At 39.8% G+C, this 144,179-nt stretch overlaps 6 protein-coding genes across 21 annotated transcripts; 2 read left to right on the top strand and 4 right to left on the bottom strand.

Annotated features, from left to right (window-relative positions):
- The first annotated feature begins 49,545 nt into the window (after positions 1-49,545).
- Positions 49,546-63,698, top strand: LOC128151331 (neuronal acetylcholine receptor subunit beta-4). Its single transcript, XM_052808670.1, has 6 exons — positions 49,546-49,804; positions 54,511-54,656; positions 56,471-56,515; positions 56,642-56,751; positions 59,815-60,787; positions 62,872-63,698. Exons 1-6 carry the CDS (start codon positions 49,750-49,752, stop codon positions 63,010-63,012), a joined length of 1,470 nt encoding a protein of 489 aa, XP_052664630.1. The 5' UTR covers positions 49,546-49,749; the 3' UTR covers positions 63,013-63,698.
- Positions 63,699-68,503: 4,805 nt separating this feature from the next.
- CHRNA3 (cholinergic receptor nicotinic alpha 3 subunit) lies at positions 68,504-77,577 on the top strand. The gene is made up of 6 exons (XM_052808047.1): positions 68,504-68,753; positions 70,775-70,914; positions 70,992-71,036; positions 72,500-72,609; positions 73,841-74,852; positions 76,360-77,577. The coding sequence occupies exons 1-6, from the start codon at positions 68,699-68,701 to the stop codon at positions 76,486-76,488; spliced, it is 1,491 nt and encodes a 496-aa protein (XP_052664007.1). The 5' UTR covers positions 68,504-68,698; the 3' UTR covers positions 76,489-77,577.
- Positions 77,558-97,315, bottom strand: CHRNA5 (cholinergic receptor nicotinic alpha 5 subunit). Of its 6 annotated transcripts, XM_052808051.1 has the most exons (8): positions 97,100-97,208; positions 94,833-94,943; positions 91,350-91,443; positions 86,528-86,679; positions 85,613-85,657; positions 84,069-84,178; positions 82,263-83,094; positions 77,558-80,166 (listed from the first exon to the last, which is right to left on the bottom strand). In XM_052808051.1, exons 5-8 carry the CDS (start codon positions 85,637-85,639, stop codon positions 80,005-80,007), a joined length of 1,131 nt encoding a protein of 376 aa, XP_052664011.1. In that variant the 5' UTR covers positions 85,640-85,657; positions 86,528-86,679; positions 91,350-91,443; positions 94,833-94,943; positions 97,100-97,208; the 3' UTR covers positions 77,558-80,004. The 6 variants fall into 6 exon arrangements, with proteins under 6 accessions (XP_052664011.1, XP_052664008.1, XP_052664010.1 ...); XM_052808048.1 differs by lacking the exons at positions 91,350-91,443; positions 94,833-94,943 and having other exon boundaries at positions 97,100-97,314; XM_052808050.1 differs by lacking the exons at positions 91,350-91,443; positions 94,833-94,943; positions 97,100-97,208 and adding an exon at positions 96,590-96,965.
- A 3,139-nt stretch (positions 97,316-100,454) lies between these two features.
- Positions 100,455-109,249, bottom strand: PSMA4 (proteasome 20S subunit alpha 4). 3 transcript variants are annotated; one of them, XM_052807880.1, is made up of 9 exons: positions 109,155-109,249; positions 108,918-108,958; positions 108,526-108,568; positions 107,558-107,720; positions 106,144-106,221; positions 105,823-105,911; positions 104,839-104,969; positions 104,506-104,629; positions 100,455-104,025 (listed from the first exon to the last, which is right to left on the bottom strand). In XM_052807880.1, the coding sequence occupies exons 2-9, from the start codon at positions 108,918-108,920 to the stop codon at positions 103,871-103,873; spliced, it is 786 nt and encodes a 261-aa protein (XP_052663840.1). In that variant the 5' UTR covers positions 108,921-108,958; positions 109,155-109,249; the 3' UTR covers positions 100,455-103,870. The 3 variants fall into 3 exon arrangements, with proteins under 3 accessions (XP_052663840.1, XP_052663842.1, XP_052663841.1); XM_052807882.1 differs by having other exon boundaries at positions 109,071-109,179; XM_052807881.1 differs by lacking the exons at positions 108,526-108,568; positions 109,155-109,249 and having other exon boundaries at positions 108,918-108,936.
- Positions 109,250-109,548: 299 nt separating this feature from the next.
- HYKK (hydroxylysine kinase) lies at positions 109,549-116,341 on the bottom strand. 4 transcript variants are annotated; one of them, XM_052809132.1, is made up of 6 exons: positions 116,323-116,341; positions 114,830-114,908; positions 114,173-114,525; positions 113,259-113,401; positions 110,778-110,961; positions 109,549-110,086 (listed from the first exon to the last, which is right to left on the bottom strand). In XM_052809132.1, exons 3-6 carry the CDS (start codon positions 114,516-114,518, stop codon positions 109,623-109,625), a joined length of 1,137 nt encoding a protein of 378 aa, XP_052665092.1. In that variant the 5' UTR covers positions 114,519-114,525; positions 114,830-114,908; positions 116,323-116,341; the 3' UTR covers positions 109,549-109,622. The 4 variants fall into 4 exon arrangements, with proteins under 4 accessions (XP_052665092.1, XP_052665091.1, XP_052665089.1 ...); XM_052809131.1 differs by lacking the exon at positions 116,323-116,341 and adding an exon at positions 115,089-115,107; XM_052809129.1 differs by lacking the exon at positions 116,323-116,341 and adding an exon at positions 115,016-115,033.
- A 632-nt stretch (positions 116,342-116,973) lies between these two features.
- IREB2 (iron responsive element binding protein 2) lies at positions 116,974-143,937 on the bottom strand. 6 transcript variants are annotated; one of them, XM_052809124.1, is made up of 22 exons: positions 143,869-143,937; positions 142,295-142,384; positions 138,924-139,089; positions 137,574-137,711; positions 135,322-135,543; positions 133,549-133,618; positions 132,165-132,348; positions 131,507-131,646; positions 130,522-130,693; positions 129,080-129,180; positions 128,499-128,615; positions 127,170-127,329; positions 126,182-126,317; positions 125,368-125,452; positions 124,606-124,762; positions 124,204-124,328; positions 123,806-123,910; positions 123,375-123,517; positions 122,054-122,201; positions 121,843-121,965; positions 120,988-121,173; positions 116,974-120,341 (listed from the first exon to the last, which is right to left on the bottom strand). In XM_052809124.1, the coding sequence occupies exons 1-22, from the start codon at positions 143,885-143,887 to the stop codon at positions 120,231-120,233; spliced, it is 2,898 nt and encodes a 965-aa protein (XP_052665084.1). In that variant the 5' UTR covers positions 143,888-143,937; the 3' UTR covers positions 116,974-120,230. The 6 variants fall into 6 exon arrangements, 5 of the variants coding, with proteins under 5 accessions (XP_052665084.1, XP_052665086.1, XP_052665085.1 ...); XM_052809126.1 differs by lacking the exon at positions 143,869-143,937 and adding an exon at positions 143,261-143,283; XM_052809125.1 differs by lacking the exon at positions 143,869-143,937 and adding an exon at positions 143,251-143,270.
- Between the last annotated feature and the right edge of the window lie 242 nt (positions 143,938-144,179).

Genomic DNA, 144,179 nt, shown 5'->3' with positions numbered 1-144,179 from the left:
AAAGTGCAATGACTCTTCCTGCCTGCCTACACTGCAGTTACAGAAAGCAGCAGGTAAGCGTCATTATGGTATGGAGGAGTTCTGGTCATGTTGTTCTGTTCTCAGAATCCTGGAGCAAACCCAATGACCTTACTGAGCTACTTCTGGTGCCACCGAGCTCACTCCCCTCAAGTGACAGCAGTCAGGAACAACTTCAGTGAAGTCAATGGAAACATTGCAGTAGAGCTGAGTGGTAAGTTCAGAGCAGACCAAACATATGTTCAAGAATGGAAACTTGTGAGGGAAGTATCACAGAAACCAGCAGCCTGGTCCAAGTCAAGGACTCTCTTCTAATTTGATGGCAGAGGCCTGACATGGGGTTCACAGGTAAAACAGAACAGCTAATAGTATTACCTTCCTTCACTCTGCATGGTACAGCCTGAGGGTGCTACCACCACTGCTTATTTAATATATTGACAGTCTCCCAGAAAATTCCTCTCCCCCATACAGGACTCGCTGCTCTAGGACTAATGGGTCTTAAAAAAAACTGACCCTTTTCTTAATACACAGAAGCTACAGTTTAAGTGCTTTGAAGCTTCTCATTTTGAAGTGAGAAAGGGAGGGAAAGGTGACAAGGAGGAAAGAGCTGTAGGAGTCCCTGGGGCCATGGAGAAGCATATCAGGACACATTCAGCTGATGTGGCCACAGATTACCCATACAAAAATGCTGTTAGTGCTATTTTGCCTGATGGCTATGCCAAAGGGAGATTTTGATGCAACAGAACAAGAGAGACTGTGGAAGAAAGAGATGACATAGACCATTCCTACCCTGTGTGCACAGTGAGGCCAACAGTAGTATTTTTGTTGAGTTTGGTAGAATTGAGATGGTCAGTAGCGTTGGAATTCAGATAAAGAAAAAGTGGGGGATCAGGTGGGAGGAAGAACATGCACACGACTAAAAATTTCCACTCAAGCACAAGGCTAGACCGAGAGTCTCCTGTCCCTTTTTCTACCCAGTCTAGAGCTTGTGGAGCAGAATAAGAAAGAGTACCTTAGATGCAACTGATAGACTGTAATAATAATTACTACAATTAACAGAGGCACTTCCCTAGCAGGGCAGGCAAAAACTGAATTCAGGATTTTCTTCTTTGTGTAACTGAATAAAATTTTTAAAGCAAAGTCTCACTCCAGATATGCAAAAACCATCATCTTCTGCTACAGTGAAAATAGCAAAACAGAAAATCATTTTTACAATAAAAAGCTCCCTAAAGGAAGACGCTGCTAAACTGAGCTGCTGTAGGAAGAAGAGGCAGACGTTGCACTCTCATTTAGAAGTACTGGACATGGAAACAGTGACAATTAAAGGAATGAACTCAAAGAAGTGATGGACTCTTCCCTGTCCTCCCCCAATGACACAAGAGCAGCAGAAACTGCATTTCTCAGGAGACAGGTATCCAGCTACTTGCTACTCTGAAGTGTTTAAAAAGCAGTATCTCCTGGAACAATTTTATTTTCGAATGTCTAGAACTGCTCTGCTACTCTTTCCCCTCTTCCATGAGCAGCTGGCTGCCAGTTAACTGCTAGTAGCTGCTATCCAAGGCTTGCTGAACTAAAAGAAACTACAGGCAGTGTCCAGATCTTGCTCACCAAGACAGATATGCAGCACAGTTCCATTGACTATACAGCCAGGACTTGCATGGTGTGAACCAAGATCAGAAACACAATCCAGCCAAGTGTTGCCAAGGCAGACGCGGCAACAGCCAGAAAGGCCATAATGAGAACAAGAGCTCCCACTGCAAACACACCAGCTGTGGGGAAGTTCACTAGCAAAACTGTAGTCTGCAGGCAGTTACCATGCCTTGGGCTTTAAAATGTTGCCAGAAAAAGAGATAGTTGTCACAGGGTAAATCCATGAGGCCACATTTTAATCTCACCTGTTCTCTTTGCATCCAAATGAAGTCCTTCTGGATTTAAACCAGTGGCAGGGAGAGCATAATCTGCATGAGAACAACTATTTCTACTAGAAGAGACAACAGGAACCATTTCAGTCACTCCTGGCCCATCTGGGGCATTCAGTGCTTTTTGGCCTCCAATAGTTTCTTTTCCAAATGTGCTAGGAAAGCTTCCTAGGCCCTGTCATCTACTGAGCTAAAATCTTCCAGCACTCCCTGAGGCTCAGTTAAACTGAGTACAGAACTGGACACAGATTTTTAGATGGCTCAAACGCTATAAACCTGAGTACTATTCTTCTCAGTGGATAGTTTTATAACATGACTCAGGACCTCATGAGGAATCGCTCAAAACCAGGCAAGATATTATTAGCATGTGTCACAGCCGGAAACCTCCTTTAACCATGCCATTTTTTTACTTTGAGATTCTTCACTGGTGCTCTATTTTCAAGAGAGTAGAGAGTTTTTGAGTGATCTTGGAAAATTGCAGTATTTGACAGGAAACAGATTCTCCAGGATATTCCCCCCCCCAAAGTAAACCACACAAATTCACTTCTCAATATAATGTTCCTTCCATTTCAGAGAAGTTTCAAGACTGTTCAAAAAAATCAGACACTGAGAAATCACTCTGACAGCTCTAAAAGCAATTAAACTTTATCTTCGTAGAAGCAACCTTCATTGGCAAGGCAAACTACCAGTCTTTGGAGATATTTTATAAGCAGTACATAAAGAACCTTTAAAAATTCTCTTACACAGTTAACATACATTTTATAAGACCAGCAAAGCAAAAAGAAAACCATAAAATGCCATTAGATTAGAGCATTACCAGAAGCTCCGCAGATACAAAATTCACAAGCCTTGCATATCCAGGCATAATACAATCAGCTCTGCAATAAGCAGCATACAGTTAGAGTACTGTACTTGGATATCTAGCTGGTTTGCCCTCCATAAGGAAGTAGAAGGTAAACACAGAGCTATCACATCCTTTCTTCTGTTTATTGAAAAAAAAAAGTAGACTTATATTGTTTCTGGATTATAAGGGCCCAAGCAAACAAAAATCCAAGACACCAAATTAAAACCCATCCATCTTCCGGACACAGAAATGGTTCAGAAATCAAAATGTGACCCATTTCAAGACTGGTGCAGTGGTTATACACACTGGTTAAATAAATGCTTTTCTATTAGTGTTTTTCCTAATACGTCTTTGTTTCTGACTGCTCTGAAAGAAGGTTCCTCAGATAGACTGTCTTGGCAATGAAGTTAGTCCTTAAAAACAGTATAAATTTGATGTTAAATTAAATGCAGAGCAGTGGAAAGAAGCGCTGTTCAACCAACAATTGGGTTTGCAGTGTGCAGGTTGCAGTTGCTGATTCAGAGTATCTACACAGCAATTACAATTCTGCTTGTAGCTGAGCGTAGACATATTAGAGGGGCTGTGCCAAACTACTGGCATTACCAGCACTGCTACCTGCCAGCTTGTTTGACATCTTTGCTGTACTGCAGACACAGCTGTGATTGCAGGAGAGAAGCATGCTGCGCAACATTGTATTTACACTTACCATTTAGGTCTGGTCCACAGCATAGATGCAAATCTTGTACTGTCTCTGAATCTCACATGTGGCTTTCCATGCTCAGTTTGGACTAGTGCCTATTGTTCTGATTATATAACTTACTTCAGTTTGGAAGGATCACTCTTTTTTTTTCCTTGCAGAGTTAGGTTTGCCCACATGAATTTTCCTCACCCTCAAACGCATTTGTGAAAAAACAATGTGTAAAGGGAATGCATCACCCCAAACAACCTGCAGAGCTGTGGTAGCCCTCTTTCTTTGAATGGTACCTTTAAAACCTGTTCAGTTCAATGCGCGTATCTGCAGACAGCAAATGTACACTACCTACCTCCCTGGAGATTTAGCTTTTCTTTTGTCTTTATTGTTCTCTTAGTGAGACTAAAAGCTTACTCTCTTTTCTGTGTAAAAGGAAACCATATAAACCTCATTGTGCCCTGAAACTACGTAAACTTTTGCATGCACTCTCCTTCCCCTAATAAAAATATTAATGAAGTTCACTTTCAGCACCTGTGTTTGATTCTCTCACTTTGTCACATCTGACATCTTTTTTCTAAATCCATCCTTTTCTACTTATTCATAAATGAAAAGAATAGGGTTCTTGTGAGAGCTGTCCATTGTAAAAGATGACAGTTTTCTGACTTACTACTATTCCAGCAGATGAGCTGGTTTGTTTTTACTTCAGTGCTTTTAGCTTACAAACCTGAGAGAAAAAGAGAGACTGTGGGGATCTAAGCAAGAACTACCAGATTAGCTACACTGCTATTAAAGAGAGAAGAAACTTCAAAATGTAGCACAAGCCTCTTTCATACAAAGAAGCTTTAGCATTTTAGCTATCCTGTTAATGTTAAGATACAGGCAACTGTCCCCACATACCCGTGTGTATGTGTAGGATTAAATCAGAAAGGCTTATTCCTGCATAGGAAGGTAATGTGATAAAAGGCAATCTGATTCCATTTTAATCAGATTAATTATTAATTGCACAACTATCAGTTTATCAGACAAATGTATTTGAAAAAATATAAACCAACATTTTTTTTCCACTGAGACACTGATTTTGCTCTACTGGTACGAAAACCTACGCATGCAGAGAGGTCTAGAAGTGCTGTTTTGAGAGGAACAGTCTATTCTTCAGTTCCTAAATTATCCCCTACCCCTATCAGTCTTGGAAGTTGTACTTATCTGCATTTTAAAATTGCACTTGTTATCCTCATGAACACTTTTCTCATTACATGTGAGGATACACAATTTCAGAAGCTTACGGTCATTGAGGGATTGGCATGTGGTGTTATATGAATAGACTGATCTGAAAACAGTTCTGTTCATGTGGGTATGGGAAATCTCACACGTACTGCTGCCTTTCAAGTTGCAGCAAGTTACAGCATAGGGATCATGCATAATTGTTTTCACAAAAATCAGTAGAAGGAAAGAATTAGAGCAGCCTTACTGATATAAGAGCTAATGGTGACACGTCCTCAAGGTGCAAAATGGAAAGTAATGCTAACTTGAGAGAACACTTCACTCGACAGTAAAGGCTGAGAAAGAAATAATCATTCTTTTCTCCCCTCCATCAAAAATTAAACTGCTGAGTGTTTTTGTGAGGAAAAGAAGGCAGTGAAAACCCTTTCTCTGTTTATTCCCAACAGAGGGCAACAAGAAGATGCTTCCCTTGCCCAAAGAGCTCTCTTTGAACCTCCCAGCACAGACACATCCCTCTTGGGGTGTGAGCAATCCTGTCTTTCAGCTTTACTCTTTGGCCTTAATGCTAATGTTACCAAAAGGACACGATCGCCCTTGTGTTTGCCACAGGGGAGTGTTTGATGTGGACTGTGTACCACACCCAAATTACTTTCAGTCAATACTGAGCCCCACAATCACTTCAAACAAGATTATAACCCAAGTGAAGAAAAATAAACCAATACCAATTCAGCAGCTGAAGAACAGATTCTGAAGAAATTCTTGCCTTGATAGAGAGCTACAGTGCACAGAGTTAGAAAAAGAAAGCAGAAATGTTTGGATATTTTGAATACCTGAAGTGTTAGGAAAAATCTTGCATAAGTCAAATATAACAGGAAGCACTGAGGCACTATCACTCTCCTCAAAACCCCAGGAACAGTTATTTTGCAGCACCTTCACTTTATAACCGCTTCATATATTCCCTCCTTGGAGACCATCTCGCCACTTCTCACCTTCTCTAGGTTCATAACAGAATGAACAGCATCATCTGTATTTGTATACAGTTTCTAGATTTCTTTGTCTCATGCACACACTGACATGAACACCTTCTGCTCTGTACTACAAACATGAAGACACATATTTTTGTGAGAACTTGCTAAAAGCGTGAAAAAGATTTTATTATTGAGTTTTGCTCTGATTCAAGGAATCAGAATTCTGTGTTAAAACATTTCCTTAGTTTCCCCTGTGTGATTTTGTGATCTCCAGCCATTCCCAGATTTTCTAGCAACACAACCTTTTGCTTTTTTATTCAGGCTAGTTTTGTTTGTGTTCCCAAGGTTCCTGATAGCCAAAGGAATGTAGTATGGCTCAGCACCTTGGCAATACCCTCTGTATTGCCAAACGCAACACATCTCAAATACTTCACTCTCCATGATGCTGTAGTTAGAGAGAATCAGTAACCAGATTTGCCTACAATACCCAAGCCTGCTCTTTCCAGGGATGGAAAAGAAGAAATGGGACACTGGGAGGAGTTGAAGGAAAGTTCAGGGAGAAACAGGAATTAAGTTTCTTTTCAACCCAAGGTAGAACACATGTAAGCCTTCTCTACCTCTCAGTCTTCTTCAGTATCTAATAAAAAAAATGCATGCAAACTACAATTCTGCAAATGTCAATGTGAAAAGAAAAGCAATGGAAAAGATACCTGCCCATTACACACCTTTTAAGTTCTTTAGTCTAAAGGCAACAAGAACATGGGACAAAAGAGTGCTTTAGACTGTCATCTAGACTAAAAAGTGGCCTATAGACTAGTAAATCCTTTCACTTTCATTGTGCTTCTATGTTTTCAGTGTAAAGCCTATGACTTGGGCTATATCATACAAGCAGACACACTCAGTTTGCCTTCCAGTTCTGTCTGTTATTGTCTCAGGACTCCACAGAGATGTTATGCTGTTTGCAGAGCAGACTAAATACACAGTGCTCAGCGGATCTGGCATGATACATCTGTCCTGTTCACCACTGCAGGCAGGTGGGCATTTCAGTCCATGGTGTCTACTAGTGTGGCCTCATGTCTGTCTCACACGTGATAGCACAGAGCCTTGTGTGCAGGGAGTGAGGAATCACTAGCAGGGCTGGACTCAAGCACAGCCTTGGGCCCACACTTGCTGTGCAGTCTGGATATACCCTGACGACAGCCCTGAGCCACCCCTGTCATTGCATCTTCATTTAATTTATACCAGCTTCATTATACTCTGCTGTAGGGTTGTCAATCAAAATGACAATTGGTCCATTAAGGCTGCCACAAGTCAAATGCAATTTTGGATAACTCAGAGGAGGTGAACTCACTCACTGTATGAATCCTGACAAATTGGCTATCACCTCCTTTTTTCCTTTTTTTTTTTTTTAAAGTCACCATGTGAGCCGTTTCTTGCATTTCTAGTAATCCTATTAACTTTCAAAGTGATGCAGCATGGGTGTCTAGTCAATCAGCCAGTCAGTGAGAATTAATGGCCAGTGGAAAGGTTGCCTATGATAGATTGAGCTTTCACACAAAGAAAATTGGAAATGCAAGTAAAAGAGTCAACGGAGTGAGCCACAGTAGCCTGGGGCCCTGCCAACAGCTGAGTGAAAAATATCTGCAAAACACACTGTACAGCCCACTGCAATGAACCTGACCCTCAGATCACATGCGAGATTGCTCAGGCCACAGAAAAATAAGGTCTGATGTCAACACATTTTTGCAGTGTCCACCAACCTCAGGTGGAGTTGCTAACTCATTAGTGAATGAAGTAGGGGGAAGAAGATGAGGCACTGTGTTTTGGAGAAGATCAAAATCATCTTGAAGGCTTTTATATAGGGGTGGGTGAGGCTTGTGAAAGGCCAGAGAACACACAGTCCTTCAGCACAACTCAGTCTGTGTCTGCTCACCTCTACGCCAGCTAATACGAACTGATAGCAGCTTCCCTAGCAGAACACACCAGAGAAAAAGGCATATTGCTTCCCTTCTTTTGGTAGCAAACCAGTGTTTCATCATCTAGGACTTGAGATGGGACTTCAGGGCCTCAGTCAAACTTAAGGGCTCAAGACAGCTTGATTGCAACTATCTGCTGCTCTGCATTTGAAGTAAAAATCTTGATGCATTCTGCTTCTATAAAAGCTTTTCCAATGGAAAAGCAAAAATCTCCAAATCTGTCTGGTGGTTCTGAAAGATAATCTTCCTTTCAACAGGAGTAACAGGAGCAAACCTAACCAGTTCAGATGTACAAGCTGATACAGGAGTACTTGAGAGCCAAGATTTGGTTGTCTGCAACAACAGAGGATAAGGTCTATTGATTTGCTAGGGTCATATGTAGGCAGACCACAGCCATATAACCATCCTTTTACTGGCACACAAAAGCAAACAGTAATGCAACTGGCCTCACTCTGGATCCTCAACACTGTTCTTTTATATCTTGTGACACTCTCTGTGCATTAAAGCAGTGCATATAGTACCAAGAGCGCAAGGATGAACTCTAGCACTTTCTCACAAATAAGATTTTCTTGGTCCTGTAACTAAGAGAAGCAGATAAAGATGGCTTTTGACGCTCTTTAGTTCTATATGCATTTTATAGCACCTGCATTATCCAGATGTCACACAGACTGCTCACTTGTATCAAAACACATCTGGGAAAAATTTATCACTGACATAGTCTGAGATGCTTAGATTCTGTAAACCAAGTGTGCAGGGGTGTTTTCTCACTTGATTACTTCTGGAGAGCTATGCTTGTATCAAAGGAAAAAGTTTTCAGTAAATAACAAGCCATCCAGTAATAAACATGCTCTTCAAACAAGAGATGTAAATATTCCACTTCTGGAGTCTAATTTCTGTAGGACTGAATCAAATTACCTTTTGGAAGAAGAGACTTCTGGCTAGCACTCTATTTAATTCATTCTGTCAGTGCATGCTTTAGTGCTCTGTGTAGGAGACCGACTTCGTCCAAGACTGATGCTCTCTGCTCTATAAATTGAATCCACTGATGCATAATTGAGCCTTTGACTATATGAAGTATTTGCTTCACTAGACCCTCTTCTTGCTTACTTGCTATATTTGTTCTGTGAAAAATAAGTTTTTTCATTCTGGGGAATGAAAAATTGAGACACCTGAAACTAAGAGGTGCTGAGCATCCTTGGAGCCCTGCAGAAGTAGATAACACTTGATGCAGGTCAGGTAACACCTTTGATTTCCACTATTTTGCTACTACTTTTGTTTTTCACAACATGTTTTTAAACAAAATTTGTTGGAAGCAAAAAATGGTTAATGTTTGTGTTGAAACAGTAATTGCTTCTGGTTTTGGAAAGACAAAAAACAGGCTCACCTCATATCATCCTATAAATCTGTGTATATCAGTAGACTTACAAGCCTCCTCTTGGGGAAGCAACCTAGTAGTCTGGAGCCTTTTGGCAGAGTCTGCCCAGCATTCTGTTCTGTCACTGATTGTTCACCACCCAGAGCATCCACCATGTCACACACTCTAGATACTTCATCTGCAAAATGAGATATCTCATTCTTAATTGATGAATAGATGTCTCAGTCTCACGAGGCAGCCAATTTCCTTTTTTCTCTGTCAGTGCTAACTAACAGCATATCAAGATTGGTTTTTAATCATTAAGAGAGAAACACAAAACAGCAGGAGTGCCATTTTAAGTGCCATTTGGGTCTCCATTGCCAAACTTCCAGGCTTTGTTCCAAAGGGATTTGGAAGATGTTAGGATGCAGCTGCTCACAGCTAAGGTTGTCTGACAGGCACAAGTGTCTGAGAACACCAGCCTAAGCCAGGTGTAAGCAGTCACAGCACAGAGCCCTACACCACACTCTGTGCTATGTCCCTAAGGCTGTGCTGTTAGGATTTCTGCAGACCTGGCCTGCATTTTGTTGTAATCCAGTATGCTACTGTATCTGAATTGTGAGAAAGCTTGCCTGCCTTTCTGGGTGTGGTGAAATGTGGAAAGGCACCAAAGTGCTACTAGCACCATGCAAAATGGATGAAAAAACAAGAAAGGAGAAAGCAAAAATCAGGTTTTAGTCAACACACCTATTTGAACAAGTGTATCCACAGCCAAGCATTACCACACCTACTGACAGAGGGGTTTGTGTGTGGACCAAGAGAACACAGAACAGTTTGAAATGGTGGTACAGGAAAGCCATACCATTAGTGCAGCAGTTGCTTGCAACACTCCTTAAACTCTTTTTGCTGTAACCAGGAACTATGTGATCATGTTAGCCTGGAACAGAGAAGCTTATTCCATGAGCATAATATAATCACACCTTACTCAAAGATACTGGAAATTCTGTTAAAACCTTTGAAGATCTTGCTAGTCTTCACTGGTTTCATTTACAACAACTTTGTAATGCTGGGGAATTTCAAACCTGATGTTTGAGAGCAAGGACAATGCTGAGGTTACCAACTCTGATGCAGTTCACCAGCTCTGGATTCAAAATTGTATTTACATAAGGCTTCTTGCATTAGTTGGCCAAGCTGCTCTCTGCCTAACTTGCAGAGAGAGAAGAATACTCTTCCCTCCACCATTTGGAGCTGACCCATGCGGGACAGTACAAATGGACGCTCTTTGGAACAGGGACGATGTCCCAGAGCGCACGGCAGCACTCAGTGCAACAGGGCTCCAATTTTAATCCATTCCTGAGACTGTGTCATAGTATATGTAACAAACCAAGTATATATCACAGCAATCACCTGTGGACACTATGCCACAATGAATTGATTTTCTGTTTGACAAATGTCTGCACTGATGCCCACCAGAAGACATGACCTCAAATCTTTGCACAGGAAATAAAAGAGGTCATAACAGAGAAAATTCAATAATAAGTAGAAATAATTTCAAGTAAAACAACCCACAGCTAAACTTCTGGAATAACTGTGCCTTGAATTCTATGTTGCACATACAGAAGTTTGCCATCATTATAAATTTTTAGGTTTCCTCTGTCAGGTTTTATCAAGAACGTATCTGTGGTATTTTTACAACACTGATGTCATTAGCACATGTAAGCTGTCTCATGATTGTCATTCAGTAGCAAAATGGGGACAGGTTGTTACAAGTTTAACTTTATTTGAAACCCCTTGGGTCTTTCTACACTAGTTACACAGATTGCTTTTGACATGTGGGTTGCACTTGCAGGTGCCAGTCACAGACCAGCAGATAGCTTAAAAGCAGCCTTTATCATTCCTCTAGCTGTAGAGGTCACTGCACAACAAGGATTACACTCAATATTGGCTCAACAGCTTCTGGCTTAGTCACAGCTGAATACACCCTCTGGTGTTATAGGGTGGGCCCCTGCATCCTTAAATTTTCCAAGTTCTCCCTACATGTATAATTAATATCATATACTAAACGTTGGTTTATATTATTCATCAAATAAAGCATATTCAAATGGAATTCAAATGAAGGATACTATAAAAAAATATAGTGAGTGTACTACATGATAATCCAAAGTTTAAAATTTTCTGAATGTTTTTTGAAAGTAGTAGTATTTAAAATTTAATTAGAGAAACATCATACATTAAGGGCACAGAATACTATACCTTCATTAAAAGAGCTAGAAGTAAATACAAAATATATGTTCAAGCAATGTATGGTTACTACAAAAGTTTTGAAAGGACTGACCACTGAAGTGAGGGAGGCTGCTGACTGAACACATTAATTCAGAAGCTCAGTATAAATATATCTGCACAATTGCAGTCTCTTCTGCAGGTGCATAAAGATGCTTTTTCTTCTAATTTGATTTTGTAATTCATTAAAAGTTTAAAATCAAGTAGGAATTGAAAAATCTGTAAAGTTTATTTTCCTTTCTTAATCACAGATTAAAGCCAGGTAAGAGAGGCTAAAATATACTAGTTCTAAATTCCCAGGGACCTAATAATCAAGTAACCAGATCAATTCACTCAAATATTACAAGAAATCAGTTGGTCTTAAATGAAAAACATTTTTAATAAGCTTTTTTTCTAAAACACTCAGCATATATTTAATAGGCATCAACTCCTCCCAGTCAAAATTAACTGATGCTTCCCTATATTTCTTTTAACAGAATTCTATCTGTAGCGTGCAAATATACCAGAAAGTACCAACTACATGTGGGATATTCCCTAGAAGAATCTTTTACATAGATCATTTTCTCCAGTTATTTTATACGTAAACATATTTTTTATATGTATATATTTATGCATATATGTATGTGTATGTTTTCTTTAGTAATTTTCCCTTTCTCATAGCACCAGTATGAAGATTTCCCCTAAGAAATTCCCAGTCATAGAGAATTGAGATCTTCACTAGGAAAACTAATGGATTGATTAATGGCACTAGTAATACTAATCTGTTATATTACAGTATAAATTGAAAGTTCAGATGAAGAAAGAACATCATGTTACAGAACATTTGAAAGGGGTCCAAAAATCCTGATATGAAGGGACAGATCTTCATATTCAAAAAGTTAAAATTTTGCAATTAATACAAAAGGAAAAAAGGTCTGGATCAGTTTTGTTGGGTTTTTTGCTTGTGGGTTTTGGTTTTTTTTTTTTAAATAAGTTTAGTCTAAGTAAGCTTTCTGCACACATGAACCGTTCTCCCTAGAATAACTGGAGATCAGTATGTATTGGAGTAGGACCCTGGGATGTGATTTCCAAGTACTGGAATCACAAAGGAGTAAATTATTTGCTAACATAATATGTAAAAATCAGTTGAATCACACTGGAGAAGATCTCTTCCCAAGCTCTTAAAAGCCCAGGAAAGAACCTTACAGTTCTGCGATTTAAATCCATCCTTTGTTTACTCTGCTTTCACTTTACAGAACTGCACAGGAATCAGCACAGTAACAGTAGGTGGGTGGAATTAGATTAGACCTTTTCTAAGACTGAAACATAAGCAACTCCATTCCTCATATTAAAAAATACTGATGAATGTGATACCCTGCTTTAATGACTACATACACATAGAAAAATAAACATACATGTGCACCTCAGAAAGATTTGGAAAGATCCAGACTGGGAAAGAAATGCAAGTTTACTGTTTCCTCAAATATCTTTCCACTGTGTCTGCTATAATGAAGATGGACAGTCCTGATACATTATTTACAATGCTGTTGGGAATGCCCCAGAGCCAAAAGCAAGCATATTGTAAGCAAAGACTAATGCAAAAGAACTGCTACTGCAGAACTTGTCTTTTGGAGACACAGTGAAGAGCCGAGCAGGCAGATTAGCCATGGCTTCCCACGGCACCATAGCAAATGCAGACTGAGGACACAGATGAGGCTTTTGGGTGGTAACAGAATTGTTCTTTCTGAAAGAAATCTGATACTCATGAAGCAAGATATTTTTCAAAGGCACCAAGAAGCATAAAGGCTCAGCTCCCTCCATTAACAATTCTAACTTTCCATACTTTGCTGTATTTCATGCGCCGGCCTGCATGTTAATTATTACCCCCTTTCTTCTGCAAAAGTGTCTCCTCTCAGCACCTGCTCTGACCAGCCTTTCCCCTTCAACTTTCTTCCAAAGTTGTCCTCCTATCATTCACTTCCTTCCACACTCCATGCACCAGGTCCTACCTCGTTACTCCAATCCAGCATTACTGTCTCTTACTTCAAATCCATCATGACAAATACCTTGCAGGAAAATGCTTACAAATCAGCCCCAAATAAAAAAGCAAGCTAATATCATGCCCATAAATTAACTTTTCCTCAGAGTCTTCCAGCGCATTAGCATCCAGTTGCTTAGCATGGATCAGATTCTGTAACGGTATTTGCTGTTAGTGCAACTTCAAAAAACAACTGAGAGCACTGGTTGATCAGTAAAAGGCTGTACAGGTCACAGAGGTGGCACTTAGATTTTAAGCTCAAGAGAACAGGAATCATCCACCTCCCTCTGGCACAGTATCAAGCAATCTGCTGGCGCTTGACAAATCAAGTGTAATAGCAACAGCAGCAACAACTTCATCAATAATGACCTGCCTGGGCTTTTGTGCGTCTCCCTTCCCTGTGCTTCAGAACCTGGTGGAGGTAAGCTCTGAGGCAGCATCACAAACTCTGTGAGCAAAAGGCTGATGGTTCTAAGGATAAAGCTGAAGAAAGAGTTAGCACTTTTTACATGTGTAAGTACAGGCCTAGCACAGCATCATCAGATTCTTAGCTGGGGCATCTAAGTACTGCTGCAATTACAAACAGTGCAGTGAAGAACACTCCTTTGTGTGCTCAAACGTTTTCAGCCTTGGGCTATTGAGAGAAGACTCCTTTCTGCTTCTATGATCCCCTACTTAATGAATTACTTATTTTCAGGGGGCTGTTTTGAGACATTGTTCCTTTGTAAGTATAACAATATAAAATATTTCAGTAAGACACTGCAAGGAATGAAAGACAGAACAGTAATTCATGGCTAGTACATAGTTACTTCTCAGTCACGGCCCTAACAGAAAAGCTAGCATGAATTATGGCACTGTAATTCACACTGTCAAACTACTACTGAATGACTATATATTGAAAGTAGTTGTTAACTATGGACAGATATTATTAATGCTAGTAGCTAATCCAGATATATTTACTACTCAATTATTTGCGGTATCTTCTGTGCAAGTCTGTGAGAAGCTGATGTAGAGCTGCGGTCTATTTTGGAACTGGAAATTTTATTAAGCTGATATATTTGGTTTCTGAGTTTTTTAATTGGTATTTTGATATTAAGGAAATATTTGAACCTGCGAGTGGGAAATTTTTTTTAAAAGACATGCTCTCTCTTTAGTAAGTGAACAAGTGTGGTCAAAATGGCCAGGAGATGAGATGCAAAGCCTCCTGGAATGTAATTTAGACCTCATTTTTACCATTAGTTTAAAAAAAAAAATTAAATAAAGAGAAAAGATTATTACCATGAACCACCTCATCATGTGGATTCAAAACTCACTGAAAGCAGTGTGCAAAATACTCAAACTCCGGGAGGAAAGAGACTGTGAAAATATTGGCTATGCTTTACTAGTGTATTACTGTGTTTGTAAATGTCCTGGGAGACAAAGACAACTATTTTTCCTAAAACCTCTGTCTGAACCAGATTTCTCTTCCACCGGTGATGGAGCTTCACCAAGAGTCTCCCAGGGGCTGGACTGAGGGGCTGTGGCTTCTCAGGAGACACTTAGCCTGCTCCATGACACCTTTTGTAGACACCCTTCTGCTCACTTTCTTACTTTGACTGAATCACCACTGACTCTCCAAGACCTTTGGTGACTGTGGCAGGAACCAGGAGCAGCAAAGTTTAATTCCGTTTCACATGTGAAATGAGCACAAAACAAGCCACACATACTACTTATCACAGGGCAAACACTCAAAAATTCAGTTACACTTACACCAGATCCACATGCAAATCACAGGGACCTAATTCAAGTCAGGGTGCTATAAACAAGTAAGGGAGAAGGAAAAAGGATCATTAGGTGTGCATGCAAAAAGGTGCAGTCTGGTACAAAGAATACAAAAATAATTTCTATATTGGTTACAGAAAAATACACAAGAAAACCTGCCACAATGTTATGTAATAGACACTGCAGAACAGAGACAGTAAATTAACTTCCAGTGTATCGACCTGTTTGGTGAGCACAATGATTTTAAGTAACCATTCTGCCTAACAAACAGAGGGAGAAAAGTATTTTATTGTGCCCACCCCAGCACCACACCAGTCTTGACAAGCCAGAGGGTAATGGACTAGGCAGAACTCAGATGCCCAGCATCCCCCTTCACAAGCCACACTCTCACTGTTCTGCCAAGCTCTAGAATATTGTTAAAGCTTTATTAACAAGGCTAATCTATACATGGAATAGCATGACAGAGATGTTAAATGCCTTCACAGATTTACATTTAAAAATAGAATCTGCATATAAATAGAAAACTGAACAGGGCAAACAAGTTCCTATACATATTTCTGCTACAACGTAAAGGCAAAACTGATCCAATAAAATGGAAATTTTATTTTTCCAAAGCTCTTTCCAACTGGCCATTTTAAAATGTAGTAGAAGCAGTAGCATCCGAAAGCTCTTCCATGTGGTACAACCCTCCCTATTTTACATTTGGTAAACCTGGAGAGGCTACAGTCACGGGTCCAATGTTCACAAGTCAGTAGAGCACAAATTGAGATCTGCACAAACAGCAGCAGGACTTTTGCAAGTAGGTTTCTCCACTTAAAACGAAACAACAAAAAACCCCACAACAAACAAGTGCACAGGAAGAGAAACACATTAGATGCTAGCTTTATTGCTACTGGTTTAAAAGCATAAGGATCCCAGCCTTACTGTCATTTTACTCCAGAGGATCACTCCAGGGGGTTACTCTCAAGTAGCCTGTATCAACAGAACTAGCACATGATGAAAAGTCTGCATCTTAGGAGCAGGTGCAACTTCAGATCTGAAGGGTTCGTGTCAAGGCTGAATGGGCATTTGAAAGCCTGCAGCTTCAGTGAAATGAAGCTTTAATGTTGCAATTTGCTCTTAGCAAGTAATTCTGGTGAAGTTTGCTAAAGCTATTTAAATGTTAGAGCATTTCTGCAGGTTGATTAGCAGCCAAGAGCTGTAAGCATGAAAATGCCATTTGAAACACTTGTAGCATAATTTGCACATGCTTGTTGCAGAACCTAATCAGGATTGCAGTGTTTGAGACAGTAAACTGAAGGCAAGTCTTAAACTTCTCCAGAGTTAACATTTGGCATTTTGCAGGAGCTGGACAAACATTAGTGCCAAGATAAAAATACAGTCCAATGCAGGTTCTCACATCCACAGAACTAACACAAGTCCATTTATACTCAGAAAAGAAGTATTGCACTCTGGGATTTATCTGTTATGTGACATATGGAAATGCTGCCTAATGAGGACTGAATGGAGAGTGCACCCTCTGCTTCTCCTTTCACTGTTCATTAGCAAGTCCTCTTCCCTTCTGACAGCCCCTGACCAAACCCAGTACAGCACATATCTTTCCATCATGGCTGATAATGTCATCTTTTTCACTTTCCCTTTAGGATTTCATTGGGTAACAGTAACTCTAAAATCCCCAGGGAGAAAACAAACAAGCCAAAAAAATTGTGTGACTTAAGAGTCAGGTTGGGGTAACTCCACAAGCTGAGAAGCCGAGATCCACAGTCCCTGCAAAGCACAGGGGCTCCTTGATACATCCTCATAGCAGGGGCTAGGGGAGTGCTCAGAGCTCCTGGCTGGGGCACTTGTTTGAAGGTTAGTTACTCCAGCAATGCTAATGAACCATAAGGAGCAGACAACAGTGCAAAGCAAATTAAAATATTTCTCTGATTGCATTGAAAATTCAGCTCCAATTAAAATTCATTGACACTGAAAAAAAAAAAAGGATCTGCTTGTTTTAAATGGCTCCTAAATTAGAAGAAGTCTCAGAGAGGGCCCTCACCCAGGCAGATTTAATGAAAGATTATTTCAGAAGCAAAGATCATGAATGCATAGCACAAGCACTTCATCAAAGAGAATCTGACTTATGATACATCTGCATCCTAAATAGACCAGATATACCCAAGGTCAGAGGGGAAATGAAAGCTGATGGGGTTGAGGCAGTGTGCCCAAAATCATGCTGCAGACCTGAGTCAGTTCTACAATAGGTGTTCTGACTCCCAGTCTGAGACTTCGTTAAAGCAGTCCTGAAAGGATATTACTCACTGTATAATCTTCCTTCAGCTGGTCATGTGTGGATTAAACTAAAGACCTTACAAGCAATTTCTGAATTAAAAGCAGTCTTTCATCGTATAACCAATGTCTTCCAAATATACCAGGAAAACTTGTATTTGCTCTTGTAAAAATCCACCACTATTTATATATATATACATCTTTCTATCCTCAGTAAATTTTAGTTTTTTTATGTATATTTATTTTCTCTACTATTTATATGAGTTTTTTTTTTAACCACAGATACAGTATAAAAAAAAATAATAAAAGCTAAAACTATTTAATTGTGAAAGGATAAAGTTACCAGGATTAGGGAACTGCTGAATTATCTGAAATTACCTTATGTTCTCTGTTCTGCACATCTCAAGTAACTAGCATCTCTTTACAATATATACAAAGAAACTGCAACTGAATCAGACTAATACACAAGTAGTTGCATGAAAAGCTGCTAGGCAAATGACCAATATTCAGAACAATAATGCAAAAAGGAACATTACTGCATTTCTCACTGCTTCTAATTACGCATGTAAAAATCAGGGGGGTCTGCTCTTTTCTGACATTGTCATTTCCTATTTTCACATCTGGGAAAATGGAAAAGATAGATAGTCGTAGTATGAATATAATAATCGAATAAGACAGGTCTTTCATATTTATGGGCAAAATGACAAACATTAAAACACTTGTTTTAATCCTGTGTGCAACAGCTCTGTGAAGCACAGCTCTGGATACCAGGGTAAGCACTCATGAAACAACTCCTAAAATAGATTAAGTGAATTAAATGTTCTTGAACTACAGCTGGCTGAAAACCCTCAACTTTTTTCTGTAGAAGGGAAGAAACACTTTTTTATTCTCAATTAAGAAACACAATGGAAGCCTATATGCAAGAAACCTCTTCTTTTCCTGTTGAAACTCCCTGGCCTGCGATATAAAATGACACACAATTGGCAGTGGATTAAACTGCCACTTTTGATGTATTTTCTTTCCCTGCTGCCTGCTCTGCCCAAGGGGACTGCCAGTCCCCACAGAGACCCGCACATGATCTTACTCCCAAAGCATTGCCTTCTTCAGTCTTGCACTTTAAGGTAAACCGCATTCAATTTTGACTCACACTGATATTCCAGGCTAAAGATTACAGCCCATCTGATGCTGATTTGTGGCACATTGAGCTCTCTGGCACGCAGAGAAGCAGGGCAAAGGGTCACAACTGTTTTATCCCTTGCAACTTAATGCACTGCCAAGTGCCTGACAGTCCTGAGAGTTAGCTGACATGAAGCTGACTGTGACTTACCCCCAAAAATGAACTGTGGCTAGTGTCATGTCACAGTGATAATTTAATCCTGTTCTTATTTACACTGACTACTAAATCATGGCTTTCTCCAGTCAAGCAAGCTTAATTGCTTGCAGTCCTGCACACACAGGAGCATTGCACAGCTCAGGTGAGGTCCCTGTGGATAAACACTAATGAGGTTTCTTTGGCTCACTGTCATCCTCTGCCCTGACTGCTAAAGGTGCCATCTACGAACCAGCCTGAGAAGCACACACCTGTCTCACGTGGGTCAGAAGGCCTCTGGATAGGCAATGACTGTGGTTTGCACCAGACCTAGGAGGCAAAAATCAAGTCCCATTTCATAATGTAAAGCATTCAAAGGCTAAAAAAAACCCAAAACAAAACCAACAAAAAAACCCTCAAGAACACAAATGTAAAATGAGCTGGCTAGTATCTTCCTCTCTTCTCTACTTTTAAGTGGGCTAACCAGAAAGGGAAGCAGGCCAGCATTATGAAGCAGAGAATTAAATCATTCTGCATTATTTCTGTGTATGCTATTGACCATCCACAACTATAATTGGTAGCTAATGGTGAATTAGTGCTGCCAAGTCTTTTTCTCTCTATTTCCCTCAAATCATTTTCCCTGTGGATGCACTGGAAAGGAGATATTGAAAAGTCCTATTAAATAGCCACTGACTTTCAAATGAAGTAATTGAAAAGGACAGAGCAGAGACAGTGACTTAGAGAACTAACTTCATATCCTAGGAAATGGATTTGTTCTCACATCAAGTGAGTAAGAACTTGATGGTCTCAAGCAATCCTTCCTGGTTTTGCTCGGGCCACAACCTCACTGTATTTTCTGCCCTTGAGCTCCTCAGCACTGAGGCACGATGGCTCTGTGTTGAGAGACTGTCGTGGTTTAACCCCAGCCAGCAACTAAACACCACGCAGCCGCTCACTCACTCCCCCCCACTCAGTGGGATGGGGGAGAAAATCGGGAAAAGAAGCAAAACCCGTGGGTTGAGATAAGAACGGTTTAATAGAACAGAAAAGAAGAAACTAATAATGATAATGATAACACTAATAAAATGACAACAGCAATAATGAAAGGATTGGAATGTACAAATGATACGCAGTGCAATTGCTCACCACCCGCCGACCGACACCCAGCCAGTCCCCCGAGCGGCGAATCCCTGCCCCCCACTTCCCCGTTTCTGTACTGGATGGGACGTCACATGGTATGGAATACACCGTTGGCCAGTTTGGGTCAGGTGCCCTGGCTGTGTCCTGTGCCAACTTCTTGTGCCCCTCCAGCTTTCTCACTGGCTGGGCATGAGAAGCTGAAAAATCCTTGACATTAGTCTAAACACTACTGAGCAACAACTGAAAACATCAGTGTTATCAACATTCTTCGCTCTGAACTCAAAACATAGCACTGTACCAGCTACTAGGAAGACAGTTAACTCTATCCCAGCTGAAACCAGGACAGAGACTCTTAGCAGGGAAGCTCCAGCATACCGTGTATGCCTATAAATATTAGCCATGTATTTTTCCGAATCCCTAGACAGAGGTAGAAGAGGACCAGGGTCAGCAGATGAATTTATAAAAAGAGGCCATCAGCTTAGCCAGGTCTGTTTTTGAGACGTTTCCAAATATTCTAGAAGAATTTGGAAGTTTGTTTGGTAAAGCTGCACTTTTGATCATACAAGTTATATGTGCAAAAGAGCAAACCCCTGGTTAAAGAAATGCATACTTGCAATTCATTAAAAATGTCTCTCTCTTACAATGCAAAAAGAAACCCCAGAGCTATTATAGGCAAATTTCAGCTTCAAAGAACTCACATACTGGCACAAACTAATCTCATACAACTATCAACTAGACCTGCTCAGACAGCTCTGCTATGGGCAGCCCCACAGTAGGCATACTCAAATGCCCTCAAATGCAGCTGCCACCAGGGAAGAACAAAGCAGGTTTTTATCAACATGAGCTATTAAACATTCAGTGTGCTTCATTCATGGCAAGGCTAAGTACTTTGTATCAAATGAACTCGGGAGTGTTTGGGATAAAAGGTACGATGCCTTGAGTGAATTCTTTCACGTGAAAAAACTGGCATGATGGATGGCTGCTCCCATGATAACTAGATTGTACATCCCAGAGCACCTACAGTTGGCTATAGACCACGAGGGGTACCTTTCCATTCAATTTTCTTTCTTTTAAATGTTATTTTCTACTGTAAGAACCTTTAGCTCCCTTTAAAGAAATTCATCCTCTAAAGAGTTTGCCTTTTCCATCTAACTCCTGTACTTACTGAAACCATTTCAAGCCGATAGTCCATAAGGAAATGTATATTATTAATACTTTATTACTCTCTTATTTTATTGCATCTTTACAGTAAGGAGGCTTTGCTTTCTTTGTGATTTAATCAAGACTTTTCTGTCCTTTAAAATTCATACAGGATTAAAAACTACTTTCAGATATCAAGCTCAACCTATGAGGTTCATTTGTGGTTGCTCTCCCAGCACTCCTTTCTTTTTTTGGATCAATTTTACCAGTGCAAATAATTATAGAGCAACTATATTATCAATTATTACCAGTTCCCTACTTACTGCCACAATCAGACACAATATTTAGATTACTTCAGCATATTGAACTTTAGCCATCTAAAGTTATGGATGTAAAAAGCAAGACTACACTTAAATTTCTTAAATATCGATAATAAATGTGCTTTCAGCATTACTTCCTAATCTCCACAGGAAATACGCATTCTTCCCTAAATGCAAGAACTGCATTAACTAACAAGAACAGAAATGGGGAGTCTCAGTAGATTGTATCGTCCCTGTGCACACATGTGAAATTTGATACTGGACACAGGATGTTACCCTACCCATTATCCATAGGTGTAACCATATTTTTTAAAATCCTTCACTTTAGCCTTGGTCCTTCTATTTAGACATTTAAATCTGAAAAAAATAGCTACCAAAGCTATACCATCATTAGGAGAATAATATCAGCATGAAACTCTGTATTTATATCCAAAACATGTACGCATTCAAAGTGTCTCTCTCAAAGCTAAATTGCCTTGCAGTCACACAGTTAAGTGACTTGAATAAGAAACTTGCTTGATTGGTTTGGTAAAGATACAAAGTTATTTCAGGTAATTAAATCTTAATGTTACTGCAAGGAGTTTCAGAAAGATCTCACAACGCTGAATGAGCATTCAAATTCAATATTCTTAAAACACAGTAATGCACACAAGGGTAAAACAATGCTAACTATATATATTTATCAATAGATTACTTACTATCCCTAAAGAAAGTAATATGGGAGTCATCACGAATGGGTCTATGAAAGTGTTAGTTCAACGCTCAGAGGCAGTAAAAAGGCAGATACGTTTTGGAACTATTAAAAAGAAAATTAACCAAAACAGAACACATGGATTTTCCTTGCAGAAATCTCTAATACACCTGCATTTTGAGTACTACTGTTTCTTATATTCGTCCCTAGGCATCTTATGTATTACCAGCCATCATTAGAGATTAGGTATTTGAATGTAAAGACCTTTGTTTGCTCAGCACAATTGTTCTTACCCATGTGTTAATTACTAGTCACCTTTTCCTGCCTACATTGTCGGGACAGTTATGATTAACAAAGATAAAACTGAATATTTATTTTTAAATCCCTGGATACAGTTGAGCTCTCATAGCAGAAACTACTGCACAGTTATCACTGTTTCTCACAAAACACACATTAGCCAGCACTTCCCATCACACCTGACTGTCATGTAGAATCCATACCCAGCTCTGCCCAAATGCCCCACAGCACTGCTGACCTCTCTCTACCCTGCCAGCTGCTCTTCTGCCACAGCATGTCTTGAGCACATCAAATGCTCCATTTGCCAAATATGTATGGAGAACACAGATGTGCTGAAGTGAGACTAATGCTGGTTCAGAGAGAACACCTTCAGGACTGTCATAACAGAAAGAGGTGTCAGAAGAATTAATAAATAATGAAATCCAACTTCACTTTTCAGTATCTGCAAGTCTGGCATTTAAAAAGCTGTCTGTAATCCCCAAGTTTAAGAAACCTGATGATTCAAGGAGAATAATCAATTATTGTATAAAGAGCAATGAATTCAATTCAGGATGAAGCAAATAGTTTCCCTGCATGGGTACAGCAGCAGACCAAGCAGTGTTTGCTAAGCAATCCCTCCCAGCTGCTGCACCCTCATGATACAGTCACAGCGTGACTGCATGGATGTGACAGGACTGAGCTGGCATGAAGAGGCAGCAAAGCAGTCGTATCATCCCCCTGAGAACTCATATATGGACAAGGAGAGCCCAAGGTAGTGCCCCTGGCCTTCACTGCCTAGCACCAGGAAGAAACACTCTGGTGTTGAAAAGGATTTCAGACACAGAAGGTCAATATGGGCACCCAGGTCCCCCTGCAATTATATAAGAATGCAGCACTTCAGTTTACTGATGCTACAGAGAAATTGCTCTCCCTGCACAAGAGGAAACAACTGAAGACAAGTAAAATCTTTACGGTGATTTCTGTGGTCTTTAGATCAGGTTTTAAGTATACTCTCTTCAACAACTGCCCTTAGAGACACTACAACTGTTCCCAGCTTCCACATGCAAAAAGTCCATAGCAAGTCCCTCCTGCAAAATGACTCATCTCCTGCTTCCACTGTACTTTTCCTGCTCTGCCTTGAGAGCTGGCAGAGAAACTCTTCCAGTTCCTTAACCACTTCTGTTCTCTTTCATCTCATACCACACAAAACTAAGGTGCTTACTCCTAAGGACTGGTTATTGGTGCTTCATATATGAATTAACTATTGGAATTTGCACATTTCAGAGACAGTTTGGGGCAAGTCACTTGAGTTTCTTCATCAGTTTCTGTATTTATGAAGGGTAGTAAGATCTATATTATACAGACAGTCCTCTCCATTATGAGACAGTACCTGCTACATATCACTATAAGCAAAAGTGCATGTCATCCATAAGAGAACTTTTTGGTAACTGTTTTATATTGATGATTATAAATGGGCTGCACTGATTTATTTACAGCCTGGTGCACACACCACTGCAGGGACCAGACACCTTCCATTTTTGCAACACTTTCCACTATCTTAAAGGAGGACAGTGTCCCACTACCTAAATTCATTTGTAGAGTGAGTAAATTTTACTATTTCCATTAATCACTGACTTTTCATTCAATGTCCTGTAAGTCCTAAGCATCCTCAAAGCAGCAGTGACTTTTTAAATAATACCATTATCAGAGCAAGCCAGGAGCCCAAAAACATGAGAATATACACTCAAAACTGCATCTGCTGTACACAAATAAACTTTCCAATCCAGACAGTGGGGAGCTCTGGCAAACAGGTGAAAGTCTGAGAGATGGCATTATCCAGTATCACTTATTTTTCTTGGTGTTAGTTCTTCCATCTCAGAATTTGTACAAGGACAGCATGACAGTTGTACCAGCAATGCTGGGATAGGCAAAGAGTAAAAGAAACTGATTTAAAAAAAAAAAAAAAAGACATCAGCATAACATTCAGTGTGTCCATTTTCTTAATGGCCTCTGGGATAGCATGATCTATAATAGCTTGCCTTTCAGGAAAAGTGGAATGGAAAAGGCATCTATATTTAAATATTAATAATTTTTGACTGCTCCAAAGCATTAGAAACAGCTCTGCTCACTACACACTAGAGAGCTGATCCCAACACCAAAAGGTACAACCCACCATTATCTTCCTAATGTCAGCAACATATTGATTTTTGTTCCTTTTATTTGTGCATCAAGGCTCCCAGACTATGCATGTGTGCATATGTGTGTATTTGAGTATGTGGGGTAAAGACTAGAGATGGATGATGTTCTCTGGAGATGTCCCACATCTTTTGACAGGACAGCTTTTCCCCTACCCTTTTATGTTTCTCTGTTCCCTCATGTAGGTGCTGCTGTTTCTACGCTCACCCTGCAGCTGTGAAATGAAATGGAGTCACAGTCTGCAAACACTGTGCCTCAGCTGAGAGCAAGCAGTGAAGCATGATACAAACTGGACCTTCCATCCTCTCTGAGGGCAAATATGTTGCTTTTACAATGCTTCCAGCCTCAGCTGAACTGAGGTTGAGAGGACAGACTCATTCCTGATCTGATCCTGCAGCTAGTTATGATGTACAGCTAGGATGATGTACAGTGTACACATCAGATCTCAGCTGAAGTCTGTTAACAAATCTAACCATGCCAGAACTGTCTACAAAGGCAGGAGAAATGGAGAGCAGAGCTAAACATCCTAACAAAGTACATTCACAAGCCTATATCATTTATTACTCAACTAATAGTAATTCTTCTTGTTTAAAAAAAAAAAAAAAAAAAGGTGTAGCAATAGTTGTAGTTCTCTTGGTATTTTATCAATGCTTCAAAAAGGTAACAGAAGAGACTTTGCCATGATAGTCCTTCCTCCCTGTTAGAATCAGTAACAGACCCTACATTTTACAGTAAACTCCTTTTTGCAAAAGTGGAGCTGGCCTGGAGCCCCAGTGAACATTTGGGGCTCTGATGTGTCCTTATTCTTGCAAAAGACCAGGACTTTTCTTAAGGGGAAAGGCAGAATCCCAGTTAAGTCAGTCTAGCAGATATTTAGTTAATCAGCTTAGGCACTCGTGTTGAGAGCTGTCCATGTCCAGCTGGAATTGCAAATGAGGGAAAGAATAATGGAAAACTGGAAGAAACATGGGAACTGAAATTATCTCAAGGCATTTCTACAAAGGTTCTACTTGTTATGAAAAACCACAGGGAATGCACTCATTGAGTACTGCACTTTGGAGGGTCAAATGCTGTTTCCTCTAGATAGGTAGATTAGCCTCTACTCCAAACTCCAATCCCTCCCTTTCAAAGTGCCTATGGCCTTGTCCCTGCTCTGTTCACAACACTCTCTTCCCTGTGTCACAGAGCATCTGCCTCCTGGGCCCCATCTCTCTCAACTTCACAGTCTCAGGTCACACACTGCTGATCCTGTCTTCTCTCTTTGTCCACTCAGACAGTTTGGTGGCTCAGAGGTAAAATGAAGTCTATTTCCACACATCCAGCATCTGCAGGATAATCCCCCTCTGCACAGTCACAACATTGTTTTCAGTCATTTTATCCCCAGATCCTAACTACGTTTGCTTGTAGAGGTCCTTCTTCCCCTCATTTGAGCTCAGCCTCATCTTCTTCAATTCTCAGGCCCACCTGTCGTCTCACAGCTGCCTCCCTGGCCTCATCTTTCTCTTTCACAGTCTACATAGTCTGTTCTCTGATCCTGCACTCATGGTTCCTTCTTCTCACAGCTATTTCACAACAGCACCTCTGTGCAGCCCTCCCAGGCAGATTTCTAACTTCTCTACCTTCAATCCCGATTTCTACCTCCTCCAGCTTCACAGCTTGCTCTTGCTGTGCATCCACTTGCCTCATGTCTTATTTAATTCAAGACTGTTCTGTTCCCCACAAAAAGCCCCAAAAGGGATAGCACATACACTCCAGCCACTGCATTTTCAAAGACTTAACATACTTGAAACAACAGGCCTGAAGGGAAAAACATCTTGAATTCTCTGGGCCTTGCTTCCTTACTCCACACTTAACACTAGTATAGGTATAATCTATTTGACTTCCATGATTATTCTCAGATTGATGCAAGATTCAAATATGCAAGAGCCTGCATACAGACAGTGTAAAAAAAAACTATATATATATTTGGACCAGAAAAGGTATTTAGACCATCATTAACACAAAGGAGTAAGGCCTGAGTGTTCCAGATGGCTCGTTTTAGGAATGTCTGAGCATTTGTGTGAAAGATATTGTTGCTATTATAGGACACATGACATGTGAAGGGGAGTGCCAGGGCTCATGTGAGGTCTATCTGCAGACCACAGCCTGCTGGGCTTCTCTTCCAGCCAGGACTTGGGCAAGATAAGAAGAAATATAAATAGCATGCTGGCAAGCAGAGCTGTGACAAAGTGCTGTGCTGACTACCGAGTGCCAGCCTGAAGGAATCAGCACTTTTTTGGATGCTACTTCAAATCTTTATAATTGGAATAGACTGAAAAGATCAAATGTGCCAAACACTCTGATTCCAGTTCAGAACCAAGTCATGAGTACACAAAAATCAGGGGCATGGTAAAAAAACCAAAAAAACCCACCCTCTAGAAATAGTCTCTCTTCCTCTCACTTATATAATCCAAAAGGATTTAGCCTAGTACTTAACGTACACACTGGTTAGAGAAAACAATCCATCCAGCACTATGCGCCTTCCATGGCATCTGCTGCACAAATCCAGTGTCCCAGAATACTCCTGACTTAACCACACTGTTTTTGAGTGAGGTCATGGACAAAGGCAAGAGGAAGAAATGAATACAGGCAGGCTGGACAGAAAATGCATTTCCAGAAATCCAGACTCATCTTTTCATCGACCTCAGTGAGATTATATCAGGGATAATTCTGCCCAAATCATAGCATGGTGATGACTTAAAAAGGCTGTGCCAGTTGGCAGGAGAAACAGAGAAGGGTCTAATAGGAGTGGTGCTTGGAGCATGTACAAGCCCAGGAAGGCTTCCCTGACTTTGTCCTTTTAGAACATGGGAAGCACAGAAATTAATCCAGCCAGGCTTCTAGGGAAGGGATGGTTTGGTTTTATTTTCAGCTATAAATCATGTTTACCTAGTCCTTGCCAAAAAAATGCCTAAGTACAACCAAAATTACTTCCCCAGCCACCTCACCCTCCTATGTACACAACAACGTCATGTACTTTACTGTGCTCCCCAAGAATGACCTCACTGGCTATTAAACTTGCCAAAATATTTCTTTGATTATACACCTCTATCAGACCCCAAAAAAGAGACAGTATGCGATGACAAACCCAGCAAGGCAGGGTTCAAAACATCATTTATAGTGATCTAGATAAACCAAATGATGGTCTTGCCCAGATTTCTTATGCAGTTCTACCTCCAAAGGAGACAGCCTGGGACTTATGACACTGAATGCTGCTGCTATAGACTTTGAAGGAGATCTCAGCAGGAACACAGCCCCTGCTGCACCCAGCTACACAAGCTTTTCAAGCACAGGAGAATGGAGTGGAGTCTAAAACTTCCTACTTTCCTAAGTCTGAAATCAATAAATGTTTGCCACAATGTTTGCATCTAGATATTATTCAGAGGTCATGATGTTTAATGTGAGCTCTACTGCTGCTCTGGAGGTCACAAGGAGAGAAGTAATCACCTTCTCCCGCAAGATTATGAGCAGCAGTGACAGAAACCATTTTCCCCTCAATTTCTGTTTTTTCTGTAGAGCAGCAGGAGGCTCTAAAGGAACACCAACAATGCAGTGCAAAATCTTCTCATTCCCAATCATAGCAGGAACAAACCCAACCACACACAGAACAGAGAACATGCTTGTATGCTCCCTCTGTGAGGCGAGAAAGACAGGCAGGATGACAAGATTTTTAACTGGATCCGTGGGTGGCATGGTCCTAGCTCAATCACTGACTTGCTGTGTAACTTTTGGGCAAGTCACTTCACTTTTGTGTCTCTAGGAAACTGGTCAACATTGCAATCCTCAAGTCCAGGCTATGCTGGTAATAAACTGATAAGTGTCTGATGGAGAGAAGAAATGAACCTTCCTTTGAATTTCTGTAGGGCCCAGTTGATTATTATGGCCCAAATAAAGTGCTAATTAACCTAATAACAGGCTGAGTGCATGAAGATTCAGACTCAGGAGCTTCTATCTGTAGATGCACTTTGGCTGGTCTGCATACTGTAACTCACTGGGTATTTTCACTTAGTAGAATTCATTCTCCCTCTTTTCTGTCAGCTTGACTCAATCTCATAGAGCAAAATACTTGGCCTTTACCAGAGCAGGCATCCAAAAATATCATCACTGAAAGGTACACTGTCCAGCATTCAGATTTTTCACTCTATTCCTCTGCCTACATTTGTGAATTTTCTGTTAAAAAGTCAGAAAACAATCACACTCTGACAGAACAAATTCAAAGAGGATGACAAAGCCTTCTGCCCAATTTCCAATAAACCCAGTGGTTTGGGAGTTGGAATTTCCATCCTCCTCAAACACAGAACATCTTAGTCTTTACCTCATTGGCTTGATATTCCAGCTGCTGTAAATAGCTCCTTTGGGGCTAAAAAAAAAGTGTCCTTTGCATAAACATAGCCTGAAGCAGACACCACTAAAGCAATTTTTAGAAGTACTTCTAAAGCAACTGAATATCCTGGGTGAGTAAAGCTCAGACTGGCACATGAATCAAGCTGAATAGGTATAGTTCACATCAATTTGTCTTGAAAAGGGGGCACCATGTACTTGATACAGAATCCATAATAAAATGCAAACTCTTAGTTGTCATGGGCATACCTTGCTCATGAATTATTTGGGAATTCTGGCAGATTTACATTCTTATTTTCTAAATGTTTTCCTTTTTCCATTTGTCATACAAGACATTGACAAAGAACAAATAATAGGAGTAATTTAGCAATATAATACAGCAATGCCCTTGCTGTGTTATCTATGGGGACTGAATTTAGGACCTATGCAATCATCAGACTGGGAAGAGAAAAGGGAAGAGGGAGGTGAAAGGAGTAGAGGGGAAAGAGGAGGGGGGAAACACAGAAAAAGAGAAAATAAACACTTCTATGATCTCCTTAGCCTTTGGTTTTAGAGCTGGACCTGCAATTGCTTGAACAGCTTTGACTTTTCACTAAGTAATGGAGGAAGTAACCATAGCCCCCCCACCCCACTCCTAAAAACAGGTAAGATCAACTCAGTCACCTGACCCAGCTTTTTGTTTGTGATAGAAGAGCTAACCCTGCTAAAGTGTAAATAACCACTGCACTATAGCTATCTTCCCCTACTGAAATGACTGTGAGACTTTGTATCACTTTGTGTTATTATTCCACTTTCTGCAAACACAAGGGAAACCACCTCATATAGTTTGGAAGGTGTAACACAACCACTGTAACAGCTAGAGATTGTTACTGATGTGTGTTTACCTAAGTGCATGTACGTGATCCCTATTAACAAAGCATTTAACAGTTTCCCAGCTTTACAATGCACTTATCCTCTCAACTTCCCATTGAGGAAGCAGAAAGATGCTAAGTGACTTCTTCAAGCACACAGAGTAAGTGCGGAGAAGAAAGAAGAATGGATCTGACCTAGACAAACCCAAACTTCAGATACAGAGCTCTGTGTGCAGAGCATGCTCTGCTTGTGCCACAGAGCCAAACCACCTGCTGAACCATCAATGCAAAAAGAACAGTCATGAGGAGACTCATAAGGAAACATCACGCAACAACCTAGACCTTGGGCAAAATCAAGATTTCTTTCCATGGCTCTCCTCTCTCACTGCTGGTTGCTTGCTAACAAGCTCCAACAATTTCAGCAAGGCTCAGGCTTACTCCAAATGCTCTTAATGAAATATCAAGGAACCAGCTGAACCAATTCTATTCACTGTTGAATTCAGTTATGAGGAATGGCTTATTTTCCTGCTGCTAAGAGAAAACTCCTGGATATAATGAAAAATTAATTATAAGAACCATCGCACCTTTTGGCTGTTCCCGTCTTCCTGTTATTTAGACGACTTAACTAAATTACCAGAAATAAAACTGAGCCAGGTAATCATCCTTTATAATGGTAGATAAATTTGATTTTTTTTAATTGCTGCAAGATTTAGAAAAAAAAATCTCCAAATTAAAGTGCACAATCATGAGCCAAATAGGAGCAGCACATGACATGACTCCCCCAGAAGCACATTACATGAGGAGTCAGTTGCAATGCAAGCACTAGAAACCAGTTCAATACTGTGCTCCCTGTGAGCTGTACGGTAACAGCAGTCTTTCTAACAGAATACACAGTTGGCCCTGAAGCCACATCTCAGGAGCTGGGCTATATGTCTTTTGCCTTACAAAAGTAATCAGCTATTGCTATGCTGCATTCATCAGAAAATTTCCCCTTCAGCAACCTGATGATGGACCCAAATTGTTTTCTAAATGGCGATAGAAGTAATGATAAAATACACACAGCTCTTTTTTTTATTATTTAAACCAATAATGCTTGCAATAAATAGCGAGCCAGCAGCCAGAAATTCTAATATCTTATTGCCAGACTTACAGCACACATTTTTCACCCCACCTGATTAAGGTGACCCTGACATAAGAAGATTGTACACAGGTTAGGATCTGAGTTTGCAGAATCAGCATAATTGACCTCAGAGGGGGAAGAAATCATTGATGTTTAAGTAATAGTGAAATTCAGCCTTCCTCATGGGGACAACTGCCAGTTTCTGCACCTGCTACTTTCTGAACCCAGCCTCCCCCCCCTAGAGGACTTGTAAATCTACAGTTAAGTAATAAAAGTGAAGAGCTCCCACAGAACGCCCCCCTTAAGTTCTGCACTGACATAGTGCCTGCTCAGTGCTATTCAGGATGGCTTGAATCGCCTCTAGTCAGACTCACTAGTTTTATCTCTCAATTACCCTGCTCTTGGCATCTTGTTTTACAGGTTATCAACTCCTGGAAGCTGAGACTCTGTTCTGCCTCTGTGCAACACACACATACAATGCGAGCCCTAGGCCAAAGGTTGCATGTCTGTGGACAGCTGTCATATAGCATGAGAAAGAACACACAGGTAGTAAGTCCTCCACACATCTTGTGCCAAACCTACAGCCTACAGTTGCTTAGCTGTGGGTTCACAGAAGCCCATATGTCCTCTTCCAGTCTGCTCCTAAACTCATGATCTGGACTTCTGCTGTACTTGAGAACATAACATCTGATCACGCTTAGCTACCAAGACTGACCTTATGACTGTGGTCCAGCCAGTAAGTGCACAAAACCAGCACTAATGCTGCTCTGAGATAAGTAAGCAGAAACAGACCAGCTGATGCAAGGGAAAGGGGTGGGTGCTTTGGTTCTCATAGTAATATGGAGTTCAATGAAACTAGGCTGTATCTGGCTCACCAGCATTTAGTTCTCCAGCTGGCTACTAGCAAACATAGCAAGACCCATCAGTGAAGTGGTTTCATGCATTGCCAACTTGCTGGTCCCCGACTGGTGTGATAAAACTGGAAGCAGAAACAGCTGAAGTGTTAAGCAAAAGAGGACGAGGTGGGTAAAGGCGAAGGAGGAGTAAGAAGGTGCAAAGAGTAAAGATAGAGAAGATGAGAGAGAAAAAAAAAGGATGTTTCTGTAAACTAAACAGTGAAAGGGGTCCTGTGGATAGTTAATTGACAGACATGGGAATTAGCCAATGCCGAGAGATTTTAAAGGACAGGAACAGGAAGGGTTGGGACAATAAGATTCAATGTAAGTACTGTCCTGATATAAAAAACATACCCTATGAGTAAAAAGCAAATAAAAGCAGGGTCACAGCAACAAGAAGACCAGCTCCTTAATTCCTGTGGGTAGTGACTTTATGCTTTATATTCCTAGCCTTGTTTCCTGAGAAAGCAAAACTTCCCATACATGTCGCATTCCTGTCCACTTGGCCCCCAATAACTTTGGAACTTCACAACTTATTGAAGCCGTACTCACCAGAAGGGCAAGGCTTCTAAACACCTCAATACCTCGGCAGACAGGCAACAAGCAGGGGAGAGAAATCCCTATATGCTCACCTTGTATTAAGCATCAGGGAACTTGTACTAGAAACACCCTTGCAAACTAGACTCCATTTTCAGCCAGTTCTGAAGTTCCTGGCTCTAACTTACTCGTGACTGTAAGCAATTCTTGAATGACCAAAGCCACTAAAGAGAATGCAACTAAGTACCTGAGTTCCTGGGGTTTGTTGGCGTTTTTTGGCAGTAGAAGCTCCTTAAAGTATGCCACAACTTAACATTGTATGTAGTTGGGTGCTAACCCCAAATACAATAGCCTGGCTTACTCTATATTAAAAAAAAACAACACCAAAACCACCTACCTTGGGGAATGACAGCCTGGCCCTGATTCATTGCATGACCTCAGGCAAAGTACCGTGTAAATTTTCAGATACTTTGAAGAGTTGCCAGACAAGCAACAAAGGATTTTCCCGCTCTTCTCCTACACATACACAGACATCCCCCAGGCATTCTGGTATTAGTTTTGTGCTAAAAGCTCTTACCTGTAAAAGTGCCCTTCTTATGTCTTCGCAACCTGGCTGCCTACAGTTTTGTGGAACCTGCCTTCTTAGACACCTGTCTGACTTGTAGGCATTGCAGAGCTGAATAGCACAATCTCCGAAACCTCTGTACATTTAGACCCTCATCTTGTAAACTGCTCTTGGTGGCACAGTAGCTACAAGCAGGTGCTTAGAGCAGCTGCCTGTGCAGAGAAGACAGGATGGCACCTGAGCCTTTTTGCACCTCAGTTTCCTCATACAATTGAAAACCTCTCAAAATAATGAGGTTTCCTTTGTCAAGTAATAACTTCCTGGAGAAATAATACTGCAGAAATATTGACTGCATGCACAAACAGCCTTTCAAATATACTTGAAAGCACTGCATTGTTTCCAGCACTTACCACACATTCATACAGATTAGGAACACACCAGAGTATTTCTACATTTTGCATTGTGATTACTAGTTAGTTCAAAGCTATCTTTTGTGAAAACTGGAATACAGAGTGAAGTATCAGGCATAAACTTTCCAGCTGGAAGTCTTTTATCCTCTGTACCTCTTTCTTTGAGATTCCATCTCTTCTTATTGCAGCTGCCTGAAAAAAGCGTGGATATGAATCGTATTAATAAAATACTAATCTGCTTTAATTGAAGTATTTTCCAAGCGCACATAATAAAGTAATAAGAAACATCCTAAAGATAATTTACACAAGAGCAGTGAAGCTAACATAAACCTCAATGTGACGATCATAATTGTTTCGCAATGCATAAGGAAAAAGACAACCTGTGGGATCTGCAGTTCCCTACAGGCTCACAACCTTGCTACCCTATGCCCAGACACTACACAAGTGCCAGGACAAACTGGTTGGACTGCCATTTCCCATTCAGCTGTGTTTTGCAGAGTATAGCTTGAATACAAACAGCATCATGCTCTTGGTTTAACAAGGAAACAGCACTTCATACTAATGATGTGTGTGCTCAGATCAATTCTAGCTCTGCAGCTTTGGAGGTGTCCCCCGCAAAGAAACCCATGCAAACACAGGATGGGTAGTGGGAAGTAAGATATCAGGCAGGAGAGTCCTCTGAGTACAAGTTGGCAGAGACAGGACTTCGGGAAGCTGGGGAATGTGATATTTCTCTCTACCCACCACACAGCAATTGACTTCAGTCAGCCAGACAGAAAGGAATGTAAGGGGCAGGGGGCAGAGATGTGGATCAAAATAAGCTACTGCATCATATGCTAATATTCTGTGCTTACTTGTGACAACCCTTCTCTGAAATTGTCTGCTTTACCAAGAGACCCACTTGGTCACAGAAAGCCTGGAATAATTCCTCTAAGCAGAGAGATGTTCCATACAACATGAGTTTCCCAAAGCCACCCCTTTAAAGCCTCTGTGCACTAATGAACAGCTTCTCCCTCTCCTCCTTGGCTCCAGCTGACAAAGGCCTACAGTTCTGCTCTGAGAGCAGAGGGGAAATTCTGTTAGCTTGAAAATCCAATCAATTCCCAACACGGATATTTGTATCTTTTTAATCCACACATTTCCACTCTCCTGTGCCAGTCACTCACTTTCTACAGCCTCCCTGATCCTCACGTTGGTAGCCCAAAGCCAGAAAGAACCACTAGTCTCAGGCAAACACAAGACAGTTTGATTATAAATGGATTATAAACTTTGCATATCAAAAAAGAGATTTTTCTTGCAAGAATTAAGCAAAATCCAATCTTTAACAAACACTACACTTATGCTTCCTCTCCTCAAAATACAAATTATTCAGTTAAAGTAGGAAAAACAAGTGCAAAAAATCCAAACCAGTTTTAAATAACCAGAATGAAAGTCCTATGCCACCTTGCTCCTAATTCTTTGCAATCATTTCACTTGTACCCTGCTCCTTAGTCTTCCAGTCTACAAAAGAGTTGAATTTAATACAGAAAATATTAAATTTAAATACTTCAAAGTATTAAATATCAATAGGGAGTCTCCCCCTACTTTAAAACCCTAGGTATTTTTTTTCCTCACGTTTTTCACCTACCTTTACACAAAGCAGAAGGAAATCCACCTCAGTATATCACTGGGATAGACACATATTCAGAAAGGACTGACCACTGGGTACTACTCATGCACAGACAGCTTATTTACACTGATTAATAAACAGCAGCCACTTTTCTGGTGGAGCATGATCTCTTTAGCAAAATGAGATTTTTTGCAAAAGATATCTGATTCAGTGAAAAACATGTTTGCTTTTTAACTGAGAAAAAGAAAAGAACTTTTAAAATTTTTTCTACAAAATTAAAAAAAACTGTTTCAATAGGCAAAAAAATGCATTGATGTTTGTCATAACAAAACAAAAAAAATAGCTTTCCAAACCTACCAGCACACTCTTTCATCTGTTTTACACCCCTCCATAATATCCCCCTGCCAAGCAGAGCCGTACAGTATGGACATTGGAAGCTTTATGTCTCCACCACCATGGGCCTCTGGAACGAGCATTTATCATCATGGGATGCAGCTATGCAGAGCAGCCTCTCTCCCTTCCCTCCATGTAAATAGGAGCTGCAAAAGCCACCGCCTGCACATCTTATCTATCAGTCAATGTGTTGATACTCACCGTACTTGATCACTAATTAAGGAAGACTTGTTTTCTCCCCTCTCCAATGCCATAAAAAGGAGAAGAAAATAGCCAGTGTTAAATCAACAGTACAGTACTATCATTTTCTATGGTATGTATGTCTTTACTGACATAAAAGTATTCTTTAGGGGATGCTTAAAATTCCTGTATGTAAAATGGTTGAGAAAATTCAGATTAAGCTGTATTTTGCTCCATTTTCTTTTTAAAACATTTATGTTGAAACCGTTTTAAATTCTTTGTCCTGACACATCTAGCCTTTATAAAAAAATCAAGCATTGTAAGCTCTCTGGGAAGTTTCTCCCCCTTTCTCAGACAGTGTAACTGATCCCTGGAGAAACTGTTTTCCAGCACCTTGATTTCCAACCCCTTTCATCTCACTTTCTAAGAGTGCTATAGCTCTGTGTTTCAATGACAGCAGACCAATCACATCATCTTCTAAATGTGCAAGGACTAAAGGAACTCGGGTCACCAGGAGAACTGGGAGGATGCGTGTGGTCCTTTGGAAAAACCTCACAGCTCTAATGACAAAGGATTCACCTTTCTCTCAGATGCTCACATTCAGCAGCTGTCTTCAGGTGAAAAATAACCTCTCACTGACAGTTGTTACAAAAATAAATTGCACTTAGACATAACTGAAACCTCAACAAAATGGTATTTAGGCAGAAAGAACAGCCATCTAAATCATAACAAGTCAGGGCATGTCTGTATGACATAAGGTAGGGACAGGCAGAAATACCCAACCTAGCTCTGAATTTCAAATGACTGCACATGCTTCAAACCAGGCAGGTCTCCTGCTCCCAGTATTGGAAAGTGGCCATTTAAAATAAAGGAATTAGAAAAAGAGGTATATGAATATTTTAAAAGCTCTGGGAAAGCAAAGCAGTGGCAATCAGAGACTGGAAGCATTCCACCTCAGCATATCTCCAGTTCAGTGACTGTGATGTTTACAACTTAGACAAAATCAAAGCATTTTTTTCGGAATGATGACAAAACAAAATATTTTTTAAAATTTTCAACAAGAAAAATCCTCAAGAAATTAGTTCAGCGTTGATCTGGCTTATCTGTCTGGTTTTGTGCCGATCCTGCTAAATCAATCACTCCTACTGCCTCAAATGGGACTGTACCAAGAAAATCACAGACGTGGTTCTAGCCTCGTCAAAATGGGATTGCTTTTGTTCCCTTGCATGCTGGCATGCTTCAGATTGCCACAAATAAGGAGCAGATGGAAGTGTAGATTGCACTGTGTAGAACTCAAAATAGATTTTTGGCTATCCAAGACAGAGTAGTCTCTGGAGACTCTCAATTACATATAAGAAATTTGTAAGGTTCCAGCTGAGTTCTAAAAATACACCATCTTTACTGACAAGCATATGTATTATATGTTTATATTTAGCTCATGTTCACATTCAGGGGGACTGCTGCTGTATTTTATGTGACAACAGGGAAATTATTGGTTTTGACCACGCACTGGGATAGACATGTCACAAAACAAATTTGATGAGATTTTATGGACAGCTAGAGATGAATCTCATGCACAGACACAAGTTAATTATTCAGGATAAAAAAAACCAGATCATGTACTAAGCCAGATCCTTTGTTAATTACCTTATATGTACTACTTACCAAGCAAACAAATGACCCAGTGAGTCAGATCTATTAGTTGCTGAATCAAATGTATTATCTACCGAATCAGATACATCAGCTCTTCAAACAGAAACATAGTTTCTTAAACTAGAGGTAATATATTGCCTTATATGTCATGTAACATGATGAGCTATACTAGATCTGTGCTAGCTGAAGACAACATCCCAGGACATAAAGGCTGCACTATGAGCCAGTAACTGAAAGAACAAAGGTGATGCTTTAATAAACAAGCAAAGATCAAATAAAATTCAGAAGGAAGTAATCCATTGAACATGTAGTGAGACCACCACACACCGTTGTGGACACAAGAGCTGTGAGCACCTTGACAAATTACACAAAGAGCTTCAAGAATGATTTACGGTCTGGAAAAAGAACCTACTTTATTAATGAGACACCAAGAAACGTAATCTATTTTGGTTATCCAAGAGAAAGCTAAGAGTCTAAAACTTATCTAATAGGAGAGATTTCAGAGTGCGAATGGTACTTTGACAAGGACATAATGATACACAGTGGTTGAAACTTAGAAATAAGGTATAAACTTTTAACAATTTAATTAACCATCAGAACCCTGCTACTTAAGGATATGGTTATTCTTAACCATCTGAAGTCTTAAGAAGTTAAAAACTGGAAGTTTAAAAGTGTGGAACTTTAAAAATTATGTTCTAGATTAATCTTAAGTTATGTGTGAGAGGTAAGAATCCTGTGGTCTGTAGTAGGGAGGACACTAGATGCGTTCTGGTTTTAGAGTCTACGTATCTACTGATGTCACACAAGTACATAATCATTAAATTCTTATGAAGTGAATCTTCCTGTGCCTACATTAACACATACAGGAACCAAGAACATAGATCACTCCATCTGCTGTATATTAACATATTGAACATTACAGCAAACAGCATGCAGTGGGTAGTAAACCTGTCATCTATTTATTGGAAGACTATTCTGAAACTAGACACAGCCTTCTGCTAGGATTGAGGAGCAAGTCAAAGCAGCTCATCTCTCAAATACTGGAAAGGTTTGGATTTGATATAAATCCATCCCATTCTCTAAGGAAGCAGCACAGATATTTGAGTGAATTTTTGAGAACTGAGAACTATATTCTAATCCTCATCTTATCACTGATTTCCTACACAATTGGCCTAAATTTCATTCTCTCATTTTATTTTGTTTCCTGATCTGTAAAACAGGACTAGTGGTACTTCAAGTGCCTAGCAAAGTACATTAGTATCTGTGACCCAAATGTGCTGTGTTAGTATTAAACAGGGAGTCATCATCTCCAGTAAAAGGAAAAGCCTTAGAGTGAAAGCTGCTCTGTTGACTGACAGAGCCAAGGCTGGTAGGTACCACTAACTCTAAACTGGATGACGAAAGGTGGAGGCAGGAGCTTCGCAACAAGATCCCTGACACAACCATCCTGGGCTTGAACGGCTCTGCTTTTCAGGACTAAAAAGCCTAATCAAAGCATGTTGTTACTTACTCAGCCTGCATAAGGCACTGGCAACAGGGAAGAAGTGGCCTGTTCCCAAACACACATGGCTGTTTTGTAATCCAGCCTAAGCATAACACCCATCATTCTACAGCACTTTTAAAAACTAGTAGTGCTGTTATTGTATATAGCACAGCAAAGCCAGTAACCAGACATGCATGCGAAGTGTATTAAACACAAAGAACGGATACACAATATAAAAAAAAAAAAGGCACGTCCTACCCCAAATCCCACAATCTACAACCTGGAAAATATCTTAGAGTGGAGGGATACTGCACAACTAGTGGAAAAAGCTGCCTTCCTGGTACTCCTCTAGCAGTGACTAACAGAGGAGAGCACAGCTGTAGGACAGAGCTCTCGGCAGTACACCAAGGACACGGCATCCTATGCTTTCGGTTTGGAGTTCAAAACTAGTGATCTGAATTTTGTGCATTTTCTCAGGGCCCCATTAAGCTGATTCACACCAAACCCCAGTTCCAGCATCCTTCCTCTGGATGGTACGGTACAGATGCAGTGGTACGGTGTTGTGCTGAAAGCAGAGCCATCAGCACAGGCCTGGCAGGCTAAGGAACTACAAATAACCACCAAAAGTCCATTGGACCAATCCGCGCCATCACAGTGGCTTGCTGCTGGAAAGAAGGACCTTGCCTGTTGTTCAGCATCAGCACATCACTACAACCACCCCCATGAAAAGCCAATAATTTGTGTGGGTTTTCTTGCTTGGAAAAACAAACGACTCCTGAGTTCTCATAAGCACAACTGCCACAAAGGATAATAAACCCCAGAAGTGGTTACAAAACTGAGGCCCTCATAATGATTTCCTTTCAGTCATAACTGATTATATCCATACAATAGAATCCCAAGACATTGCTAATGATAGTAGACTCTGTCAGTATGTGAGATGCTATGAGACTTTGTGAATTAAACCCCATTATTGTCCTAAATTATAGATAAATTTCTCCCTTTCCTTGGTGATATGCAACATATTTTTTCTTCAGGGCAGTTAGGTGATGTCAGCACAAATTACTGCTTTCCACACAGTGCAGATGATAGAACCGGAGGCATTAAAGAAGCTTACAAAAACCAAATCTGAAGAGACAGAAGGAACGGCTTCCTTTGACTTGGAAATAACAAATTTGGCTGTGGCTGGGTAAGGCAAAAGAAAAAAAACATAATTTGGGACACTGATGGAGCTTCAAAAGCTTCACATACTTAAAAATCAAAATTCAAGTTTGGATTTTCGCACTAAGTTACAAAAAAACCAAGAGAGGTGCCTGTCTTTAGATGCTCATATCTCTCCATTAAATATATATTGATGTGTAATACTGAGATAATAAGTTATTGTCTAGCAAACTGAGGAGCTCTATTTTTGGCTTGGAAAAAAATCATTATACAATGTTATTTAGAGTGTTTTTCTAACTGGTTTCCTATTCTTTTAGTTTTTCCTACTAGACCAAAGTTGAAGGAAGGGCAGAGGAAATGCTAGTGGTTACATGTTTCAAAAAGGTTCACAAGTAGTAGTATCTTTTACTAGATCGAGTGATATCATCAGAAAAAAAAAAACCCAGGTTGTCAAGGCATATGGCTCTATAAAATTTTTTGTTACTTGATATACAAATACTTAATTTGCAAATCCCAGAACAAGGAATTACTTAATTATCCTGCATAATTTTCCTTTATCATCATTTTATTATTGCACTGTGTGCACTAGAAGTCAAGCTCTTGGTTGCCATCTGCTGTTTCTTTGTTTACATTTCACCATTTTTATTAGCAAGGCCAGGTCAAGACAAGGAGACTTAAAGAATTGCTAAGAACAGGCACAAATGCTGCTTTCACACACAACCTGCCAGAGAGAGGTGACCAAAAAACTTCTGGAAGGCTTTCTTAGTGAAATGCTGCCCAGCTATTCATATGGAGAGTATATGATGCCCTCTCAAACCCAAATGCAGAGCAGGAGTAGCTGGCAACTAAGCCCCACACAGCCACTCACTCACTCCCCCCCTGGTTGGGATGGGGGAGAAAATCGGAAGAGTAAAAGTGAGAAAACTCGGGGATTGAGATAAAAGACAGTTTAATAGGTAAAGCAAAAGCCACACACCCAAGCAAAGCAAAACAAGGAATGCATTCACTACTTTCCATCAGCCGGCAGGTGTTCAGCCATCTCCAGGAAAGCAGGGCTCCATCATGTGTAACAGTTACTTGGGAAAACAAATGCCATAAGTCCAGACGTCCACCCCCTTCCTTCTTCTTTCCCCAGCTTTATATGCTGAGCATGACGTCATATGGTATGGAATATCCCTTTGGTCAGTTGGGGTCAGCTGTCCTGGCTGCGTCCCCTCCCAACTTCTTGTGTACCCCCAGCCTACTTGCTGGTGGGGTGGTGTGAGGAGCAGAAAAGGCCTTGACTCTGTGCAAGCACCATTCAGCAATGATGAAAACATCCCTGGATTATCAACACTGTTTCCAGCACAAATCCAAAAACATAGTCCCATACTAGCTACTATGAAGAAAATTAACTCTACCTCGGCCAAAACCTACACAGAAGTCTAGGTTTAGTAGTAACAGATCCACTAGATTCAATACGTATCATTTTGTAACTATGGCATTGGTATGAAAGCCTTTCTAAGTCTGTTTTTCTTGTTGCCAGTTCTGTGCCTGACATCATGGTGACTGGCAGCACTCCCCGCTGTCACTCACTCCTATCCTGTACCTTGATGTGGTACTATATGACTAGAAAAAGATATTGCTTAGACCTCCAATTCAGCCCTGGCACCACTACCTTCCCAACCCAAGACGGGGTTCATATCTCCCAGCTATCTGCTCTGGTGTCAGATCCCTGGGCTCCACGTCTCCCAGTGCCTGCTACTGTCCAAGCTAAGCGGGTATAAAAGCCCCAAATTGAAACTATTAAGTTTGGAGCCTCTCTCTAGGCAAAAATTAAGGCTGTGCCAGCATCTTCACCTGTGAGACGTTTTCCTCCAGTGTTTTCAATTCCATTCCTCTCTGCACCACAGAAGGAACAGATCCGACTTGTACCCAAACACCCTTTAAGTGACCTTGAGGGAAGTCACTCATACTGAAGATTTTATGCTTATTGCGCTCCCATATTTACAGAACCACATGCCCCATACATCTGTCCTGGCCACATTTCTCTACATTTAACATGTTTAATTTTTAAAGAGTTTAGAGAGATCAAATACATCCATGTTATACGTTAAATACCTTCCAAGCAAGAGCCATCTTTGCCAGGGCCACTGACATTAAAATCACAGTAAGCATTCAGCTCCGTTCCACTAAAAATAGGACCAAAGAGCTTCTCCTCTGAATTTCCATGCTTCTGCAGACAACTGTTCTGGGGTTGCCCGTTTGATTCTTCTCAGAACTAGCCCACTGCCTGTACTTTCACAGTTTCAGCATCTGCCAGGAAGCAGAAACAGCAGCTGTTTCTTCTCTCTTATGTAAGTCTGTGTAGACTTCATATTTGTTCTCGCTATTCTGCATAACCACCAGAAAGTTACAGGAACCTAAAGAACTCTGCACGGGGGGGGCCTTATGGGAGAGCCATAAGACTGGGCTTTCTGTTGGGCTAAAGGTGACTCCAAACAGTGATGCAGCTCTCACTGACAGCAGCCATAACAAAGTCTACCTCCAGCAAAACTTTGTTAAACCTGAAACTGGATTTTATTTTCCATTATGTCCCTTCAAAGCAATTAAAATAAAAAAGAATCTCACTAACAACCTCCTGTGCTGCACTGAGAGTTTGGGTACTTTAAAACTGCAGAAGCCTGAAGGAAGTCCAGCCAGTCCCCAACTCCTTAGTGGGTTTCTGCCAACCTTTAATGGGATTTTAACAATCCTCGCTTTGAGGTAGTGATGATGTGGGTTATTGCTAAAGATGTAATCATCACTCTAGGTCTTTGTCTTTAAGGAGAAGGGGAAAAAAAGGGGGCGGGGGAGGATTACAAAGTTAAAAGGACATTAATGATTGATTATTAGTCCTGATGAAGCAGTATTGCCAGGTTAGCTTCATGACAGAAAAACCAGTATCCATTTCATTTGCTTGTTAAAGAACAAGAAAAAGCCTCTTTGGTAGTAGAAGCATAAGTGTGAAAGCCACAGTAATACAGGGCTTCCTTGAGTTTTCATGATTCTTTTTCATTCCTTGCCATCCAAGCCCTTTACAAACATCAGTTAATTCTTTACAAATCCTTATTTTTGCTTTACACCTGGAGAAACTGGAGCACTGAGCAGGGATGGTACTTATCTAAATGCAGCCCTGGAGACTCATGGTAGAGCTGAAAACAAAGCCCATGTCTTCTGGCTCTCAGTCTTTTATCCTAAAGTCCTCTTTTTTCCTGAACTTTTCAAATTTGCTCATTTTGGAATGCAGCAGTTCCAAATAAAAAGGTCAATCTCAAACAGTACAATTGTCATTCACTCTTCTCGTACTCCTCCATTTGAAGGGATGTACAGATACAGATGTTCCGATTCCCTCCATCATGGGTGCGAGAAAGAAACCTTTGGACTCTGCCACAAACAGCTGTGGGTTTGGTTTTTTTCTGGCACACAAGTGATCTTAATAACAGAAAAATAACCCCCACATGCCAACGCCCCGTCCTAAAAGCCCCAGTGTACAAAACAGTCATTACTATCCTGGCATGGGCCCAACACAGTGAAAGCAAGGAAGGAGGTAGCTGTATGTAGGTCTGCCTCAGTGAAGAAGAGTGATGGTTAGAAATCAAGCAAAACTCTTCACAATTTTGCAGTGATGCGTGCTCTGCACCACAGCACTTCTGGGTATTCCAGATGACTATGTATGCACCAGGAACTTATCTATTGCTATGAGCATCCTGCAGTAGATAGAGGCATCTTGAGAAGAAAAATCATTTTACTGTCAAGAATACAGTGATCCTTCTAATACAACTCTGTCCAGTACTAAATTTGCCAACCTCATAGATAAACCTCTCATCACACCACAGTCTGAGCAAGATCTCCAGGTCTGGCCCTGCAACATTAAATTCCACACACAGCTTGAAAATATCACGTGCGATTTATTCATAGCATCTACTTGTAGTAGACGGTAGAGCTTTTCTCAATAGCTTACCAATTACTGCAGAAAACACAGTAGTAGTAAACGGTATTAAAATTTCAGTCTGCATAGTTGGATGTGTATTTGCCTTAGCACAGGCTGCTTACTCTTTATTGTCTTTACTCTTGGGATAGTTATGTTTTATTTCACAGGAATGTCAGACGCTTTATAATTTTTGGCACCCACAGTAAACAGTTGTTTGCTGTAGGATTTCGCTATAGGACATTCCAGATGTTTCAGTAGAAATGTATAAATACTGAAAAAGCTGGAAATAAATCTGTACTAACTGACTCTTAGTTCAGTTTGATAAAGCAGAATAAAGTGACTAAGATTAAAAGGCGCAATTCTACTGAATCTAGAAAACATACTGTAAATACTAAAAACTTATAACTGGACCTTTACCAAGGGATGTAACACAATCTGCCATTACACCAAAACTGGAAACTGGGCAAAAATTACAGTGATTTGGCAGGCAAGGAAGCACAGTTTCTTAGTCAGAATAATATAGCAAGGTAGATAAATGTAAGAAATAGAGATCCTACTCCTGGAATTTAGTTTTTACTTCAAAAAGTAAGAGCACACAAAAATGCTTACACTGCATATAGGAACACACTGGTGTTGGCCAAGATGTGTTCTTAAACATGCATATATTTAGCCCCTTTTTATTAATTTCACACAAAATGCAGGCAGTGCAAGAATGGTTACGGCTTCATTTACAGTGTTTTCAAAGAATATATGACTGCTTGCCAGTCATATATTGGACAGTCAACAGATTGCCCTGCAACAAATCTCAAAGCATGTAAGAGGAAGCAAAAGAGACTGATAAAAATGAAAGCATCAGCTCCAAAATAGCATAACCACCCCCAGCTGCTGCTTCTGCAGTGCTTTGGACAACTCTCTGGACTTGGTACACTTGTGCACTTTGGAGGTTAAAGATGTTGATGATAATCAATGAGTGTTAGAGGCTTTAATATTACTGCCTTAAATACTCTACAAACATAACCCACCTGGTAGCTCACAAAGCATATGGTGATGACTTTCAAAAATTAACCAGAAAAGGAAAGCATTGTTTTTCCAGGAGTGACTTTGTCTGCCATCAGACATATTCCAGAGCAGAAAGGTGGCTTTTCATTGACCCATAATAATTCATATTTTGACAATGAAAACTAGAATCACATCCACTGCTACCGAGTCATCTGTATGCATCGTTTGCATTATTAACATTGTCACAGTGCTATTAGTGGCAATTCTGTGGAACATTTTGTGGGTTTGGAGCAGATTCTAATGTGATGACATATCAGGCAGCAACATATACTATCATCATTTGAAACCTTAAAGGAGTGTTATTTACCTCATAATTTGCTAGCATCTACAGCTCTGTTTCCCACTGTCATTTGCAAAAGCATGGTGGTATTATACCTTGCCTGAAGACAGCTTATTACAAATCCCTGTACATATTGGTTAGAACCCATTTGGCAAAGCAAATGTAATTACAGAGGTGCTGTAGGAAACGGACTTTATGACATAATTACCCACACAGACATGGTCCATCACTGTAAAGTAAGCCTCTGGATGAAAACTAGTTCTCCAGTATAAAGCACCTATTAATCCAAAAAAGCTTACAACATTCCAAATCTTTAGATTACAACAGACCAAATATTTCAGATATCCTTGCCCTTCCCACTGATTTCTACCAACAGTTGTTTTGTGTGAGGACCTAGCTAGGCTCATCCATCTAACAGTTATTGGAACTACAGTGCCACAGTTTTGTTTTGCCTTGCAAACTTTAAATCAGGACACACTACAGCACTGTTAAATGAAGTTGCAGCAGTACAACTTAACCCAAAAACTTTAGCACCAGAATCGCTGAGGTATCACACATCTCTGATGGGACTGTAAGTGCATTTCTAAGGAAAAAAAATTCCAGGAATGCAGAATGTTAGCTCCAGCACAGCTGTTCTAATGAGCTCATTTAGACAGTGGTGAGTAGGGAAAACTATGATTTTACCTGCAAAGGGCCATGTTGGGTATTTGCAGAAGTTACTTGTAAGAAGTTCCATTTTTCAACTGATCAGAGAGCACAGTATGCCTTACTGCTGATGAGATGAACCAGGACCTTGGCAGATATCATTAAAGTTCACTCAGATGCAAGGCGCTAGAAAAACAAAATTGGCCATTAGTTGCCGTTTTCTGTAGCAATTTGCAATCAGAATGTGACAGCTGTTCTGCTACTGCAACAGTATGTCAGTCGTGTGTGTTCTGTAAGGCCAGTATTTAACAAGATGATCTGAAGTCCCTTATTGATTCAGTTTAGCCATGAGCTCAGCCCTGAACTTTATTTCAGTGTCCAACTACTGGAAACCAGTTGTGGCTTTCCACCTGGAAGCATTTATTTTTGCAGCAATCTGCCAATACCTGTACCTGTCTCATTAAGGAGGCAGGCTGCATCCCAGGTTGCTTCCATTTTGAAAGCTCCAGCATTTCTGACTGGCTCTTTCCTAATGCAAGTGGCAGCTTGAAATCACCATGATAAATCCACAAAAGGGGACTGCCAGTTTTCCTGGGCACTTGGACATCTTGCATTTCTCATGCATCTAAGAGCTCTAATATCCTAAGGCATGCAAAGCATTACAGTACCAGGAACAAACCCCCAGCCAGTTCAGTGGATGGGACTCTGCCATGCTATTTCCATGCTTGCACAGTGCATTAACATGCAAATCCAGAATATGACATATGCTAATGTCTACTAAAAAGACTTTTCATTTCAAGATCTCAGCTTAATGAATAAATGGAATCCTGCAGCATCACTGTGGATAAAATGATTGCATAGCACGAGTGATCAAGGAAGACCTTCAGTGATCTGTCAGAATGAATGAACACAAGTGAATGGCAAAGGAATGTATATGGCCAGAGAGAAGAAACCAGCTGTGGTAATTCTCCCTGTCCATCTCAGCTTCAGCAGCAAAAATAGTGCGATCAGTGAATAATCTGTGACCCTTTGGCTCTGTGATGGCCCACTGCTTTGGTGAAGCAATCCCAATCTGTTTTGTTACATCTTGAGCTGCTAGTCAACTCTCAAGCATCAAGCAGTGTAGATGGTACAAGCACAGTGACTTCAGGGTCCATACATCTGTTACTCCTGTAACTGCTGCAAAAGCACAGAGGCTGCTTTGGCAGATGGAAGGTTTGCCTTTGAGGAGAAATAGGTCAGATATCAGAAAGTAAAAACAGAGAAAAAGATACAGTCTTTCATCCCCAGCAGACTGGTGCTTTGCCCAAACAGATCCTTAGTAACTGAAGGCACAGCTCCTTGAGAGCAATTCCCCGCACACTGTGAAAGACAACATTGCCCAGCCGGCTGAAGAGTATAGCAAGGTCTCTGACCATACAAGCCTCTGATGAGGTACAAGCCAAGCGCACTGTAGTGAGAAGCAAGAATTGGAGGGCTCAGCATAAACGCTTTGCTTGGCACACACCTCCTAGGGTTTGTGACTATTACAAGAGGGTAATTTTCTGTGGGAAGGTTCCGTTTCTACATGCTGTTAATTAAATGCTGGAGGAAAGCAGAGAAATAGTGTTATATCTTCATGCAGTTAATCTATTCACATGTACTCACTAGGATTGCACTGGCTTTTTTCATCCAAGTAGATGTCCCCACAATGACTGTTCTTCTGTTTGTCTCACTGAAACTATTCTCCTCTCCCTCAGTTCCCACACTATTTTGAGGTAAGAATTCTAACTCCCATTTAGAATCATAGAATGGTTTGGGTTGGAAGGGACCTTTAAAGGTCATCTAGTCCAACCCCCCTGCAGTAAGCAGGGACATCTTCAACTAGATGAGGTTGCTCAGAGCCCCATCCAGCCTAACCTTGAATGTTCCAGGGATGTGGCATCTGCCACCTCTCCGGGCAACCTGTCCCAGTGTTTCGCCACCCTCATCGTAAAAAATTTCTTCCTTATATCTAGTCTGAACCTACCCTTTTTTAGTTTAAAACCATTACCCCTTGTCCTATTGCAACAGGCCCTGCTAAAAAGTCTGTCCCCGTCTTTCTTCTAAGCCCCTTTTAAGTGCTGAAAGGCCACACTAAGGTCTCCTTGGAGCCTTCTCTTCTTCAGGCTAAACCACCCCAATTTAAATTAATTCCAGCTAACAGATAGTGAATAAGAGGGAAAAGGAAGTGAAGAAAGCTCAAAAAAAGACTTAAAATAACAGGCAGGAGCTAGCACAGGGGATCTTTCATACCAGGCTGGACCTAATCATTAAGATAAGCACATTTATGTTGCTATGGCTAGCAATAGGCAAGTGTGCTGCAAAAATCTTTTGAGTATACAGAAATCATCAACCATCGATTCCTCCATAATCCACAGAATTTATCATCAGAGATGTTTGCATAGCATTAAGAAGCAATAAATCCACCTCTAAACAAAGTGATCACTTTTATATATATACAAGTTTACTAGTTATAAGAGATCAAAGTTTTATATCTTTTAAAGTTAAAAACACTATAAAACCTGAGAGATTATAACTGAGGGTGTTACATTAAAGGTATATTAAAGGAAATTGTTTGAGATTGCAGGTGAAGAAAGGCGAGAACGTAAAAGCCATTCTTCTCATGGTAGAAAGCTATGAGCTTTTTAAAGAACTACTGGGAATCCTCAGTGGAGGATACGGTATAGTCGACATACCTTGAGTTTTCAGAGTAAGGGAAGGCAACAGCACAAGCCACTTCATCAAAGCTGACTTTTAACAGCTTGTTTTATACAAGTAGAAGTCCATGCAGTGAGTGCTTTTACATTTGTCTCACTGAATCCATCCTCCTTCCCTAAAGAAATGAGCCAAAAATAATAGACTGTTTAGAGGAGTTACATAGATTGTAGGTAGTATAGTTACCAAAGATTTTAGTAGACTCTCTTTACGTATTGGGTTACCTCTGATGGCAGCTCCTTTAAAGACAACAAAGTTATAACATACTGGCCTATTTAGTGAAAAGAAGGTGGCTAAAACATTTAGGGAGAAGGCAATGAGTTGTTCAACACTACACTGACAGCTTGCCTAAAAACAGCAGCAGGTGACCTTCTCCGAATAACCCCAGTCAGGTAGCAACTGTATTAGATGCAGAAGTCTGGTGTGTTATGCTGGTAAATCAGGAATGCCTCTACTCCAGCCAATGGTGTTAGACTGTTGGGAGATGAGACAATAGCAGAACTGCATCCTGTGGCCAGCTGAAGCAGAGGAATGTCAATACGGAGATAAAACAGTATTTAGAAGATTAGCACTTTTTTTTTCTATCCAGGGACTTCGGCCTGTCCTACAGTGCTTGCAAAGGGCATGTAAGATCTTCTTTCCCCCTCCTTCTACACAAATCTTCCCATGGCAAGTCCAAAACCACATGATATTCTATACTCTGCTGAACTCTTCAGCTGTAAAATATGACTTCCACAGAATTTCTCTAGTGCTCCTCTGCAGTGTCTTTATAGTTACTGCTAATTCTCAACAGGCTGCTTTAGCTTTCTTTTTAAAATCCTGTCAAATGTTAATGACAACAAATTCTCTGTTCCTCTCCTGCTGCCCTCCAAAAGCCTTTTGGAGTTCTAGTTCAGAAAGATCATGTGTGGGCCTTGGTGTGGAAAAGGGCTGGCAGTAGGCAATCAACTTTCTCTTGACACAGAAAATTACCCTCTGCTAGGGCTATAATTTATTGACATGTCTTTCACTAACAGGTCTTCTGGCACAAACTTATAACCAGCTCTTGCCACACAGCTATTCCCATCCACTGCACTTATTAACCAGAAACCTTCTAAATGTTATCTAGTAGCAAGAATTAAGCAGTTGTGTTTTGCAGATCATGTTCCTTAGCTTGCTCTTTCATTTCCTCTTATTCAACATTATCACATTATGTTCCCTCTTCTTATGTGCTTTTCCTCTTCACAAAGCTCTTTAAACAGCTGCAAAGGGGGAGGGACCACTATGCTCACGAAAACTCCACTTTACAGAATGCTTCTGCCAGGTCCTACTGTCTGTCTCTTTCCAGGCATTTAATACCTCCAAGATTCAGGTTTGCTTTTACATCTCCTCCTTGTGCATCCCTGACAGCAGAGCCTATTGCCAGCTGTCTTAATTGAAGAACAGCAATCCACCTCTTCGTGTTATTGCCATGAGGAATACATATACCCTCTTTCTCTTTGTAGTGGGCTCCTTTTATTTTAACGGTAAGTGATCTTTTCTTTCAGATACAGTTTGCAGAACAGCGATAGCTTTCAGGGCTAGGAGATAGGACTGTGATATAAGCTCTCAGACAATTTGTAACTATCACCTCAGTAGGCTGCACACTTTAAGAGGATGCATGAAATTGATTATTTTAGTGTTGTTTCTGGCTTGTTCGGTATCAGCAAATCCCCTACGATGGATATGGACAGACAGTAAGTTGGACATAAAATGACAGAGCAGTAGAAGATGACAATGATAATCACTAAATAATATCCCTTTAGATGCTCCCAGGATCATCTGTGATGGGAAAAGCAGGTATTGTGCTCAGAGTGAAAAAATAAAAAATTAACCATGTCATGTCCGACAGACATGAACCATAAGACAGATATCACCCCTCTAATTATTGGCTCAAGTTCACATATTTTGCAAAGTTCATACTTCCTATTGTTTGATTATTATGTAAATAGTTTAAATGAAGTTGAAATATGTAAATATATGCTAAAAAAAAGCAAACATACATTAAGAACATTTTCTTTAGTCCGCCAGGATTTCTTGCATATGCTTTAGTCAACACACACAGCCCGACAGCAGCATGAAATAGTGCATTTACCATGGGAGCTTCTTCCCACAGAGGGACTCCACTGAACTGTTCAGAGTGAAACCGGCTGAAATTGAACTGACACAAAAATCACATCTTTCCCATAATTACCTATTCATCCCACAGTTGTTTTTTTTCTTCAGTCACTGAAAGGCAACTTTAGAAAACATCTGCTTTGTAACACATGAAGAGTGAGGGCCTACTTTAGATTCTTAGATTACACACTTTTTAACCCATTAATATTTCCTTTTTAGTTGCATTAATTGCAGTGCAGAAATTAAAATAGTCTTTAAAATACAGTAAATTCACCACTACATCCATTGGAACAATAAGTGTTCCAAATTAGCATGCATTGTTCTAAGAGGTTATATAAATCTTTTTACTCAAGAGTATGCTGAGAAGTAACAACATCATGAAGTCATTTCAGATAAGATAATGGGATTGTCTTATTGCTGCTTCTTGTTTGATCTTTACAAACTACAGATGGGAATTTGATATGTCACCGTTGTCCACTTAAGTTATTTGTGAGAGAGGAAAGAACAAAAATGACAACATGTGCTACAATATATTATTTCTAAACAAATGCTATTTCAACATTTATTAAAATAACCGAAGTCAGGGAAACAGATGAAACATCCCTTATGTTAAATTTTGCAATTTAGACAGTGGTAACAGTGCACTTGCCTGTATTTGTCAACATTGCTCCTTATTCTGTTCTGTGGAAATCACTCCAACATATTTGTCATTACACTGAAAATAAACAACATAACACAGGATGACTGGTTATTTCATTTTATACATTTAATTTAGAACATGTCAAAGGGAAAGTTTGCACAGGGGACTGAATGAAGTCTGTGTTTTTTTTCTTCTGCTGTGAAATTGGAATTGGAAGCATCCTGATGCAATTTTTTTTTATGGTCATACTCCCACAGAAAAAACAAACTTACTGCAGAATGTGTACTGCAAGTTATGTGGCAATTTGCTCTCCTTGTCATGGAGCAGATGTGTAGCATGTTCAGTGAAGCTGAAACAATTTTCCTAGCTCAGGTTCCACCCCAATGTGTTTTCGCTATTACTGCTTTCAGTACACAAAAATACTCCACCCCCAAATTAGGACTGCTTCATCATTCTTGTTAAAATCATTTGTCTAAAAGCATCAGTCTATCCTCTGCAACATTTCTGGTGATTACTGCTATTTGGAAAAAACCAGTTTGCAAGTGAAACTGTGCACTTTCATTTCTTCCAACTATGAGATGCAAAAGAGTAGTTTCAAATGCATGGCTACTGACGTAATTTTATGATTTCATGCATATAAAGATTAACTTGAATGCCTGGTAATTTTGTTCTCATTAGGTGCCATCTGGTTAATATGTAGATTGGTAATGGAAAATAGATTAGAAAAATTATACAAGAATCACTCATTTTTGCATGTTATTTACAGAGTGGTTTAGCAACCTTTAGGGCAGTGCACTGCTGACATCTAGCGGTATTTGATACAGGCATCTGAGAGAGACGAGAGAAGAGCCCCTTCAATCGTTATTTCTGGTTATTAAGTTATTTAAAGGTTGGGATGGGATGGCAATTTTATAAAGAATTATTCATTACAGGAACCACTTCCCTAAGAACAGATAATAATTTCTTAAAGGGATTCATTATTAACAAATCATTTTTTATAATTAAGTCATGGCCTGTCATTCATCTACATAGTTTATTGAGAGTCAGTACTTCAAAATCTGAGCTGTTCTCATCAGACATGCAGACCCCACAGTATGTTTTGATTTGCAGACCAGACTACTATGATTGCTAAAACCAGGTTTCAGAGAATAGGATTATTACAAATTCAGAATTAGCTTTCTGCAAATATTCTGCAGTTTCTACTTCTTACTTGCTGCTTAGCAAATACTCCATATGCTAGAATATTTACAGAAAAAGATGGCAACACAGTGAAAACATATTTATCAATTCGAACAAGAGCTCACTGTCTTTGCTAGCAGCATGCAGTGATCACTGTATGAAACAAACCAAATGGCAATTTAATTATATTTGAATTATAGCCATCTGCTTATGTCACTTACATATGCAACAGCAGGAATGTTTGTTAAAAAAAAAACCAACAAAACAAAACAAAAAACCCCCACACCACACAAAACAAAACAACACAATAAAATCACTTTAACCAAGATTCTCTCTTTAGCTACCACAAGGCTTCTCACCTATCCTTATAAACACAGATCAATTCATTCCTAGAGTGCGGCCCCATTTTCTTCACAGTATCAAACTTAGCTCTATCTTGATTGCAATACATAAGAAAAAACAGAATCTGGAGCTTAGCAAGGATCAACATAGCTCTAGCTTGATAAGCCTTTGATTAGGCAGGCTTACATTGAGAATAAATGTAATATTAAAATATCACATGGTACTAGGGCTTTTATAATGACTTGCAGGGAGGTACAAAGCAAGTATGAATCAAAAAACAAACTGACCCAACAAACACAGATGTATTCATCCAAATTTGTTTTCCCAAATGGCTTGGGAAGTATTTGAGAAGCCTATTCTGAAGAGCAATGTTATGGTCAAGTATATGTGACAAAATTTGCGCTACCAATGCCATAGCACATGCTGGTCTTAAAAGAATTAAAAGAAGCCTGGTGTTTACCTCAACCTTTCCCCAGAGCTTCAGTAAAAGCTGTTCTTAGATGTGAAAAATCTGTTCAATAATGTTTCCTTTTATGTGTCTCCACTTTCTTACTGGATCAGAAACAAGAAGTTCTTATAGTATTTTTTTTAATCTGAGTGGAATTCACAAGTACAAGTTTCAGGAGAGACTTGTTCCCCCTAGCAACTTACAGCCCAGTTCACATAGAAACTAGGCACCTTCTAGAAATGCACACAAACTTTGGCTACTTAGGTAATCCTGGCCTTTTGATGTCTGCCTTTCTCTGGATCTCATGGATATGCTATAACGTTAATTTGTTCTGGTTTTTTATGTACCACAAATTTAAAATACTTGCATGGCCAGTGGTTTTTGCTGTGTGGAAATGCTCTGGGGAATAATGAAGCAAGTATGCTGTAGGGACACTATCCTCAATTCTGCAATATCTAGGGTTGAGTTAGGTACCCTTTCCTATGGAAGAATCATTCTATCAATTGGATTAGAATCTGTTTTCATTAACACCTGTGTCCATCACTGTCAGCTGTATAACACAACACAGAATTACTTGACACAGAGCAGAATCTCTCTGGGTCAATTCTGTTGGCAGGACATTACCAGGACCTTAGTCATCAGTATTATTCGGTGGTCAATAGTGGTTTGAAAAGTCCACTAGAATGGCTTTAAAAACCACATGCAAGAACATGGGAACAGACGCGGTTACCTCTGGGTTTGTGCCACAAGCTGTTCTGCTCCATGGCGAATGTTGAGGCTTGTTTGATAGTATCCTGCAGATACCTTATTTTGCAGTCACTAAACTCCAGCTTTGGCCATCTAAGATTTACGGTATTTGTGCTACTCCATAAATCGGGTTTTGTTTCCACATAAAATAAGGCTTACATACTGCCTCAGGTTTTCAAATAAAATCATGCTGAAACAGAAACATCACTAGCTACCAAAGAGCTTTCAATCATTAAAAACCCCTTATGACTCCTGCAGCTCATCCCCTGGTTTTCCCTACACAGATCAGTCTTTCAATTTGTACACGTGCCTGCAACTCTGTCTCCTACAACACTAAAGAGAGAAGTCGCAGCCAGAATCCCTGCATTTGGATCATTGAAATGTTCTTCCTCTGTTATTAAGAGAGTGGTTTGCTCCCGGTTTCTATTTCTCAATGTACTCCCAAAAGTATCTATCAACTTGAGCTTCACATTTTAGCATGAAGAAACCCGAAGGGTTCTGATTTATCTGCTTTGATCTATGCTCTGTGAAAGACAGTCAACTTCAGAACAGATATTGGTGCAAGCACCATATCCTTCTGTTCACACAAGCCTACAGTCTTTACAAAATCAAAAGCCCTCATTATTTCATGAAGACGATCTGATGCACAGAAATTCTGTGATCCCTACATCATGTCTCTTGGTCTCCTTTCTGAAATCCTGTTACGTGATGTTTTACAGGAAGCACCGCAGCAGATGCTGAAGAAAAGTTAATGAACCACCTACTGAGTCCTGACAGGTACAATAAGTTAATTCGACCAGCTGTCAACTCATCCCAGTTGGTATCTATAGAATTGCAGGTTTCCCTGGCACAGCTCATCAGCGTGGTAAGTTCAAATTAGGCTATGCCTTTTAATTCGTTACTACCTGCACAGTACTCTAAGTAAAAGTCATATTGGTATTACTATGTCCCTGTTATTTTCTAGTTTACATAATAATACTTAATAGGCAGGGCCCATACATGGCAATTTACTGGTTTTATACTTCAGAATGCAGCTACAACAGGGAGATCAATCTATGCCTAAGCAATAAAGAACAGTGGCCAGATTTTCAGCCAATAAAATTCCATTGATCAAAAAATCAAAATCATTCCAGTGATTTCAGTACAGCTACAGTAAGTTACACCAGGTCAGGACCTATCCTGGACTGTGTATACAATGCTAAACGATCTTCTGCTGTTTGCATCAAAGAAATCTGGTTTAATGGCCTGAAAACAAGCTACAAAGCCAGCTCAACATCTCATGGCATATCAGGCATATCAGCAAAGAACAGTGAATTATTGTAAAGAAAAAGACATGTTAATTCTGGCTGGAATAGTTTAATGTGGTTAAAACAATCCTCACGTAAGCGACTCCTCATATTCAATAAAAATTACTTCGATGGGTCTGAAAGACATTTTCAGTCACAAGGTTAGCATGTGTTTAACAGTTTTTCCAAGGCACAAACACACACCTCAATGCCAAGAGAGGTTTAGCATTAACTGCAGTGGGAACAAGATCCAGCACATAAGTGGGGATAATTTCCTGAATCGGGGCTTTCAACTCTGCTGCTCTCTCCCTGGATGAAAAAGATGATACAGATGACTGCCTCCCTGCCAGAATTTGTGTATGGGCCAGTGACTGGACTGCTGCAAACTTTAAGAGACCTATATAATTTATATTCTGAAACTCAAGAAGAAAAGACAGACACTCATGGAACATAAGGGAAACTGTACAAGCAGATGAGCTTTCCTATATATGTGCAGGCTGATTTATACAGGATATACTGTCATGTATACCAGATGACTCTGGGACAAGTGCTCCCTCTCTCCTGGAGAATTCCACCTGGACACAGACATGCCTCCTCACACGGTGCACTGCCACCACTAGCACAGTGTCCTCCCAGATTGTAGATTCTGGGCATAAAAAGCAAGGTGCCTTGCCCCCACAGGCCCCAGCAATCAACAACCTAAACAGAGTAGATGAATGGGCTAGGATCAAGAATGGCACAGCTCAGTCCCTCTGTATCCTCAATCTTCAAGCACAAAATAAAATTAAGCATCTTATAGGCTCTGACAATCTCAAGCATCTTCAGGATCGGAGAATTAACCTGTTTTCCTGCAGAAATCCTCCTGGCTCTTTGACCTCCTACCTTGCCCCTTCAGTAGACCCCCAGCCATACAGATCTGCTGCAGAGAGACTTCTTTTCTGGACTGCTGTCCAGAGAGACAGTGGTTTCATGAAGCAGAGCCTGCCAGCTGAGAGCTTACATGGCAAAACCTTACATAAACCTCATACAAGTTAATCTAGGCCTTCCTGGTGGTCAGATGTGCCTTCTGTTTCAAATCAAATCCACAGCGGGTAAGGGGGCAGAAATCAGCTCAGCAGAGTGGTGGTAATTGTTCCCAAATAGCCATACTCCAGTCACAACTGTCCTTGTTAAAAGCCCCGTGGAGCTCTACACTTGTGGGGTTACTATGTATCATCAGTATGTGCACAAGACTGGCCATATTACCAGCAGAGAAATGCCTGTCTTGAAATACACTGGATGAAATCATGCTGCACAGTTGGACATATCCTCAGAAGCCTACTGAATAAATCTTATTACTGCAATAAACTGAAACATTTTAGAGGACTACTCTTCTCTCTCTTTTTCGCTGCAGAATGAACGGGAGCAGATCATGACTACAAATGTCTGGCTGAACCAGGTAACCAAACCCACAGAGGCATGCTCTTGCAAGCCACAAATGCAATTGCTTTCACTCCATCACAGTGATTGTTTTGTTAATGCTGGTCTGGATACTCCCATCACTACTGTATAATTCTTCTCTTAGGAGTGGATTGATTATCGTTTGGCTTGGAAGCCCTCTGACTATGAAGGAATAAATAAGCTGAGAATACCTGCAAAACACATCTGGTTGCCAGACATTGTGCTTTACAATAAGTAAGTAAAACTTCTGTGGTTTATGCAGACAGTGAACAAAACTTTAACCATGTATCAAGAAACAACCATCAGAACCAATGAAGTAGGTCTGATAAAATTCTAAAACTGAATTTTGTAACTTTTAGCCAGTATCAAGTGTATCTGACTGGGGTACTGGCGTCAAAGATAATTTTAGTAAAATCAGGGCTCTGGTTAAAGAAATTCCAGAAGACTTGGAGCATGTCTGCAGCGTGAGCTGTTAAAACACCAGGGGATCTGTGACAAGGCTCACAATTGAGACACAGATGTATATCAAACTAGACTATATGGAAAGTATGAATTGTAAGTACAAGCGCAGCCATAACTGGTCATGCTTGCAAGGAGATAAGACATCTGGAATTCTGTCAGACATCTTAGGTTCTGAGCTACATTTTTGTCTACTTCTTCTTCCCCCCTCCCTTCCACCACAAACCCCAGAACACAAATCTGTTACAAACTTCACATGTACCAGAACTCCATGAGTTAATATTCATTTACAAAAACAAATTATGTTCTGTTTTCATAAAGCATTAAAAAATCAATTATAAGAATACATAATAAATCTGTCAACATTTGACCCTGTTGCTTTACAGTACTGAGAAAAATAAAAGCTTGGTGCTAGACCATACTTCAGTTCTTCTTTCAAACAAACAGCTAACTGCCAATTTTGTTTTGCTTTGCTTCGTTTTTAAATCTCTAGCAAAGCCTTGAAGTGGATGATATCAAGTCTTTGGGAAAAAAAATAATCAAAACTTATAATATACTTTCATGATACTTTGAAAACCAATGAACTCATGAACACATGATGGTTTATGAACATGTACAGATGGGAAACTTAGGAAGTTTATATATAACTGAGTTAAGTCCCTAGAATCCTACTACTGGAAATCAGATTTGAGAAATACTTAAAACTATTGTATTAGTCACAAAATAATTCAGCCAGTGGATTAGGATGTACTCTGCCTGGTCAAATCTTGTTCTGGTAAATTGTGTCCCCACCCTCTGCTGCTTTCTTCCTTACTCTCCAAACGATACCATTTAATGGATTATAAGAACGGAAAGAAAGAGTTTTAAAAGGCTTCTTAAATGTATGGGAACAAGCTTTTTGCCTCACCATATTGGATTTTTACATTAGTACAAAGATTCAAATTAAAATTTTAGATAAAGGACAACCCCCTGTAACTTTCTGCTGCAGAAGCAGCATTTCAAAGGCATCAGTCAGTTCAAGAAGGTGCTAAAGAAAACACGAGGAGCATTCCCATGCCCCACAGCTCTGTCCATATGTAGCCCGTGCACAGGACTGCAGAGGCCACTGAGACAGCATCAGCAGCCCAGCCTCTATCCCACAGCTGAGCCAAGGGCAGCCAGCAGAAGAACCTACAGATTCTCAGCCCAGGAGTCTACGCAGTACATTGTACAGCATAATGGTAGATCTAACTCAGGGAGATACAGACGTGAGAAATAAGATAGAACCTCTTTACTAAAAAATAGCAATTTTATTGGCAATGAACTAATGACCCTTGTACACTACAGCCTCTCACTTCCGCATCTGTTTGTTTCAATGCCTACATGAGTTAGCTATAAGGGTCTCAGCTCAGCACCAGGCACCAGCATTGGTAACATGAGGCCTCTCCAGAGCCAAATGCAACTGATCTGGAGAACAGCTACACATGTGCCAAGCCTTGGATACTTGTAGCACTTCCCTGCTTAGAAAAAAATCAACTTTAGCACTGAAATAGCCCTATTTTCCATGATGTTTTGTGAACAAACAAGTGATTCATTAGACTTTTTATTAACTCTTAAGGGGCCCATTTCCACTCAAATAAAAGGGTGCTACTTAACCATAGTCAGCTGAACTTCATTCGTTCACTTGCAGTGAGTTTGGTCCTTTATTTTTGCAGATAACATATGGCCTTCAGGCTATGTACATTTCTTTACAGATATGTTTATCAAAAGGCAGGCATGTGGGATGTATCTAGTACAGACTCTTCTCTGCAGTATAACTAAGTGGCTAACCCAGTTTTTAATAAAAGTGATTGATCGACATAGGAACAAATCTTTGAGTTTCCTCATCTGTCAGGAAAAACAGTCACTAATAGTTGTTCCTTCCTACTGTTACACTTTTCTTTAGTAGCCTGATTGGCTGAGTTTGAAAGGTGTTGCATAGCACAGGTGAGAAGATGCAGTGAATAGACACAAAAACACTAAATTTCAATAATATTTATCAGCAATTGACCAATGCACATTTCTACCTCGGGATACTTCATAGGTTAAACAGCCCTAAGTTGTTCACCCAGAAACACTAGACAGGAGAAGATATTGACTACTGACAGATAATGATCTTCTCCCTGAATTAAAGGGCCCATCATAACATAGAAGACTCTCCTGGTGGAAGTTTGGCAGGTGGAGGAGATACAGAGCCAAGATTATTTGTGGGCACTAAGAACACTGTGGCTTGTTTGTTCTGGTTTTGTAATAAGTAAACATTAACTGGAGTGATGCAATAAATTGTAAACCATATAATTACATTTCCTCTGCCTACACTCTCCCTGCATTTCTAACTAACACTGCTCATCCTTATTTCCTTGTCCAAGTCATTTAGGAGTGTTGCTGCGTGCTCTTAGCAGTGGCTGTGTTCCAGATCAAAGGTACCTCCATTTTCATGCTGGATGATCTCATTTTTACTCAGCCTTCAGAGATGTTGTAAGCCTTAATTACTTTAACAAACATTTACAAAATACTTTGAGTTCTTTGGATGAAACAGAGATGCATATTTATTATTTAATAATAATTTTATAAAATAATTTTTTTAAGTATTGGACTAAATATAAATTCTCTGATTGGGAGAAATGCATACATTAATCTCCCTATCAAGTTATACCTCCCTACAACATAGATTTCAAAATCAAAATATTACTAAATTTTGATTCTAGGAACAACTGAGGCCCACAAGACCAAGAATGTCAGAGCTTTTCTGCTTCGAACTGTTTTTCCTTTTAATGTTTTATTATCTTCTCTCCTTTTTCTTTCCTCTTGTTTCATTAGTGCGGATGGCACATACGAAGTTTCACTTTACACAAATGCAATTGTGAAGAATAATGGAAGCATTCGCTGGTTACCACCAGCCATTTACAAGAGTGCCTGCAAGATTGAAGTTAAGCATTTCCCATTCGATCAACAAAACTGCACATTAAAGTTCCGGTCTTGGACATATGATCATACAGAAATTGATATGGTGCTTAAAACTTCCATGGCAAGCATGGACGACTTTACGCCAAGTGGAGAGTGGGACATTGTAGCACTCCCAGGAAGAAGGACTGTAAATCCTTTGGACCCCAATTATGTCGATGTGACATATGACTTCATTATTAAAAGGAAACCTCTTTTTTATACCATCAATCTTATCATTCCATGTGTGCTAATTACATCCTTAGCCATCCTGGTGTTCTACTTGCCTTCAGACTGTGGTGAAAAAATGACCTTATGCATATCTGTGTTGCTTGCCTTGACTGTGTTCTTGCTGCTGATATCCAAAATAGTCCCTCCAACATCTCTAGATGTTCCACTGATTGGGAAGTATCTCATGTTTACAATGGTACTAGTGACCTTCTCAATAGTTACCAGTGTCTGTGTACTCAATGTCCACCATAGATCTCCAAGTACTCACACCATGCCCCCTTGGGTAAAGCTGGTTTTCCTTGAAAGACTCCCAGCCTACCTGTTCATGAAGCGTCCAGAAAATAATTCTCCACGGCAAAAGCTGTGCAACTGCAAAAAGACAAAAGCTGAGAATCCTTGTATGGAGCCAGCTGACTTCTACAAGAACTCTACCTATTTTTTGAATACAGCCTCTGCCAAAAAATGTGATATGAAAATCACTGAGACTCTTGACAGTGTCAGCAGCCATCGAGATTTTAGGTTAAGAACAGGCACAAAATTTTCTCCTGAGGTCCAAGAAGCAATTGATGGAGTCAGTTTTATAGCAGAGCACATGAAAAGTGATGACAACGACCAGAGTGTAAGTAAAAATGAGAAATCATCCCAGACTTTCCAAACTTCATCTCCTGTCCTCCTCTGTAACACGCTGTTCTTCAGAAAGCATATTTGAACTCCCTAGCTATTCTGAAGTTTTTAGAGAGATTCTAGCTATAGCTTATAAGAGGAAATAATTTTTGCTGTTAAAAGAACTTAATGAATAGCAATTTGGTAAACACCAATACTCTCCTGGAAAGTAACATGGCTATTTCTACAAAGAGAGAATGTTGATTGCCCAATAAGTCATGAAGCACCCTTGAAAACACCGTGTTGTCACATGCAAGTAGTGTTTGGCAGGGGGAAAAAAATAATATTTAGTTCCAGGTCAGAAAAAGAATATTCCTCATTGTATTCAGTAAGACTGTGACTCAACCCATGACCAGGCCACATTAACCAGAAACAATCTACCTGCAGTTCAAGCATTTATTTACCTAATTGGGCACAGAAGGAGGATTTAGTAAAATTGGTAAAATGCCTTTGCAAACACCCTCTCTGGGATAAGATATCTGTCTGCATATGGCAAACATAATGGGTAGGATCGAAATCCTAATGCCAGCAGAGCTGACACTTCTTTCATTTGAGTTAAATCAGACTTGTTATTGGCTATAAGATGTACTTTATCCAGGACGCATTTAAGCAGTACTGCTGCTGCCCTATTCACTTGTCCTACTCATGTGCTACTAGCTAGCACACTAAAGCTGATATAAAAACACTGTGAATAATGCTTGGAAAAACTCAGATGGTTCAGAGTTTTGTTTAGACAAGCACCCATGATTAGGAAAAATCAACCTCATACCTACCAATGTCCCCTCTGTGACCCAGATCCCAGTCAGACTCTAGGTTCTCTATTTCTGTTCTGCTCTCCCTCCCTCAGCCAAGCAGATTAAATAAAGTTGGGTTTCCGATCTTGCAGAAGTCCCTTGAGGAGCATGCCACTGAGTAGTTCATGTTTTCTATTAACTGAAATTACTGTCAATATAAATAAAGAAGATCAGCTATTAACATTAGACATGAGCTTGTAAACATTGAAACTGTCTGAACAGAAGCAGACTTCATAGAGCAGAAAAAAGTTTTCTAATAGCTCAAAAATTCTTGCAAGAATGTGTTGCACACTTAAAGGATCTACAAAGCTTCCATGTGATACTAAGAACAATTTTCAAGGGTATTTTATACATCAAAAATTAATTGAATGCTTTTCACACAGGGTCCTCTGATATTACATATCACTTTTCTATACTCATAATTTTAATCTCTGTTTTCTTCCTTCATTATCACAGTCTGATAACAACTGCTCATGTACATTTACTACAGTATGATTTCAGAAGCACACAATTCCCATTAGCAGCAGTGGAAATTAAAAGTGTGCACTGAAGGAAAAATATGTAATGTTCTAATATAAGACATGAGATAATTGACAAGCAAGGTAAAGCCATTGAGGTGAGGATGTCCCATGTGTAACTAGAATCAATGAGAGAGGATAAAATAAGCAATCCTGAGATGCAAATGAAGATTGATATATTCCCCCTTTACAACAATAGCCTGATACTCACTTCAGTTTGAGAGCAGAATCTAAGGCCATGACTTTCACAGACAATATATGCAAGGCAAAAAGCGATTTTAATAAAAGCAGCAGTATTAATATGCATTAAAACCCTTGATTAGGATGACTGCTGACAAGAAAAGAACTCTGAAGCTAACCCTGTTTAACAGCAGTAAACACCATCTATTTTTGTCCACTGAGATTAATAGCATCTGCAAACCAAAATTAAAGGAAAAAAAATTCCTTAATTCGATTAGACTGTGGGTTCTTCCGGACTGGCTTCCACCCAGCAGCCACGCTCAGTACCTGGTGCATCCAAGACAGCTAAGAAATATTTACAATATTTTTCACCACTGCCCAAAATGGTTGTAGGAGAAAAATCCCTTCCCAAGCCTAAAGTCAGTTTATTCCCTGAACCTTCAGATTTGTTTACTTTTATTTTCATAAACAAAAATTCAGCATTAGCAAGAGGAAGAGCAAAAGAATATGACAAATTGCTAATATCTTTAATTGGCTTTTTCTTCCAGGTCATTGAAGATTGGAAGTATGTTGCCATGGTAGTGGACAGGCTGTTTCTCTGGATATTCGTCCTTGTTTGTGTCCTGGGGACTGTTGGATTATTTCTGCAGCCACTTTTTCAAAACCATACTGCTGCCATGAACCCTTAGTTGTCATTTAAAACTGTCAATAGTTACATAGATGTTGAGTCTCATTCTGCTCTCAGTTCCCCCCTGTTAAATCCACAGAGATGCCAACTGATGTGCTTTTACATCAGATTTAGAGTAGGGAAATGGAAAGCAGAACTTGACTTATTGTGGTAGGGGAAAAAAACCAAAACAAACAGAAAACTACTATTTTTTCCAATGAGTTCAGTATTTCTGGTGATATCTTGGTCCTTTTTTCAATTATTTGGAGTCTGAACATTACAAAGGCATTTACTGTATAGTATGCCATCCTGGCTCACAAGGATTATTATTTAAAAAGTATTTTACATACATTGCCTCAGGAAGGACATTTTCTGTCCTTAGAATACTGCAATTTCCCTATTACAAAGCAGGTATTCTATGACATTTATTTCATTCAAATGCATCAAAACTATTTGTGACTGATTTATGAAGAGCTTTACAGGTGGAATCACTGTTTAGCTGTTTGAGTATGATATTTAAACCTGAACTGAGAAACAGAGACATTCTTCTGAGTATGTCTGGTTATGAGTATAACCACTAATAGGTTTCTCTCCTTGCTATCTCTGATAGCTGATTGATCAACAGAGGCCAAATTAATATATGACAAACAAACCTGTATATACTCTGTTCAATGATGAAATACAAATAAAATGTAAAATTTTCCTTTATATAGATTTAATCCTGAAATGTTCCTGCAACTTTAACAGCTCATGTAATTGGGGTTCATACACACTTTCATGAATCCAAGGCTAAGAGCACAGGAAAGCATCTAGAGCAGACAATTGTGAAAGGCAGCTAGAATGAGAAGACATCTGAGAACAGACAGACACGCATGTTTTACTGGGGAGATTTTAAGCAGATTTAAGTATAATCCTCAACAAATTAGCTAGGAAAGCACATAACACACGTACAGTCTTAAAGTCTTTGGCAAAGGACAGATCAAGGCCCTAGACTCCCATCACAGGACAATCCCACCACACTTTGTTCCAGGTAGCTTGTAACCTACAAAAAGAGAAGACATTTTTCAAGCTCAACCAATCTCAGCTTTTCCTTGGGGTGTGGTCAGAACGCATAACAATTTTACCACCATTGACAGATACAACTAATGACTGGTGAACAAAGTGGCAAAATCCACTACTACTTGTGAAGGGGATTTGAGGCTCACCTGTCCCAGTGGAGGATTAGCTGACACCTCAACCTGTGTTCTTGAACCAGCCACAGATGAAGACAGCTCCAGCTCCATTTGCTGTCATCAAAACTGAGCTACATCTCTACCTAGATCACCCTTCCCAGGCAGCTAAGATGACTACATAGATTTAGACATGCCAAAACAGACACACCAACCTTTCCAAGTGTTCAGAGCAACTCTGGGACCTTTGCCGATTGCTGTGTTCAATTCCTTCCTGCCCATGCACTGAACTGCCCTGCACTGCTGCCACACACGTCCCCATCCCACACACCCACTCCTGCATGCTGGAAGGGCTCTCCCAGGGGCCTGAGCACTGCAGCATGGCCTGGTGCATGACAGCCTAGGAAAGATACAATGAAAAAGTATCAGAAGTGACGTGAGTGAGGCTATGTGAGCAGCAGCAGCATCTCCCTTAGGTCCTACGCTAGAAGAAGAAATGGTTGTAACACTGTCATCCTCCCTTCCATTCCCCTTCCCCTATGCACTGTAACTGTGTCCATCACTGAAGACAAGGCAAGAAGGTGAAGGATGACTGTAGGACAGCCCTAGTAATGCAGGTGTGCCCTGTGTCCATAGGAGCTGCCACATCCTTCTCTCCCAGAGGATGGCAATTCTCTGGTCCCCAAACATTAACCATTCTAGACATTTCCCATGGTGACTGGTAGGTGGTGTAAAGTTTAAATGGGTCAAACCTGCTTTCCCCCCCTCAAATGTCTTCTCCTTCTCAAACCTAGAGAGCAGAGCTATTTCTCTGCAGACAACTGAAACAACAGCTGTGAGATGAGATGAGATGGGGCACAGGCCGCACCTCAGGAGCAGAGGGGTGCCTTCGCCCACACAGGGAGATGCTCCTCTACGTTAGGTTATATGCCAGGAGCTGATATGGCACAGAACATCACTAGCACACGTGCACCCACTGCCCCAGCTGCTAAGCAGCTTTTTCTGCTTACAGAGAAGCCAGAGGGAAGCCAGAGCAGCTGCCAGCACCGCACAGTGTAACAGTGAAACCCCTTTAAATCCCACAGTAACCCTTAACAGTGAATCTGAAAGAGGCAGCACCGACCTCAGCACAATGCTCTTGTGAGCTATGACACACTCCTGCGGGGCAGAAGGGAGTGGGACTCACCCAGCCAAGCAACCAAGCATGCAGCAGGTCAGCTGCGGACCCTGCAGTCCACCCGACTGACACTGGACCTGTGCAGAGCAGAGACCCCTCTCTCTGTGCTCTTTTCACCCAGTACCAACAGCACTTCTGGCTCTGTCCCGCTCTCACCCTCCTACCAACCATTATTCCTCTCCCCTGGTCCCTTCTTATCCTCCCCCTCGCTGCCTGAATGCAACTGAAATGAGGCCTCCAGTACTCCCATCTCATAGTTGGCCTTATCTTTATGAGCGGTAATGACTGATAACGCTTGGCTCTGTAACTGCAGCCTTCAGCTGAATTATCCTCAGCATAGAAAAAAGTTTTAGAAAGGATTTGGCAGCTCAGCTAGCAGCTAACACAGAGCACAGGCAGATGGAGGCCTCAGACTTGACAAACCCAGAAAAAGCTTTCAGAAGGTATATCACTGGCCCCAGGGAGATCCCTGCAGAACTAGAGCTCCTCATCCAGGAAATGGTGGGCTCTGGTGCTTTCCATACACTGTGGCCACCTTATTTCTTTTTTAATCACAAGTGAAGCAATATACTCTCCCCTAGTTATGTTCTTGGAAACCACCACTGTATTTTTTTAGAGTTTCCAGAAATAATTCAATCCATAGCAAACTTCGGAATGGAAAATTTCACCCAAAGCCCCCAAATTTTGAAAAATCTGACCTCCTAAAACTGCTTTCAAAATGGGAAATGCTATTTTTGCCTAACCCTCAGCAACTCCACCTATGTAATACATAGAACTGTTCCCAGTTTAAATTGTCAAAGAATTGTAGGGGTTTCCGCTTTGATTTTTTGGCAAAATTTCAAAAACAAAAAATTTCTGGAGAAAAGGAAACATTAAAAATGTCATCTTGCAGGCTAATATGAATATGGCAAGGTCCCAGTTCATCAAACAAACTTCAACATTTCCACTTTTCAGGGTTTTTACAGTAATGCTTTTCATTTTAAAAGGGAAAAAAGTGGTCATTCAAAATGTATTTTTCACTAAAACTGTTTTTCAGTGGCAGTGTGCAACCAGCCTTTGCTTCCCTACTAGTAAGGAAAAGCCTCTGTTGGCTCCCTCCCCATTCCCTACTATTACAGAACTCTTTAACCCTGACCAATCCTGTCTTCTGTCAGAACACGTAGAAGTGCCAACACCACAACACGCATGTACCATCTGTGTCCAGGTGAGTTTATGTGGGACTGTTGCTGCACCCCTGCAGCCACAGCAAACTAGAAAGACCAGCAGTGATGGCTTTTTATAGAGGCAGCATCAATACCCCAGACAAAGGTGGGAAAATATTCTTTTCCTCATCACCTGAGTTGATTAAGATTTGATCTTAACAAATCTTAACAAAGTAAAACACCTTTAAAAGTGGCGTGTTTATTAAAAAGCAAAGGCTATGTAGTTTGTTATTGTAGATCTTCTTGGGTAGATCAGCTTCCCCCTACCCATACAAATTCTTCTTCCATGTAGTTCTGCAATGCACTCATGATGATGTGTCCTTATCACGTCACTCTCCCTAGCCATAAAAATAATCCTACCATAAACCCGAGCTGATTTCACCAGGAGCTCCAGCATGTGATGTCAGAAACAAAATATCTGTGCATAGAAACACCACTGAAAATTTCAGTAACTAGGCAAATTAAGCTAAAATACCAGTATCTCTTGATGCAACAGCTCTTTGCTGCCTCTGCAGATCAGATGTTTCCAAATCATTCAGGTTTAAGCACTGACTTTTGGGGAAGATGGGTTATGATCTGATCTTCAAAGCTTTAGCTCATTTCTAGTTGTGACTAAAAAGAAACAAACAAAAATCTCAGTTATAATGCTGCTTATACATGGAAACTAAGAAGGCAGAAAGGGAAAACATCTAGTCTCAATGTCCTGGAAAGGCAAAAAAATGTGTCCACAAAGGGTTAAGCTAAAAGACCAAGCAGCCAAGTTCTCTGGAAAAAAGAAATAAAATCAAACAGACAGTAAAGCCTACTTCCTCCATGCTAATAGAATTACAGAAATTATCATAAGAGCATGTGTCTGGGGATGGAGTGAATGATGCTCTGAGAGATAGGGCAAACAGGATAAACAAGCTCTGTGCCAAGACCAACTGAACTGCACCCAGTCTGGTGCTCTTTCTCCCAGTGCTATCTCTTAACACAGTGCCAAATGGGCTCATCGTTTATCCTTCCCTAACAGCAGGGAGTTAAGCACCTACTGGGTGCAGCCTCCTGTCCCACAGGGCTTCCTTCTTGTCATTTCGAAAAACGAAGGTGGAATCCCACATTTTTCTCTCTCCCTCTCCTCTCTCCACACAGACTGCCCGGATGTGTGCAACAACCACTGCATGCATGAGCCTTGCATCACCTGGTTGTTCAAGGGGGGCACAAAAAGTGACATATAAGTTAACAAGGAAGCTGATGGGCACCTAGGGAATGAGCCACTTTGCAAATCGTGATTTTATGATTGAACATCAAACACAACTCCCCATTCTCCTCCATCTCCTTCCCCCTGAACAATAAGGTTTCATGGGATCAAGCTGGGATCCTATGCTCTTATTTCCCTTCCCAAATTTCACCTTTCTAATCCATGGAAGCAGGAACGGTCCAAAGACCATTTGGTCAAGTTTGATCTCCAACTCAAATCCCTGGCTCTTGCCAGATCCCAGCTGCTATGTATATCACTCTGGGCTTAGATCCTGTCAACAGTTGTACATGCCTTTAATTTCTCCTGGGAACAGCACATCCTTTTTATACAGTCAAGCACCTAGCACATGCACTTGCAAGATGAGACACAGGCAGGAAAAAAACCTCAACATTAACAGCATAATTGGAAATTCAGGTCCCATGATCTCAGTTCACTGCTAAATCAGGCATCCCTAATGTCGATATCCATTTCAGCATAATTCAATTATAAGATTTTTATTAATTAAACTTCTCCTAGTAGATTGGCATGAGCTTCCAATAGAGAAGGATCCTGTACAGCAGCTGACTAGAAAAATCTTTAGCATTGTCAGTTTACCAGGTTCATTTATGCACCACTTCAAGGACTCTTGCCCTTTATCCTTGCCAGAAGACTGCTCTTTGCCTACAATAACATCTGTTTTGCCTGCAATTTATTTGCTGTTTCCAATGCTCTGACAGCCTGGGTAGCTAGAAAGGGGGCAGCACAGCAAACCTAATGGGAGCTCACTGCGCAGAACTGTGTTCAGGGTCCTGCCGTCTGCTGCTTCCAGGCGTTTCACGCATCAGAGGAGCGGAGCTTTCTGTACTTCCTATGCTCATACAATCCTGGCAGCTAAGCTCATCATCAACAGCCTCTGTCGACAGGCAGTAATTCATAACACCATGGAGAGCATGCACGCTCTCCTTTTAACTGCTGCTGTTTGCTTTCTCTGTCAAGGTGAGTGATCCTTAATTTGTTTATTCTTTGTTGATGAAGCGGGGGGGTTGAAAAGGTGAACAGGAGATGGCTTCGGTGCAAATTATTTCTAAGAAGTGCTGAAGATCACTCCAAGCTAATGGATAAATTTACAAAATCCTAGTACAGTTCTTTTTGTTACATAGGTGGTTGTTGTTGGGTTAGGTTTTTTTTAAATTTCTCCTTGTAAAGTAGTTAAGTAGTCCTGATTCAAGATGCCAAACAGGACACACAAAGCCATTTTAACGTTAAGAAGAAAAAGCACCTTACATCCAAAGGTGTGGTTTTACATATTGTAGAGAAGACCACAAGAAAGTGATAATATTAAACAGCTTTAAATATGTGCTGCAAACAGTGCACCTTCTCTCTGCAGATATGGAAAGCACCAAAACATTTCAATAAAAATAAATTAATGCACTTCTCTAGATACAGTGGATGTTAGATTTAATTAGAGTGCTGGTGACATGTAAAAAGGCTGGCAATTTAGGACTGACTATAATAGAGAGTCATTAAAATCTAGCTTTAAAACTATTTACCTAAAAGATTTGGGAGTATTTATTCCAGGAAGTCTTGATCTGAGCAATATGAGATATCCATAAATAATAAGGGCAAGGCTAGCAGTTAAAAAAGTGTGAAAGAAATGTGTTCATTTTTTAGTTAGCAAGCTGGCTTGAATGATTTTACTAATCTGAAAATAAAATTGCTCTCCAAGTGAACAAGAAAAGGGGAGAGGAGGAGGGGGGAAGGAAAAAAAAGGGAAAACAAAAAAGCTTTTAGCTGAATACAGTTTCACATAAGGGTGACCCTCTTGTCTTAGGGAGAGGGGAGCTCTTACAAAGATCAGAAAGTAACACATTCTTTGTGAAACACTACAGATCAGTCACCTGCAGATACTTCTGCCTCCCATCTCTTTCTCTACTGAAAAACAACTGTCTGGCAAAAAACAAACATGTCCTTGCAAATATCTGTAGATTCATATTTGTGTTTCAAGGGAACTGTAGAGTATGTTCAACAGACTTCAGTTCTGTGGCTTTGCCAAATTCGCATAGCGTCATCCATAAATGACAAAACAGGCTTTCTTTTGTTTTTCAGTTAGAGTGCTTGAGGATGTGTCATCCAGAAGAGAGTTTAAGAGAAAGTCCCCTAAAAATAAAATGCCATTGGCCTTTAAGTAGTGTCCAGCTGTCAGGATGGTTATTGCCTAGCTAGCTCTGAAAGTAAAAAGGTAGTGTGAAATACAGGCTCTCACACCTCATCCCGAAGAATTTCAGTTTGCAGCTTTTCTGTTGGCCACAGGGCACCATGAACAGCAGTTATCAGTGGCAAAATGGACAGCTGGAATATATACTAAATAAAAATTACTTAGAATAATAAATGAGTAATTAGTACATTTCTTTGAATGTGCTGAAAAGTCTTTGAATATAGTGGTAATCAATTTTTCATTCTTTTTTCCGTATTTTAACAAGCAGGCTGTTATCATCACTATAATCACGCAATCATGACTTAGGCTAGAAAGCAGAGTTCTCATTTCCTGGGAATCCTCCTATTGCAGAACGCTCCGACAGCTTACAAGCGGCCTGGTCTGTCGGGTTACACTTTTCCCTCCTTCTGCTCCACACCCCTGCAGCTTCGGCAGGTCTAGGGGACTAGGCCTGTGAGGGGAAAGTGCTTTTGTACCTCCAGTCCTTCAGTAACTCCCCAAAACTATTTTTTTAACCCATTTGCAGAGATGTATGTGAGAAAAACTCTGTCATAGCATTGCCTTTCGTTGCTTTTCTTCTGCCAGCCTAAGCGAAGGCCAATCGTGACACACTACTACCCGCTTAGGCAAGGCTTGGCCTTTCCCCACACATCACACGGATGCTAAGCAGTTAATGCACAGCAAGACAAGTACCGAGAGCTGCATCGCCTCCCGCTCCGGCCAAGCCTTCCCACGCGGGGCGCTGCTGCCTCGGAGGCTGCGCCTGCCCCCGCGGCCGCTCACCCCGCCGTGCCCTCCGCAGGCGGTGGCGGCTCCGAGGCTGAGCACCGGCTCTACGCGGCCCTCTTCGAGAGCTACAACCAGTTCGTCCGTCCCGTCAAGAACGTCTCGGACCCCGTCATCATCCAGTTCGAGGTGTCCATGTCCCAGCTGGTGAAGGTGGTGAGTACCCGCCCCGCCGGGCCGCCCACGGGCGACGGGAGGGCCGGCGCCTCGCCCGACGCACCTCTGTTTTCCAGGATGAAGTCAACCAGATAATGGAAACCAACTTGTGGCTGAAGCACGTAAGTAGAGCTCCCTGACAGCCCAGACGGCACCAACTCACCTCCTGCCAAGCGCGAGAGGTTCTCCCCAGTGCGGGCGGGGAGGACCCCAGCCCTCACGGGCCGCGCCGGGGGCGGGAAGAGCCGTCCACTCAGCGAGGCGTCTGCGGGCTCCCGGGAGCACCGCGCTCGCCAAGCCAGCGCCAGGCCCCCCCTCCCTCGGGGCAAAGCCGCAGCCTACGAAGGCATCACGGGCACGGGCGAGGCCCCCAGCGGCGCCCGGGGCGCCAGCAACGGCCGCCCCCCCTCAGCGCTCGCCCGGGCGCCGCTCTCCGGCGGCAACGCCGCCGCGCTGCTGCCCCCCAGCGGCCCGCGGCGGCGGAGCGCTGAAGGACGCCTCCCGCCGCCCCGCTCGGGCAGCCCCCGGCCGGAGGGGACGGGACGGGACGGGACGGGACGGGACGGGACGGGAGGAGGGCTGCCCGGCCCTCCGCGCCGCCTAGCCCGGGCAGGGCTAGGGCCCGGCCCCGGCCGTCCGCCTGCGAAGCGGCACCTCCCACCTCGTTAAGGGACCGGCCAAAAACACCGTCGTCGTCGCCACCGACGCCCTCCACCTTTGTGCCTCACCGACTCTGGGTGCTGCAGCATTTAAATACGGGCCTGGCTCGGGGCGCTTCTGTTAAAACTCAGGTTGGGAGTCGTCAGCTGCAGCCTTAACCCTCCTACACTTGGTAAGTTGCTGAATACTGTATTTTTGCTCTGAAGACTCCTAAACACGCTGTCTTGGCAGACGCCGACGCAGAGGAAGCAGCTCAGCAAGGAGGTCCCGCACAGCATCGCTTGGTGCCGTTTAGCTCCCAGGAAGTGAAAACAAACCAAAAATATTGACTTCACTTTAAAAAGCCGTTATGGGTTAAAAATGAAATTACGTGCTGTTGCAGTCAGCTTAATAACCAGCTTAATTGCCGGCTTCAGCTTAACATTCAACTTTGTTAAACTGGGGTTTAACGAGCCCTAATGAACAAGGCTGTTACTTAACTGAGCAGTGACACCCTGCAGCCCTTTCTAACCCATCTACCCAGGGTCCTTTACTCAATGCTCACACCTAGCACCAGAGCTGCCTATGAATTTGTTTTCACCATCTCACAGATGCCTGGCTTTTTGAGACCTAAGTTATTATTAAAGTCCTACACTCTCTGGCAAGAGAGTGTCTTATTCCTGCTTTCACCTTGTTTCAGCTACTGAGTAGACATTCCTAGGACATGGAGCCACACACATCTACGTCATACCTAAACCAACAGGCCCGCCAACAATCTCCATGTGAATAAACACCAGACGTACATGCTTGTTAAAGAAACATCTAATCATTGTAGTATCCAAAATATAACAACCCTAGAAGTGGTAGGACAGTGCTTCGTTTGAGTCTAGTCCATTGAATTTCAATTTCTTCACAAATCTAACACACTCATTTCTTCCATAATTAGATCTGGAATGATTACAAGCTTCGGTGGAATCCAGCGGACTATGGAGGTGCTGAATTCATCAGAGTACCATCTGGCCAGATCTGGAAGCCAGATATTGTTTTATATAACAAGTAAGACTCTTACATATTTATCTTCTTAATTTGTGAAGAAGGGGGGTGATGTTACTAGTTGAAAAAAATCAGCAGCATGTTCACTTAATTAACTGAAAAACCCTGCTTTTCAACACACCCGTGTCCCACATCTCCCTATTGCTGTGCTCACCGCTGTGCCATCTACATCGGCATCACTGGGCAGGATCCAGCTCCTAACCTGGAGCTGCAAGTGGGCAGGCCAACATGAACTTTGCTTTCCCCCCCTTCACAAGCCCCCACTTTTACTACTATTTTTTCACTGTCTACAAGGGAGGTGGCAAGAAGTTCTCTTAGACTGGAGAGTTCCTGTCTGTCAGTCAGACCTTTAACTGAAAAACCCAGGAATTCTAGCTTTTTAGCAGTTTAACTCACAATTTGACACCTTTACAATAATAGTGTTGGCATATAAAAGCCACAGGTAAAGTTTACTTTGTATGTCAGTTTCTGAGACTGTGAGGAGCCAAACCATAATTAAATGGATCCCTCTGCTATGTAGGGAAGCAGTTCTCAGTGAAAGGACTTCACTGAGATGCAAAACTTAGGTCTATGGAACAACAGCGATGGCACTCCTTTTCTAACTGTGGCCTTAAAACTTTAAATTACCTTTTAGTTTTACTTTTTCATATAAACAACTGAAATTGTCACACGGATCATGTAAGATCTGTGTGATCAAGATAGTAACATGGGACTTAAAAAAAACCCTCACCAATTACACTCCTTATGCAAAGATGCACCTCAACCCTAATCCCTCTTTCATAGTTAATACCTGCACTGTCCACAGAAGAGGTGGAAATATCAATACTGCAGGTATCCTCTTATCAGCCTGTGGGTTCTGATGTGCTTGATCTAGAATAGAATAGAACAAAATAGTTCAGTTGGAAGAGACCTGCAGCAATCATCTAGTCTGACTGCCATTTGCAATCTCCTATTTGCTGTTTTAAATATTGATGGCACTGAGCCATGTTATTATAAGTGAGAATATTTCCTTTCAAATCCTCCATGGTAAATTTATATGGCTGTTTATTTCAGTTTAACTATGCAAATTTATGACAGCTGCTGACTCAGTCCTGCACATGCAATTCAGCTCCACGTCAACATGTAATTGCTGACTTTCCCAAACAGATTAAAGTGTTAATGTATATGATCTGAATGTATGAAACTACCTGGAGTAGTTGCATTCTAATTTCTGTTATTTTTATTTGCTTTACAGTGCAGTTGGGGACTTCCAGGTTGATGACAAGACAAAGGCCCTATTAAAATACACGGGTGAGGTGACCTGGATACCTCCGGCTATATTTAAAAGCTCATGTAAAATAGATGTAACCTACTTCCCATTTGACTATCAGAACTGCACCATGAAGTTTGGTTCCTGGTCTTACGATAAAGCCAAAATTGACTTAGTTTTAATTGGCTCTACAATGAACCTGAAAGATTACTGGGAGAGCGGAGAATGGGCTATTATTAAAGCTCCTGGGTATAAACATGACATCAAATACAACTGCTGTGAAGAGATATATCCAGACATCACATATTCTCTTTACATTAGGCGTTTACCTTTATTTTACACTATCAATATGATTATTCCATGTCTGCTGATTTCTTTTCTGACTGTATTAGTTTTCTATTTGCCTTCAGACTGTGGTGAGAAGGTGACACTCTGCATATCAGTCCTTCTATCTTTAACAGTGTTCCTTCTTGTTATCACAGAAACCATACCTTCTACTTCACTGGTAATTCCACTTATTGGGGAATACCTCCTTTTCACCATGATATTTGTAACTCTATCTATCGTCATTACAGTATTTGTACTTAATGTGCACTACAGAACACCCAAGACACACACAATGCCTGTGTGGGTGAGAACTATTTTCTTAAACTTACTTCCCAGGATCATGTTTATGACAAGGCCTGCCAGTGATGAAGAGAATAATCAGAAGCCAAAACCATTTTTCACTTCTGAGTTTTCAAACTTAAATTGCTTCAACAGTTCTGAAACCAAATGCTGCAAAGATGGCTTTGTATGTCAAGATATGGCATGCAGCTGTTGTCAGTACCAACGAATGAAGTTCTCGGATTTCAGCGGCAATCTCACAAGAAGTTCAAGCTCTGAGTCTGTAGATCCTCTGTTTTCACTTTCAGTTCTGTCACCAGAAATGAGAGATGCTATTGAAAGTGTTAAATACATTGCAGAAAATATGAAAATGCAGAATGAAGCAAAAGAGGTAAGAACATATTTTACTATTACTCAAACTGCAGATACCATTTGTCATTAGCGTGTTTTGTGAGAAAAAGAGATCTCAAAAAAAAAAAGAAAGAAAGAAAAAAAGGACAACACAGACCATTATTTTATACAAGTAAATTACCCAAGCTGTACTACAAGTATGTGCAATTTTGAATGTAGATAATTTTGGGGAGCAGCTCTGTTGCACAACATTCTCTTTATTGACAACATATATACTGAGTGAAGCGCGTTAAGGTAACCACTGCTAGGGAAACATATTCAAGTATCCGTCCTACAAGATTAGGAGTGAGGATTTTCCACGTTATAATCTGAATAGTGGAATTTGCTGACTCTAGGGCCTTTAGGAAGTTACATTCTCCCTCTCGCAGCTTACCATCAATAACAAAGAACATAAGAATGAATGTCCTTCACAGTGATGATGTTGCTTATTCTGCTGCTGCTGCTGTAAAGTGCTGTAGCTAAGTGAGACAACTGCTGCAAGATGGGCACCATCATCTTTCATAAAACTGCATCTTGATGCAATAAAAAAAATAATTAAGGTTTTCTTTTTATCACGTTCCTCAAACATACTAAGAGCAGTCGCCACACCACCACAATCGTCACTGAATTTAAATCCTCTGCAGTATGGCACTTAAAGTTAGAATTAAGTTATTTTTTTAATGCTGAAATCAGAACTTCATTTAGAATTAGTTGGTACAGAAGATATGGGGTTGTTCTGTTTTTTTTAAGTCTGCCTTAACAAACAAGTTCTAAGCTAAAAAGCGCAAAAATTCAACAACAACAAATACATTATTCATTTATTAGCTTTCCTGAAGAAAAATGAAGTAAAAATTTAAATTGTAATCTCAAGAGTAACTAAAATGATCATCTAATGTAGTTACTATTAATATATAACATAGATAATACTTCAGTGTCACTCTTGTTATAATGCCCGCTGTAAAAAAAAAAAAAAGTTAGAAAAATCTGGTTTTTGGAAAGTTGGTTCCCTCTCTACATGGAAGGTAAGGAGATGTATTTTACATCATGCATGAGAACAGTCAAATTTCAGTACTACATAAGAAACATATCAAATAATTATACACCAGTTAACCTTTGCCTTTTTACATACTGCCTAAAGACCAGTAGGAGCAGTCTGTTTCAGTAAAGTTTTCTGGACAAAGCTGATCACCTAAGAATGTAAAGCTTTTCACTTTCATTTTTGGCATACAGAAGAGAATTTGTATCTCGTGAAGTCCAATGGCTTGGTGAAAAACTTTTTGTGTTTGAAGAAGTAGCTTTTGGCTTTGCCACAAACAGCATATTCAGATAAAGCTTCTTCAAGATTAATTCATTTGTCAATTAAAACAGAGATATGTAAGTTGTGCATACATGAAAAAGACATCTACATATGGAAAAAACCTGTGCTTCCTATATAAAATAGTACTAATTGCTAAGGCAAGTTATTCATCTAATAAACATCCCTACTTGCTATTCAATTTATTTTTCAGATTCAGGACGACTGGAAATACGTTGCCATGGTAATCGATCGTATTTTTCTATGGGTTTTCATCCTGGTATGTATTCTAGGAACAGCAGGATTGTTTTTACAACCTTTGATGGCTGGAGATGAAATGTAAAGATTAAGTAGTATGTTGTGAAATCAAATAAAACTTTTGCCAACCAACTCTGCACCCCCACCCCAACACCTGGTGTCTCTTCTATGTGTAGTAGAATAAGGATCTCTCTTGGCCTCAACTTTGCTTGAGCAAGAAGGCTTTGTTAAAAATGTGGGAAAAAAAAAAAAAATATTTTTAATCTTTACGACAGCTAATCTCAAAGTAATATGAGCTATGCTTGACAGCTACTTTCTGCAATAACTAGAAAAGATGTAGGTAGTACGTTAAACTTTATAGGAATGGTTTAAGAAGGGGTTGATAAAAAAACCTGAAAGTTATATGAATATTCAGAAAGTCAAGACAGGTTGAATACTTTGGGCTACTAGATTTGTCTCCATGAGTCTAGTGCCAAGTCTCAAGTCTCTTCAGACCATGACAGGATCTTCTGGGAATAAGTTCATACTGAGTTCAACGAATGCCCTCATGAGGACGAAATGGTTTAAGAAGCATACGTACCAAATTGCTACAATGCAGACATTGCCACCTGGTGTATAAACTGACTCAAACAGTGGGAGGAAAGGACCACAGGCAGGTTTATTACAAAAGGAAAACAAATAGGTAAATAATAGATGATGGTAATAAAGCAGCCATAATGTAAAGTCTGTGCATCCCTGTATTTCAGTGTATGAGAAGACTGTCAGAAAAAACAAGCTATTCAAACCTAATAATGTTTAAAACTGTGTACAAGTAAAATGCACACTAAGACGCAGGCTGCAGGTTATGCAAAGGATCAAAATACTTTGATAGGATAGTTTGGATACAGAAGCATCCTGCTATAGCAAAGTGTTTTACGACAAGGGAAGGCAGGTAGATACAAAATAGTCCTGTAAAGTATGCTAAAATTACTTCTTAGGCATACTTTTTTTTTTTTAATCAGTAACTGCAGATAATTTAAGAGCATGAATGAAGAATGCAACAAAATACTGTAATGAGAAAATATTTTGTAAAAATATGAACTGTTCTCTCTGTACCAAACTGGAAACTTTTTGGAAATACAGTGTATCAAGTAATGTAACATTTACGAAAATAAAGAGAATCAAGCTGTTGAAAGTTGTGCTTTTTTTTTTTTTCTTCCTCATTTATTTTGACCGAGTGACAAAAACCTATATAAGGTAGCATTAGCTACAGTTCAACACATTCAAAAACAAGTTACATAAGTAAAGGTCCATGCTTCTGAGTCTATTAAAATTATTTTGTTTCAGACACACCTGTAAGCTGAAGACCCCAAGGATTCTAGTGTCAGCTATCTTATCTGTATTTATCATGATCAGATTGTAGAAGTGACTAAAAGAAATTCATGCCTTCGCAAAAATTGTGAGTTACTAGTATAAAGACTGGGACTCCGTTGACCAATATGCTGCCAATCACCTTATGATATAATTGGGCAGTCTAGACACATCATTTAACAAGGGGAAAGAGACAAGGTGGCAAGTTAAAAAAATAATATATGTGGCTAATCTATAGTTTTACTTTGCTTTTCTGTTCAGGTAAGAGTAAACTTCAGTAATTCAAACCCAAGGAGGACTACAGAAAGAAATTTTGCATTTGAAGAGAAAATAAGATATCTAAAGTATTTATGCAACTTCCACACAAAGTCACTGATGCATCGTTTAATCTTAGTAATACTAAGAAAGTTTAAATTATTATATTAATGGATTAAATCAGATAATCTTTGCAAATTCACCATTAAAATTAATTATGACAGAAATAGAGGAAATATGGATATCCAATGCCAGATGTAATTGTATAACTGAAGAGGAAGAGTGACCCCCTTTACAATCAGAATTATTTATAAATTGGTATTTAAAAAAAAAAAAAAAAAAAAAGAAAGGGTTGCCTGGCATCATTTCCCTGCCTGTGAACCTTAAAAAGCTACACAAAACCAAAAATGTCCTACAGGTGAAAACAATTTGAAATAAATATTCAATTATATATAAGTATGACATAAGCAATCAGTATTATAACCAGTACAGTGCCAAACAGTGCTATTCTGAAGGAGATCCCGGGGCGGGGGGGGTGGGGGGGTGTTGTGCAATATGTATCCATTTTCCAAATTCATAACCACCATAAAAGCTTGCATTATCAAAGATACCACAATTTACATAAAACTTTGCACCTAAACATGTTATTATTAATGTAGTAATTTCAGCAAATAAACGCTTCCCAAGACTTGCTCTAGCTTAGCATTACTGTATTAGCCCTGCAGGATGCAACTATATTATGAAGTACACTGATAAAACTTTGATGTAGGAAAACCCCCATCTATTTTAGAGTCTCTTCCAGAAATAAAGCTTTTAAGAAAGGTGGCAATGGAATGAATGTAAAGAATTTAAAAATCAGTATTTAGAGAATATATTATAATGGAATAATTAAAAAGTTGCAAGTTAGTTTTCAACACTCTCAGGAAAAAGAACATATGGAAAGCTGCAAGTGGTTGCTGCTTAGTGTTACATATGGTTCTATAAGTGAGAGAACCTATTAAAGGTAGATTTCTAAGTTAGGTTTAACAAACGTGTGAAAACTTAATCATCTGTATTTGGTTATACAGCATAATAATTTTCAACCCATTTCCTTCAGAAGGGCATTGCCCAAACTCGTTCTACCTGTGCTTAAAAACTTAATACTGAGAAACACACAAAAGCAGGAAATGATTGACATGTTTGCAACTAACATACTGTATCAAATTCTTCATCAAGAATAAAGAAATCTGAATGTTCTGGTCCATTAGAAACTTGGGAACTCATTTAATTGCCTTTGCCTTCCTTTCTATAGCTGATACAGAGATACCGATATATAAGTATCCTGTAGGCATTTTAAGGCTTACTGTATTAAATGTTCATGTTAGTATGATAGAATTAACGAGGTTTTAAATTTAGCAGCAAATTCCACTGAAAATTTATAAAGGCAAAACATAGCCAAATCACTATTGTTACTTATATGTTGAATATATGGGAAGTTTAACTGGTATTTTTATTATTATGTTAAATTTACTCTGTAGAAACTTTATACTTTTGCAACACATTCAAGAGAGCTGATAAAAATCCTCCTTTGCATACTATAGTAAATTAAAACAAGCAACTCTACTGTGTAAATATCTGCAAATATTTAATACTCAATATAACAATTTATATAGTAATTTAATAATTGGACTACAGTGATCATCACTAAAAAATTTTAAATCCTTCTATTTCACAGTAGGTGTCAGTGTATGCTTTTTTAACATATCATATATGCAAGTGCTTGACAAGGTCCTTTCAATTCTGACCCGATTTAGAAGTAACTTAGTAGACTGGCAATAAGCAAATTGACTTCTAAGTGTCCTAGGGATGCCATGCTTTAACATAAACATAATTTTCCAGGTTTGGATTTTTTTTTTTACTCTATCAGAAACATGCCTAAAAAGAACATGCATGGAAATAGAGCTACTGCAAAACTTTTTATAGAGACATATTAGCAGGAGACAGATCCAAAAATACTTTATGCATTTGTACTGCCTATATGCATAGGTACTATTATACTTGCCCATTTATGAATAACAGGAATAAATAACACAAGTGATCCAATTATTGAAACGAGAAGAAAAGTCCATAAGAACATTCGATCAAGCACCTGAGCAATAAATTTCCAGTCTTCAACAACCTAAAAAACAAAGAGCGTAAGAGTTGGTCAGTATGTGCAAGAACAGGTAAGAATTCAGTACCAAACCCTGCAATTCTTAATCACTTTACAGTACACTTTTTTTTTTTCCAATCAGGTCCATTTGGTAACCCCCTTTAATAACTTTTTATAATTACACTGTGAGCTAGAACAGGAACAAACTTCCATCTATGAAGATTTGTAAGCTATATAGACCAATACTAGATTTTAATGCAGAAAGTGACCCTGACAAGCACCGAACATTCTCAACTACAGAGAGGTGGAATTGGTATACAATTTTCTAATGCATTGTAGGATTTAGGTTTTATGCCACAGCGTCATCATAAAGTGGAATTCCCAGGCAGGAACTAGAAGCAAAAGTTGTAAAAAAAAAAAAAAAAAAAAAAAAAAAAAAGCCCAAAACAAAAAAACCCCACCAACAAAAAAACCACCAAAACCCAAACCACCCAAACCACAATAAAAAAACAAAAATTAACAGTAGACAGCAGCTGTTGCATTACATACAAGATCTGAAAGCTGTGAACTTACTGCTGCACAGAATTATATACTAGGGAGAATACTCACAGTACTTTCAACACTATTTTCCTTTTTGATAGGATTATTCATATCTATACACAGTTTTGCAAGTATAGCAGATATAATTGCACAAGCAAATTAAAGCCCTGCCAAATAATTGTCTTTGATTTGAACTGGAGCTATCCACATTTCCCAAGCCTACTGCTTCCTAAGAGGTAAGGCTACAACAGCACTAGCTGTGTAATTTTTTGTAACAACTTTTGCAATTAAAGCTTCCATTCTCTGGAGACTAAGTAATAAAATACAAGTGAATCCCCAGTTAGCTGTATATTAATTTCTGAGATTGAGAGTCACAACAACATTACACCTGAAAAACAAAATACTTACCACCTCTCTTGTCACTCACAGTCAAATACAGTAAGTTCAGTAAGAGAAAGAAAACCAATCCTTAATTTACAGGAAATTATGTATTTAATAGCAAACAATTCTTTTTGTGTTGTTTATACATGCAGAGGTATTAGATACTGTTTTAACAGTACAGTGGATACGTTTATTCAAAATCTAGGCTGGATCCCTTGTGATCATGTCAGAATTGAGTCCTGAGAAGGTACATTAGAGGAGTTAGCTTACTCCTAGGCTAGCATGTGAGAACACACTCTCAGCAAACAGCAGCTTTTGAAGACAGTCATTTCTGTATAAATTGAAAGTATCTCAGCCATCGGAAACAGATAGTAGTATTGTGAGACCACACAACAAACTTCTACATTTCTACACTAGCCTGAAAATATCATTTAAGTCTCTGATGTACCAATCGAGCTAGCTTAAAAAGCAAAGAAAGAAAACAGATTCATAATGCTCTTACCCAAATGGTGTAAACATCCACTAAGGATAGTTCCAAGTGCAAATGTACAGATTGAAAAAAAGCCTTTCACATCTTTTGATATAACTTAGAGACAAAAAATAATAAGGCTAGAAGAGAACACTCAAGAAGTCATCTAGCCCATGTTTGATCTCAGCACAAAATGACCAACATACGGCTATAGCTTGTATTTAAACTAATGTAAGTTAGGGCATTAAAAATTGTTTTTATTTGGAATTGAAAGCTGCAAAATAAGGCTTAACAGTATTTATTCTGAGAATGTAAGGCAAACGCATTTTTCAGATAGCCTTCAGGTACAACATTAAAATGAAAAATACCTGCTTTTCTCATCATAAAAATAACATCCAGCAGCACTGTAGGGAACAGTTATGGAACATGCTCTTGTAACAGACAAGTATCTCTGAAAATGTGTAATTAACAAGATGAACTTACTTCTAGAAGAAAACAAAAGACTTTAAAGAACCCAAGGACTGTATTGTATCAGCCCAATACCTATAGGAATTCTCAGTATTGTACCATACTTGTACTTTTTTCCAGTAGAAATAATTACACAGCTTCCAATGAAGCACAAAAAATGGAAATTCCATAGCACATATTTAATATGAAACTGCACAGTAAACCATTACATGGTTTTCTAATTTCCAGTTTTACAAAATCAGTGTAATATGGCTAATACACCCACCTCACGAACTTCATTCTCCTTCATAACATGTCTTGTAATATATCGGATAGAATCTAGAGCTGCTTCCAAGGTATTCCTGGATGATTCGGATCCATTCATATTTCCTGTTTCCTCCTTCTGAGCAAAGTATCTATCTACATGACTTCTCATGCAAAGTAGCTTGGGAAGTTTGTGAAGAAATATCTTGCGAACCCAAGGTGCCATAGCATTGTGTGTAGATGAAGAGCGATGATGAATATTGATAGCAAAGACAGTTATCACAATGGACAATGTCACAAATATCATAGTAAACACCAAGTACTCTCCTATAAGTGGGATAACTTTAGAAGATGATGGAATAATCTCTTCAATAACAAGAAGAAAAACAGTCAAAGATACCAGTACTGAAGTGCAAAGTGAAATTTTTTCACCTTCATTTGAAGGAAGATAGAAGACAAGGACAGTTAGAAACGAAAGCCCAATACAAGGAATAATGAGAAACAATGTGTAAAAAAGTGGCAAACGTCTAATTATAAATGAATATGTAACAAAAGGATACCAGCAGCATCCATCAGTCCTATTTCCTTTGCTCCCTGTTGCAGCCACTATTTCCCACTCTCCATTATCAAAAAAGTCTCTTTTGTCAACATCATAATCTTCAAGAATTATATCAACCTGTGAGCCATCATAAGTCCAGGAACCAAATTTCATAGAGCAATTTTGGAGGTCAAAGGGGAAGAAGGTTACATCAATAGTACAAGAACTTTTGTAGTTTGCTGGTGGAGTCCAAGCAATGGTGCCATCATATTTAACTACAGTTTTTGTAGATGTTCCCTCAAAACGTCCATCTGCACTGAAAGAAAGAGAGATATATGCATGCAATTACAATGGGTGTGTGGGGGGGGTGGGTGTGTGTTTTTAAATAAGAAAATATGTTTTGTTATTGTCATTTCAGCTGTTTATCCCTTCTCCCCCTTCATAGCCAAAATTTTATGTTGTGTTCATAGTCAACTTTTTTTTCTTTTTAAATCTGAATCTGCCACAGATAAACAGCTTTGGAAGAGTGAAGAATATTTTCAAGTCATGAAAAGATCTGTGCAACTTTCTGTGGTCCCAATGACTTATGAAAGGATTGTAAAAATCCTGACCTTTAACTGCATGACCAAACTCTGGGTTTTCTATTGATAATACAGCATAAATACTTTTCAATTTGGCCAAATCATAATTATTGAAGAAAAAAGTCACAAAGCAGGTAAAACAACACTTGTGTGCCACCTCCAAACTTGAATTTACAATCACTGCAACAACCTTTTTTCCTGATTCAACAAGTCAGGAAATGTAAAAGCCTTGTATATGCACCTGAGTTGAGCAGAAAGGTTAATTCAAAAGTTATTGCTTCTGAGATCTGTTACTTCTCAAAAAAACAACCCCCAAAAAAACAACAAAAAAACCCCTTACAGTTGAGTGTATTTCGTTTTAAATCCATGCTGAATATGACTTACAACCATATGAATTATTTGCTTCCCTCCCATCACTCTACACTATTAGTTTGTACCCAGCACTGTGCAAGACATTGTTTTCTAATTTAAAAGAAAGTTTACTCAAAGAAGTGGAAATAAACTTTTCAAAGTCCGTACAGAAGCAAAGCAAAACATTTAAGCATTTAACATGGCAACAAAATCCATTTGCATTCAGAGGCAAATTATTCCACACATTCTTAGCTCCACTAAATGTACACGCATATCTATCCAATGAGCCTCCTAGAAGCAACTTGGATGGTAAAGTTAGAAAGTAAATTTATTTTACATGAAAAGATTAAAATCTTACTTGTCATACAACACGATGTCTGGAATCCAAATAGAATCTGAAGGGACACGAATAGATGTTATTCCAGCGTAGTCTTCAGGATTCCACCTTAATTTTACATCTATCCATTCCTGTGGATATGTGAGATGTAAAAATCATTATTATTGTGAAGTTGATTTAAGCAGGGCAAGACTGGATGAAAACATATAAAAAGGCAATTAAAAAAAAAATTCAAACTTGCTTCTAAAATTTGCATACAACAGTGAATTTGCTGAACAGACATCTATTTACTTCATCCAGTATTGGTTTTCTAAGACCCACTTGACGGTATTTCTGTACAGAACTTAAGATATTAAAATCCTTTTTCAGAGCATGCATACATAAGTAAGAGCTATTATAATGTATAGACAATTAAATTTGAAAAAAGCTTGTTCTGAATGAATATCAATTACTTTGGAAGCTGATCAGAAGCAATTTAAACATTTTCATCACAAAGAACAACCTATGCTGCAACTCTCACAAGATAGTTGTTCGTATTTCTACCAGCAACACTAAAAATAGCACCATTAAAAGCATAGTAGTACTTTGGTAATTTTATACTTGAACTAAAAGCTCAAGAGGAAAAATTCAAGCTTCTAAGAATCCACCATCACATAGAATTTTAAATGGATATTCAGGTCAGTTCTTATTTTATTTGAACTTGTTCAACTGCAAAAAGTTCTGCAGAAACTATTCAGAGGGCACAAAGGGTTATCATTGACATACTGCCATCTCATACTTGCTGAGTAGTCTCAAAGTTTTCCTGAAAGGAAAAGCTTTGCCTGAAATTACAGTTACTGGAAAAGGCGGCAATGGGAAGCAACAGGAAAAAAAAAAACGAAGGACGTAGCCCCCCCCCCCCCCAAAATTCAGCAAGCTAGTGAGTATAATCAGGGTCTGCAAACATTCTTCTAAGTTAAATCAAGAATGATGTGTGAGCAGCATTTCCCAAGTTAATAGTGGCCATTAAGTTTAGCGCTGGACTCTGATTATTATAAAGCTTGAGGCTTTTTCCTGCCCATAAACAAATACTTGTAAGAGGAAAAAGTAGCTCTTTATAGCAAGCATATATAACTTTGAAACTGAAATTCTTCAGTGATGTTTATCTGATAATCTCAAATATCCCACAAGAGAAAGATCTTAAAACTATTATACAAAAGACTACACAAACCCATACTTTTCTTAGTATAGTTTTTGAAAGAAAACTTATGTACTGAAGCAGTAACTTTTATGGTTGGATACATGCACCTTGGTATATTAAATGGCCATGCAATGCCATATCAGTTTTCTTTTAATTAGGTAAATTTTATAAATTTACCTTTTTGTTTGTTTTTTGTTTTTAAGAGTTTTATAACAATTAATCCTTTAAAGCATTTCCAGGGACATTTTTTAAAGATAGTATGTAAAATAAAGATTCATGCAACAACTAAGTTTTTTTGAACATACAATTAATTAGAAAAGTTTCTTCCAATTTTTGACTTGCAGTTATGAAGCTTCAGAATTTTTCATCAATATTTTACACATACCTGTTTCAACCAGACATTTGTTGTCATCAATTGATTTTTCTCATCCTATAAAAATAAAACCTATTTTATTAAAAAAATCTACACAGTACATTTATAGTAATTAGCTGCTTTACTTCACAGAGGTTTATAATTTAAAATACAAAACACACTTCTAAAAGCATTCCAGTCACTGATAAGTATGTTTATATGAGAACTTTTTAAAGACACAGTTATGACCTTTGACTATTTAACTGTTAAAGTGATGTTGTTCCCCTTCTGTGTCTCTTTCCTCCCTTCCATTTTTTTATTTGACTGTATGTTATGCAGTCTTATGGTTTTTCTATGGAAACATAAGGGAACAGCCAACATGTGGAAGAAAAACTCCTCTTATAGCTATAAACAGTGAATTCAATTTGAAAAGAATATTCTGAAGTGAGTAAGTATCAGGGGGAAAAAAAACAACTCTGGTTGATCTCTTTTACATCACAGGTAATGCCAAAAGATAATCTTCATTACTGTGGAAGTGACATATATCAACACTTAGAGGGTTTTTTGCTGCTTAAGGGGGAAAAAGAGCTGTATTGCAACTGTTTCTGAATTTTACAGAAATTGCATCGATAAAGTTTAAAAATATGCGGTTTTCCCATTGAATAAATAAATTAAAACACAATTGCCTAGGCATAAGAATTTCACTCACTTTTTTTTTTTCTCTGAAAACGCCACTAAAATTAAGAGCCATTTGTCTTCTCAACCTCTTTGCAATCACTTCTTCATGCCTCCATCTACAATGCATTTTTTTATTACGCTGCTAATAATTTCAGAGGTTTAATCTATTGTGTTTAAGCTAAAATATGCACAATTGTTTCATATGACATTATGTTCCAGAATTTTAAGAATTAGGGGAAAAAAATAAACAAACTTATTTACTATACATACCACATCTACTAGCTGAGAGATCGCAAGGCCAAACTTTATTTTTATAGTGTCATTCAAGCGTTCCACTGGACGAACCCATCTTTGATAGTCTTCAAATAAATGTTTAAACAAACGATCTTCACTTTTAGCAATAAAAGAAGGTTCAGATATACCTATATAAAAAAAATAATTTATTAACATCGATTTAAATGAACAGTGCACATCTTCATTCCTGTGTCCAAACATCTACAGCTATGCTTATGCAGACTTAAATTTCTCATCTTATCCCCTTTTCTCTGGAAGCATGGCCAAGGTCTTAGAAGAAGAATTTTATAAAATTACCTCATTTTATTAGCATCTCCATACCACTATCACACTTTAAATCTATGACTCAAGAACATTAAGATAATTTTAGTAATATAAAGGCAAAAAGCACTTATATAATTTAGCTAGTGCCATGCAATTACAGAACTCCTCTAAAACTGAAAGCTTATCTATGAGAGACTGAAGTTCTATCATTCTAGAACAAGGTGGTACTTTTTAAAAACCTACATTGACACCATACAGGTCTCCAGTATGCGTTCCCGTTTGAAACATCAGTCTCTTCATGTTTTATACATTATTTCTTCTAATGTTTGGTCACATCTATGATGTATAAACTTTGCAGTACCTGTAGAGCACTTTTTCCCACACACTGTTTTGTATCTTAAACACGTGAGTATTTACACAATCTATTTACCAGTCTATCCTCTACCTATTCTAATGTTATATTGACTGGAAGGCACCTTTCTAGTGAAGTAGTAGTATACATTCAGTTACTTATTTTTAATAGTTCTCAAGGAGTCACTTCAATCCCTGGAGACTGACTGATGTCCTGGAACAGCCAGAAACCTTTGTATAGCTTACAAAGAAGTAGAAACTAAATGTCGTCTTCTGTCTCCTGAGACAATGGAATACATGGGGAAAAAAAAGTATTATAGATGCAGAAACTGCAGGCAGAGAGTAGCCCAGACCTTAAAAGAGATATATAAGTTGTCCTAAAGCACCTCATCAAGCAACTGCTGTCCTTTATTCTTGGGAATCCACAAAAAATGTTTTTTTTACCAACATTGTCTAACTGAAGTGTATCAGTAGAAACCCTGCTACCCAAAAAAAGCAAACTTTAAGGTTTCTCCATTACGAGAACCCATGCAAATAAATTATATACCCTAAATAACAAGAGGAGTACAAACTTGGGGAAGATACGGAGAAAGGGGAGGAAAAAAGGCAAGATCAGTATCTAGCCAAGTAACTTGAGTAAGAACAGCTTTCAAAGGCAGTGTGAAAGACCTGTGAAGGCGGCCATCACTTCAAGAAGCAGCACAAGCTACACACATCACCTTGAAGGGAATGGCTCCAAAAGGGACTCCAATTCCCAGACAGAAGTCAGAGCAACCACCCAAAGACACGAAAGTATGCTCTAAACAAAGATTTTTACTACTCACTGATGAGATTTAAACTGACTGAAACTACTGCCGAAAAAAGACCTAACAATTATTATAGTCAGTTTAAGGGACAGAATAAACCAAAGAAAGATATTCACAATCATCTCTTTTTAATGCAGATTTAAAATATTATACCATTACATAAATGTATGGCATGACCTCTCTAGAAATGATGTGCTCACTAACAGCATGCATCTAAAAAAAGATAGATCAGAAACAGAAAAGCAGCAGAGAATGTCATAAACAGATTAAAACCAGGGACGGTCATCCATACAAGGAGAGATTTAAAAGATTAACATTATTTTGTTTGGAGAGGAGGTGAATTTAGTGAACGTAACAGATGCAGATAAAGTAGTGAACGATGCATGCAGAAAAAACACTAATGGTATTTAACCTTTCTCATAAAAGAAGGTAAAGGAAACAAAAGCATAAATTAAAGGCAATATAAACAATTTCTATTTGAAGCTCATTACCATCAACATTTGGTAAATCAGAAATTATTAGACATTGAAGAGGACTCAAATTTTAGAATTGACTGGGATTACTAAATTGTCAGTTATGTCAGGTAGCATCATACTTGCATAGTGTATTAATTCTCATTTCAACACAACTTGCAAAATCTACCTCAAAATCTGATCAACAGTTTGATGGCTTGCATTTGTTGCAGAGACTTGGCTAACACCATTTAAGCCATTAATTTAGATGGACTTAAACTAGTTCTATGTAACTGCAACCACTGCAGCTTAGACAACAAAGGCAACGTAAGTTTTTAACTTCCCTCCCATTCATCAAAGTGCTCCTGTGACAGCAGCTGCTTTCTACTGCACTGCAAAAGGCTGCATTTACATACAGATCCTTCAGACAAAACACCCGAACCACAAGAGAATTCCCTGCCTCCTGCACTGCAGGTTTATGGCAGTCCAGTAGAACTAGTATTATGAATACTAACTCGATCTTCTCTGAAATTTTATAGTAGGAGCAAAAGCAGAATGTAGTTTAAGGAATAGGAGCGGTAAAGCGGGAGCAGCAGGACTCCTCTTCCCTCCAGATGTTACCATCCACTAACATGCTGCTGAATGGTTCTTGTTGCAGGCCAAGTCAGCATTCGGGTTTTAATACAGTTCACCCTTCTGTTTCAAAATACAAATCTATCTGTTCACAGTTTATTTCGTTCATTCACAAACCCACTGTTCTTTAAGATGGAGTATTTGTACATGCTCTACAAATTAACATCTTTCCAGTTCAAGATTGTTGACATGGGGGTTGTGTAATAGCAAAGAACTGATGGGCAACTTGTGTTGTACCACTGAGCATACCTCAGGTGGATACATGAAAACACACACGACACAAGAATTGCTGCTGTCGTGGTTTAACCCCAGCCAGCAACTAAGCACCAAGCAGCCGCTCACTCACTCCCCCCCCCACCCAGTGGGAAGGGGGAGAAAATCGGGAAAAGAAGCAAAACCCGTGGGTTGAGATAAGAACGGTTTAATAGAACAGAAAAGAAGAAACTAATAATGGTAATGATAACACTAATAAAATGACAACAGCAATAATGAAAGGATTGGAATGTACAAATGATGCGCAGTGCAACTGCTCACCACCCCCCGACCGACACCCAGCCAGTCCCCCGAGCGGCGATTCCCTGCCCCCCCTTCCCCGTTCCTATACTAGATGGGACGTCCCATGGTATGGAATACACCGTTGGCCAGTTTGGGTCAGGTGCCCTGGCTGTGTCCTGTGCCAACTTCTTGTGCCCCTCCAGCTTTCTCGCTGGCTGGGCATGAGAAGCTGAAAAATCCTTGACATTAGTCTAAACACTACTGAGCAACAACTGAAGACATCAGTGTTATCAACATTCTTCGCATACTGAACTCAAAACATAGCACTGTACCAGCTACTAGGAAGACAGTTAACTCTATCCCAGCTGAAACCAGGACAGCTGCCAAAAAGGATCCAGCAACAGAATGTTACACACGCAGGTTACCTTCACAGCTATTAGGTTAAAATATATTTATTTTTATTGATACCTTAGGTTCAGTGTATCCTCATTAGCCAAAGAATTTTTCTTATTTGTAACTATACACAGATTTGCCAAGTCCTGCTTTTTACAGACATCCAAAAGAATGCTTCCTGAAGACACAACTTAATTTCTCTATTTCTATATCCCTATTTCCTGAATTATGAATGGTTTTGTGTATATTTCAGCCTAATGTTTCATAAATGCTTGATTTTTGTATTAGCATTAATTACATTTCCCTTTTACAGTTACAACTCTCAACTGAATTTTTTGTACAATTTGAGAATGACTATGTATAGCTGGGTATTCTCTCTCCATTAATTGTCCTTGAAGCAATGCAGAGGCAAAGTTGCACCTTCACCATTTCTGTGTTCCTGTAAGATGACCTCCTGTACAGCAATACAGCATCTTCAGGGTACATGCCGTTTCCAGATTAAGCTTCTCTTAAAACACAGTATCTTCTCTGCTATGCTAAATGGAGACATGTTCCTTAACTATTTTTATATACTTAAAGAATTTTTTTCAAATGTTTATGCTCAGAGCTACAGTATACTCACTGATTTATTAATATGACCATATTTTACTAACAATATAGTTCAACTAATTTTTTCTTTTTTTTTTTCTATCACAGAAATTTCCACAGTTTTTCATATTTCTAGTTTATTGTGTTTATTAATAAGCTGGGGCATACTGTTCTATAAAAGGCAGCTTATACAAAGGGGAGGTCCATGAGGAAGCTGGAGATAGTACCAATATCTTAAGAGTCAGCAAAAATAAAATAAATAAGCACACCTGCCTTCCCATATTTTATTTAATAGGACCACTCAGCTCACCTGTTACACAGACTGCATGTGTTTAATCTCTTTTGTCCTTGTGTCTATATGCTTTTAAAATTATGATAAGGGATGTAATTCTTAGTTACTTACTGGTATTACCACCAATTAAAAAAAAACGTGAAGAACTGGTGGCAAGTAGAAAAAAGGTACAGAAGAGAGGAAAAGAGGTAAAATACAGTGAGCGGCTTAAGGCAGCAGACTGGCTATGCTGGCTGAAGAAAAACAGAAAGAGGTTAAAACCTATGACTAGCAAGATTAGCAACCAAACAACCCATAGTACAAATCTCAAGGGATTATGGAAGCAGTCACCCCTGCTACTAGCTCACTGTACTAAAAAAATTTTAGAGGATTTGTAGCCTTTGAAGGGCAATTCTAAGCATGCCTGTATTTGTGTGGCTTTATTTTTGTTGAGGTCAGGTAACTTCTGCAGTCTAAATGAAAGTCTGCTCTCTATATTGTTCAGTGATAAATCCCAAAGACAATGTCTATTTTATAATTTATACCTGAAACTCTTCTCTGCTCACTCCATCTTGATTCCAAGTTCAACAAAAAACCCTAAATCACATGAGAAAATGCTGGATGGTCGAAATTTGAACTCTGCAAAAAGGAGATGAACATTTATGCACAAAGCAGACTAATGATTCAATTTTTTTAAACTTTGAAATAGTTGGAGCACACTTTTGACAAAATGATAAGTAGAAATTCTACTTAAACACTTGACCTTGGACAAAATTGCATTTAAAAATTCAGTCCTGCCATTTCCTCCCTAAACATTTAACAAACTTAAATAAAAGCACTTTGGAAGAGCTATTTAGAAAAGAAGAGGAAGCATTACATGACTCTTGGATGCATGAATAGCATGACAAAACATGGACATGCCTATTCATTTTGTTAACATTCTCAAGTCAAAATTTCACTAGTGCTGCTAATGGCAAACCTTTAAAATGTTTCAGATAAATTACAAAAGTGTTATTCTTTCATGAAAATCTGTCTTTTTACATTGTTTCTTACTGTACCATTATGGGATGAAATTTCTTAGCATCTTAATATGATTTAGCAGCATTATTCTTTTTATAAGAATTACCAGGGAAACAATTAGTGTTACAGCTATACCTCATATCTGTTCATAAATTTTGGTTTGTTTTTAAATGAGAGAACATCACAGTCCACGTTTCTGCAAAGAATAAACTTTCTCTGAACTCTATGTTCCTCTGCACTTCCTTAGATAAAGCGTCTAAGAACCACATTGGGATTGCAGGTATAACACTGGTCCTTATACTTTAAACCGTGTAATGCAAAGCATTTTCTAATTTATATAATTGAGTGTTAATGATTTCAGGTTTTCTTTGGATCGCTACTTGGTGCATTTTCAAAAGAGATCCATGGGAGAAGGGAAAGGGTCACTTTTTAGAAGCTTAATGTTAAGATGTAGATTCAGAAGTAATATGTATTACTAATGCAGATTTATAATCATATACCACTATAATGAAAAAGAACACTACCAAGAACAATAAACATGGCAAAATACACATACTTTGTAGTTAACATTAGATTCTTTAACTGCGTGTTATCATAACATATAGACTGTTATCCACAGATCTAACTACTACAAACTACAATACAGCTAATAGTTTGCCTATAAACCAGGAAGGTGAATGAATATATACAGTACACCTGCCTTCAGTACACTAGTATATTTATTAAGATGATAATGTGATTTTTTTTTAAGTGATACTTTGTCACAAATCATGTAAAATGTAAGCACTTTGAAGTCTAGAAGCACAATGGTAACTGTTTAACTCTTACTCTAAAAATTGTTCAGTGATCATTTTGAGAGGAAAAAAAAAAGTTTCCCATCTTTCCTACTAACTAACTTATTCTACAGTGAGCATCAGTGCTTTTCCTCTAAGTTTACAATTTTTCCCCAAATCTAGTCACATCACAATATTTTGGTAGCCGGTGAAAATTCTAACTGCAAGTCATATTTATATTGCAGCAGACAGGAAAATGTAGAACAAGATCATGTTCAATATTAACTACACAGATCTCTGTCTAAGCCTCCCTTTACATTTTAAAGAATCTCCCACCACTACTTCATAAGCAGAAAAGATATGTAATATATTAAGTGAAGTATAAAATGGAAGTTTATTTCTGTACCGATTCCCCCCCTCCCTTTAAAAGGGTCATAAGTCATACTTTCTGTACTGTTTTCAATTTTTTTGCCTACGCTTCCTTCTATGCTTTAGCGATTGCCAAGAATCCAATCACTAACAGTCAAGCATTTAGTTAACAGTAAGTATTTAGAAAGATCAAAATGACCTTTACTAGAATGTCTGTAAGTCAAAGCAGGATTACTAACTCTACTCAATTTAAGGAGCAAAAGTCAGAAAAGCCAGCTGTTACATTCTGTACTTCCTACAAGTATCTTTTTCTCCCCTGTTCAAAAAATAAAGCCAAAGCCCACCACTACTACGAGCGCGGAAAAGGTGGTTATTCTTGACGATTTATTGTTGGCAGTTTTTTTGCAAATTTATTTTGCTTTCTTTTGTTCAGAGGTTGTCTTGCGATTTCAAAGGTTGAGAGTACAAAAGTGACAGCCTTGTATTTCTATCACTGTGTATTAATGCATGCCTGGCAGCTGCTAGCTGCTGCAGGAACTTTTATGATTTTTTGTTTACTCTGGGACTTTCAAGTTATTCGGACAATTTCTGCCTTCTCTCTTACCTAGCACATCAATCTCCTGCCAACCAGTAGGAAAATAAAATGACATATCGTGGACATGAAACTATCAAGGATTCTGAACTGCAATATTGCTTAGCACCTACCAATATGAACAGAGGTACAAGAGCTGCACATAGAAACCAGGGAAGAGGTTTCTGACATTCAACTCCAATTTAAAAGATTAAAGTTTCCAGCTTGATAATTGAAAAGTAGAATTAAGCTATCCCCCAATAGCTTAGCATCAAGGGATAATTATGGCCCATATTAATGAATGCATTTACAAGTTTGATTAATAACAGCATAATATACTGCCATGTAGTTTGTAACTAATCAAGAAACAGATACGATCAACTAGGGGTTGATAGTGTTTAGATTAAGAGCTAACTGGAGCACAAACCATTCCTTTCTGAATGCCTGGGCTACGGATTCTATCGTAAATACACACAATATGCTAAAGAGCTTCCTGAACTCTATAGTGAAGCTATTGCCAGCAGTAGTCTCCTGATTAACAGCCACCTACAACGCTAACAATACAGATCTGCGGCATGGCACGGCATTTCCTCATGAGTTCATTGACACTACTATTCTCCTCTCAGCTTTCAGCAGACAGAACTGTGATCCTTCTCACTGCCCAACAGCTAGGGCACATGAAAAGGCTGCCTCGCGTCAGGCTGCCTCAGGGTAAAAATTCTGGTCACTCTGAAGCCAGGGGGACTTTTTCTCTAACAGATCCAGGATTTTGTCAACTCTCTTTACACCACTTTTAACCACTGCATCATTTTCACTGACTGTCAGTAAGGACTGAAGATGGACTGTGAAGACAGCACTGAGGAATGCTGAATGCAAGCAGCAAAAACTGTGTATACAAGTATGGATAGTGCAAGGAGTAAAAGGAAGAACAAGTATGTAGGATCTTAAAAGTAGAACCATTTATTTGTATAGGTTTAGAAGGTATGCATCATGGAAGTAAACACAAATCCACAATTTATGTAAATAAGACTTTTATGCAAATAAGACACAGGCCTCGGGCTTCTCACAAGTTGCCAGTGCAGCCCTGGGTGCTGCAGAAGTTGCGCACTGGTGTTACCTTCTGCCACAGCAGCATTTTGCTCATGCAGCTCAATTCCAGTCTTAGATACACTGGAACATACAATCCTATGGCTCATAGAAATCAGATACTCTGTTTAGAAATCAGATACTCTGCTCAAAACCAGATGCAAAGTAGATTTCAGAACATATACTATCATACAAAAATCAGGTTTTACCATTCTGAAAAGTGGGAAACTATACAAGTACTTCCTTCCACAGTTCCTTCTACAAATCAGCACAGATATTTCTCCACAGATCAACGCTCATGTTTTTCTTCCTAAGAACCTCTAAAGAAAGCACAAAATATTTTAAGAGAAAAATCACAAGAAACCCATACAAGCAGGAAGGTTTGCAGCTTCCAATCTGTTAAACTGAGTGGAAAATGTTTGGGTGTGTGAACTCCCAAGGAAACACTATCACAGGTCTGCAGCTTGGCACAGCAATGCTATAGGTGGTTGTTAATCTCAATTCAGTTTGTGCATTTGAGTCTCACCTGTTAGTCTAAGATTCAGAGCAACAAACAAAACTTATAATTTCGTTGTATTTTAAATCAGCACATATTTTGTCTTGTCAAATCAGTTATCCAGGATAAAGAGTTAGTTCACCTCCGGACAACTAACTAAAGGAAACACCAAATTCATTTACAAGCACTCTTAAAGTATGATAAAAACAAAGTCACATCCATAAATCACTTCTACTCATTAAAATGATTACTGTACCACATGCAAAGCAATGCCTCTAAAATAATTTTAACTGTACGTACATGATACTCTGATTTAGGTTATTATTTCTGTTTGCCCTATATTTTAGTAATAGGGAGCTATACTGTTTTTCATCTTCTTAATAGCAAATTTCATTTTATTTTAGAGCAAACAAATTGTGAAAAGAAAATTTTATCCTCACTATATGCGATTAGTTCATAATGAGGTCAAACTGTTGGCTTGTGCCAAAAGGCAAAATTTGGCTTAACGTGACTGCAGGTAATTCCATACAGTTATATAATGTAACATAATAATTTCACATAGTAATATCTTCTGTCATGATGAAAAACACTACTTTTCCAAATAGAGACCAAGAATAATCTTTTAAATCACATTTAGCAATAACAGACTGAGTTTTTGTATGTTGAATTAAAACCAAGACCTCAATACAATTTACTTTCCTTAAACCATACTTACAATCATTTTTTTCAATTTTGAGCTGATATTAAAAGGTCAATTTTATTTTTCATTAATTTCCTTTCTGCTTGTAAATATGGCTGTTATGACTTCAAGATGTTCTGCAAAACTCTTAGCAATGTACCCATAAATTATACAAAAGCCATGTTTTGAAATAACTATTCCTAAATAATTATTTGAAAGAGCATTGGTTCTGCTCCTTTAATCTTTCTGTAATTTTATAAACACTTCAGCTTCACATGCTATTTTACATCCTTCAACTCTGAAAGTTACATCCTGATTGAATTACGACTGACTCTTTTGAAGCCAAAGAAATAATGCATGACCAAACTAAAAAGAATATTTTTATAAATTCTTCAGAGGGGCATTTTTACGTGCAGCCCAATCCATATGCAATATTGCAATTATTAAAACATATTCTGTAAATTTACCTCCATACCAGCTGCAAATGCAAAGAGCACGCTCCACAAATCCACAATTGTACCTCGTCTGAATCAGCGAGCAGAGGAAAAATTGAAAGCTATGACACTTAAAATGTTCAAAGCGTTATATGTTCATTTAAAAAGCGTAACAACTGCGTAATGAAACGTGTGGTAGGTAGTCAAGACTGATATGCACCTGAAAAGCCGTAGTCTGGCAAAGGCATTTTTCCTCTCTCCTGTGAAAGGGGCAGCTCTGGCGTGCCCGTTTGACCACGGTCTCTGTAGGTCACGTTCATTTCTTTTAAAAACTAGCAGAAGTCCTGCCATCCCTACCTCAGTACTCCTCAGCGACCGCCAGAACCCCGCTTCACCCTGAAATCAGCCTTATTTTAGCCTCCCCTTGGCAAAAGTTGATGGCGTGGAAAACGAAGCGTGATGCGTGGCCGTCTCAGCCCCGGCAGCCTCTCCCCTCCACACGCAAAAACCCGCCTCATTTTTCCACACGAAACGCGCTCTCCTCCTGCCCGCGCTCCCGCCGCCCGCCGGAGCCGGGCAGCAGACGGCGCACCGGAACACCCAGGGGAGGCAGCGGCGGCCCGGCGGACCCCTGGACTCCGGTACAACCTCCCCCGACCCCCGGCGGCCAGCTCGCCCCGCACAACGACAGGTTTACACGAAAGCCGGGGTTCAAGGGGGCTCATAACTCCCAGCTGACCGTGTCCGTCCGTGTCGTGCCCCCCGCCTCCGACACCCTCCCAGCTTCCCGCCGAAGCGCCTGCCTGCCACCCGCCCCTCCCGAGCGGCTGACCCTCACCCACACGGGGCCGCTCCGAGACGCCTTACCAGCGTAAGGTGCGCGGGTGGCGGGGCCGGCTCCGGACTGGCCGATAAAGGGCACGAAGAGGCAGGTGAAGAGGAGCAGGGGGCTGCCGCGGCGCAGGCGGCCTCCGAGCTCGGCCATGGCTGGGGCACGGTCCCCGCCGCCTCAGAATCCCGCGGCGAGGACGGGGCGCCGCTCCTGCCGGCCGGCGCTGGCCACGCCCCGCCGGGAAGCCATGAGGGTGCGCGAGGGGCGGGAGAAGAGCGCGTGCGGCGGGAACCGTTAGAACGGTTGGCGTGCTGCGCTGCGGGGGGGGGGGGGGGGATAGCGGCGGCACGACCCTCAGCAGCAGCCTCGGCAAGGCGTCGTCCGCGGGTCGTTTTTCCCGGCAGCCAGTCCCGGAGGTGGCCCGGAGGTACCGACTCGTGGCTCGGCACCGTGTGGGGCTGGCCGGACAATCGTACAGCTGACCGCCGGCTGCGTGCCTCAGCGGCCCTGCCTCGGGCGGGTAACGGCCGCCGCCTCCCCCGCGGTCTGTCAGGAGTAAGTTCCCTGTGAGGGAGGCAGGTACTTCGGAGGGAAAGCTGTAGCCAACCCACAGAGCACTGTACCCAAAGGCACCCCTCGGGCGCCGTCCCGTCGCTTCCACAGTTAAAGAAAAGGTTCCTTCAGAGACGCAGGTGCTGACTAGGTAGGTGGTGAGCTGGGGTCACTGCTTCTGCCTCTCGAGCGACCTGCCGTGCCTCGCTGAAACGCGGCAGCAGCAACGGGAACGTTAAATAACTATGGTACATCCACCTGGGTCGACATTTGTTTCTTTTAAACCGTGTTTTGGGGAGGGTATATAAGTTTGAGTGAATTTTAGTGAAAAGGAAGATACTAAACTAATTTTTAACTTCCATTCCATATGAAACACTCAGTAGGGTTGGGGTTTTTTTATGTTTCTAAATCAGAATGTTTTGGAACTTTTAATCAAAAATAAGCAAGCTGATGCAAGCTAAAAAGACCTAGGATATTTCCATCTTTATGTATATTATAGATATATAACATATATCATGAATACTCTGCACAAAAAAACCCAACACCTTTTTTTTCTATATCAGATAAATAAAAAGTTATAAAAGACAACTTTAAATGCACCAACTGTGAAATATAATTAATGATTTTTCCTAAATCATCCTAATGGAAATGTACAGTGTACACATTGCCACAGAAAATAGAAGCAGCTGGCATTAATGCATCTTTTACATTTAAGGTACTGTTTAAGATTTTTACAGAGAGAAAAGATTTGGAAAGAAGGGCTAAATGGCTTTACACAGTGTTAATCAGCTGCTACCTGAAAAGTGCTAAATACCAGATTCCTCAGAAAAATGGACCTTATTCAACTCAAATAATTTTAGAAACTTTGTACCTTCCTAAAATGAGCATTACCCAAAGTAGTAACTTCACTAAGCATGTTGTCAATTGTGAAAATTCTTTCATACTGTTTATTTTATAGAAAAATAGGGCATCTCTTTGTGTAAATCATGAATCTTTTGACGACCAAAGCAGAGTACTTAAGCATTTCAATCCCTTTCTTAATTTTTAAACTCGTGTTTTTCTGTATCATCTTATCCTACAGCCATATTTAGGATGTGCATGTCTGTGCAAGACATAATGCAGTCGGTACAAGCCATCCAAAAAAAGGCTGCTTACACAGTAGTTTCTTCCAGCACACTTCTAGTGACATGTTGTATTGATTTGAATGCTCTGCAGTAAATATGGTCATTTTATATATTGAGAATCCATTTGTATACTGCATGTCCTCCACAATTGAAATATGTGTTAAAGGATGCAGTGTGTGACTCTTATTTTGAAATGCTCAGTGTGTATGCAGTAGTCAACCCAAGATTTTAGAGTAAATTAAAATTTATTTTAGCCCAAAGCATGGCACAACCCCCCCGATTTTATTCTTTCATGATACACTGGAGTTCTAATGTTTTCTGAATGCTCCAAAAATTACTGGGCAATGTTTCTACTAGAAATTGCAAATCTGTAGTTTTTGATGACAACTGGTCCACCACTGCATTGCACCTGGTGTTCCTAACATTAAGGTTATCACGTAATTTCTGTCAACAGCGTATGTGCATTGCAGTAAATGCATTTTGGAGCCATCACATGTCTAGTTAACAGTGTTAAGCATAGTTGCCATTCGGATGTGCAGAACATAGCAAACTGGTTTTATTACATAACTATGAATTTGTTTGCAGCTGGGTCCTAGCTAGGCAAAACAGATGCTGTAAGATATAAAAGGATTACACTGTCTCGGTTACATGCCCAACATTTTGCTAAATATTTTACGTAGCATCATCTGGCACACATTAATTACGTTGTATTATTACTGGTTTAGAAAACAGTAGTTATAAATAAGAAGCCATTTTTTCCTGCTGCTTTGAACTTGGAGCAAAATGTTAATACTAACAGCAGCATGTTAAGTTTAATATTTATCATTAAGTGAAAGCCTAAACAATTACATGAGTAATGTCTGCTATCTTTCAAAGGGTCCTTCTCAGCAGGAGTTGACATCTGAAGGTCCCCACTAAAGTATGTTCTGAGAATCTCCAGTAAATTGGCTGATGGCAGCTTTTACTGTGCACTGAAGAGTACTTTAATTGGAAAGCCAAATGCCCAATTAATCACAGATTAAAATAGCAAGCTGCTCAGTTCTCTTTGTAAAATCAGAAATACTCTAAAAATATTTTTGTGAAGCTGAATTTTCTCCAGATTAAAGCCAAGAGCTATATAATCAGTGAAGGGTGCTCTCAGATCAGGTTATTTTAGCGGGTTTTCATATTGTAATAGAAATAACTGCAATTAAAACTCGAAAACGAGGACAACTTTTACTACAGAAAAACTGTAATGGCAAATATTCTTTAAAGAAAATGAAAGACATTTAAGAAAGTCCTAGAATCTCATCTAGTCTGAAGGTACATAATTTCTCTAATGTATGACGTACCCGAGTGCATTAACTTCTTGGACTTAGATGTCTTGTATACACTTAGCTATGTTACCTATGTATCACATACAGTTCTGTGGCCTCTAAAACCATTAATTTGAACACCTTGTAATCATTAATATATTTGTTCTCACAACATAGTGGTGAAGTGTTTTCTCTAATTTTAAGATTATGAATGGAAAAATAAATAATTACTTTGGGAATGCATAACAAAACAGAAGCAGGAGTCAATTTTAACATTAAAAGTCCTTTGTTTATCATCTTAATTTGGGTTCTTTTATAACTCTGACAAGTAAAAATATTTGGGTGAATAGGGAAGCATACCTAAAGGAACCTTCTGTCTTCCAGCGCACAACACGGTAAGTCACATAAGAAGCAGCCTCAGAAGTTAATTTGACTTTATTTGAACAGAATACAGTCATCTAGAAAACAAGCTAACTCTCTTTTTTAAACACTGACAGATGCAAGAGACAGCACAGGTATTACTGAAGAAGCAGTAGTTTCATTATGTCTTAAACTACCTAGAATAACAAAACACATTACAATTTATTAGGACAATCTATTTGTGAATACTTGCCCTAACAAGTTCTATCATGCATTCAAGTGAGATATAAACTATCCAGTCTTTAAGTTTACTAACATCATATTATGCAAACAGTTTCAAGTAAATACTTTTACCTAATTTGAAAAATCTGTCACCTTCCACAGCACCACATGAAGTTCTGGTGTTAAAATAACATTTAATCCACAGCAATAGCTAAATATTTGAAATACTTATGTAATACACTGTAAACTCTACGTAAACACTACGTACACCAAAAAAAAACATACAAAGAACAGGAAGATCATTTTGATTAGCAAAGACAACTCAAATGTATCGCCAAAATCATTTTTCTGTTCTTACGACTTATCCCCAAACCACTCCCAGGAAAGGCACAGATAGTGGTGATTTTTTTTTTTTTCTTTTTTTTTAAAACACACAAAGCCAGAATCAACACAATAGGCCTATGCAGTCAAACACTGCTCTATTTCTAGGAAAAACAGGTAAGGAACTTGCATTAGTGTAGGGATGTCCCAGGAAGATTCTAGTCAATAAAAGATCTCCAGCACCTGCTTATTGTCCTAGGTTCAAATGCAGAAAAGAACCAGAAATTAAGTTTAGTTTAGCAGAACTTTACTGTACATCTTGGATATGAGTGCCAGCTAGAGTTGCTTGCCTATGCCAAGGCAGTACTGAGGCTCATCTCACAATCAGCTATTCATGGCACTCAGTGGAGATGGCGTTTTTTAAATTAAATTGATAATTGTTCAAAGATTATACTCATAAATTATTTGACAATACTTTTACTTTGGGTAAACAAAACCTTTAAATAAATAGATCTTTTAAAATGTAGCACAACTACACAACTTATCACAATGCTTCAATACACAATGGAGTACAGATCAGAAAATTATTTAAATCATACTGACCTTTGATTATTACAGTATCTAAAAAGTTCTCCTTTACCAACAAATGATGCAGTGTTTGGCAAAGAAATGCTATTGGTAATTCTTTAAACAAAGCTCCAAATATATTTGTTATCCCCTCTTTGTTAGAAACAGAAGCACTTAAGAAAAAATATTTTTATAAATCTATATCCTAAGCTATCTAATAATACTTCTACTAGTATACTAAACAAATTGCCTTGCGTGACTTATATACATTGATGAACCCAGACTCAGATGCTCTAATGGTTTCCTGGAAGACAGAAAGCATTGCTGGAGTCTATCAGATTCTGTTTCAAGTGATCTTTGAGAAGTTAGAAAAAACTCCATTTTGGCATTGCTGCTTTTAGGGCATATTCCAAGTACTTGTATAACCATCATCAGTGATCTAGAAATCTGCAAAAGATGCTGATATATTGCATTCATGGTATCAAAAAATAAGAAGATCGAGCACTGAATTTTCTACATAAAAATGGAGCTTGAGGTATTTATACAACCCTTTATAATGGAGATTAAAACTTACCCCTTGCATGTTGTCTGCAACTATTCAGAACTTCTTATGTGAAATATCATTCCTATGTTATTATTTGGAAGATCTACTGTTGCACAAGGTGCAAATAAAACTCAAGTCTAACTTTTATTAGCTATAAAATTTAAATACTAACAAAGTATTGTCCAAGTTCAGTACAAAAGACTACAGCAATTGGCCTGCACTGAGACTTAGAAAATGAACAAGCAGGTCCTGCAGCCTGCACAGAACCCATGCCACCCCACACCGCTCTCTGCACAGAGGTTGCCAAAGTGAGTGCCGTATATCTACGCAAGCTGCAACACAGACACCTCAAGTCAGATTCCTTCCCTCTGTTCTCAACAGTGAATATTACAGCAATGAGCTCAAAAATGGGTTTTGTTGAGACTAAGGGTAATTTCTGGCCATGTTGACAAAGTACATTGTATCAGTCAAAAATGTCTCGGATAAATTAAAAATAATAGAACACTTTATGGATTCACTCCATTTCTTTAAATGGTTTTATTAAATCCTGTAAACACCAGATATCCTTTGGGGTAAAAAAAACCAGAACAAAACCAAAAAGCTACAAGACAGACACAATCCAGGGTTGGCACAAAGGTGCTGGATCACCAGTGTCACAGCTGAAATTCAGCAGGTAAGGCCTCTCATTTAAGCATGTCACTCAAGTGAGTTTTTCAGTTTGCTTTTGATAACTTTTTGATAAAGGGTGCAAAATAATTTTCAGTAACTTGTTTTCATCTCCTCTATTAACTCCAGATCTTTTTTTTTTTTTTTTTTCCCAGAAATAGAAGAGGTTTTTTTAATCTGAAAATCATATTATTTTGCATTCAGTATAGGGACAATCTGAACAAAAGTTATTGTAATTTCTAATTCATGCACAAATATGATGATTTCTCAAGTGGTTAACTGATTAGTTTTCTAGACTGTTGTCTGTCAGAGAAGGGAACCAAATTCTCTGGGGAAGTATCAGCAACACTAAACATAAAACCTCTCAATTTCCTTTCAGGATAAAATGTAAAATAGTCAACATGGCCCAAAATCATGCACTATTTTATTTACCTATTTGTATTTCAACAAGATAGCTTAACATTTTTATGTGGCCTTTGTAAAATGTCTTCTAGTTTGTGTGAATACAGCTAGTGTTATATGATTAATTTCTTAGAAAACACATGCACTCATGAAAGGCTATGATAAACTGAACACATTTGCTACAGGGCCTGTTTAAAACACTACTGCTTGCAAGACCATCAGTTTGACATAGCCCGTTATAGAACAAAATAGGCCAAAACTAAAACTTGGCATGCCAGCACACTTTAATTCTGTATTTGTGAAATGATTTTTCAAACTTAGGAGCCCTTTTCACTACTTTAAAAGGAAAACCCACACATACACACAAAACGCTAACAATTCTAACACCATATTTGTTCTTTACCAACTAGCATATACCTTGTTTTAATGGTTTAAAGCGATTAAATCCTTCAAGATTGTGCATATCCAGGCATTACTGAGGAAATAAAGACACTCATCACTATTCTTCTTAAATTTTATTCCATAATAAAAAATAGAAGATGAAAGAAATAAAGTGTTCAAGAATTAAAGCAATTATTGGTCAATGTAAGGAGCAGTTAACTAATTATCTGAATGATGATTAAGGACCTGGTTCATCAAAAGTAATTCTGGGTCCTCCATGGCATAAGCTGTAGGCTTCTACAAAACAGAAACCCAGATTATCTTTTACTGAAGCAGGTCCTACATTATCTACAGAACACTTGATTTCATATTCTATTTATCCTTCTCTTTTTGTTCTTTCTCCTTCTTTTCACGTTCAGCTTTTGCTTCCTCCTCCTCATGTTGTTTTATCAACTGTTCCACCTCCTTTTGCTTCAGAACCCTTATCACTGTCTTTCCGTTCTCTCTTGTCAGTGTTGCAATTTCAACTGAAACATATGGAACAGACAGCGGCGTTACATTTTGTCCTTTAGAGAGAGCAATCATCATAGGGGTAAGATTTGGGGTTACAACTGACAACGAAGCAGAAGGCTCTTGTCCTGCCCTCTACAAAGCAGCTTGACTGGCAAGCCAGATGGCAGCAGTCCTTTTCTGCAGCAGCATACACAAGCGTGTTAATACCTCTCCAGTGATTCTTCTACCACACACGTAGCCATTTCTGCTACTGTGCCAATACAGCCTACAATTCCTAAACTGTGGTCTAGCCCCTGGAGCTGATCAAGGTGGATCATCCTCAACTAAGCTATCTGCGTGCCTCTTAGAAAGGTTAAGGCTGAGAGCTGCTGCATCTTCTGAAAACTTTTTTCACGACAACGAAAAATCCAATCAACCACACCTAGTGTATGTACTTTTGCTACATTTTCTTTTTTTAAGCAAAGGGTGTTATCCCATATTAGCGAACTGCTTACCTTTCTCTGCAGAGAGTTTACTAACATCCATGGTTTTGTTTAGAACCTTAATGGCTAATGCAAGTGCAGTCTTTAAGGTCATTTCTCCTTCTTTGTAGTCTTGCTTTAGCATTGACACAGCTGCCTATAAATTTCACAGAAATTAAAATGGTATCTTTGGGCAATCAATCAAACAGTTGCTTTTTGCAAGATAATATAAATTCATGAGTAACAGCAGTGTTTCTACAGTTATCTATTTCTGCTCTGCACTAGTAATCAACAACTCAGTTTAATTAGTACAGTGCAATTTACACTTTTTTTTGCTTGACTGAGAGGAAAAAACCGAGAACTTACAGCACTGTTGTTCCCAATGCACGTAGCTTTCCACCCTCCATAATTTCCACTAGGATCACTTTGATACAGCTGAAATCCATAATGCTTATCCCAGCCAATATACAGCAACGAAACACCAAAAGGACGTTTTCCTGTTGAAAAGAAGGCTATTAGCAATCTAAATTTAGTAACAAGATTGGTCATGAGTGACAATTATTTTCTTTGATTTCTTTTTTCAAATCTATTCCTGTGAACTAGGATTTAACAGACTGTTCTGCACTTCTGTTGCTTGAGATAAGCATGCCAGCATTTCTTTCTAAGTCATGGGGGGGGGGGGGGCAGCAGAGATTTATTTCATTTAACCCTAAGAGCAGCTCATTTCTGTCTCCACAAATTGCAATTTCTCATCTCAGGACTTTAAATCAAAACTTAATATTTAAAGTAGGTAGCTTAGCTGTTGAAGTGAATAACTTAACAGCGTCAAAAGCCAGGTACATAAAAAGGTCATTCTTTCACACTACATATATGTAAAATACCAGAATCATCAGTTCACGTACTAAGGAACACTACTTACAACACAATGTCTCTTGATCCACAGAAATAGTATTTTTTGAAGTGTTACACTATTGTTACCCCTACATATAGTCTCATTTGTGATTCATTGTGCCATTATGCCGGATGGGCCCAAAATGTTGAAAGGTTACAAACAATTCTTTGCTGGTCTTTTGAAGGCATTCACTAAGTCCAAGAGCGTGCAAAGCATTCTAGGCAATAGGCCAGAAACTCAGCCCTCAGTTCCTCAATTGCTAAAAAGTAGCACCTTCAGTAGCAAAACCATAACAGTGACTACCCATTCCCCTCTAAAATTTGGCTATTGTTTTTCTCGGTATAACTTTGTCATGGAAGAATTTGGTAGAACTGTCCAGAGACTCAGATGCTTCAAATAATGTAACAGAATCATTCTTTAGACATTTAAAAGCACAATGGTTCATCACATTTCGTTACCTCCAAACTGCGTGTAAGCCTGCTTGATATCACATAGTGCTGTTACCAGTTGTTCACAAGGAATGGGCTCTTGATACTGTAACAAATACCTAGTATGAAAGACAAAAAAACAGTTTTCAGAACTTGATGTGCTGACAGTATCCAGTACCACATTTAACAAGAAACAAGTTCCTAAGGTAAAGCCTCTTCAGTCTAGCCGTTTTATTTCAAACAACCTACTTCAGCTCTACTAAATACACATTCATTTCGATTTAATACATAACCAGAATTGAATCTGACAGCACAGGCAAGTAAAACCATGTTAACTATCAGCAGACCTACCTCTGCGCAATCAGTCTCAGTTCATTTGTTAGAACATTGGCATCTGAAGTTATTCCTGCAACGCTGCAAGCCATATCCCTGCAATAAAAGCATACAAATTAACTGCATTCCTATCAATCTCCAACAACTAGACACGTCTTCAGGCAGTGGTTCAAGCAGAACGCCTACTGTTGGGCTTTTCTGATCAAAACTACATAGCTGCCATATAAAACAGGTTCACCCGCTCCTGCCTTTAGGGTACACCAAAAATAATATCTAACCACTTTGTAAGAGCAGAGGTGGACAGCAAAAAGTAAGCAGGTCAGTATGTCAGTTACACATATAGTTCTGAGAAAAAGATCATGCCAAAGAGGATTAAGTCCTGAGTGTCTTCACAAGAGCCATTAGCTACATACAGGTGCCTATCTGGAGGCCACCTGACACAGCACACCAGAATACTGAAGGAGCCATACAGATGTGACAGGCCTTCAGTGGAAGCTGCTGGCTGACACACTGCGTTTGTGTAACTGAAACTTAATCTTGATTTGATCATAAGGAAAGTAAGTGCTTCACATCCTTCGTTGTTTCATTAGCTCTTAATTTAAGATCTCTTTTGCCCAATTTGATATTGCTACCAAGCTTTCACTACACAGAAAGGATTCAAGAAAAATAATCCAGATTATTTTTTCCAAGTGAATGTAAACATTTTTCAGAAGATGGAAGGGCTGGCCTAGACAACTACTCCAGTGCGCTATCACACTGCCTCCTTAAAAATCCTGTACTTCCTACAGTTCTAGCTGCTTTCAAGATCAACACAGAATGGGAGGCTAACAGGATGAAAAAGCTATTTGTGTTTCATGTGCACCTTCTGGCAGGGATGAAGTTCTACCTCCCTTATAGGCAAGAGAGCATAATATATAACACTGGAAATTGTAATAGGGAGATATATCATCTCTGCTACAATTGTGGCAAAGAAACCCAAGGTGTGTTTTACCTAACTATCTTGTTCTCTTTGAATCACAAAAGAAAAACAAAGACTTAGAAGAGGATGCTGAGCTGAACTAGCATGGTAATTTTTGTGTGCATTCTTTACTCTACCCCCCTCCAAATGGTATTTTGTGAAACAGAGAATTCCCAATTTTCTTAACTGCTACAATAACGTTACCTTATATGGGGAAGTACCAACAAACAGGCTATTTCACCTAGAAAATTCTCCTAGAGATTAAAAAAAAAAAAAAAAGCGATGCTTCTACTTTAGAAGAAGAACTACTGAAGCGAACAATGACAAAACAGTCATACCTGTCTAAAACGCTGAACAAAAAGAAACTAACACTTCAAATAAAATAAAACCGGGTTCAGTGCTAAAATGTCTGAATAACAGCAGCGTTTTGTTACTGATAACATCACTGGACATCTGATCATCATTTCAACTTACTCATTAAGTTTGTATATTTTCTCGGAGAAAAACACTTCATCAAGAAGCTTGTGAATGTTGCGTCTCTCCGCTGCTAGCAAAACACCATCATTTGCTAGAATTCCCAAGCAAGTACCTGCATGTCCAATTGCTTCCATTGCATACTCAACCTGGTACAAGCGACCTAGGAAAGGATTTAAATCAGTAACATCAAAAAAGTAACACTGAACAGGACAAAGTATGCAAGATGACTTAAATTTGCAAGAATCTGATGGATGCTCATTGTACGACCTAGTCTTGACTTCTTCAGTCTGTTACCAGCAGACAGTAAATTAACTGGTTGAAAAGGAGGAAGGAGTCAGGAAAGGAAAATCCACAAATCTGATAAGGTAATACAGGGCATCTCCAACGTGGAGAAACAACCCCTTCTTTTACAAAAAAAATAAAATCTACAGAACTCTCTGCTGCAGTAATATGAGCAAAAATGGATTTTCAACAATCAAAGAAAATATTTAATACTTGATTTTGAGTCCATCCCATCTAAAAAAAAAGGAAAACATGGTTTGTACATACTTGTTCCAGCATGTGTAAGAATAACAAGGAGAGGTGTGATTGCACCAGCAGGATATTATGCATTCTCAAGGGGATGGAGGAACAATAGCAAAATCCATCCGCACTCAAACAAAAGATGAATGGAGAAGATTTGCTCAAGTTCTTTCAAAAATGTGGCAGGTGGTATTACTCACTAATGGGGCACGATCTCGTTATTGCTTGAAGTAGAATGAATTTGGAAGTTGCCACTTTGGACCCCTGGTGTCCTTACAGAATTGGGCGCTACTTCTAGTGGGTAGATAGGATTTCAGTAACACGTGTATAGGTGGAAACACGCTATAACCAACCAACCTTTGTACAAGTAGTTTATTACTTAAGTTTTGAGAGGCTGGATAGAATAGTCAGAGTTTACTTGAAAGCGTGGGGTTAAAAAATACCTTCTGGAGAAAATATGGTAGTTCTGGAGTCATATCTTCGAGACTGTAAAAAGCAATAGCTGGTTAACTTTCATCGTTCTCTTGTCAGAAAGCAACCTTCTAAAATTAGCCGTGCTCCGACCCGCATATAAAAAGCCCCGGTCGCTTCGTGACCTCAGTTTGGCACTCACGGTACGGCAGTAACGCCGCCAGCACCACACGCGCGGGCCTGGCCCACGGACCCCGCTGTGCCCACACCCCCGGCCCCGCAGGGGCTGACCACGGCCCCTCCGCAGCGTGACCGCCCCTCGCCTCGCCACACACTGCAGCCGACCCGCCCGCGCCACCGGCGGGCCGGGCCGTGACTCGACACGACCGGCGGCTCAGCGAAGCCCCGGGGAAATACCACTCACCATCGTGCCGGGGACGCGCTGCGGGCAGAAGGGAAGCGGGCCTGCAAGACACCACAACGCCCGTTAACCGGCACCGACCGCCCCGCGCTCACGGACCGCGGCCCTCCCCACCCCTCCCCACCCCCCCCGCCCGCAGTGCAGAGTCATCCTCACCGCGGCCGAAGGCGAGGGCCTGGCCGCCTCCCGCCGCGCACGGGGGCGCGCCCCGCTCCCCCCAGCCCGCCCGCCCGCACTCACGGCAGGCCGAAAGGAGGCCGATCGGCCGCGGAGTCCCGGCCGGCGGGGGAAAGAACCGGGCGCTACGGCCGCGCCCAAACCTTCACCGCTGCGTCGGAAATGGCCGCCGCGCCTGCGCGGTGCCGTGTACCGGACTAGGGCGGGGCCCGGCCTCCCTTCCTTCCCCCCCCCCCGCCGGCCCCCGGGGAGGCTGGTACCGCCCCGATCGCGCGGCGCGGGGAGGGGCAGCGGCCGCTGAGGGGAGGGGAGGCGGGGAGGGGGGGCGGGGCGGGGAGGGGGGGGCCCGCCGGGGCCCGCCGAGGCGAGGGCAGCGAGCAGCGCCTCAGGGAGCCGAGGCCGGCCCTGCCCGCCATGGTGCCCCGCCCCTGCCTGCCCACAGACGACGGTGGACGCGCTCCAGCACAGGCAGCGCCGCCTTTATTGGAGAGAGCCGGGCGTCAGCGAGCGGGGCCGGCGGCAGCCAGCGATCTACTGGGCGGGCGCGCGGCTGGTGTAGGCTTCGGCCGTCTCAAACCACGTCTTCTCCACAGCTTCTTGGCCCACCTCGAACATGGTCATTAAGTGCTTCCATCCGGTTTTGGCGGTGATCATGAGGTACTCCTCGTTCTCCGGGTACAGCAGAGCCGTGTGGGCTGCGATGACGAGGGACTGAGAAAACCTCCCGCTCACCAAGAGAAAGAGGGCACCTCTCTCCTCCTCTGTGAGTGGCAGGACGCTTTCAAACCCGGCCAGAACATGGCCTCCGACGCTCAGAGGATCTGGGCTCTCAATCATCATGTACATGATAGCTATTGCCGCTTCAAACACATAATACCCGTAACTCATGTCGCTAAAATCCAGGATGCCGGACACTCTGTACTGAGGATTCTCCAGGGAGGCAGAGCTGGAGTCTACTAGAATATTGTGGTCATTAAGATCTCCATGATTGATGCCTAAACACAGAAGAAACAGAAACAGTATTTAATAATTATTAAACAGCAGGATCTAACTTCTTTCTTTTCTGTTTCTCAGTGAAACAGCTTTGACAAGACACATAGAGGCTCAAACTGACAGTCAACTACAAAACCATGCTAGTCTCCCTCAGCGTCAGCTGTTGTTGCCTTACGGCTTCCTAGCAACCTCCATGCCACTTACAGGTGACCAGATAGATAGCAATCGATAAAGGGAGCATTATGAGATCTTATCCTGGTCTGGTACTACCTGTGGTATGCTACATGTTTTCCAAACACAGAATAGCAATCTTCAAATGATCAAACTGTCAGATTATCATCAACATCAATGTGAGTTGAATTCCAAAAATACGATTAAGTCGTTATTGGGGCCTTTATGAAAAGAAGTCATGTACTCCGTATGTTCTTATTAAGCTGATGTAACAGCATGAAAATCATCACCTTGACCGGAACAAACATCAGAAAGATCAAGAACTGAACCTGACTCTGGACAGCACATTCCTCCTGGCTTATTCTGCGTTGTGTTCGCTCAGCACAATATTTGCACATGTCTAGCTAGGGATGAAGGACACTTACTTTTCTGCCTTTTATTGCCTTCTCCACAGACCCAAACTCCTGTAAGAAATTTCAGTGTCTCAGTTCAACATAATTACAACGAGAATAAAATACTCACAGGCTCGAAAACTGCTTAGCTTGGGTATTACTTTCCCTTTAAACTGCTCGATAACTTGTTCCACAACTTCACGATATTTGTTCTGGCCCAAGGCATAAATGTACTGATCTAGAAGAGGAACATTTGCCAGGTTCCAAATGAACTGACCTCGATGCAGACTTTTTACTGATGGATGATGGAATTTCTTTGGAAAAAAGCACAAGATAAAATCGGCCATAAGTAAGAATCCTGTTTTTATGATTGAAGGGCTTGATTCAAAGCCCCTACTGACTTTAACAGGTTCCTAATGAAACTCACTGAAAAGCACCATGACTTCGACTATTGCTTTATATCAATAAGTAAAAGAATAACCTGAAGAATGATTAAGGCAAGCACCTTAATATCTACATACAACCCGAATGATACTGACTTTCTGTAGCGTGCCATTATATAGCGACTCTGAGGCTTTGCCAAGACAGAGCCTGGATTGCACAGCGGGTGCTACAGAAAGCTGTCGGAGCAGAAGAGACACAAAACCCGCCAGCGTGCTGGGAACAGGCACGCTCTGTGCGTTTAAAGGTGGCACCTTCTGGGGACGAGCCTTAGGATCAGCTGGTACATGAAAAATCCCGAGGACAGAAGTACTTTATGGAGATACTGCACAGAGCTTTAATCGTACGAAAATTTGCCTTTGTACATCCAGGTAGCCTAAATATGTTAAACAAACAAGGTTTTTAACCTCTCTCTCACTAGCAAATGAAAAAGGTGGTTTGGAAAGCGACACTCAGGGAGGAAAAGCATCTTTCCCACTGCATACCATGCTTATCCTTGAATCCTCTAATGCTTGTTAAGGTGGCTTGTGGGCCAGATTCTACCAGTGCATAGGGCAAATAAAAATCTTCCCACAAGAGTAGCTGGCTTCCTCTTAAAAAGAGACCTATGCTTGTAATTAAGGCTCTTAAAGATAGCTAAATGATAGTCAAAACTGGAACCATGTATGAATAAGTAAGGAACAAGATCAAGCCTACACCAAAAATCACAATACAGGATCCCTAACGCTGTATAAAGCACCACGCTGGTAGGAAGAATGCCATCTGGTAAGCAGCCACTGCCATCTTCCCAGCACAAATCAGATACTCCAGCACGCTATAAATGGTTTACCAGGTGTGTGAACGGTGATAAAAAGTCATGAGCCCTTGTTAATGTAAAGCCATAGGCAGTCACTTTACAGCCATAAACTTAACTTATTTCCATTTAGAGAATGTGAGGCACATGCAAGCAAAAGGAGACAACAGAGAAAGTGGTGGAATACTATTTTGTGCACAAAACAAAGCATGGCACATTGCTTTGCTATCAAGTTGACAAAGTAAATTAACTGGGTAGAAAAGACAGGCTGTATTTTCTGATCTGTCATCAGAAAACTTAATACCTTAGGTATTTTTAGTGTGAATGATATTTTGAAGTTTTGACAATGGTGATTGTAATTTTCTTTCTTTTAAATGACAAACCCTGGTAGATGATAATCCATACGTTAAGGGCATAAAGAGCCTTTTCCATCAAAATTTGCTTTCTCATCAATTATTTCCTCCTTGGCAGGACAAGTCACAGGCATATTTTAAAACTAGCTGGTCTATATAAATTGTTTTAATCGCATTATAAGAGCATGACCAGAGTGTTAGAAGGCAACAGTATATTATCTCTCCCAATTGAAAAATGCTCTTGCAATTTAAGAATGTGGTTAGCAAAGCTGGCAATTCACATTTCATAATTGTCTGAAGCCGGGAGCCAGAACATGAGAAGGAAAGGTTAATGAAAGGCAATAAATAATGCAAGAGTTCTTTTACGTATCAAACTTAATTACTGGCTGATTTATCAGCTTTATTATCCTGTATAATTACAGAGTAAAGAACGAACTTTGCATTAAGATTATTTGACTGGAAGTCGTGCGAATGAGGGAAGCGTCACAAATCTCTGTTCATTGGCACTGCTGGCATTGTAGAGAAGGAACTAACCGCTACCAGTGTTAAATGGTCACAGTTCTAATGACCGGGGAAAGACAGCAAGTCAGAATGAATTCAAAATGATAGATCAGCCAGCTGTGTCTGATGTGCACTCTACGAAAATGCTTTAAAACAAACTTTACGTGCTTCTAATTTGAGCACCCTAGGCTTCACTCTCCTTATTTGCCAGGTTTGAAACACCAAACAGGTGAGTTTTGCGTAAGTAAAAAGAAATCCTCATCTCCCTGTTCATGTTATAGAAATGCATTGCAAAAGGATCACCAATACCATGTCATGAGCGCCAGCTGGTCATGTTACTTGGGGATACGCTTTAGTAACAGCCGGCTTGGAGGTTAGCACCTGAAAGATGAGTTAAACTGACATCTGCTTTCACCAACTTGAATTTTACCTATCAGGAAAGCAGACAGCAAGCACAAGAAGAAATACAGAGGAGAAATTAATTGAGAAAGAAGTTTGTGAGGCCAGAGCAACGAAAACTTACCTCTGAGAGAGCTTTATCCAAACTGGCAGCTAGCTTACCAATCTCATAGAAAATCTGAGTATTTGTAGCAATTTTCGCTACAGGTGTCCCTGGCAGGTAAGTCAGCAGTCTGACCATGTACTTTTTGTTCCCAGGTCCAGTATCTAACAAGCAAAGAGAGATGCAGTCAGTCACTTCAATATATGCTATTGAGTAGTAAATGCAAGAGGCAAAAAAAGTTTATCCCAGTGTAGAAGTCATCAGATGTAGCTCATAAAACAGATTTCATTCAAAGATTTGATTTACCAGAATGTCGTACGATGATGTGCAAACCTTAACACACATGCAATCTATGCTGGACTTCTAGTCCTTGTGCTTGGAACTGATTCTGCATACAGCAGGTTTCCTGCAGTGCCCGCAGACACCCACTTACACTGTTTTGCAGCAGAACAGGTGGTCTCAGGAATCCCAGCTTTTGTGTGGAAGTTACAGTGAAAATAAAAGCAAAACGTCAACACAATCTTTTCTTCCAAGCGTTGTTAAAGTGATTTGTTCTGGCATCATAGATGGGCTAGAACTGTATGTTACACCATTCTGTAGGCAAATAATTTGTAAGATCATTTAGTCAACGAGGCTTTTTTTTTTCCTTTTTGTGTGCAAGGACAGGTCAGGTCAATGTTTTCTCCAGTTCATTATACTGAAGTTATTTCCTAAGTGTTTTCATAGTTAATTATTAATCTCTTTGACTTTCTTTTCTTCTGGTCTTTTAAGTTTGGACTATCATGGCTGGACATACAGGCCACCTGATACATATCCCCTAATATTTAAAAATAAGCCTAGAGATTCACTTTAGTATATATAAGACATGCCATATAGCAAGCTACTGCCAAGCTAAAGATAACAGTAGGGCAGTGGAGGTGCTCATAATTGCTCACCTCCTGACTCCAGAGACATTATGTTACCATCTTTTGTAAGATGAGGAGTAGCTGAAGGAAAGCCTTCGGCGCTGAGAAACATCATGGCCTGGGTCTGCGCTTCAATGAGGTCAGGCTCCTGGCTGTCTTCCAAATTGGTGATTTTGAGGACATACTCATCAGCACCTTCAGCTGCACCTTTGCTTCTTGAGACACACACGTGGAAATTCTGATCATCATAGCTGGGGAGCGGCCTGATCCAAGACACTTTTAATCCAAACACCCTGTCAACCAATTCAGTCGCTTCTTTTTCACCGAGCGCTGGTTTGGTGAACGTCTGGGCTTGACGGTCATTTCCAGAAGACATCGTGTCTCTAGGAGAAAAAGAGAAGTTGGATGATCTTATGTGCATTCTGACATCAGAAACAGTAACCACTGCAACAAAATGCTTTCAGATGCCAGAGAGGAGTTTCCTATGCTTATTAAGCAAGCAAAGAAAACCCACTGAGCCAGTCTGGGTTTCTTACATCGTGGTTTCTTGTCAACTACTTAGTCTGTAGCCACCCCGCCCAGCAAGAAAGACTGCTAGAGAGATGCACTCTGCCTGTTCAGAAGTAGAGGTGGAAAGCTTATTAACTAGGCGTAATTTTATTCGCTGATATCCAGCAGCAGCCTAACCTGGTACGTTGCTAACCAGGAGCGATTTCCGGTGGAACGGAGTTGCCGAATCCCCGTCTGGGAGATTCTAAATTCACGTCTGCAAAAGACAAGAAACATTTTAGTAGATCTTAACGTTAAAGCAGCCGCCATCCTTCTGCCTGGTCGGGGCCTCAGGGTTCCTGCGCTAACAGACGCAGCACAAACCCGCGGACGCTCGCTCCGGCTCCCTCTCGCCAACACCGGCAAAACCCTTGGACCGGGCGGGAGCTGCCCCAACCTTTGTCCCGCCCGGGGCGGCCGTCTGCGTTCCCCGGCGGAAAGGCTTTACGTTAACGGGGGGGGGACGCGGGCCGGGCCCCGCCTCGGCCCTCGGCCGCCCGGCGCGGGGCGGGGAGGCCCCGCCGCAGCTCCCGCCCCCGGCCCGGGGCCCGGGCCCTCCGTGCGGGGAAGCGCGCTTGGCGGGAGAGGGCGGGCGGCCCCGGCCGGAGGGGGAGGGCAGAGGCCGGCTGCTCGGGCGGCGGCCGCGGGCCGAGGCGGGCAGCGGTCCGTCAGGTCGCGTCGTCGGACAGCCCGGGAGGGAAGGGAGGAAACGTACCACCTGCCGTGAGAAAGGGAAAGAGCTTTTCAAAACAGTGCTCCCGCTGCTGGCGGGAGAAAACGAGAGCTGCATTTTGTTTAAATCCTTTTATCAGCACGCCAGATCAAAAACCTCGAGCAACTGTCGGGCCGAAGATCGTTTACCTATAGCAGAGCTGAGGCATCCTTCTCAGGATGTCCCTTCGAGTTCAGACCGGGAACACTTGCCCAGTCCTAGAGAATTTTAATTAAAATAATTACAAACCTCACACTCCCCCCCCAACTTTTAAGATCAATATATAAATCTCTTCTAAAATTCCTAATTAAAAAAAAAAAAAAAGTAGTAATCTGCAGTAGTTGAGGTCCCACGATGGTGGAATTAGGAATCCGAGGAAAAAAAAGATTAGCAAAGGCTTGCTGAAGTTAAAAAAAATAAATCTTGGTTTTAAGTAAACCAGTTATTAAGAATCCTCTGACCAATATTTCAGTGTTATTCGTAACATTAAGGACATTAAATTGAAAACATTATTTTAATCCAATAGGGAATTTAGAAAAGGGAAATTATTTTCCCAAGAAACAAATGTAAATTCCTTGGATTTTTTTCCCCCAATTTCAGAACAGACCTTACTAAACAAAAGTGATTGACCAACTAATAAATACTTCTACCTACTTCACTCTCCCCTCTCCCAGCCACCCCAGAAATCACACATAAGCAAGTTCTTTCAAGAATAAAAGAGCTCCAGAAAATAGTTAGGGTTCCCTCTCCTGATTTCTGAGGCTGACTGAAGGTTTAGCTCACTGGAACAAAATTGATATAGCAGGAAAGCATCCTTGCTATGCTTGTGACTTTAAGATACATAGCAGGTTACAGTAAAAGTCAGGATATACTCATTCTCTCTGTAAACAATATTACAATGCATTTTGCAGATCTGTACCTTGTCAATCTTGCCTTAGTTTCCAGACAGTAGTGCCGAGATTTAAGACCTACAGACTTCGGCGCTTCTCCTGCCTGCCCAGTATTCTGGTGGGAAGAACCCCACGGTTGTGAGGCAACGCACAGGACTAAGGTTGTACTTTGGCCTCTCTTACCACTACCTGTAAGAAAGATAAGACTTGAGTAATTTAGCATCTCTGTGTTGGATGCAAGTCTAATGCCTCTTCTGAAAGCGAGTCTTCAGAGGTGGGTCAGTGTCAGACACCCCCAAATCACTCTTTAAGATCTTGTCATAGCTGTAAGCTCTACGTGCCATAAATCTAACCTTGGTCGAGAGCTTGCTTTAATACAGGATTTGATCTAGATTCTGAATTAGACATTTTGTTGAAAAAAAAAAAAAAAAAGGTTATTCAAAAAGCATATGAGATAATATCCAGACTAGTACCTGGAGCTCAACTAACACAGAAAGCCTCTTTCTACACCAACTAAACATGCTTTGGAAGCCCACATGTGAGACACTCCTAATGAGAAAAGAAAACATGCATAATTATACCCTTTTCCTTATTCACCCCACCTTTTCATACATACTTACTGTACCATTTTAAGTGTATTCCATACTATGTATTCAAAATAGATGGTAACATACAACAACTGTGATATAATTTTCTTTATTAAAAATAATTTACAGCATCAGTAACATTTTATGCACAATTGTCATCAGCTGAACTTAAGATATATCTATACAATACTTACTGAACTTAAAACTTACACTGTTCTGTTGGCTTTAAACAGCAGACATTGATTTGCAGTTGCTTAAATATGATTAATATACACAGTTTCATGTCCTCATACTTAGGTGTAAAATGTATAAACATCAACACTATCTCAAAGCTTTGTAGTTTGGGAGGGGGAGGGAGGAAGAGGGGTGCAAGGAGAGAAAACATTTAGAAAAATTGGAATAGATTCTTCCCCCAAATAAAAATGGAGAGAGAAGTCTAGGTTAAATACATCTAACACACTGAGTCACTTCTTCAAAAAGGTACATTTCCTCCTATGCTTTAAGATACTATAAAGAGGTCTAGTTGAACCATGTTTGTTTGCGTGTGATCACAGCAATCCTCTGACTGTACCGTACCCTGCTGCTGCCAGAAAGCAGATGTCACTCTTCCTCATCTAAAGCTCATAGGATCCTAGCAGCGTGTCCAAAGTTAAACATCTTCCCTTTGCTGCTGGGCTGTTGAACTGGACTTTACAACATTCACTGCTGCACAAGGGAGAGGGGACAGGCACATGACCATGGATAATCAGGCAAGTGTTATCTTTACTGGCAGCTCGCTACCACGTGAGAAGCAGGAGATGGGTACATAAGTAGTGCTGTTCCTCGCAGCACCCACTACACTCCAGGCGGACAGATCTTAAGGGTAGGAGTCAGTCTGCACAACTCACAAAGATGCTATTATTGACTTCGGCATATTTGGGGCTGGACTCACTGCAGCAGCAACAGCAGGAGCCTGAAGTTGAACAGCAACTGTGCCAAAGCACAGCTCAAAAGCTGTCTTTCATTAAGACATAGGAGTGCGGCAGATTTAAAGTAGTTGCTATGGTAATGAAATCCATCATGTCTCTTAAGAGAGATGACTAGCTTCATTGGTGACAGCTTGCGGATAAGTCACATCCCTTGAAATTGCACTTAACTTCACAATACTGGTTTCCTTCACATGGCTTGGATCACTGTCTCCTTCTGAAGCAAGGAGTGTGTTACTGCACTAGAGAGGGTGGGAGGCTGTGTTCCGTTCAAGCATTAGCAGTTACACAAGTTTTAAATAGGCTTGTAGTTGTGTATTTATCATCTGCACGAGGCATCATTATGCGCCAGCACTAAGTTCCTATTTGCTCCCCAATAATGAACATGCATTTTCTTGAACTATATCAAGAATATACCTTTGAGCTGGGAAAAAAACCAGTATTAGACACTGTTGTATAAGAAATAAGATCAATAACTCTGGGTAAAATTAGCAAAAGTGTACCACAGAACAGAAACTCATTCAGCATTCAAATGAATGTAGTATTCAAGAATGCATTGATTTATCACCCATATCAGTGGTAGGAGTCACCAGCATGGTTTCTATCTTGACTAAAAGAAAACCACAGCAAAACTAGGCAAATATAGAAACAGATTATACAGAATTTCAAACTTTAGGGAACTTTGTCCAATAAAATAAAAAAGGTGTATCAAAGTTATGCCAGTGAAGTCAAATTAATTTGGCATTTGAACTGTCAAAAAATGAATATATTGTAATGATATAATTATGCCAGGGCTTTTTTGGTTTTGTTTTTGCTTTTTTTTCTTCAGGAATGTCAGAAACACACTATTTAAAGATTTGCATGGTCCATCTGTTAGCTTGCAAGTCAACTAGCTTAGTGTCTGGTTATAAATTGAAAGCACATGTAGTAAAGCTAATATAGTCCTCTTGAAAGTTTTGATATTTAAGACAATGTTTATCATGAGCAAAAAATCTTAAAGCAAAATCTTGACAATTTATAGGCAAGTTATTGCAGTTTTGTTCTCCAGAAGAAATTAATCTCTACGTAAACCGTAAGCAGTATTATGAAGCTTTTCAAGATACAGGAGCACAGAAATAGCATCTTGAAGCTGAGGACTCACTTGCACAGGTTAGAAGCTATCAATGCTTAGTTAAGTGGTAAAACAAGCACTTTTGCAGAAACGGTGCATCTTCTGTTAATATTAAATATGGAACAGGGTTTTTACCATCAATGTGCTGACAATTAAATTTGTAGAAGTTGCAGTGGCTTAAGAGACAGATTTTTTCAGTATTCGAGGATCTTCAGCAGGGGAACGTGGTGCTTATTTGGAAGAGCTGTAAACTAACAGCATATTAGAAAGTGTTAAAGGGCAGTAAGGCTACCTCAGGTATTTAATATTTGACAAGTAAGTACAACTTATGAGACACAGGTTGTATTTAAAGCAGAGGAATTTAAACAGTCCTAATAAATGTTTTTAAAGATTTTTAAAGGTTAAAATACTAAGGGGAGGTACTTTGTCTAATGATATCACAGACAGTACAGTAAAAACTGATGTCATAAATGACAAACTGCATTCCTTGAAGTAGCTATGACAAACTTCAAAGGACGCTGCAGCTTGCCAAAAAGCTGGGTGCTACACTTAACCTGCATGAACAAAATAATTGCGAGCATTTTTTTAAATGCATAGGTGTTTCCCATACTTCTAAGCACACAACATTTCATAGCATGAGCAGTTTTAAATCTGGATCCAGATGAAATATAATCCCATAATAAAGGTAAGAAAGTCATGATCTGTGATACAGGATACCATGGGCCTCATGTGGACTGCTTTTTGTTCAGCCCATAACCTAAAAAGCAAGAAATTAAAAACTGAATATCTGTTTTAAGCTCTGGATGAAAAAAGTTAAAAAAAAAAAAAAAAAAAATTCTGTTTGGCCTTTAACATTCCATACCATCTGCTACCCTTAAACCAACAAACAGCAGTACACAGATTTACAGGTGCAAAAACTGAGTGGAAATAACTGCAGAAAATCTTCTTACATAATAATCTTCAGCACAATCAGTTTCAGATTTCGCATAGTTTATTTACAAAATGGTCTGATAAAACATCCCCTCCATACTTACAGCTCTCTGCCACAATACACATGTTGATTTTAGCAATGTTTAATAGCACCATTAGAATATTATTTAAAATCAGGAAGGATCTTGTTGCAGTTACAATGATTCACAATCTTTTACATCCATGGACGAAGTAACTCTGAGCACACTAGGACTGTTTGCAGTTCCACAGTACAGATTCCTGGGTTCACACAAGGCATTTTCAGAATTACCAGTTATGCAAGGTACCCATATAGTCAGTAGCTACTATAAGAATCTTCGAGCCACAAAGTTTAGACTTCCACCATATTTGTATAAAGTTATCTCCATGTCGTTTTCAAACAAGGCAATCACGCTGAATACTTTTCCAGTGCTTGTCTTCAAAACAAAAGCAAAAAAGAGAGACCAATTAAGAGTTTTGCTTTCACTTCCCCCTGCTTATTCTCCGTTAACATTCTAACCCCAAGTTTGTTGAACACAAGCAAATTCAACCCGCTTATCCGCCACTGCAGATCCGAGACACTGCGGGGAACAGAATGAAGGCTTATTTTACTGCACAGTTTAGATCCAGCTGGGAGCACGCTACATACCTATTGATAACAAAGAAAAAGCCATTTCCCTAAGACAGTGCAGTGTGTGTTATTATGGGCATATGGTTCCTTTACACAGAATGGAAAGCTGAAGCCTCTCTCAAACAGTTGCACCCTTGTCTTTAAAAGAGTCTGAATGAGAGACGAGACTCAATTCTACCCTAATACAGTACCCATGAGGGGGTAAACAATGCCCAAAAGAACAACCAAGAATTTGAGGTCACATAAAAAGTTGCATAGAAAGAACATGTGCATATGTACTTTGGGAAACTTCAATAGTCATGACAAACATCAGGCAAGACTACAAGCTTACTTTCAAAGAGAATTAAGTTTTGTTTTTTCCTGCTTTCAATCACCAAGATTAACTTTTCTTTCTATGCTTTCAATCATCAGTACATTCAACAAAGAAATTTAACAAAATATTGCAAAGATACCTTAACATCCAAAGTCATTCCGGGCGACAGCTCTGGAGGGAACAATACAGAAAATTGCTCTCTCCCAGTGAGGCCCAAAGTACTTGGATTTTCCCCAGGAAGAAACTGAAGTGGAGCTATGCCAATTCCAATCAACTGACTTTTATGAACCTTCTCATAGCTTTCAGCTAGGACAGCTTTAACACCCTGCAAAAATACAAGTGATTTTGTATTTCAGTACAGTAGTCAGAGTGAAATGCAGAAGTAAGCTTCAAATACACATTATGTCCAAAATCTTGCAATTCAAACTGAAGAGTAAAGACAGCGCTTCTGTACGAGTCCTGTAAGTAAGTAGGTAACATCTTTTAGCTTTACAGCTAGATGAAAGTAAATAAGCCAGATCTGGCCCATACAGTATGAAATGGAGTTTTATAACAGACAGTGACCATGCTGTAGTTAGCGGGCAGAAAATCCCAGACCAAATGCAGTTGCTTCCATTACTCCACATGAATAAATGGCTGACCCAGAAGATATTCTGCATGTTAGTGGAAATTAGTCTCCAATAGGTAGATACTTAATACCCCATGGAGAGCAAATAGAGGTCAGCACTAGATAAAACTCTAATTTATCTCAAAGTCTGGAGTCTAAGATGGTAAGTGACATAATTAGGAAATTCAGATTTATCCTGAGTAGTGATTCTCTTCTATGAAGACTGTAGCACCGCCTATTAAGAAGTCTTTAAAAACAAAACGTGGTATTATATTCAAGATTGAGGACAGTTTCTAAACACATTCATGCCCCAAACTAAACAATGTGGGTTTAGGTATTTCCAGAAAAACCAAAAACACACCCCAAAACCAAACAAACCAGCAGTACCAGTAAAAAAGGCCCTTTCGCAGCCCAGTCTCTTGAGCTACCCAGTCCATACTTCTTTCCTGCTAGAATAATTACAGGGATGCCTTCTTTCTGGTACAAGTCCGCTGCTTCAAACACATCTAGCTGTGGAGTAACAAAGTGAAATAGTTTGAGCAAGTTCTAAATCGACATCGCAATTTCAGAGTAGCTATGCAAACAAATATATTTTTACCGTTTGTCCTGATGGGAAGTGAATTGTCTTAGGAGCTGGTTTTCCTATGAACTTATTCAGAAGCTTGATATTTGCAAAGGTACCTCTTGTCATCACAGCATCATTACCTCTTCGAGCTCCGTAAGAGTTGAATTCACGAGGTGTGAGTCTAGAATAAAAAAAATATTTAAGAGGGCATCAGTTATTTTAAAGGTTACCTGGTTTAAAATGGTGTTATGATTTCTGTAATTATTGCAGCATCTCTAAGTTTTCAGTGTAAGATGTAAAGAACTATTCATCCAACAAATGTAATTATTATAAACCATGAACAAAATGTCTAAATCATTGCTAGATTATTCACAAGGAAAGCTGCAATTTTGAATTCATTTTCTGTGACTTTATTATAAAGTGCTACGAGCAGTATGGGACTTACAGAAGAATTATGGGGAGACTGTTATAGGAAACAAGCCTGTTTAATAATCCTCTTAACCTCTACCAGCATATTTATTAACAAGTGTTGTACCAAAATGAGAGCTTTACTCATAAATCAAACGACCATCCTGGGATTAAAGGCCCATTAATTCTTTCCTTCTCATAATACTACTCGTTCAGACTGAATGCAATAGTTTGAAAGAAGACTCCACACCACAAGCTATTATTTTGTCACGCTTCACCGATACTGTAATAACAATATACCTTTGGAATATAACGCAACAATATAATTTCCAAAATATTCAGCAGAGGTGTGACACTGAATAGCTCAGCACCGCATTGTGTTCTGTGTCTTTTCAGAACTTCAGCAGGAGGTGACAGGCACCCACTACTGCTGCAGGATGCTCACTGATGCAGAGGTAAATTAGAGCACCAGTCACACTCATTTATAAAACTGGCTTCGTTTTTTTTTAAACTATATATATTTCTAGAGCTTCTGATCTGTTCTGTGCATCTATCTGACTGTTCTTGAAGCCGATGACAGTAACAGTGACTAAGCTCACATTAATAGAAGATCAGTCACCTGATTTGTTAGTAAATTATTTTTGCTTTGGCATGCATTTGGCAGCAGACATTACTGTAACAACAGCTGTGAGAATGAGTTCTTTAAGAGTACGTCTCAGCTGTTTGTTGTAAGCTTAAGAGACTGCAAGAAGGGTGATTACTGGGATTGCAAGACAGGTGATTACTTACAAACACCAGTAACAGTTACTACTTTGCTTATCCATGTATAATCTCCACTTCATGCAGACAGGCATTTATAAAGGAAAGCAACAGTGCTCATCAGTTATTTGGCATGCAAAGCAGTCCTCTGATACAGTTAGAGCTGTTTAACATAAAAAGTCCTTACCCTTTGTTGGTCAGATACTTAGCAGCAGCACTACTCCTTGCAATGCTTCCAGCAGGGGATATGTGATCTGTAGTTACAGAATCTCCCAAATAGAGCAAGACATGGGCATTTTCAATCGGTTGTGGTGAAACCGGTTCTTTGGCCTAAAAGGGAAGAGGGCAGCGGTGGGGGGAACGACACCACCAACAAAAAAAAATAAGAAACACATTTTTCTTCCAAGATCCTTAGGGACACAAAACATATCCGCGATATATGAAGGCACACTGATGTACAGGCTCCATTCATTCCAGAGATAAAAACAGTATTTAAAAGACTGAGAAATATTAGTGATAATCAAATTTGTTACTTAAACATCAAAGCTTTACTGGAATAGCTCTTCCTCTACTTAAATGCAATGCGTATAATCTGGTGGATAGATCCAATGTACTTACAAGTTTATCAAAAAAGGAAGGACATCTGATGTAAGTAGATTTTAAATCCCAGGGAAATAAAGTTGACTCAGGTGCTTCCAGTAAATTCCATCGTTTGTTTCCTTTCTACAAAAAAGAAAATTAATCAAAAAGAATAGAGAAATTGGTTTATGATCTTTTTACATTCTGAAACCAAAGACTTACTGGTGATTTTCTTTTTAATTTCTATTATATTCTGCAAGTTACCTCACTGAATATTACTTAAGAATCACTATTTAATACAAGTATCCATCTCAGTTAAGTCCCCCTTTACATTAATGGAAATAACTGACAAACCAAATCATGTTCAACTGGAAGATATTATAAAGCTACAATGAAATGCAATCTTTAAGTCATGTAGAACAAGAGACCATTCTTACCTCCATTTTTTCTTTCAATTCCTTAAACATGGATGATATCACACACTCTTCCTCCACTGTGTGAAGTTCTTTTCGTGTGGGCCAAATATCTCGTAAGTAAATACTTTTGCCGTTAAAGCCAGTGCCTGAGTAAGATTTTAAACAGAACAGTAATTTTGAAGAATAGAATATAAGACTTTATATTAGAAGATAAATACATATATATTCAGGTCTTCACAGATGGTATCAAATATGCAAAGAATTTATCAGTTAAGCAGATGCTTTGCTTTAGCTACAAGCAACACCAGATATGACTGGGCTTTCTCTTCAAATATACCAGTTTTGTATGCTGAAATGCATGTGAAGAAACCTCATCTACGTATGCATTAGATGCTGAAATAGAAGACATAAGGAAATACTTACCCAAAGGCTCAGTTTCAAAGTCTATTCTAACAGTGCCTGCAATAGCATAAGCAACTACTAGCGGTGGAGAAGCAAGGTAGTTGGCACGGACACAGTCACAGAGACGTCCTTCAAAGTTCTTTGTTCCGGACAATACTCCACAGGCAATTATATCACCCTGAAAGGCAGACCCATATGTATTTTTCTGGGACTCTGTGGTACTTCAACAGCTTGTGCTATTTTTTGTTGACTAAGTCAGATGTGATTTTAACATTGCACTTCAAATATTTATTCTTGCACTTCAATTTAAAGGCATTTTGCTCTCTCCCACCACCCTTCCTCCTTTTCACTCTTGACCCTCTGATGTGTTCTCCAGTCACTTCAGTGAACTCCTCTCCTGCTTTTTATTTGTTGTATTTTTCTTCTGCTTCACAGGAGAAAAATGCTGTGGCTGTTTAGACACTGCTGGTTAAAATCACTCAACCATGTAGCTCTTTAAAACCCTCTTCATTTGATACAAAGTCTACACATTGCATCCTCCGTAAGATTAGATCCTCTATATTTATCTTGTAATTTATATCTGTATGCTACAAATATTATTTATTACATTTATTTTACATAGCAATGAATTACCATGGTCTCCCTCTGACATGCAGATGTGCAAAAAGGTCATGCAGAGTCCAAACCAACAAGAAAGTGTACTTTGCATGGATTACTGTATTTCTTGATCACTTAACTGGGTGAGAACCATATTTCTGTTTTCAACAAGCCTTAGAGCTTTACCTGTTTTATTGCATTCCTGATGGCTTCTGGCAAGGGGGCAGTGTTTCCAACACAGGTTGAACACCCATAACCGACAACCTCAAACCTACATTGGAAAAGAAACAATCACGTAACACATTAAATGATTACAAGCAATTTGTCAGCAAAACAGCTCCTTCTTTTATTAGCAATCATTACGAAGATTTTTTTTTTCCTTTGACAATTAAACTTTTTAGGAAGTGAACAGCAGACACTACATCTCACTGATGCAAACAGGAAGATACAAGGTTACATTTTTGTAATCCATCAAGATAAGTCAAATAAACTATCTCAAGACGTTATTAGTTCCATAGGTAATGGCAAAGCAAAGGCAGTAACACTCCTCACAGAGCACAGCTGGGCACTGTTACAGAATTATGAACATAATCTAATTGTTATTGCTACAGAGCAACCAGAAACATGCTAAACAATCCATGACAGCAGCAATGTTAAGTGAAGACTAATACAGACTGCCCTGATAAATTTACACCCAGCTTCCACTTTTAAAACATATAAACAAGCGCATCCTGTCCTGGAAGACACTTACAATTAAGCAGATGGCTACTGAAAAAACAGAGCTCAGATGAGGTAGTGATCTAACACAGTAAATTGTAAGGTGGGAATAAAATGGAGTAAAAGAACTTCAAGTCAACAAGCAGTTAAAATAACAATCCAGTAAGTTAAGAATTAGCCAGCCCAAAATGAACAGCAGCCATATTTATCAACCTGTATAAAACCCCTGTGTACGATGACCCTGTGACCTAAAATGACAAATGAAGTGGGAGTCACAACTTACCCAAGCTTACTGAGGTATGGTAATACTCCACTGGAACTGAGGTAATGCGTAACCATTCCACTGCCTGGTGATAAACTTGTTCTTATGTAGGGCTTAACCACTAGGCCAGCTTCAACAGCTTTTTTGGCCAGGAGTCCTACCAAGAAAAAAAAAAAAAAAAAAAAGAGACATCTTATGTTTTGTATATCCCTTAAAAGAACATCTACATGATGCTACCTTAGTTAAATTAAGCATAAAAGCCCCGGAGGATTAGTAGACCTTCAGTTTGTTAAATATTAAAGCAACTACTTGCCTGAATAAAGTTTCTTAACTCATAACAATATCATTCAGGTTTTTGTTCCCATTCCTATAATGTAGATGCCCATTTTCTATAAGAAAAATCTCTTTCCCATGTTCTAGCTGACAGTGCAAATCCATTTATTCTTCTTCTGATACAGGCCACACAGCCTTAAAGGGAAGCTTGCCTTGGCCACAGAGGACCTCAAAAGAAGAAAGCAAGGTCTAACAGGGGATTAGCTGTTCTGGGAAAATTGTATGCAGCTTGTGAAGGTACGGCACATACTCCTTAACCAGTGACTAAAGCACAGCACAACTGTTCACCAAATATGGATTTTCTTTCCAGACTCTGTAAGTTAACTATAGTTCAAGCTACCATCATCCAGGATGGAGTCAAAGCTAAAGCCCACCTCCTGCATCATGTTGTTATGTGCATCCATCTGAAAAGAGCCCTAAAACTGGTTACCTGTTGAAGTATTTTGTAATTACTATCATTAATACTGCTTTATGACACAAATTTTGAGATTGTATTATTGAAAAGTAACTTTCATTATATAACCTCCAGAACACACAACAAGTTTAAGGCTAAAAGTTTACAGTTTCAAACCTTTAGGTCAAGTTATTACAGAGAACCTACAAAAGTGAAGGTAAAGGCTGTGTAAACATGGGAGCACCATTAAGATCAAGTTAGTTGTCACTAGTCACAACATACCTGCAGCAAGCATGACAGATGGATTACAATTATTTGTACAGCTGATAACTGCAGCAATGACAATGCAGCCATGAGATAGCTTGTATTCATTTCCTTCATACTGAACAGGTACAATGTCATTCTGTTTCTCAACTGCAATCTGAAACCCTTTAACACCAGACTAGATGACAAAAATACATGTTAGCAGTTATTATAGTACAGAAAGTATGACATTATAGCAAGACCAAGTGAACCCTCATTTTACAATAATCCTCAGTTGTCCCATTCCTTAAACAGATTTTAAAGCAGCCCTCAGTTCATGCCTCTCTCCAGGTATACAGTGGTCTCATCCTTCTTTCTTCATCATTGCTTTAACTTTGCAACAATTGTGAACAAATGCCAGTCAAAGCACAGTTGATCCCACACTCATTTCCTGCTACACACGAAAGAGCAGTCCCTTATGACTACGTGTCTAACTCTGTACAATACTTGTTTCTGAACTAGAAGCATGCCCGAGATTTTAATTGGAAGAGGATGATAACTAAAAGCAGACTAGGTCAATTAACATTTCACACCCTGCAGCTCTTCAGCACTCAGTCATCCTCCAGAGGTCCCTTTCAACCTCAACCATTCTGTGATCCACAATCAGTTATGATTTCTCTCTCTCTCTCCAGCACAACCGATCATTCTGTATTATACACCTCATCACAAGCCAGAAATGATAAAACCAACAGAAAGAATTTTTACAGAGTAAGTGTATATGTTTCTAATAATGCTGCCACTCTTCAACGAGAAACACTAAAAATGAAGACGCATTCCTGTGTTACCTGTGTTCTTAGATACCTATGCATATTCGTAACCAAAAATTATCACCTTCAGAATAAAAACATTTCCTCTGTGAAGTCAAGTAAAGCTGCAAGCAAAAATCACTTGCTAAATTAAGAATCCAGAACACTGATTAGCTACAAATCTTAGAAGTCTTCCTGCATCTCCTTTAAGATATGATGAATTTTCTTTTCTTATGGTAATTCTGTTTTGGAAATTAAGTAAAATGCAGCTGTTTAAAATAACTCTGAAAATGAGAAAATGTTTCCTAGACTTACGCTATTTATTATTTAACTTGAAGTTTTTCCTCCCTAGCAATCTAAACTGTGAAATTAAGGATGTCTGTAAGTTCTGTTCCTGACAAACACACCTATGATTTACCAGCTACTATCCTCAGGACACAAGAATATAATTGGATAAGCTGTTAATAAGGAGGGCCCAGCAGATATGCAAGGAATAAGTGACAAAATTTATTCATGTAGATTATAGGAAGTACCTTTTGAAGAGTACATCAGTTGTACAAACCTTTTCATTTAAGCAGGCTTGGAAGTCACTTTTCATGTTATTAACAGCCACTCTATCTTGGGACCTCTTGGGGCCACTGACATATGGAATTATAGAACTTAGACTAATTTGCACTACCTAAAAAAAAAAGAAACAGAGAAAAGGCATGCATTACCCATCCCAGCCCAACATTACACTGAATATACTCAAGACATCCGGGACCTCTTTTGTTTAAATTTGAATGCCCTGAGACAAGAAAATGGAAGCCCAGAGTTTTAAAGACCGCCCACTGTAAAAGGCTATTCATCCTATTCCAAGCGTTTGAACACTACCCCTAACTTTTCTACCATCCATAAGACTTACGTGATCACTCAGGAGTGATAGGAATTCAGTATCTGTTAGTTGACATGAACATAATTGTACTTCCCTTCTTTCCCCTACCCTCTCTATATTTTGCAAACATACTCTACTTCTCAAAATTTTGAGTTAATAAATGCAACCTTTATTAAAGCAATGAAAATTACAGCAGGAGATAAAATTGTTAAATCAGCAGTAGTTATTATGAGAATCAAACATACAGAAACAAGTCATTTCAAGCATACCTGGGAATACTCAGGTTGTCTGGAAGAACTCTCATCATTTCTAAATAACTTCACAGCTTTAAGATATGCTTCCATGACCTCAAGCTTGGCCTTGTCAAAACCTTAGGAAGGTTATTTCAAACATGAGAAAAGTCACATAAAAAACCCAAATAAAACAAAACACACAATTCTCAGAAATTAAGATTGTTTTAAGCATATCATCCAAAGTACTTTTTTTCCAAGGCACACCACTTCCGTACTCTGACCTCCACAAGCTATTCAGGAATGATACACAAATTAGAATACTTTTTAATTTTTTTTTTTTTAAATTAGCTTAACTTTTCTTCTTATATCAAGGAACAAAATAAGCTGTTTCAACTTTAGCAGTTGTAACTCTAAATTTACAGATTTGTCCCTGAAGTTCATAAGCTTTTCGCTATTAATATTTACCTATTTAATACAGATCACGTGCTTAGTTGATAACAGCCAATATTACTGGCTGCTGTTAGAAAATGTTTCATTTGCTCTGAACTGACCAGGCAAAACACGTTTGCTATTAAATTAAAAATGTCTAACTCGTATTTAAAAGTGACAGATTTCAGTTTCAGAAAGGCTTACTAATGTGAATGAGCTTTTTTTGATATCTATTACCCTGTGGCTTTCTCTATTTGCAGTATCTTGATAAGGAATTGACATCCTTCTAGCTTAGCTTGAAACGTCAGTGAAATAATGCTCTTCAAAGGAAAAAAATCATTGTGAAAAAAATCAGAAACATGTTGTGATTTGTTTTGCAGTTTCACTTATTTCTAGTAATCATTTTATGATTATTCCTATAATGTAGGGAATCTACAGGTGGTTAAGGGATTCATTTCATATCGAGAAGAATTATATTCCATACACTTCTCAAAATACAAGTGAGAATTTTCTTAATACTTTTCTTTTAAAGGTTTACACATCCTTTCAAAAACAAGGACTCTGGATGTTGAAAAATGACACGATGTTAGTAAATCAGGTACTAGACAAATGAACCAGACTGGACACAAACCTCAAGTGCAAGTCAGCTATCCACATGCCAGTGTCATGCATACAAAAACTACAGCCTCACTTAAATACATGGGATACATAGAGACAAAATAGGCCACAAGAAAACAGCCATGCCAATAAACTCAGACCCAAATGCCACATACTAAGCGTCCGCAAAAACTAGCGAACAGTAAATATGTATGGTACAATTTTTGTGGCAGGTATTACTCAGATGCATGAGATTCTACAGGATAAAAGTCGTAGCCAAGTATATCCCATGACACAGCCTGTTACTGTACAGCAGAATTTTATGCATTAAATCCACATCAGAACTCTGCAGAAAGTCACTGTTTAAGAGCTATGGAGTTTTAAGCAAAAAACTTATTGCCACATATCTAAAACACTATTACAATGAATCCCTACTTTAATTTCATCTTTACCTGTATGCTTTAAGTGCTTCAATGTCACATTATCAACAGGGAAAAAGCTCAGAATAGCACCATATTCAGGACACATATTTGCTATTGTGGTTCGGTCTGCTACAGACAGCTGGGAAACTCCACTCCCAAAAAACTCAACAAATTTTCCAGCGACATCAGCTTGCCTAAGATGCTGTTTAAAGAACACACAACAACATTTGTTACGTGAAGAGGTACAATGCGAGCAACGTTTGTTGCAACAATTCGCAGTTAGCGAGGCATGAACGTTTAAAACAAAAAGCTGAAACCTTAAGGCCCACATTTGCAAAAAAACTCCAAGCCCCATTAACATACTGAGTTCTAAAAATCTACACAGGAAGTTGACATAATAAAACACACCTCCATCTGCAACCGAGTTCTTCAGATTTCCTAGTCAAGAACAGATACATGCTTTTTAAGGCATCATGCCAGAAAGAAGAATGTATTTTCCAAGCAATCACAGCTCTTCAATGCTTTGATGCTAGCTCCTCACCTACTGCAACAGTGACAGCTTGAGCCACCCTGGCAAAACCCTGTCTTCAGAAAATATGTTCTTGAGTTATACCAGCTTACAACCATAGATAGGCCTTGCATCTTGCAAGAGTGTTTTAGAACAGAAAGGGTATCCAGAAAAAGTTTCTGAGCTAGGGAAGAAGCCTGCATGCTATCAGCAGGAGAAAAATGGAAAACAGGGCTTCTCTCCCCTGCCCCCGTACTTTTTTTTTTTCATTATTATTATTATTTAGTGAAAGAGGGCCTGTAAATAAACCACTATAGAGGGAAAAGCAAAAAAACACTACTTTGGAGGACTATTAAATAAAAATGGTTAGAGATGATTTGTATCTTACTGCTCTGCCATGATTAAAGGTGTACTAAAAATACTCCCAGCATGTAATTCAGTTCTCAACCACCACAGGTAGAACTTGCAACAAACTTTGCTTCGTTTGAAAAGGCATCAAACTCTTACCTTTGTAATGCTTAGAACAATATCTATGGATGTAGCAAGTGGGCTGGCTGCGCCTGTCAGTTCACACCCAACAACCTCAGGCAAAGTCAGAGTAACCGGCATCCCCAGCATCACTGCTTCTGTTTCAATCCCCCCAACGCCTGGAAGGAGACAAGAGTATTAGGTTGCTTTTCATCAGTTTAAGTAACCAACACTAAATATATTGAGGTCCTACAATCTAACAAAAGCCTCCCTATTAAGCCTAAAGGCTACAGCAAGAAATGTAGTTCTCTGATAAATTTTTGTACATGAAAAATAAAATCAAGCAAGACTACTGCTGAAGTTAGACTTCACAGTCAACCAGAAAATATTTATATCTAAAATTAACTTTCCAAGAGAAACGAAACCTTCATACAAATTTTATACTGCATGTACAAACAGCACTTACTTGAATATCAACTGGTTTTTGGCTATTTTTTCTTTAAATTACAAAAAGCAGTTTCTCGATGGAAAGAAACATTAGTTGAGATTATTTTTTGACAAAATAAAATTCTGAAGAATAATTCAAGACAGAGTTTGTTATGCTTGAGATACAAATATCCAGTGGGAAGAAAGTATTTCTCAGTAATGCTTTAGTATGCCCTTCAAAGTGCTATCAAGTTATTCTTAGCATACTTACCCCAGCCCAAGATACCCAAACCATTTACCATGGTCATATGAGAATCTGTGCCAACCACGCTATCTGGATATAGGAAATCTTTAACTTCAAAAACAACTCTCGACAAATATTCCAAGTTAACTTGGTGCGCCATTCCAGTCTCAGGTGGAATTATGGAAATATTCTTGAAAACCTTTGAACTCCACTGTAATTTTTCCAAAATGAGAAAAAAAGAGAGTTGCATTTTTTCCAAAGATAGATTCAATTCTTAGAACATAACTAAAAAGACAAAACTAACATGCAATGAAACAGTACTTGCTATTTACGCAAGTGGCTTTTGCTCATTTGTCAAGCAGAGGTACGCGATCCCCTTGGATTCTATACATTCTTAATCATCAACAAAACCATTCATTCAATTCCTGCTGAAGGCTGAATCAATAATTCATACCTACCTTTCAAAAGCAGAGCTGCATAAATCTCTTACCTCCCAGCTCACACAACTGATTTCGAGCACAGCTAAGACTAGTATTTAGACAACAGAACCTAAACACTTGTATTTATAGCAGGATTTAGTTTATGTTTTACGCTCCTGGATGAGACTGAAGATGCAATTTAGAAAAGTGTCTTGCTACATGCAAACTCAGGATGCTAGATTTAAAAAAGCTGACATGGAAACTTGTAACAAGATTCAGCTTGGCAGTTTCCCTCTTTAATAATGTAAAAGCTAATTTGCAACTTTCAGAAAGAAACCTCCTAGTCTGCCTATATGAAAAGATTTTTAGATCATTGCATTGGATTCCTAAACCACGTTACAATAGTGGATGAGGATCAAATACCAACACTGCAGACCCCTGGCTAGCAACAAAGCAGCCCATGTTCACCACACAAGACTTCCATTAAAAACAAGTTTACCAGCACTGCTGCTAGTTTGAGAGCAGCCATGTCTCAACACCAGCCTCTGTTCAACATTTCCTGCTTCAGTAAGATTTGTAACAGAAGTATGGATAAAAGAACCTTTTATCCAGAAACTCATTGTGACGTAAGGCACTGAGCTCATTAAAAAGACTAATGCTTCATAAATACTTACTTTGTTCACTACCTTCACACTGAGAAGAACCAAATCAAACAGTGTAAACTTCTTCAAGTTAGAATTACAAAAAATTATCTCTCCTTTAAGTGACACCTAGATTTAGAACTTCTGCTGCCTAACAACTTTTAGATTCAAAGTCACAAACCACGTTATTAGACAATTTTCTGTTCCCATATTAAATTCAGATTTGAGAGTCAGACATTTCCAAATGATTACATTTAATTTATTATCTAAACCTGAACATTGGTAGACAAATGGAGCAAGCTCTTAAAACCACCAAAACACAATACAAAGCCCACAGGTACACAGACATACCTTAAAAAACTGAAGCCTCTCTCTATTTCTGCCAAATTCCATCTCTTGATTTTTCAATACTGTCTCAGGCCTAGAAAGATATGAAGTTTACAAGCACTGTCATAATTCATTTCAAACAGAAGAACAAGTTGTTATTTTTGCTTGTTTGATGAAAGACTCATTTAAGCCTGCAGCACAATTTGAAGTGGTTTATTAGAACAAAGATAATGCCTTCCTTGCAGCAAGCTTTCTATAAACAGTGAAAAATAACCAATTTCATCTGTGCTGTGCTTGAGAACATGTTTATTCTAGGAACAGTTTGCCTAAAGCATTTGATCTCAAAAATATTCATTTTAAGAGATCTATTTTAAGCATGTACTACAGAAGCTTTGGTTTTTTTCCTAATCAGTAGTCTTACAGGTTGCACACCACAAAATTCAACACAATAAAGAACCAAGATGTTCACTAGTTCACATAAAAACACTCTGTGTCCAGTACTAGCCCTTTAGCAACTGAGTAGGACATGAGGGCAATTGTAACAATATTCCATTGCTGTATTTTTTTTGCCTCCAAGTTACAGTTTTTTCTTCACAAGTACTCATCAGTACAGTCTCATAAAACAAACCACCTTTTCTCAGTAAGTGTTATTTATTGAGATAGTGATACTCACTATAAAGGAGTAACCCACAACTTAAGAGGAATAACCTCTGCGTTGAGAAGGTGGACCAGGAAGACAACACACTTGCTTTTTACCAGGAAGGAAGGAAGTCCTCAATTCTCTAGAGGTGTATTTTACATCATGACCCTTCCCTTCTTCTCTGCAGTGTCAGAAGGTTAGCAGTTATGCTGCTTTGCAAAGCCCCAAGGGACAGTCACCATTCAGACTGCAGCTTAATAAATACCACTGCTGTTTTGCTGCCAGAAACATCAATATTGCTGAAAACATCACTAATTCTGCATTCGTACACCTGTACGGAGCAGGAATATTTGCCTATCTATAAAATTACCAAGACAATCAGCATCATATCACTGTGGGATACCAATTTGGTCAGCTTTTAAATTCTACACCTGTCCAGCACAGGAAGATAGGGATCTGAACAGTCTATCAGACAAAAGAGGTGGCAGCTGAACAAGAAGGATGATTACATGTAATTGTCATAGATGGAATGGTACACAATGATCTGTTAATAATACTGAAAATCTGGAAAAGGCAGATAGATGAGATTCCCCTGGGCCATTACATACAGGCAGGATATTCATTGAATTCAACTCAGTGACAGATGGACTGTGAGATTCCATAGAAGCTGGGGGATGATGTATAGGCTAGTTCTTAGTTCTTCTTTAAGAGTCAGAGACTTTTGAAAGTTCTCACAGAAAAACTAAAAATTAGTTTTAGAAATAAATCAACACTTCATTGGTTTATTCAATGAGGTTCACTTTGTAACACACAGAGGATTACTCCTATGCTTTGTTGTCCTTGTAAAGAAACAAGGGAAGTCTCAAAATTTAATTTGAAAATCACAGCCATGAGTCACGCAGTTGGCCATCTGCACTGTGCTTCATAAAGTCCTTCTTGTAAAAAAAAAAAATAAATAAAAATTTATTGTAGACTAATTCAAATCTATTACATCAGACCTTCTTCTAGATGCTGAAACCTGTCTATGGCACATGTGAAGAAGAGAACAGAAGGGCATTTAGGGAAAAAAAAAAAAAATCACATCTCTATGAACTGTCACAGGCAGTGCTTAACAACAAAGAAGTGAGCAAATAATTAAAAAAAGGAAGCTTTCATACTCGGGCACCGGCTGAAGATGGAAAGGACAGAGGATAGGTGTGTTCTCAATCTGCGCAGAAAATTGTCCTGAGCTGCGACTCGAATCTCCAGCGCTACACGGCCCCTTACAGGCAGTTTGACCCCTGCAAGGTAGCTTCCGAGGCTGTGCCTTCAGTGGAGAAAGCTTTGCCATCAGCTTCTGTGAATCACCACCTCCAGGATTTGGAGCATTCTGTATTGCACTGTAACATTAAATAGAAGAATAATTTAGACATTAGGAATTTTGCTCGGTTTTTTTTGTTTTATGCAATCCCTTCAACAGATTATAAAAGATTATCTGAAAAAAATAGTTATTATACTACAACCCTGTTGCAAAGTAAACTACCACTGGATAAGCTTAGTTAAGTAACATAGCATGGTAATAAGTAAGTGAACAGAACTGGATTGTCTGAAAGATTGCCACCAGATAAAAAACTCCTTCAATTTGTTCACAACAGACCAGAAATCTTTATAAACAGTGTTGTAAAGGCTAAACTCAGGGTTTTAAACTCTGAAGGTATGGGTAGAGCCTCATCCAAGTGGTGGACTTGCTGAACATGTTTCTTTTTTTAAGACAGTGCTGTACATGATCTGTTAAATCCACAGAGGAATGACTACAGACAAAGCTTTCTCAAGGAAAGAAATGTAACTTTATTATTTAATAGGCTTTTTATACAAATTCTCAAAGGCTCAGATAAATCCTATACACTATTCAATGTAGTCAGAGGTAAGACAGAAAGGTTGAGAGTGGGTTGTTTTTTTTTTAAATAAAGCCCATATAGCATGCTATCCTCTATTTGTACAATATTCAGTCCTCGCATGAGAGCAAAAGCTTGTTGTGAAAAATGAATTACTTTTTACCTCTCAATATTTACCAAATCATGGATTCATAATTAAAGCCACTGCTTTCTTCTGCTTCAGTAACACAGAAAGATACTTAGTTATCAAACTGCAGGATAGTGCATGGCCTCAGAGGATACCTTGTCTAAATCCCAACTTGGTCCACAAGCCTCTGATCAGCAGGAGATGGAAGCTACATAAAAGCAGCACAAACCATCCTGTAGCGGAGGGTTTCTTATCATAGACCAGCAGCTGCTGAGACCCTGTAAGCTTTCCAGAAGTGAAACTACAGAAGCTGGATTTATCATTACAAAGCAGCACGTTGAGACCTCTTGCCAACACTTGGTCTTTCTGATAATTTTAGGCTAGCCTAATTGCAATCGAACCAGCTGTCCCTCCAGACCCAAGATTGGACAGACCACAGAACTGAAACGACACATATGCAACACAACAAATGATTTTTAGCTTCTTGCTCTTCACTCTTTTAGTACCAACCAAACTGAAATCCTGTATGTATTTGTAAGGTCTACAGAAATTACTTGTACACCTATGTCCATTTGACCACAGGCTTTTTTTCCCCGTGAACTTTTAAAATTCCCAAAGAGCTTGAGCAATTTACACAATTCTGCATGAGTTTGAAAGGCTCCATGATGGAGGGTGGAGGAGAAGGTGGAGGGGAGCTGCATTATTTACTGTTTACTTCAGAGAACACTGAATAAAACGTGAGTTTTTCCTCTTCTGCAGTATTATGTTTCTAGCAAAAGGCAGCCCCAGGCTGTTTTCATCACAATACTGCCCCTCAGAAAAGGAAAACCATGCTGTTAGTTTTCCAGTCCCAGTACTTTTCCAGACTCCTACAAGTACTTCTCTCTCTGCAGATAAATGCAGCTTTTTTTAATCTGTTGTAAAATCCAGGCCCATAAAAAAAAAAGTCATAAGCTATCGGCTGAAATGACAGTCTTTCAATATGTCCAGCAGGATTGCAAGCGATTGGCAGCGACAAGGCAGTGACTTTAAAAAAAAAAAAAAAAGTTTTGTTTAACATTAACAGTAAAAACAGGGCAAAGCAAAATTACAAACTCCCTCTGCCTCATTCTCTTAAGACATACTATTTTCTGGAAACCATGACAGATCCAGTTATTTCAGCAATCTCTGGCCCAGAATTTGGGCTGTCAGTCAACTTTATCCACAACCCCTCACAACCATTCTTTTTCTCCTTCAGGAGTGTTATTTTATCCATTTTTATCCAGCCCTCTTTCAAATATCATCAGGTGTAGTTTCAGGGATCCACACATGACAAATGATTTGATGGGATAGTACCAAGACCAGAGTAAATCCATTCTTCAGTATCAGACAAAAATGTATGGCTCATCAAAAAAATGAGGTACGTTACCATTTGCTGAAATCAATCTGCAGAGAATGGTCAACAGTGAGATCAGTTGGGCAGGCAGGATTGACTTTCACAGGATCTCCTCCAGCATTTCTCACAGCTTCCCTCATGGCAGCGAAATCCACCATTGCTGGAATTCCACTAACAGATGGAAAAACAAAATCGTATAATAACATGGGACATCAACTCACTAAAATATACAAGCTTCTTTTTAATTTTAAGTCTACATCTACTCAAGTTCTATTTCAGGTAATAAACCCCAACTGCTCTATTCTCTAAATTTTAAAGAAATTTAAGCATTTTTAAAAGTTAATGAAGTTGGTACTCATTCACAACAATCAACAGCATGTTTGAAGATAACTTACCAAACAAGAACATAGGAACATCTCAAAGAAGAGAATTACATTTCTCTTTTGTCTTGCTATGCTTCTGAAGTGCTACGGTACTTTACTACAAAACTAATTTTTAGATACTTACTACCTTTATGATAGAACCTTGCTATGCAAACCATGCTCATGCTACACATTTTAACACCTTAGCTTGTATTATTACTCTTCTTACAGAGCCAGCCATTTCTGAAGCTCAGAGCATTTTACAAAAATATTCTTGTTGCCATTACATAGATATGTGTACCTCAAGTAAAAAACTGAGGTGAGGACAATGTTTATGTAACACAGTACTATATAATCTTCCTGACTTCGCTTGCTAAGCATAAGTTACCTCATTTTTATTATTAATATCACAATTCCTTTTTTTAATTATCTCACTTCTTGATAAATATACAGTTAATGAGTCAGCAAAACAGCTGAAATTTAATATTTGCAAATTGCTGAAGGACTGCCCTTTTACCTATGCCATACTCAAATCACAAAGAAAGTTAATATCCTAGGAGACTGCTTTTTAAATGTATGTATTATTCATGGATTCAATTGAATTACATACACTTGTGGAGTAAGCAATATTTAATCTTCAGTTATCTCAAGAAAGAATTCTATATATTTCAATGAACTGTCAGCCATCTGGCTACAGCCAAAATGTCACCACTTCCATTTGTGTTTTGGCTCTTATCCTGTAAAATGTTCCTGGTAAGCCAACAGCTTCAGCCTCGCCAACCTGCACTAAAACCAGGGTACCCCGTGGAACAACTCTTATCTTTGCATCACATGTAATTATCATGAGGAATCTACTGGATAGCAGCAGCAGTGCACAGGTTTCTATTGAGAAAAAGAGATACTTCAGTATCAAAAGGCTAGATGCTATTTATTTTCAAGCCAAAGAACTGTACATACAACTCAGTGAGTTTACACAGATTATTTCAGTGGTTTTGGCGTGCGCGCACACACACACACTTACGTAAAGTCTTGAAGAACAACTCTGGCAGGACAGAAGGGCACTTCAACATTATTCTGTTTTGTTTTCCAGTCTAAGATGTTCATAGCGTCTGTTTCTTTCACCAAGAAGCCATCACAGTTACGGATACTGGATTCAAACAACACTCGTATGGAATAAGGCAGAGTATCTAGGGTAAAGCAAAGTAACTGACTTAAGTAGTGCAACACCGTCAGCTTACGTAGTTTTTTAAAAATTACCGTCTCCCATTTCTAAAGAATTCCACTTTGCTAGGGATTGGAAGGATAAGAGCTACAGGAGCCTGCTTTTCCAGTTGCCTACAGCTTGATATTCATTACACAATATGGAACAGTGAGTTGCATAATGTATACATTGCCGAAGATTAGTTATCATATGGGATTTGAATGGAAGATACCAATGGCTTGACCACACTGTGTTAAGACAGTGACATTTAAGAAAGTATGCTATGCTGGCGGAGAGAGATGCACGCGATCTAGAGCTGGGATTACTACTGAAGTGGGTGAAAAGCAACAACAGTTAGAACATTCAAAAAAATTTTTTTTTAACTGTAAATTTCACCATTTCATTACTTGAGGTATGAAAAGCATCCAATGCCAGCATATTTTCTATATTTTATTTTTTTTATAAACAGTGATATGAAGACCAGAAACTAGTCTGCCACGTGCCCTAAAATTAAACACATTTCATCAAATATAAAGAATGACATTTCACTAAATACAACTTTAGTTTGTTACTGATCTGGATTAAGGTATTGACTAGAAGCAGTACGAAAAAATTTAGGGAACTGGAAACGAGAAAGAAAAGTGGAAGGAGAAAAAAGAAGCAGATGTCACTACTCACTGCAAACAAACAAAAAAAAAAAATCAAGATTAATTCACATTTCTCCCCAAATCCCATTATTTTCAGCACCATTCAAGCAGGCAAATGACTTTGAGAACAGTGAGAAATGTAAAAAAAGTTAGTTGGAAGAAGAGGGTGAAACAATTAAGTTCAGGCTTTAACAAAAAAGTTGAATTTGGTGGTCTCAACCTAATCCAGAGGTTTGTCCACAAACTATTAATATAGGATTTGCTTACTCTTTTCTCCTTGTGTGTCTTTCTCAGGTATTAACCACTGTTGTCTAATTAGACAAGTCACTCAGAATAATCAAGAATGTAATCAAAAACATGTCTAATCAGATGTAATGCCACCACTCACTATCTAAAAGCCAAGTTACCAGAAGAAAATTGTTTTGCTTTTTCTTGGATTACAAATAATAAGCAGTGCATCCTTACAGTGATAAATCTAACTGTTCAATGGGCTGCTCAGCAGCCACCAGCTATGGAGAAGCGACTACTTCTCTCTATTAGGCACTAGCAAGCTCACGTCTGCAACACTGTGTGCAGTTTTGGGCCTCCCAGGATACAGGAGATCTCAAGAAATGAGATCACACCCAGCGAAGGGCCTTCTAAGATGGTTATGGGGCCACCGTACCCAACACACAGGAGCAGTTGGGAGACCTGGGTTAGCTTTCTCTTCTCAGGGTGAGCAAAGTGAGCTAACTGTAGTCATCCACAACCTAACAGGAACTGCAGAGAAGGTGAGGCCTAACTTCTCAGAAGTGCATGGTGAAAGGACAAAAAATACTCACAAGGTGCAGGAAGGGACACTGTGACTGGATACAAGGAAAAAGAAGTTCACAGGGAGGTTGGTTAAGCACAGGATCAAGAGAGGTGGTGGAATCTCCATCCTCACAGAGCTGCAGAGCTCAGCTGAGAAAGGCTCTCCAAGTTAGTCCTATTCCCAGCACGAGGCTGGACTAGATCTCCAGATGCCCCCTCTGCCCTAAATCATTCTGAGCTCTTTCTAGCTGCCATTTTCCCCATAACTGAATACTATTTTAAACACTAGAAAATCAGATTCTCCCTAGCAAATTGGCAAATAAATCAATTACCATTTACATTAGTAATCTTATTAATTTAAACAGGCACTTATTGTCAGATTATAGTTAGAAGCCTGAAGGCAGAGGGCAAACAGGTAAAACCCAAACTTAATGTTCCAGCAACAAATGCAATGAGCAATTCCAGGTGCTGGATTTGCTACCAGTGCTGTCCCTCACTGTGCATAAATTTTATTTAATATCTTGATAATATGTAGTTAATATGACGCTTCCAACTTCTGCACAGAAGTTTCCATTGGAAGACAAAGACACTCTTAGTCTAGTCTGTTTAGACTCCTTCTCCGACTATCTTTGGGAATATCCGCTGCTGCTCCAAGGTTTTTGGCACATCTTAGCAGAAAGTAGTATCTTCTGTTTATATTTCCGCTCCTGCCACGAGGCTTTTCAAAAAACTGCTGTAAAACCAACTGGTTTTGTTACTACCATGCTACTGCTTCTTCCTGGACAAAGCCAAAACCAGAAGCATTCTACCTCCTTCTTATATGCTTATCTGAAAGATTAACTTCATTATTACAAGTAGTAGAAATTTGCAAGAGCCCACAGCTGTTGCACAAAAGTTTCAGCAGCCATTGTACACCTTCTTCCCTTCAAACAAGAGGGAAGTAATCACTGCTGTCAAATATGAGTTTAAAGCGAAATATCCACAGGTAATTTTTTAGTTAAGAAACACATCACGAATTCTGTAAGTATAGGAGAGTAATTCAGACCTTGCAAAACTGAAAAAAAAAAAATTCCAAATACCTTTAATATGTACATCAGGTAAATATTTTAGGAAGGAGTTTAACGTGAAAGCAAAGGGAGAGAATAATGAAAGTATGTTTTGATTATGTGCAAGAGTAAAGCGCATTTCAGCTGACACTGATCCATAACTCTCTCCATCTGCATGTATTCCCCTCACCCATCACATATGCACATACTTTTTATTTTTTAAAAGGCACCCAGACCCAGAGACCCAGTAAAAGTCTTTTTGGCACATACCATCTAGTGTGATATTACATACTAACGACATGCTGAGATTAAGCAATCGTATGAACACCACAAAGCCTCATCCTTCTGCAGCAAATGCAGTAGTGGCTATGTTCTAGTAAACACAGCTACCCACTATCTGAAGTTGCTGGTAAGGCGGAACTAGAACACCAAGCAGCAGTACAAAATTACAGTAAAAACTGTATTTATTAAGTACTACGTCGGAGTTCTCTGTCACTTCATTTTTTCCCAAAGAGAAATTATTCTGATTTGGAGTATTGCTGAAAACTTCAGCAACACCTATACTTTCTCCCTTACTGAAAAAAAAACTACATGAAGTATTACCCCCTACCAACTTCATAAGGCAGTAACAGATTGGAAAAGTGTGAGCAGTGCATGTTTACTGCTGGTACCATCCCAGTTACAAACAACTAAAAACTATCATTACCATACTTGGCGCCTCCAAGCTTTGAGACATTGTAGAACTTCTTTTGTGGATAGTTTCCTAATGCTTCAATTACGAGCTGGTAAGGGCTTCCTGGGGGGAAAAAAACAAACAAAAAAAGTTACAGCTATAAAAAAATGGAAGGCTTGAGCGCTGATAGACAACTCATAAGAGCAGCTTTTTATTTCTGATTTTACCAAAAAGAATGTTCTTCTAGGACTGTAAGGAAATCGTAATATCGAAAGGTTTCTAAATGGATTGAGACACCTGGTGATGTAGATACGTGACTAAGATGCATTTGAAAAGTATCTGTAATGCTAGCTATATACAGGTCACGCGAGTAATCAGCATAGTCGCACGCCTGAATACGTTTGACCTTTATTGTCTTGGTTTACCATCTACAAAATAGGATAAATGCACCTCACCAACTCAGATAAGAGATACAGGTTTTAATATCGTAGAAAACATAAAGCATTAAGTGCCAGGCTAATGACAAGCAAACAAGAGACAAAAATAAACCCCATAACAGCTATTAGGTGGAAAGAATAAATAACTTCTTAAGAAGAGAAGTCATTCACAAAAAGAACGTTTTAATTCAATTGCTGTCAAACTAAAGGTGCAGTGCCAACGATATGCTCCCTCAGGCCTAAAAAACTTCATATAGTAAAAGTTTAAGAAAATAAAATCTAATTACAAACAGCGGGGAAAATGGTGTTAGTTCTGACATCACCGAGCTGCTCCCGTGAGCACAAATACCAAACGTTGGCTCTGCAGCAGAACACTTACCCTTTGTTTGTCGTTTGCTTTGATCTTAATACACTACAGTTACACTTTCACTGCAAAGCAAACGCCGCATCATCAACAGCTAACAAAAAACTGCGTCACTTGAACAGCCAAACAATTAACATGACACCACCCCCCCCAAATTAAGCCGAGTACCGTTTAGGCCTCAGCACTACGGGCAGACACCTTTATGGGCACGACACCCCTCGCTCAGCCGCCGCGTCTGCGGCAGACAGAACCGACAGAGAAACAAAAACCGTCACCGGGAATAACGGGAGGCCCGGCGGGACGTGCTTACACCCGCGACCAGGCGCCCAAGGGAACAGCCGCCGAGCGAGCGGGTCCCGAAGCCGGCCCCACCGCCACTGAGAACAAAGCGATTCCCGCGGCGGGGTACGGCCGCCGCCGGGGGCGGTAACGGGCCCCGGGTGCCCCGGAGCAGCGGGGGAGCGACGGGGGAAGGGGTGGCCGCTCCCGCCCCGCCGCAGGCCCGGAGCAGCGTTCCCGCACAAAGGGCCGCCGGCGGTCGCCGGGAATGAGGCGAGACCGGGGCGGGAGACGTGAGGCGCCGCGCGCCGCCGCCTCATACCGCCGGGGGGCGGGGGGGGGGGGGGGGGGGAACGGACGACCGCATTTGGACCGGGCCGTCGCCCCGCTCCGCCGCCGACCGAATCGAAGCGACGGCCCAGGCCGCAGCGGGGGGGGAAGGTGGGGGTCCCGCCGGGGGAGGTAACGGCGGTCCCCCGAAGTCGGAGGAAGCCCCCGCGGGAGGCGGAAGACCCGCTCCCACTGACCTGGCCTGACAGGGTCCATCGCTGGCGACCATATTAGCTCTGCGGGGAGGGGAGCGGGGGGCCGGGGGGGGCGGGGGGGAAGCTGGCCCGGGCGGGGCGGCCCCAGCTCTCGCGAGACTGCGCCCAGCGCCCGCCTCCGCGGGCGCTGGGCGCAGTCTCGCGAGAGCTGGGGCCGCCCCGCCCGCGAGAGGCGGTGGAGAGAAGGACGCGAGATCTCGCGAGGCTTCCGCGGGGAGGGCGGAAGTAGCCGAGGGAGGGAAGGCGCCTAGCTCTCGCGAGGCTTGTGAAGCCGATGACGCGGGCAGCGGGGC

Source organism: Harpia harpyja, chromosome 14 (assembly GCF_026419915.1).
Source record: "Harpia harpyja isolate bHarHar1 chromosome 14, bHarHar1 primary haplotype, whole genome shotgun sequence".
Classification (NCBI taxonomy): Eukaryota; Metazoa; Chordata; class Aves; order Accipitriformes; family Accipitridae; genus Harpia; species Harpia harpyja.
Note: the sequence above shows the minus strand (reverse complement) of the source record. Positions and strands in the feature narration are given on the sequence as shown.

Bases quoted from the DNA above. Each gene is read 5' to 3' on its own strand.
- CHRNA3 (XM_052808047.1), top strand. From the start codon at position 68,699: ATGGAGAGCATGCACGCTCTCCTTTTAACTGCTGCTGTTTGCTTTCTC. The intron at 71,037-72,499 runs GTAAGTAGAGCT...TTCCATAATTAG, and splicing joins CCAACTTGTGGCTGAAGCAC to ATCTGGAATGATTACAAGCT. The intron at 72,610-73,840 runs GTAAGACTCTTA...TTTGCTTTACAG, and splicing joins GATATTGTTTTATATAACAA to TGCAGTTGGGGACTTCCAGG.
- LOC128151331 (XM_052808670.1), top strand. From the start codon at position 49,750: ATGAGGAATACATATACCCTCTTTCTCTTTGTAGTGGGCTCCTTTTAT. The intron at 54,657-56,470 runs GTAAGTTCAAAT...TTTTCGCTGCAG, and splicing joins TGGCACAGCTCATCAGCGTG to AATGAACGGGAGCAGATCAT. The intron at 56,752-59,814 runs GTAAGTAAAACT...TTGTTTCATTAG, and splicing joins GACATTGTGCTTTACAATAA to TGCGGATGGCACATACGAAG.
- PSMA4 (XM_052807880.1), bottom strand. The intron at 107,721-108,525 runs GTATTTTTTAAC...ATCCTTTCCTAG, and splicing joins TACCATATTTTCTCCAGAAG to GTCGCTTGTACCAGGTTGAG. The intron at 104,970-105,822 runs GTAACGAAATGT...TCTTTTCAACAG, and splicing joins GGCTTACACGCAGTTTGGAG to GAAAACGTCCTTTTGGTGTT.
- IREB2 (XM_052809124.1), bottom strand. The intron at 139,090-142,294 runs GTAATGATAGTT...GCTTTACCCTAG, and splicing joins GCTTGGAGGCGCCAAGTATG to ATACTCTGCCTTATTCCATA. The intron at 132,349-133,548 runs GTATGTCTGTGT...GAAAAATTACAG, and splicing joins AGAGGCTTCAGTTTTTTAAG to TGGAGTTCAAAGGTTTTCAA.
- CHRNA5 (XM_052808048.1), bottom strand. From the start codon at position 97,217: ATGGCCGAGCTCGGAGGCCGCCTGCGCCGCGGCAGCCCCCTGCTCCTC. The intron at 86,680-97,099 runs GTAAGGCGTCTC...TTTTTTATATAG, and splicing joins CACCCGCGCACCTTACGCTG to GTATATCTGAACCTTCTTTT. The intron at 83,095-84,068 runs GTAAGATTTTAA...TCTTTCTTTCAG, and splicing joins GACATCGTGTTGTATGACAA to TGCAGATGGACGTTTTGAGG.
- HYKK (XM_052809132.1), bottom strand. From the start codon at position 114,518: ATGTCTTCTGGAAATGACCGTCAAGCCCAGACGTTCACCAAACCAGCG. The intron at 113,402-114,172 runs GTGAGCAATTAT...TTTGCTTGTTAG, and splicing joins AATGTCTCTGGAGTCAGGAG to ATACTGGACCTGGGAACAAA. The intron at 110,962-113,258 runs GTAAGTTTTCGT...TTTTTTCCAAAG, and splicing joins TGGATAAAGCTCTCTCAGAG to AAATTCCATCATCCATCAGT.